At 35.4% G+C, this 144179-nt stretch overlaps 1 protein-coding gene across 1 annotated transcript; it reads right to left on the bottom strand.

Annotated features, from left to right (window-relative positions):
• Positions 1-51592: 51592 nt before the first annotated feature.
• Positions 51593-137324, bottom strand: cos (kinesin-like protein costa). The gene is made up of 19 exons (XM_069838403.1): positions 137159-137324; positions 135933-136119; positions 129281-129426; positions 127595-127714; positions 123110-123293; positions 119364-119584; positions 115067-115308; positions 112556-112764; positions 110670-110957; positions 102585-102748; positions 95699-95965; positions 90401-90687; positions 83099-83267; positions 80695-80883; positions 75018-75203; positions 68843-68992; positions 65535-65672; positions 60923-61199; positions 51593-51922 (listed from the first exon to the last, which is right to left on the bottom strand). The coding sequence occupies exons 1-19, from the start codon at positions 137189-137191 to the stop codon at positions 51765-51767; spliced, it is 3615 nt and encodes a 1204-aa protein (XP_069694504.1). The 5' UTR covers positions 137192-137324; the 3' UTR covers positions 51593-51764.
• Positions 137325-144179: the final 6855 nt, after the last annotated feature.

Here is a 144179-nt window from a genome sequence, read left to right as displayed (position 1 = left end):
TTGTGTAAGGATTAGGAGTGCTTTTGGGAATGATAATTCTGATAGCATTTCTCAGAATATCTCAGGCTTTTTACCGCTTTCGTTTACAACATTGTTTTATTTGTGTAATATTATATCTCACCGCTTGGGATGCACTCTGGATAGTCTTTGACGAACTAAGTAGTTCATAATTCTCGGCACTGGCGGCACCTATGAGAGCTGGGTGTGAATAACAATCAGAATGACCCCGTTTTATCTCTTTATTATCTACATGAGATTTCTCTACTGGCCCCATCTTAAACTGAGATCCATCATAACAGTTTCCATAATCATAAGTATTCCCTCTTTACGGACTCACTGGTCTGACAGTAATCTAAATTCTAGGATAGTTGGAAAGACCTGATTCTTCTGAAATCCCAAAATACGGGGCAGATATATTCATTGGTCTGCCTGAGGATAACGGATGCAGATTCTGGAGATGAAGATTGCAAGGACTCCGACCGAGCTCAACTACAAGCCGTAGCAGAGTTAGTGACAGAGCTACTAGACATTGTTCAGCCTTATAATGAGGAAGGGAGCACCGATATTAGAAAAGATTCAGATCTTATCAGCAATGAAATTGACAATTCCCCACCACCGACACGTAGAATAAAGCGAGAAAGAAATAAAGGTGAGCATCACGTCTAACGAACATGAAGTAGCCCCTTTACAAGAAGAGGAAATCAAAGTTCGTCTGCTTTATGTTTTCCGTAAATATAATTGCAATATGAGTGGAGTACATACTTCTGATATACGTGGAAAAAATGGCACAAACCATTACTTTCGTGGCTATTAGATGTGTGCATGAACAATGCTTGACTTCTCAGTCAGTCGATCATATGGAAAGTCTTTGGATGCACTCGCCTTCGGCCACGAAATAACGCAAGCTTAAAATTTGACACTTCTCCAAAGAGTGGAAGACAAGTTCGTCCCTTCGATACCATCAAAGAACACCGGAGGAAGGATCACTGTGGGCACTAAACCCAACAACAAAGACGGCGATAAGAGATTTGTGACAATGTAAAAGCATGTCAGAGATGCACCATACCATGTGTAGAACTAAGGACTTATGTATTTTTGTAGGTTATTTTACGACGCTGTACCAACATCTCAGGTTATTTAGTGTCTGATTGAGATGAAGGTGATAATGCCGGTGGAAAGTGTCCGGGGTCCAGCACCGATAGTGACCCCGCATTTGCTCATATTGGGTTGAGAGAAAAACCCGAAAGAAAACCTCAACCAGGTAACTTGCTCCGACCGGGATTCGAACCCGGGCAACCTGGTTTCGCGGCCAGACGCGCTAACCACAGGTGTGGACCTTATGTCATGTACCATAATTTATTGTGTGTTTCAAATTATTTATTTCTTCCAGTACAAGGTTTTTTATACCAGCTATAACGGCTGGGGGATCATCGTGCTAACCACACGATACTTCCATTCTGGTTGGATGATCGTCCACCTCTGCTTCGGCATGTCGGCTTGAGGCCAGCAGCCGGCTGGTCGGTCTAGGCCCTTCAAGGACTGTAGCGCCACGGATTTTTTACAAGTTTTCCCTTCAGATGTGTGAATGTAAAATACATGTAAATGTGAATATATCTCTCAGGGAAATTATTTAATAAATATTTTTAAAAAATCGTATGCGTTTTTAATATGGTAATGATTTGTTTACACATTACTTTTAAATTTAACAAGTTGCATATTACGCAAAAGCATAAATAAAACAAGAAATCATCAAAACATTGTAATGAACAAATTCTCGAGGAAGTGCCTAGTGGGTCGTTATCGACCCACCCCATAAATTTTTACCGAAGTAACAAAATCAGTATTTCCATAGTTCCTCATGGTTACAACGTCCCTCTGACTCACTTAATATGATATGTGAAACAAAAAAAAATCTGGGCATAAATGGGTTAATAAAGAATTTAAAATGTATGAAAGATAATCGTAGTGTCATTCTTTATCATAGAATACAGTGTGAATAGTCCGTGGGATCTAGTTTTGAATCGTATTAGAGCGTCAACTGCACACAAACATGACGCTAATGTTCCCTAATAGAACCTGCGTCGCGCGCAAAACATGACGTCACGCCAATATAGTCTATGAACAACTAACTTTATTGCCGTACGCCCTGGGAAAAAGTACGGCCCTGTTAATAACTATGTAAGTAAATTAAGTACTTTGTAATAAATTAAGAAACACGTACTAAATAATCATGTCTATAGAAAGAAGCATAATTGTAGAAAATAGCAAAATTAAACAGCGAAGTACAAGTTAGTAAGATGGTAATACCAACGTGAAAAATAGATTAGTAATTAAAGAAACATGTAATCATTAAAATTAAGAAATGGAGCAAAATTAAAAGCAATGCAGAAAATACAAATACAGACGAAATGGAAAGTAACGAACACGAATAAACAAACAAGTAAATAATAAATAAGTGCACAAACAGAAAATAACAATGAATATAAGACGTGTATTCAGAGACGACATCATTGCAACAAGCCTTGTAGTGGAATTATAGGAGTAAATAACACTGCTTGGGCAAGAAGAATTTATTGTATTGTGACAAGAAAACAATGACCCCCTGCAAACAGTATCTTTCCCGCATTACGGACGTGGCGGAGAAGTTACCTATGAATAAGGGGTTGCAACAAGTCTGAAGCACAGATCAAGGTATTCAGACCCGTGTTTTTATTGTGACTATTACACTTTCACTACGTCATACTACTTGTGACCAATAAAACGCTACGAAAGGACGTGTTTCAACCAATTATGGCTGTTTACCGCTACAATTTTATCACTTTCCTAGCATTTGTTTCTTTATATCACTTCCCTAGCATTTGTTTCTTTTTATCTCTTCCCTAGCATTTGTTTCTTATTATCTCTTCCCTAGCATTTAAAAGTGCAAATTATTACGGTACTATAAAACATGCTTTGCGATGGTAATTTATTTCCTGCATAGATAGCTGAAAATGGCGGTTCCGTTCAAACGTTTTGGTAAAACTAACATTAGTGAAATAAAATTTCAGTAAATCAATATCTATTTTACTGTATTAGAGTACTTTATTTCTTCTAATCTTTATAATACTTCCTTCTGTTTTTATCATCTCCCTACTATTTGTTTCGTTTGCCAACATTTCAAACTGCAAATTCTTTATGGTACTATAAAGCATGCTTTGCTATCGACATTTCTTTACCGCATAGATCATACCTGCACAAACAGCGCTCAACGAGCGCGCGCGCGCTCCTTCGGAGCGGGAGAGCCGTGTTTACCGCTCTCCGAAACGGAGAGAAAGATACGTCAGAATGACATAGACTTGCTATAGGTAGAGGAGAGGGAAACGACCATTCAGCTATCTAGTGGAGTGCAGTGTGTAGGCCTATTCTGAGTAACTGTTTCACGTTGCTTACCTACTGCTACAGTACAGTATGGAGGAATCTAAAGACGGAACGTAACATTGAACGATTTACAGCTCAAACTTATTGATCTTCAATGTGACTAAAGATCGTTTGAATAATACTACTAGCCTGGTTGAGTTTTACAAGACTAAACATTAGCAATAATATCCATGACTACACAGGCTGGCTGTGAAAATGATTGTTATGTTTGCCCCGACATTTATATTTGTGAGCAACTGTTTTCTATAATCAACTTTAATAAAGGCAGGCATCGAACATCTGTAACTGATGTTTCAGTACAATCAGTAGGCTACTGTTCCTTTCAGCTGCCAACAGCATAAAACCTCGTTTTGATGTACTGATAAATAAAAATATAACAAAATGATTTTGTACATTTAAGTAGCTATAGAATTTCTATTATTTCTGTAAAATAAATATTTCTTTATTCATTGATAATAGTCCAAGATAGTTTTGCAAACACTGAACGGGAATTCATTTTATACACACTCGCAATAGTACTTCCTTATGTGTATAAGTATTTTGTACGAGATCACCCCTTCTTCCAGTCCAACCTTATACAGAGCGCAGCTAATATCTGCATTCCGCTCATGAGATGTTAGCCGGCTCGGAGAGCGCAAACCTTGTGCAGGCCTGGCATAGATAGTCAACTCAAAATGGCGGCTCCGTTCAAACGTTTTGGTGAAGCCAACATTAGTGAAATAGATATTCAGTAAGTCAATTAATATTTTAATATATTAGCGTACTTTATTTCTTCTAATCTTTATATACTTTCTTCCAATCGCGTAATAGTCAATTAAACCCCACCCTAGTTTTAATTTTCTCTAGACAAAACAAAACCTCTAGTGAGATTACTGTTCATAATTTTTTCTTAATTCGTTTTTCGGTGTTGAATGAGGCACAAATTTTCGTGATAATCGCAATAAAATAATATGCATGTCACTGGTGTAATATGTCACCACAAAATTTGCATGGAAACTAAAATAAATTTATACACTATATAAAAATATAATGCTAGGTAAGAGGGTGTGGAGGTGTGGATGATTTTAAATAGTAATAAGAGGGAGTTGAAGAATCCTCTTTCTTTAAGTGGATTCCAAGACAATAATTCTAGTGACGGTATTACATGATCGAATTTTCTAATGTCACACACGAAATGAACGCAGATATTGTAAACACGCTGTAGTCCATGGGTAAGATCAGTATTTAGCTTCGTGAATAGAAAATCGCAATAATCGAAGTGGGCATCATATTCGTAGCCAAGTGTATAAAATGATAAAATAAACAAAACTAAGGAAACGAATGATAGTAACGTTAACCAATGAATTAAACATGTAGGGGAGAAGTGGGTACAGTGAGACAGGGAGAACAGTGAGACATTTTTATTAGATGGTAAATTTTGATGTTGAAATGTTTGTAAGAGTGGAGTTGTATGTTGCATGAGTAAAGTAACAGTATTTTCATACTCGATTTGATTCTAGTTATAAAGGTGAGTGATGAAAAAATAATTCGTAATTTTTCACTCTAGAAGTAAAATTTTGGCTTGTGTTTAATGAAGGTTATATTGGATATACAAATTAAATAGAAATATGAATGTTTTGTTACCTAATACTATGGTATTTGACGTTATGTTTTGCAAAGTTTCGTCTTTCTTGTTTTGATTTTGAAGTGATGGCGCCATTTTTAAACGAACTATGCGTAAAAGGAACAGTGAGACATGCCATTGAAGGGTACACTGAGACGTCTTACTGTTCCCATTTACCAATGATTTGCAAAAATAAACTGTAATTATATTACATTTACCGGTAACTAACATTAAAAATGAACATACTAGTAACCAATTTAGGAACTATAGCTTAAATAATGGACACATTACATTTTAATGGTTTCTTAAATAAAAAATTATTCACAAAATTTAAAAAAAAATATATTGAAAATAATAAAGAATTAAATTAAATTCTTATAATTATAAGCTTTGTTGTCACCAAAAATTCATTTTATTTTCTAGCAAAAGTTTGAAAAGTCTTGGAAAATTCACTTTTCCAAATGTTCCAGATGTTTCAATGGTTTCGAAGTCATACATCAAAATGATTCTAAATAAGTCTACAGAACATGGCAAGATAAAGAGACAGGAAGCTTTCTTTTCTTTTGAAACAAATGTAAATCATTTCAATGTCCGTTAATAGACACTGGTGTCTCACTGTACCCTCCTGAATGGGAACAGTGAGACATTTGCATTTTTTTTGACAAACACGCATTGTATATTATGTCCTTTATCTATTAACATTTCTGTTCATGTATTATTATACTCCATGTTTTAATGTATATTTCTATTGCACTTGATTTTAAAAATACTTGAATTATCACTTGCATACATATGTCTTATAATTTTGTGTCTCACTGTACCCACTACTCCTCTAAGCACGTATAGAAAGCAGATAATTCAATAATCAATCAAATAAATATTAAAGTTAGAAAACGGGAAATAAAACTATGAGAAGTAAGGAACACAAATATGGAGCAGGAAATAATTATATATCCTTGAAGAGTATCGAATATCCTAATATTGCAACAAGAGTTCTAGTGAAGCTAAGTAACTCTTTAAAGAGATATTTCACATTATGTGCTCAGTAACACTGCTTGAGTAAGAAGATTCTAGCAGGAAAATAATAACCCCTGCAGACTATCATTGCCTGTCTTACGTGCGTGGCGGAGAAGTTGCCTATACGTAAGGGATCGCAGCAAATTCCGGTTCATCGATTAACATCAACATCAAAATGTCTGTTTAGTCGTTACGACAGTGCTTTTAATTCTTATTGCGAATTTGGATAGAAATTTTTCATATATTGGCTACAAACTGTATTCCTAGACGATAGTGGAGCACTGTTTTACACCTGCACAGAAGTGTTCACTCTCCTCAAAATAATTCATACTACTCCCATGACTACTGCTCAGCCTGAGAGACGTTTTCTAAGCTGAAAAGAGTGAAGACTTTTCTAAGTACAATACTCCTTTAGCAGTGTTAAGTGTAGAAAAAGTGACGATTGAAAATATTGTTAATTTCAGTGATAAAGTGATGAATAAATTTTCTAGCCGCAAAGAAAGAAGGCGTCGGGCTGGGTAGCGGAGTCGGTGTTCGAGGTTGCGGGTTCGATTCCGGTCCAGGTCGATGGCATTTAAGTGTGCTTAAATGCGACAGGCTCATGTCAGTAGATTTACTGCCATGTAAAAGAACTTCTGCGGGACAAAATTCCGACACACCGGCGAAGCTGATATAACATCAGCAGTTGCGAGCGTCGTTAAATAAACCACAATTAATTAAAAGGAAGAAAGCTGACTTCGTGTTCAAGTAAGATTTTGAATCTAACAGTGAAATGTAATCTAAAATAAAATTAATAACACAAACCAATATAATATTTTTTAATTAAATTTTATAGTGTATATTGTTTCAAATCTTCAATTATAAACAAAAAAAAAATATATCAACGACAAAGGCGGCAGCAGCAGAAACAAAAGGCCTGAATCAGTGGTTGATTATGGCTTCAGCTTCAATACAGGTAAAATTTTATAATATAATTAATTTTCGTTGTGGTACATAAGACATAATAATGCTGTATATTGAACATTTTAGTGCAGCCTTACCAAGCCAAAATCTCACGAGCCGCCACTGAGTTAGAGGAGGATTAGGAATAAAGTGAGAGGCAGAGTAGAAATGAAGTAAGATGCAGATTAGGAATAAGGTGAGAGATAGATTGCGAATAGAGAGGTAGATTAGAAATCAAGAAGCAGATTAGGAATAAAATTAGAGAAAGATTAGGACTAAAGTGAGAGACAAATTTGGAATAAATTTAGAGGAAAATTAGGAATAAAGTGAGATGTAGATTAGAAATAAACTAAGAGGCAGATTAGGAATAAACTGAGAGGTAGATAAGGAACAAATTGAGAGACAGATTAGGAACAAATTGAGAGCAAGTTAGGAATACATTTAGAGGAAAATTGGGAATAAAATGAGAGCCAGATTACGAATAAAGTGAGAGGCAGATTAGGAATAAAATGAGAGCCAGATTAGGATAAAATGAGAGGCAGATTACGAATAAAGTGACAGACAGATTAGGAATAAAATGAAAGGCAGTTTAGGAATAAAATGAGAGCCAGATTACAAATAAAGTGAGAGAAAGATTAGGAATAAAATGAGAGGTAGATTAGAACTAAGGTGAGAGGCAAATTTGGAATAAATTTAGAGGATATTTAGGAATAAAGTGAGAGACAAATTAGGAATAAAATGAAACGAAGTTTACGAATAAAATGAGAGGCAGATTAGGAATAAAATGAAAGGCAGTTTAGGAATAAAATGTGAGGCAGATTAGGAATAAAATGAAAGGCAGCTTAGGAATAAAATGAAAGGCAGTTTAGGAATAAAATGAGAGGCAATTACGAATACAGTGAGAGAGATTAGGAATAAAATGAGAGGTTGATTAGAACTGAGGTAAGAGGCAAATTTGGAATAAATTTAGAGGATATTGTGACAGCGACGTGAGATTCGAACTCACGACCAGCGTCCCGCAAGAAAGCAGATCGCGCGGAGCACGGAGGAATGGCGCGCGGCGGAGAGGGGAAAGGGCCAACGCGGCGAGAGAGTGGAGCGAGAGTGCGCGCGCAACTGCTGCGTACGCAGTGAATGGGGAACGGACCTTCCCGACTCTTCGAGAAGTCCGTCGAAGTGGAGATATCCAGATAATTCTCTACACACCTGTAGAAATTTCTCGCAACTATGATTTTGCTATAAAAGAAGAAGCGCCAGCGAACTCGAGCAGTTCCAGTTTTTCAGTTATTCAGTCAGTGAGTAAGCCAGAGCAAGCAAGCCAGTCAAGCAAACCGGAGTTCGACTCGAGTGTGCGTCCGCATCTGCGTCAGCATCCGAAGGCCTGAGTTCGAGTGCAGTGGACCGCAGTTGGAGGGACCTGAGTTCGAGTGCAGTGGACCGCAGTTGGAGGGACCCGATTTCGAGTACAGTGAACTGTCTCTGAAGGTCTGTGGTTCGAGATACTGTGAACTCGAGTGACTGAGATAGAAGAACTGTGAACTGAGAACTGATAGTTCTGATTTGTAAATAGTGCTTTGTAAATATTAGTTAAGATTAACAGTTCATTGTTGTTCGTACTAGTCCAAGTAAATTGTCATTGTCGTACGGTGGAGTTTTATAACGAATATTGTGTTGAGTGAAAATCCAATTGTTGACGAGAGCGTTTAAGCCGAATTGTAGAAAGGAATTATTGTTGGAAGAATAAAACCCTATTGTTGAGTTGAAATAAATTCACAATATTTAGGAATAAAGTGAGAGACAGATTAGGAATAAAGGCAGAGTTAAATTAGGAATAAAGTGAGAGAGATTAGGAATAAAATGAAAGGCAGTTTAGGAATAAAATAAGAGGCAGATTAGGAATAAAATGAGAGGCAGATTACGAATACAGTGAGAGAGATTAGGAATAAAATGAGAGGTTGATTAGAACTGAGGTGAGAGGCAAATATGGAATAAATTTAGAGGATATTTAGGAATAAAGCGAGAGACAGATTAGGAATAAAATGAAAGAAGTTAAGGAATAAAATGAGAGGCAGATTAGGAATAAAATGAGAGCCAGATTACAAATAAAGTGAGAGAGAGATTAGGAATAAAATGAGAGGTTGATTAGAACTGAGGTGAGAGGCAAATATGGAATAAATTTAGAGGATATTTAGGAATAAAGCGAGAGACAGATTAGGAATAAAATGAAAGAAGTTAAGGAATAAAATGAGAGGCAGATTAGGAATAAAATGAGAGCCAGATTACAAATAAAGTGAGAGAAAGATTAGGAATAAAATGAGAGGTAGATTAGAACTAAGGTGAGAGGCAAATTTGGAATAAATTTAGAGGAAATTTAGGAATAAAGCGAGAGACAGATTAGGAATAAAATGAAAGAAGTTGAGGAATAAAATGAGAGGCAGATTAGGAATAAAATGAGAGCCAGATTACAAATAAAGTGAGAGAAAGATTAGGAATAAAATGAGAAGTAGATTAGAACTAAGGTGAGAGGCAAATTTGGAATAAATTTAGAGGACATTTAGGAATAAAGTGAGAGACAAATTAGGTATAAAGGGAGAGGTAAATTAGGAATAAAGTGAGAGACAGATTAGGAATAAAATGAAAGGAAGTTTAGGAATAAAATGAGAGGCAGATTAGGAATAAAATGAAAGGAAGTTTAGGAATAAAATGAGAGGCAGATTAGGAATAAAATGAAAGGAAGTTTAGGAATAAAATGAGAGGCAGTTTAGGAATAAAATGAAAGGCAGTTTAGGAATAAAATGAAAGGCGGTTTAGGAATAAAATGAGAAGCAGATTACGAATACAGTGAGAGAGATTAGGAATAAAATGAGAGGTTGATTAGAACTGAGGTGAGAGGCAAATTTGGAATAAATTTAGAGGATATTTAGGAATAAAGTGAGAGACAAATTAGGAATAAAGGCAGAGTTAAATTAGGAATAAAGTGAGAGACAGATTAGGAATAAAATGAAAGGCAGTGTAGGAATAAAATGAGAGGCAGATTAGGAATAAAATGAGAGGCAGATTACGAATAAAGTGAGAGACAGATTAGAAATAGAATGAAAGGTAGTTTAGGAATAAAATGCGAGGCAGATTAGAAATAAAATGAGAGGCAGATTACGAATAAAATGGGAGGCAGATTAGGAATAAAATGTGAGCCAGATTAGGAATAAAATGAGAGGCAGATTACGAATAAAGTGAGAGATTAGGAATAAAATGAGGTGTAGATTACGAATAAAGTGAGAAAGAGATCAGGAATGAAATGAAAGGTAGATTACGAATAAAGTGAGAGACAGATTAGGAATAAAATGAAAGGCAGTTTAGGAATAAAATGAGAGCCAGATTACAAATAAAGTGAGAGAAAGTTTAGGAATAAAATGAGAGGTAGATTAGAACTAAGGTGAGAGGCAAATTTGGAATAAATTTAGAGGATATTTAGGAATAAAGTGAGAGACAAATTAGGAATAAAGACAGAGTTAAATTAGGAATAAAGTGAGAGACAGATTAGGAATAAAATGAAAGGCAGTGTAGGAATAAAATGCGAGGCAGATTAGAAATAAAATGAGAGGCAGATTAGGAATAAAATGTGAGCCAGATTAGAAATAAAATTAGAGGCAGATTACGAATAAAGTGAGAGAGATTAGGAATAAAATGAGGTGTAGATTACGAATAAAGTGAGAAAGAGATTAGGAATGAAATGAAAGGTAGATTACGAATAAAGTGAGAGACAGATTAGAAATAAAATGAAAGGCAGTTTAGGAATAAAATGAGAGCCAGATTACAAATAAAGTGAGAGAAAGATTAGGAATAAAATGAGAGGTAGATTAGAACTAAGGTGAGAGGCAAATTTGGAATAAATTTAGAGGATATTTAGGAATAAAGTGAGAGACAAATTAGGAATAAAGGCAGAGTTAAATTAGGAATAAAGTGAGAGACAGATTAGGAATAAAATGAAAGGCAGTGTAGGAATAATATGCGAGGCAGATTAGAAATAAAATGAGAGGCAGATTAGGAATAAAATGTGAGCCAGATTAGAAATAAAATGAGAGGCAGATTACGAATAAAGTGAGAGAGATTAGGAATAAAATGAGGTGTAGATTACGAATAAAGTGAGAAAGAGATTAGGAATGAAATGAAAGGTAGATTACGAATAAAGTGAGAGAGATTAGGAATAAAATGAGGTGTAGATTACGAATAAAGTGAGAAAGAGATTAGGAATGAAATGAAAGGTAGATTACGAATAAAGTGAGAGAGATTAGGAATAAAATGAGGTGTAGATTACGAATAAAGTGAGAAAGAGATTAGGAATGAAATGAAAGGTAGATTACGAATAAAGTGAGAGAGATTAGGAAGAAAATGAGGTGTAGATTACGAATAAAGTGAGAAAGAGATTAGGAATGAAATGAAAGGTAGATTACGAATAAAGTGAGAGAGATTAGGAATAAAATGAGGTGTAGATTACGAATAAAGTGAGAAAGAGATTAGGAATGAAATGAAAGGTAGATTACGAATAAAGTGAGAGAGATTAGGAATAAAATGAGGTGTAGATTACGAATAAAGTGAGAAAGAGATTAGGTATGAAATGAAAGGTAGATTACGAATAAAGTGAGAGGGATTAGGAATAAAATGAGGTGTAGATTACGAATAAAGTGAGAAAGAGATTAGGAATGAAATGAATGTTAGATCAGAACTAAGTGAGAGGCAAATTTGGAATAAATTTAGAGGACATTTAGGAATAAATTGAGAGACAAATTAGGAACAAAGGGAGAGGTAAATTAGAAATAAAGTGAGAGGCAGATTAGGAATAAATTGCAAATTGAGAGTCAAAATAGGAATAAAGTAAGAAGCAAATTAGGAATTGAGAAGATTAGGAATTAAATGGCAGATTATGAATTAACAGAGAGAATGGAAAGCGAGAAGCAGATTAGGATTTAAGTGGAAGACAATTTAGGATTTAAGTGGGAAACAGATTACGACTTAAGTGAGAGACTGATTACAAATTGAAAGATTATAAATTAATTGAAAGACGTATCAGGAATGAGGTAAGTGACGCATCAGGAATGAAGTAAGCGAAAGTAAGACGGTTTTCGTACAGTAATGTATTGAAAAGAGTTTTACAGTTAACAGCAGAAGCTTTATTGTACCGGTACCAGCAAGAAGAAAATTCGGAATATGCAAAGTTATTTCCCAATACTCTTTGTTTTGTTTTTTTAGATTTGTCTTCTTTGCTCATATTTTCGAACACTTAAATACTTTGAACAGTACTTCGCAAGGCGAAGATGGGGATATATCAACAGCCGGCAATAAAATCAGTAGATTTATAAAGAAACTCGACTTCTAGTCAATCTCACTTGATAAGAAATTTGATATTATTCTACTGTACTGAAGAACTAATGGAAAATTTAGCTGTGTATGATAGACAAATAGAGAGTGTTTTTTTCCTACAAGCAATTAAGCTTCCACAATTTTAAACAACAACTTTTTGAGTACTTTCCGAAGAAATCTGAAAACAATTATGAGAGTGACAGATGGATAGTGAATCCGTTCTGAGACATCTTCATTCAACTGGCTCAAATTCCACAAAATATGAATGAAAATCTCATTGAAATATGTGCCTACTGTTGGAAAGTTTAAACTAGACAATCTTCGAAGAGCGTAGACGAGTTTTAAAACAAAAGAATGCAAAAATTCCTCTAGCTTGCAAAAGTACCTAGTTCTTAAATTTTCTGTAATATTTGCAACCTCATATTAATGCAAAATGAATTTCTTATCTATGATCATCACCAAACAAAAGCGAGAAATTTCCTTGAATTTTGTAAATAGCATTGTGCGTATGGCATACGGAGTCCAAATTTGAGAAGTTGTTTTCTGAAAAACAAGCATTTATTATATTAATTATTTTTATGTTTATGTTTCTAAACACAAAATAAATGTATGTTAATAAACGTTTTTTGTATCATTTTGCAAATCAACTCGTGACCCTCCTCAGATCCTTACACGACCCCCACTCTGGGAACCACTGCTCTAAAGAGGTTAAGTCATATGAGTCAGTAAAGGCTGGTTCACAATAAACCTGGAACGGAAACGACAACGAGAACGAGAACGGAAATCTTGTTAAAATAAATGTATTTAAATGTGAGCATTCACAATAAATTTTCACGTTTCCGTTCCCGGGCTCCGGTAAGCTTCTCGTTAATTGTGAATGCTCACATTTAAATACATACATTTTAACAATATTTCCGTTCTCGTTCTCGTTTCAGTTCCCGGTTTGTAAACCAGCCTTAACACTGCTTATGTACGAAGAGTAGACATTAGGAACAGTAACCCCTGCAGACAGTACCATTACCTGCCTTACGTACGTGGCGAAGAAGTTGCCTATACGTAAGGCATAGCAACAAGTCTGAAGCATCGCAGAAATGCGGCGTCCATATCACACATCTTTTAGTGTTTTATGAATATGTAGCCTATACATGAGAAATATCCAAATTCACTAAATTAGTATAGGAGAAAACATGGTGTGAATTCAAATAATTAAAAGAAAATTCATGCAATCCCTGACATGACGTGGTAAGGAGTTCCATAGGCGACAAATTGACACGGTGAAAGAGGGTGAATAGAAAGGGGTACGGTGACGAGGAATAGATAATAAGGCCTGATGTTGATTCCGTGCGGTTAATCAATTTAAACTAAAAATTAAGAATTACATACTTTTACACGAAATTGATTTGTGAGCGTTAGCAGATTTTTATAGGTTATTCTGTATATTTATATAAATTGTCATTTAGGCCTATCATAAAGTAGAATTAAGATATGAATTGTAAAGCAATTATGTATCATGTTTAGTCAATATTTCTTTATATGTAAGTTTGTTAATGTGCATAAAAATAATTTTTTTATATTTAAGGTGTATGTACACCCACAAAACGCAAAAAAAAAATGATGAAAAATTAGAATTTTCAAAATATAACTATTTTAATAGAGAATTTTCTCCTCTTTAATTTGATATAAGAATTTTCGATTTATGCCTTATGGTTTTTCAGATAAGTCCCATTTTCCAAAATGCTGCGTCATCAGCCACGGTCACTTACTTTTGGAGTGCATTACTTTTGGAGTGATCTTCGTAGCAGTCAGTCCCCTCGTCCAGCATTGGTTGTAAAATAAACTTCTTTCTAGTCCCGAAATAGATGCATAGATATCTGGGCATGATCATTAGATTGAAAAGACTTTTTTACTTAATGAAGTAATTTATAATATTTTACTGATAGTCATAAAACTGTAAATTTGTGTGTCAATGATGTTGTACGTCATTTTAATAAGAGTCCAAAAGTATAAATTACAATTCTGAGAAGGATGGGCATAAACCCTGGGACAAACACCATCGCAGGATTTGTTGCATCAATGGAAATAGGGACAAAAGTGCCAAAAAAAACATTCAACACCTGAAGTTAAAACAAGGCGGAGGTACTGTATTTGAGAGGCAGAAAGAAGCTGAAACTGGACCGACATGAAGCTGCTTAAGGGGTGACATATGATGGAGTCTTCTAGGCTCTGAAAGTTTGTGGCTTATTTCCTGTAAATAGTAATTTTAGAATATTTAATTTTTTCAAACATGATATCTCAGTCAAATACGGTGATACCAAGAAGATATCAGTGTCATTTTGAAACTTGAAATATCCCCCAGTGACTGACAATGAGTAAAATAACATTAATATAATTAATAATTATCTATGGATTTTTTTCATGATATATTCAACATAAAATATTATTGTAAGTTACATATATGGTAATATTTAATTAATGTAAATAAAAATAAAAATAGCTCTATGTCAGGCACTAAATAATAGTTTTAGCTATAAAACAGTGAAAAAACTGTGGCTCTATCTTAAAAATTGCATGAGCTATCATGTTTCAAGTTGTATGTCAAAATTATAAACAAAATAATTTTTAAAAACAATTTAGACATAATTTCAAGGGATCTGTTCACTTCATTCCCTTTCTGGTACTATTCTAAATTGTATAAAAATTTTACAGAGCAAAATTATACAAAACAAATTTTTTTGTATGTAAGGGTGTACATATACCTTAAGTATGACTATTAACATTAGGTATATTTTTGTCATTATTTCATTGTGTATTTCACTTCTGGTATTGTGGAAGAGAAGGCCTCATGGCCTTAACACTACCAGAATAAATAGACAGACAGACAGACAGACAGATAAATAATAAATTAAATTGAAAAATTTGTCGATAATTCGCTACACATTCTTATCCTTTGAAGCGATTCGTGTCCTCTTTGAGAATTTAAAGCGAAAAGCATTCAGGAAACATATACAACATTAACACACAAGGCGAAAGTTCGATAAAGATTCTGAATATGAATTTACTTTATGTTAAATTAAGATGTTGTAAGTTGTCTTTATTAAGTACCGAAACTCGACAGTTGAATTCGTCAACACGTTGCGTGGATTTTGTGTGAATGATTAAACATTTATTGTACAGTCTTCCCAAGAAAAAAGTCCAAGTTTCACAACCATACAGAACAACCGGTAATATAACTGTTTTATAAATTCTAACTTTCAGATTTTTTGACAGCAGACTGGATGATAAAAGCTTCTCAACCGAATAATAACAGGCATTTACCATATTTATTCCTTTGCTGTGGTCGTGCCAGAGAATCAGTTCCATTCCGAGGCTTATTTTGAGGTTTCGTAACAAACTGTTTTTACGGTGATGGGTTTTTAGCCCTTTGCCCGACCCCCAAGCTGGAGGACCATCCCTCATCGGCTGTCCGCGACTGCTTATTCAATATATTCATCATATATATCTGGAGGCCGTCTCCTCGATCCGCAACCTGAGGACACGCCATGCCATATCATGATACTACATAGGCTACATATGCTAAAATATAATTAAATAACTGTGTTACGATTCGGATTGTAATTAATGGCAAAAAAGATCATAAAGTCGAAACTCTGTCGTCAGGACACACGTCTAAGTGAACATATCTACTGCAGGGGACATTTTGAACTTATTATAACGGCTATATATTTAAACCAGTATTCGACTTCGTTACAATACAGTGCTGGAATGAAATTATTTGTTCTTCATTAGTGCATATCTAGATTGAAACTACGAACACATAACCTTTTACAAACATTATTCTCTTACGAACTCAGCTCAGTCCTTCCAGCGCATATGCAAATCCGATTTTCTGAGACTTCGGAAATTTCAGCCGGCGATTTTTTGGGGCTACTGTACCTGTTTAGACTTACGAAATATGTTTCATTGTGCGCTTTTATAATTATTATAAAAAGTACAAGCTCAAAAAATATGTTTCATTACAAATATGAACCCCTGCACAAGTCAAATATTCCTTCCACACGTAAAAAAAGCTCTTTCATGGAACCAAAATAAACAAATATAAATATCGTGTACTCAGACTGAACAAGACTTTTTACGACACACACGTATTCAAATGTGTCACGCAATGAATTGTGCGAAATGGTTTCCGGATTCACTAATAATTAATGCTGTGTTGTCCCCCTATTGTAATACACGGCAGCTTATAATACCCGATTCAGAACCCCGTTCATTAGCATTCACAAACCCTAATGCGAGAGAATATAATACCCAGGCTTTTATTTATTCAGTAGTTCTGACTTATTCTATTTAATGTCGTTTTAAATAATAGGTAATTGCAAGGTAGGGGTTGTATTGCATGTGAAAGCGCAAGCGGTCTTAAATTAGTCTGTTTCCTTGGAGGACAAAACATATAAACGGCAGTCCTGTTTAAAAATCAAGAAACTATCTTTAAATATACAAAATAATACAACTAAACTACATACCAATTTTATGGTGTGAACAAGAATGTCTATTGGTCTTAAGCTTAACTCCGATAGAATAAAATAATAAATAGTGCTAAAAGCAAATATGCAGTCACTCACTGTTTTCAGTCAATAATCAAGAGCAGCGTTTCTCAAACTATGGTCCGCGGACCACCTGTAGTCCTCGAGGTCTGCCCTTATGGTCCTTCAAAAAAGACAGAAGAAAAAATAAAATTCAAACGAATTGCGTATTACATTATAGCTGAAAATCTCAGAGATTAGAAATTACATATGGCAATCGCTTTCACGTTTTCTCCCAGTACTGACAGTTTATGAAATTTATTACCCTACCCGTCTATCGTCTTCCCACTCTACCCTCAGCAACAAAAGAGGGATTTAAAGCACTATGAATGTGGTGTTTCTCGCCATCTTTTCCCTGCACTTCTGGTGCTGCACCTGTAACCAGCCAGGGACCACCCGAATTCATTACAGAGGATCAATGTACCGAACCTTTTCATGTATTTATGACTTTAAATCTTTCTTATGTGGTACACGCTAGTAGTTGCTTATGTCTCTGTTAAATAGTGTCCATTATACATAATGAAAAACTGGCTTCGATCCGGATCTTTGAAAAGAAAGTAACGCGATGATACGCTTCATTTAGGCATTGCTAATAGTTCAGAAGCTGTGTGTGACGATATTAATATCAGTGATTCTAATGCCATTACAGAAATATCTAGTCATTCAAATATAGGCCTAGAACAACTGTGTAAGAATCGATAGGCTCATTCATCTCATTAATGTGAGTACCAACATTTATTTTTAACAAGTTAAAGATTACATTACATATTCATTATATGAGGTCTCGCCATCCTCATTGAATATTAACACGACTACTATGAAGTAGTCAATGAGAGGAGTTCGACCGGCACCGTGGATCGTGTCCCGGCATAGCTCAGTTGGAAAGAGCCTTCAGCGCGCAGAGCTGAGAGGTCCCGGGTTCGATTCCCGGTGCCGTAACGAATTTTTCTCGATTTAATGGTGATAATTTAAAGATTATCCAAACTCTAATAGCTTTGAATTATTAAAAGAACAAAAATGAATTTTTTTCTATTAACATTAACTTAATTAGCTAATACTAATATAAAATTAATTGAATTAAATTAATTTTAATTAATTAATTCTAATTTATAATATAAGTATACTGGTATTAAAATATGCTACAAAAATTATAAATTTGCTTTCTAAGGGAATAAGAGTAAGGTGGTCCGCGGCAATGTTCTGACTTACAAAGTGGTCCCCACTTCAAAAAAGTTCGAGAAACGCTGATCAAGAGGATTCTGGCTAAATCCCAAGAGAAATGTGTTCCACTTGTCACATCACCAGAGCACCAATATTTGTGAATGTCTAATGTTGGTTTATGGTCCACAAAGAAGTAAATACAAATCGAGTCAAAGATTAAGTAGAGGAGAAAGTGGTAATATGGGACAGTCATTTTCCAAAGCCTCTAATGAAGTTAAAAATAGAATTTGAGGTGATCCCTTATAGGATTATCACTTCTCCTTATATGTACAAAGACATAACATGATTATATCGAGGAATCAGGTGTTATGTTTTAGAAAGTTCTAATACCGCATAATTGGGCTTCCAGAAAATAAGGTTGCAATATGGGACACACAAACTGCCTGCATAAATTCTGAAAATTAAGCCTGGAATTACATACAATGCTTAAGGGGAGAGGATGGTATTTTTATGTGAAAAATGAGTAAATTAAAAAAAAAATCTTTAAAATACTCTGTGATATGTGTGGAATGCATAGCATAACATTTTGTGAGTATTGGTGCCCTTATCGGATGGTGAGTCGCCATTTTTAAACTTCCTGCGTTATGGATTTTTAAATCACTCGCCCACTTTTATTGTTGTTTCCGGTAAGTTAAATTTAAAAAAAAATGTTTTCTTTAAAATACCCTTTGATATGTGTGGAATGCATTGCATAACATTTTGTGGGTATTTGTGCCCTTATCGGATGGTGAGTCGCCATTTTTAAACTTCCTGCGTTATGGATTTTTAAATCACTCGCCCACTTTTATTGTTGTTTCCGGTAAGTTAAATTTAAAAAAAATGTTTTCTTTAAAATACCCTTTGATATGTGTGGAATGCATAGCATAACATTTTGTGGGTATTTGTGCCCTTATCAGATGGTGAGTCGCCATTTTTAAACTTCCTGCGTTATGGATTTTTAAATCACTCGCCCACTTTTATTGTTGTTTCCGGTAAGTTAAATTAAAAAAAAAATGTTTTCTTTAAAATACCCTTTGATATGTGTGGAATGCATTGCGTAACATTTTGTGGGCATTTGTGCCCTTATCGGAGGTTGAGACGTCATTTTTACACTTCATGCACTGTGGATTTTTAAATCACACGCCCGCTTTTATCGGTTTCCAGTAACTTCATTTTTTATGCTACATTGCCAGACAAAAATGGATATAATTTCTGAACTATTAAGATACATGCATGAAATTTAGAACACACATTCTTCAGACTATTAGGAAACTTTTCTCTGCAACAGAAGTTTGTTAATTGATTTCATTTTAAAAATACGTCCGTTTGTTTGCAAGAAAGGAAATCAGAAAATTGTTATTAAATTTTAATTGTTTATTTTACAAACGTAGGAACCAATATCAAAATTCTGTTACAGACAGTTTGTAGAACATGTTTTTGCAAAGATATTGCAAAAAACTGTTCGAATCTATCTTTAAAAACGGCTTAGATATATCGGTTTTAGTACAATCCTGCATTGGGTATATATATATATATATATATATATATATATATATATATATATATATATATATTAATTTGGGACAACAAATAATTTTTCTAATATTTTTATTTGGTTGAGTTGCCACAGCTATGAGCTCTCTACATACAAAACATTAATATTTTACACCAAATAGGAAAAAAGTTAAAAAAAAATACCATTCTCTCCCCTTAAGACATGGATAGGCCTACTGGTACACATTAGACACAGAATATGAAAGTCATTGTCTTGATAGTTGTGTCAAAAATATGAAGATCTCCGTTTTCCATAGGTGAAGGCCCTAGTTTTGTCCTCGGCATCTTTCATGCACGTTCATCACTACCTTACACACAAATTAGAAGGTTCTAAGACTCTAGTTTTGTCCTGAACATCCATTTTCTTCACATAAATAGTAATGATGTAATATGGGAAAACCCTGTCCCATAATACCACCACTCATACCATAGCATAAAACCTTGAATAAATTTAATTTACAATGGCATTTGATTTCCATGATGGTGATCATTACATGTCTATAGATACCTCTACTTTTTTTTACGTATACAGAGAATTCCTGTACCTTAATTTGTTACTATGTAACAGCCGAGAAAAACACCCTCTGCAAAAACTTAACACTGGCGTAATGAACATGAGTCCCTTTTACGCACAACTCTCACTCGATGACTTATTGCACCCCATTGCAGACAAAGACTAACCCGAGGAGGAAAATATGCCACTTTACGTAGCAGATAGTAGGTACCACTAATTTCAGAAAAATGGCCGTGTCCCATATTACAACTCCGTCCCATATTACTACCTTCTCCTCTACTAGTCGATGGTGGTAGTGGTAGTGTTCATAGTGACACAAAAATACAAGGCATAGAGAGTACGTGATATTCTGTCTCTACCAGAATTTGCCTGCCAGTCAACAACGCATGATTTATGGGAAAATTGTTGAATCAACTGTTAGCTGTTATTTCATTTTTAGTTTATTTAGGCCTATAATAAAAATTTTGAACTTAACGGTGACATGAAATATAGGAATCATTCTCAATTAATTCAAAAAGATCCGACAGTATTTAGATATTAGAATCGTGTTAGCTACAAGCTAAAATGTTCAAATTGATACCAAAGAAAATAGTTCAACTAATCACAAGACAGGAATGCATCCAATGAAAGCACAAAGTAAACCAATTTCATTTTTTTCGGCATGTTTTCCAACTTTAAGGGTACTTAAAACGTAACGAGGACTAAAGTTCCCACTTTCAATATAGAAATGGTATCATATCATATCATATCATATATATCATATCATATATCATATCATTTCACATATCATATCATATACAGGGACATCATTTTATTTTTACTAACATTTTAAATATTAACCTGGCTATACCTTTGGATCAACGATTAAGAACCGGAAACACGGTTTGCTACCCACTTCCACGACTGGAGTTCGGTGATACTGCCGTAAAATACAAACAAATCACTTTACCAGGTATAGGAGGGAAGAAAATAGTTCATCAATTTACGTAAACTAGGCAATATCGCGATTTTGAGTTCGATAATTTTCATTAGGTTTTTGTTTAATCAAAATACAGTACAGTATTAACAATGTGTGTTTTTACTCACGAATTGAGCTTTCCATGCGGCCGTATTCATTATGCAGTGTGTATTATACTGTCTACTGCACATTATCGTACACTATAGAGAATGAAGTTAAATTGAAAAATAATCATAATATGGATACTTAAAAACATTTTTGAAAATGGTGGCCGTTCATTTCGATATAGGCTTCAGTTCTAATGTGCATATTATCGCACTATAGACTATTGTATGTAATTCCAGTTACCAGGTTCGTACTTCGTATCAGTAACTCATGTTGAAATAATTCTGTACCTACTCTATAAAAGAGACCTTACGTACTGTAAATTCAATCTTCACTTCTGCCCGATCCAAAAAGATAAAATTACTCTGACATGCTATCTACTGTCCGTCCAAGTGGTTACGTCGCAGCGTCGTAGAAAGGGAGGAAATCACGTGACAGTTAATTACTTAACGGGGCCCTTTTATTCAAGTTATTTTAAACAATTGTATGGGTATAATATTACGTAGACGTCCAATTCCTACCAGAAATGAATGTTCCCAGAAAAGAGCTAAGACAGCTCAGCCACTAGCATTTACAGAGAGGCGAATAGAAGCAGGTGGGGGAAACCGGGATGCGACGTAGGCAAATGGAAAATGATGCAATATTGAAAGCTCTTTCGTCACTGGAAAACGCGAACATATTTTGACACGTACTGTTTACTATGACCGTAAGGCTACTATGACTGTATATGCGGTCTTGGATCTGTGTGGAGGACGGTTGAACTTCATTAGTAGAAGGGGTGGGAGTAAAGTACATTCAAAAACTCAGGTACAATAAAAATTGAAGTAAAAATAAAATGATGTCCCTGTATTATATCATATCATATATCATATCGTATCGTATCGTATCGTATCATATATCATATATATATATCATATCATATATATATTATTATTAGTGTTAATGTTATTATTGGTGACGTACTTCGAAAACATGTTTGTAAGGATCGAACAAAAGATTTAACAATTCATGGTTCGCGAAACAATTATGCCGTTGTGCTTGCACGAACACCAATTCAAATTCTGTCATTTTTCCTACCTTCACTGTTTTTAAGGTGAAACTTTCAATCACAGCGCATCCATACACAATGATCGTACATTCACACAATAATCACAAATTAGCACCTCAAAATGTCGACGTACACAACACGTTACAGGCACCGAACGAACTACTGAGTACTGCCAAGAGAAACTTGTACAAGGTCTTGCAGACGGTTCACAGAACTCGCCTTCTTTGTTCTGAGCAATAAAACTGCCACTATTCAGTGGAAAGTCTGAGCCACCCCCATCGCTAACCGCTTCCTTGAATTCCTGGATACGGTGGTGGTCTGTCCTCAAAGTTGTATTTCTTTCGTTCACTACGCAGTGCAGGAAATTATGAATCCAGTTACTGTATTTCTTTCGTGCTTAGCTATCAGTCTAAATTTTCCAAGTTGTCGTTCCTACATATTTGGGTACACGAAACAAACATAAGAAAATAAATATCTATCTGTCTGTCTGTCTTTCTGTCTGTCTGTCTTTCTGTCTTTCTGTCTGTCTATCTATCTATCTATTTATTTATTCTGGTGTAGTTAATGCCATCAGGCCTTCTATTACACAACACCAGGAATACAAATACAATAATAGAAATAAACAGAAAAAATACACTATATACAAAATAAAGCTACACAAGAAATAAAGAGAGAGAGAAAAAAACACTATAAACAAAGTAAAGCCACACAAAAATATACACAGGTTGCAGTCACACAAACTTTAAATGAGTGATTAAGTATAATAATTAATTGTATCCTAACTAATTAACATAAACAAGAAACTTGCAATTTTAATCTAAATTAAAAAAGAAAAAGAAAAAAACACAAATCAATACTTCTAGGAATACCTAAAAACATTAACTAATACAAAATTTTCCAATTTAATTTTGAATTGTGATAAAGTCCGGCAGTCCCTGACGTCATTAGGTAACGAATTCCAGAGGCGAGGTATTTCTACAGTATAGGAAGATGATACGTATTTTATAAAAATATTTCTAAAGAATAATCTTAATATCGAATCCATGATTAACTAATATATTGATGAAATTAAATTACGTATTTTAGTATAACGAAATTACAAAAGATTGCATTTATTTCAGATATGCGCATAAAATTCTTACATTAACTTGCTAACAATTTTTAACTTATATTTTGTTTCAAGTTAACTACAAATACGTAATTGGTTTTTTTTTAAGGAAGCCTTTGCCCCTCGAAAAACTTGGTAGTGAAAAACATGTACGATTAATGCAAAGAAATGTAGTGCGAATTATTGAAGATTAAGACGAACAAGGGAAAAATGGGAACAAAAGATGAACTCAAGGAGAACAAAGCCAAATCAAGGAGAACAAGGCGAAATCAAAGAGAGGGAGGGAAACAGAGGAGAATGAGAACATAATGAGAGCGCACGCAATACGAGGAGAGCACGGTGGAAACAAGGTCACTAGGAACACAAGGAGAGCACGGGGAACACGACGTAAAATAACCCACTAGAAACACGAGGAGAGCAAGGGAAAAGCGAGGAAATCACGGGGAACACTAGGAGAGCAGGGGAACACAAGGAGAACATGGGGAATACCAGGAAAGCACAGACAACGCCAAGAGAGCACGGGGAATGCGAAAACATGCGGAGAGCGCGGGGAAAACGAGAACACGAGGAGAAAGAGGAGACCACTAGGAGAGCATGGGAAACGCGAGGAGAGGACAGGGAACGCGAAGAGAACACGGGAATCACGAGAACATGCGGAATAAGAGAAGAAAGCGCGGAAAACGAGAACGCGGGAAACACGAGGAGAACGCCGAGAACACGAGAACGAGAAGAACACGAGAAGAACGCGGAAAACACGAGAACGCAAAGAACAGGAAGAGAACGCGGAGAAAGTACGGAGAACATGAGAAGAACGTGGAGAATACGAGAACACGAAGAGAACCCCTAGAAAGTGCGGAGAACATGAGAACACGGAGAAATTGCGGAGAACATGATAAGAACACGGAGAAAGTGCGGAGAACATGAGAAGAACACGGAGAATACGAGGAAAACACGAAGGGAAAGAGGAGAACACGAAGGGAACGCGGAGAAAGTGCGGAGAACATTAGAAGAACGCGGAGAATACGAGGAGAACACGAAGAGAACGCGGAGAAAGTGCGGAGAGCATGAGAAGAACGCTGAGAATACGAGGAGAACACGAAGAGAACGCGGAGAAAGTGCGGAGAACATGAGAAGAACACGAAGAAAGTGCGGAGAACATGAGAAGAACACGGAGAATACGAGGAGAACACGAAGGGAACGCGGAGAGAGTGCGGAGAACATGAGAAGAACGTGGAGAATACGAGAACACGAAGAGAACCCCTAGAAAGTGCGGAGAACATGAGAACACGGAGAAAGTGCGGAGAACATGATAAGAACACGGAGAAAGTGCGGAGAACATGATAAGAACACGGAGAAAGTGCGGAGAACATGAGAAGAACACGGAGAATACGAGGAAAACAAGAAGGGAAAGAGGAGAACACGAAGGGAACGCGGAGAAAGTGCGGAGAACATGAGAAGAACGCGGAGAATACGAGGAGAACACGAATAGAACGCGGAGAAAGTGCGGAGAACATGAGAAGAACGCGGAAAATACGAGAACACGAATAGAACGCGGAGAAAGTGCGGAGAACATGAGAAGAACGCGGAGAATACGAGGAGAACACGAATAGAACGCGGAGAAAGTGCGGAGAACATGAGAAGAACGCGGAGAATACGAGAACACGAATAGAACGCGGAGAAAGTGCGGAGAACATGAGAAGAACGCGGAGAATACGAGAACACGAATAGAACGCGGAGAAAGTGCGGAGAACATGAGAAGAACGCGGAGAATACGAGGAGAACACGAAGGGAAAGAGGAGAACATGAAGAGAACGCGGAGAAAGTGCGGAGAACATGAGAAGAACACGGAGAATACGAGGAGAACACGGAGAAAGTGCGGAGAACATGAGAAGAACGCGGAGAATACGAGGAGAACTAGGAAAACTCTAGGAGAATAAGGATGTTAAAGTGAATACAAGGAGAACTAGGGAATTCTAGGAGAATAAGAATGTTAAAGTGAATACAAGGAGAACTAGGGAAACTCTAGGAGATTAAGGATGTTAAAGAGAATAGAAGGAGAACTAGGGAAACACAAGGGGTACAAAGAGAATACAAGAAGACCAAGGGAAACTCTAGGAGAATAAGGATGTTAAAGTGAATACATGGAGAACTAGGAAAACACAAGGGCTACAAGGGGAGTACAAGAAGAAGAAGGAAATTAAACTGAAAAGAATGAGAACTAAAGGAGCACAAGGAGTACAAGGAGAACACAGGGAAAATAACAATATTAAAGTGAATACAAAGAGGACTAGGGGAACACAAGGAGTACAAGAAGAATACCAGGAGAACAATGGGAACACCAGGAGAATAATGATGTTAAAATGAATACAAAAAGAAGTGGTGAAACGTGAGTAGTATAAGGGGGAATACAAAAATAATAATGATATTTAAGTAAATACAAGAAGAACTAGGAAAACCCAAGGAGTACAAGGGGAACACAAGGTGAATAAGGATATTAACGTGAATACAAGGAGAACAAGGGGAACACAAGTAGTACAAGGGAATACAAGAAGTACACGAGGAATTACTATAATTTGGTTTAAGAGACCATTACTTGCTTTCAGTCATCTGATGACTCATTTATTTTTAGGATTCAGTTAACAAAGCCGTTTGTTGAAATACTTTCAATTGCGATAGGTATAAAGCTGTGATTTGCTCCACAACTTTCAGAGCATTGTCCAAGGAGAACAAGGGGAACACAAGGACAATAGGGATATTAAAGTGAATACAAGAAGAACTAACAAATTATCTTTTTTCGATGAAGAAGACATTTCATAGAAAATTTCTAAATGCACCAAAACAATGGGAATAATTAATAACATTATGCAACCTTCCCTAGTACAAAGGCATACTAGAATTTGCCTACACAAGACCTTGGCGAGACCTGTACTTTGTTACGGCAATGAGGCATGGACATTGAGGAAGAAAGACGAAAGCAAAATAACGGCTAATGAAATGAAATTTATGAGATATACAGCGGGATATACGAAATGGGATCACAAACGCAATGAAGATGTAATAGAAGAATTAAAACTAGAACCTGTAATTAATCACGTAAAACATTATCAGAACAAGTGGATAAATCATCTGCATCGCATGCATAGAGGTACAATCTCAAAAGTCATGCTCCACTATCGTCCAAACGGGAAGAGATCTCTCGGTCGTCCAAAGAAGCGCTGGATTGAAAATTCAACTGTGAGATCGTAACAGGCCATCCGGTCTAATACTTGAAGGGAAGAAGAAGAAGACAAGGAGAACTAGGGAAAACATGGAATACAAGGGGAATACAAGGAGAACAAGGGAACACAAGGAGAACAAGGTGACTACAAGGAAGAGTTGGGGAGAACATGGAGAACACAACGTGGACAAGGAAACACAAGTAGAAGAAGGAGAACACAAGGAGGAGAAGGGCAAGGCAATGAGAACAAAGCAGACGCAAAGAGAACATGGGAAAAACAAAGAGAGCAATGGACTGACAAGAAGAACATGGTAGACTAAAAGAGCATACAAGGAGAATGGAAGGAGTGTTTCATTTTTATGTGACGGTCAATTTCCAAGTTCTCTCTCCCATACCTAGTATGGAGAAAGTCGTAGTTCTAAGTCAAAATTATTTTCAGATTAACTCTGTATTCTGATCCGTCCGTCCACTCGTGTTCAGCTATCCCTGCTGAATTAGTGGAGGATTTCGTTCGTAGCCTATTCATTATTTTAAAATTAATTCGACTGGGAATGATCAGCATGAAAGTAACAATTTTTTACTCCATTAATGGTCTTTCTTTAAAACCAAATAGACAAAATGGTTGTGACTTTCCCCCTCTCCTTTACAAGATTAAGTACATTAAGTTGTATAGAATTTTAACGGTTTGAAAATATGGAGGCTAATTGAATTGTTTCGCAGAATTAACGTAATCCCATTCGACATAGATAAAATGATTTTCCTCTAAAAAGAATAATCTCTACAGAATTACGCCTCCGAATGAATCGTCCTTTGTCGAATTCATATCTGTTCTTTTGTATGCAACTCTCGAATACCAGGACAGTACAAATAAAAAACGTATATTACATAATTTCTGACAATGCGAGAATTGTGCACATCTGGAAGCTGGTTGAAAGTATTTCAATAGATAATGAAATGCGTTTCTTGTCTTAATAATTATATCTCAGTTGCGAAAGGTTTCCACGAAATCACGGCTTTTTTGTGAATCATGCAGGAAATTATGTGAATGATCATGCCGTGAATTGTCGAGAGGAAATAAAGTTTTTTTTTTTTTTTTTCACCGAATAGGCCCTAATAAATTGGTCACCATGGATTTCATGTGCTACTCTATATGCACATATTTGTGCGTATTGTCTTATAATTTTGCATGATGCACTCCATATCCAATTTAGTAATTTTTAGAGAATTCTATACCTCTTAAGATATTAAGCACATGTACACCTTTTTGAAAGTGAAATAAAAGACATTTACTAATATAAATAATTGATTAAGTGGCGATCTTACTCGTGTTAATTGCGTAAGCTTGTGCGGCTTACAGCTGTTTCGGTGCTTCTTCACACTATCCTCAGAGCCTACTAGATCTCGGCGTCATCTCGAACTTCCTTGCCTGTTGTGTGGGTGCGTTCGATTGTTGAAAAGTGTTGAAATGTGGTGTCAAATAGTGTGTGTATTCTGAAATTGATCTGTGTGTTGAGAATTTGATCAAGGTGTGTTTTGGTGTGTTTGTATATTTCATATTGTTCTAGTGTGTTGAGTTTTTGGTTTTTGGGTTGTATGTGTAGGATTTCCAAGTCTGTATTTATGTTATTGTATGTGGAGTTAGCATTAGTTATGTGTTCGGCATATGTAGATGTAAGATCGCCATTTAATCAAGTATTTATATTCAAGTATTAAAAGTAGTTTACGAAAGATTCAACATGGATTATCAAGACATTTACTGTTGCACACTTACTAATGGATTAAACACTCATTTAATATTCGTCGAAAAGAGAACAATGACATTTTCTCACCTATATTTTTCTTTCCGGTCCACTAAAATAGTATTGTTTTATGCCTATGAGCTCTGAACGAATGTGTACGTGTTACAGACTACTGTCTGCTCTGTTTTAGTCTTCACAATATTGTAAATTGTGCAATTTTCAAAGTTTTCTTGTAGATATGAGAATATTATAAGTTATAATCCTTCTACATAAGATAATTTTGAGTGTGCACGTTATGAATTATTGTAGAATACAGTGAGGTATTAGTATATTTATGTAAATACTGAATAAAATTAATGTTTCTCTGAAATAGGAAATTGTGGAGAATTTCACGATGGTGGTCATTTACAATACAGCACACTTCTTTTTAAATTTCATACCTATACGTTAGGAACCACCAAGGTAAATATACATTTATGGAGAAACTTACGCCTTCTTTCTTTCTTTTGATTAACACCATTTGGCATTGATCTCTGAACTGATGTCAGACTTGCTAATTTGTAAAAAGACGTGTTGGACATAGTTGTACACAATTCATTTTGCATGAGAGTACGTAAAATGTCAATTTTATTAGCTACTGTGTAAAATCGATAATAACTTTTCTGCCATTCACATACTACACATACTTTTAGTTCTCATTATTCATCATACGATGGACTGTCAGTAAGTTACAAATTGAATTAGCCGCATACATACATCTATTTAAACGAGACTTCTCAAGGTATCACCACAGTCTACTAAATAGTCACGAAGCTTGGGATGATTTTTTTGCCAACGAGTTCCATTTCTCGCGATAGTTGCTAGCCGCTTGGAGCGCTGTGAGTATTATGAACAATAGACTATGCCACAGCCATCGTGATCTAATACAGGCCGTAAGGCAGACCATGTAATTCGCTTAACCCGATCACGAAGGTCGGCGTTTCAACCATATAAATTAGTTGGAATGCATAAACAGTAACATATGTTTCTCTAAAATGTAGTGTCATTCCATTAATAAAATTTAAACAATGATTATGAGACACTTCAGACACAATTCACTTGCGAGTTAAGGTGTAATATTATTTATGGCGTGAAAATTACGTTGTTCGTATGTGTAATACCCGCCTTTATTTCGATTAAATATTGCGAAATTCTTGTACATTCATTTATGCACGATTCAATAATGTTCAATTGCACCGCACGGATATTTAGATATGTTGAAATTATAGGTTATGTTTACTGTACCAGTTGCCCCTTTCCGTCTAAATTTAGTGATCTCCAATGCCTTGCTATTGATTCGAAAATTATAGGTTATGTTTAATATATTTAACTTATATTCCTATATTCGCAATTATACATTATAATTAAGCATAATATCATTTATGATACCCCAGATACTCAATTTGTCTGTATTTTAATACTACAATTGAGTACTAAATAAAACTTAGCTATGATACGCAATAAAGTTATAATATAATAATTCACTGAGCTCCATATACTGAAATAGAAAACCCGAACATATATTACGGCCTGGTCTAGATCGAAAAGGCATTGACTGTGCCGTATTTCGCATTGTTGTGAAAAGTTGTGTAAACTGCGAAATGTTCGTTATCGGTTGTAATAACTGTAAATGGCTAAAATACAATAATTTGAGTAATAATATGGGACAAGGAGACGTTTGTTGCACTAAAAATATTGTAACAAAAAGAGGTCGGAGTTATCCTTCCGAAAGATCCAGGAAGGTGAGTTTACAAAATATAATATATACTTTATGAAAATAATATATAAACCTTATGTATTTCGTATTTCAATAGTGGAAGGAAGGTGTTAATTTTTTCAAAAGAACACGACATCAAAAGTACAATAAATTTTATCGTCTGCTAGGGAAAGAGTCTGTGATGAGGCGATAGTAGCGATCCTGGTGGCTAGCAACTATCTATGGATGCATATTTCAACTGTCTATGTTAGCATAATTAGTAAGTATTGAGCTTCGCAACTGTATATACTAAGCTGTGGTTAGCCTCTAGACAGGCTTGGAGAACAACTTCCTCTCTTCTCGATGTTGCAGTTATAGCGCTGCTGATCGGTTCGTTAGAACAGAATAACCACGAAAGGCAAGGATGGTCTGGTAATCATAATCTACACGAACACCGTAATAAAAGAATTTTGACAAGTAACTCGTGGTAATATCCTATCCCAAGTAGAATCCATTTAGTTTATTATCTTGGTAATTTCCTAGAAGTATGGAAGTATGGAAATGTTATTTGGCAAAACTAAAGAGACTATTTTCAAAGGGAAGGAATATTCATACATAGTAAATAAATTATTATAAAGGATGAACAAATTTACCTTCCATATTAGTTGTCATTACACGTAATCATGTTACTCCCAATAAAATTAATAAAATCCATGTATCAGTTGCTATTTTTCCAGACCGATAAGAGATCGATGACGCGATACATGACATCACACACGATAGCAATATTTCAGAATATGAATTTAATTGGAGGCTGCATCAAACTTCAAATACTTTCAATAGGACTTTATTATTAGGCTATTTAATAGAACTGAATTCATTAGTACCTTATTACAGTTAATATAGCACATAAATCACGAATTAATTAACTTATATTGTAGAAGGAACTATAATATGATTAACATCCGAATGATGGTGTTACTACATTTATTCAGTATCAATTGTCTTACTATACGTAGGCTATATTAAATCGATTCACTACACTACCGTATTCACTTTAATATTCCATTAATCTTATTGAGGTAAGTTAAACTGCCACATTGTTATTAAAACAGTTTTTCGTACTTGCAATGCAATGTGCGGACATACGTGACGTCATATACCGTAGACCTATTACGTCATCCAACTTCTTTGTCTGGTAAACAGCGACTCATCCTTCGATTCTGCCATACAATTATTGCAGTATTTACTTCAGATTTTAAATATCAGCTCTAGTGAATGCCTCGATGTTCTTTAGCAGCTATTGATATCCATATTTAATTTTAATATAGCAATTCTATTACTTCAATAATAATTGAATTTACCAAGTTTTGTATTAATGCGCGCACAAGCCAGGATGATGTATACTGCCAGAGCCATTCCTCGGAATTACGAAACATGTGAAGAGAAAATAATTAAATATATTTTATTGCCATTTAACAGCATATGACCGTATCAGACGAAGTCAAGTTTACGTACGAGTAAAATATGCAACAGTAATACCGGTACATTAATTTAGCCTTTGTCTTGTGTTTGCACATTTCCGTAGCTGTATCAAAATAAAGATTGTTACTTTTCCTTCAAATTCAGATGCATTAAATATACTACTGCGAATTAACCAACATTCATAATATACCTAAAACATTTTTAATTCATACATTTGACAACATCGGGTCATGAATAGTAAAGATTCCTACTAATATTTTTATAGTAATTACGAGTTTCAAGTAACATACAGAATAGAATATATCATCTGTGGAGTGTGTTATGGGAGTTAACATTAATATATGCATTGAAATTGTCCAGGTTTTCTTTGATGAATATTACAATCTCGTAATACTAAATAATTGGGACGCACTGCAGGAGTAACAAAATGGAATCCTAAACGAAATCAAGAAATATTGAAATCTTCAAATGGAACCCGTTTTACAAAATGTAAACATTCAAGATCGAAATTGGGAAATACATGTTACAAGAATCTGGAAACAAATCCCACAATATGTACTGTACGTACCTCATGGAAGATCTATAGTCGCCGGGGTAATAGACGACTGATGCAAGACTGCAAATGTACGAAAGATAATGATGCTGGTGGTGTCATGATGATGATGATGTATCGAAATTCCTTTATGTTGCAAGGTTTCCATTTCTTGAAATGCAATTGAAAACTACACATACAGTAGGCCTACGTTGCTACAGTTTCCGGCATGTACACATAGAACCACTAGTATTAACTTAAAATGTCATGTCTGAAACTTTCCGTAAGGATAAATTAATTGAAATCACATTTTAAAACAACTATTCATATCGTAGTTCTTGAATAATATTTAAAACACTTTATACACACAAACTAAATCTTCTTACTTGTACACAAGACTTCCACAGAGAACTCTCTTCAACCAACTAATGCAATCTAGTAAAAACTTGTAGGTGGCGCTAGCTTCTGTCCTTAACAGGGTGTTCCAAATATCTATTCACGTTTGATAATAAAACGCTTCTTTATATTATTTTACAGTGAATTATTCATATTTGTAAAATATATTGCATTGTAGTGTGGTATGTCAAAGAAAATAAGTGCATGTGAATGTAAATAAATATCCGAAAGCCATAATGTTAAACAGACCTTGTTTTGGGGCCAATATGTAGGTTTACAGTATTTAGTTTTATTTCCAATGAATTTTCTAAATTGTCGCATACATTGGAGAAATTATTTCACATTTCGTTTCGCCTTTAAATTAGACGGGAAACTTGGAATCGTACCCAATAATTTTTTACTTGGTTATTTAGCGACGCTGTATCAATTACTGGGTTATGTAGCCTCGATGGAATTGGTGATAGCAAGATAGTGTTTGGCAAGATAAGGTCGAGTATTCGCCATAGATTACCTGACATTCGCTTTATGGTTGGGGAAAACCCCGGAAAAACCTAACTAGTTTCTTTCACTTGGTTATTTAACGACGCGGCATTAGCTACTGGGTTGTTTAGCGTCGATGGAATTGATGATAAGATGGTATTTGGCGAGATGAGACTGAGGATTCGCAATAGATTACCTGACATTCCCGTTACGATTAGGGAAAACATGTGAAAGAACCCTACGAGATAATTAACCCAAGCGGGAATCGAACCCACGCCCGAGTGCAACTCCGGATCAGCAGGCAAACGCGCTACAGCCTGAGTATTCGATATTGCTATTACATAAATTAAAAAATATAGTAATTCGAAAATTTATTACACATTTATTGATATACATTTCCAATATATATATATATATATATATATATATATATATATATATATAATTTATTTATAACAATAAAAGATCTTCAAGCTAATCCTTAAACACTTATAAACCCAGTAGTACTTCATTCATAGTGTTGTAGAACAAGACGAGAAACGCCAAACACTAATAATAAATTTCGGTGCAAGTCAGAGCATTCTATTCGAAACATATGAAGGCACATTTTATATTTAGGTCTATATTTTAATATGCCAATTTGATCGCTTTAGTCCACCTCTGCACTGAGGAATAACGGTTAGCACGCCTGACCGCGAAACGAGCTGACGCGGATTCAAATCCCGGTTGAGACAAGTTACCTGGTTGAGGTTCTTTTCGGGGTTTTCCCTCAACCTATTAAGAGCAAATGCTTGGTAACTTTCGGCGCTGGACCCCGGACTCATTTCGCCGACATTGTCACCTTCAAATCATTCAGACGCTAGATGACCATAGCAGTTGATAAAGCGTCGTAAAATAACCCACTTAAAATATTTCCCTTTATCAAATATGGCTGTTACGCAATGACGTACATACAGTAGGCCTATGTAATTCCCATCGCAAAATGCAGGGGGCATGGCGACAGGGTTCCTTATTAATTTATTTTAAAAAGGTAAAGGTATCCTTTTACAAAGTTTTGAAGGCGCATATGGGCATAGAGTTAGAGCTTCAATTGACTCAGAAAAACTAATATGCACATAAATGCTGTTTGTATGATATTTCTATACGAGTAATAGGAAAGCATGAGAATAATTAGATACTTATTAATATAAGAATTTCAATATTTTCAAATATTTCGCAATAAATCACACGGAGCAAACAAGATTATTGCCTCTGATAGAGATAATGGCTGATATATACTATATACACCTATTACGCTGATATGCATTTCAAAAAAGAGAAAAAAAATACTGATTCTAGTTAACTGAAGTGCACTGAATCCGAATCTGTATTCATTTTTTCTGTATCACGTCAAGTTTTTCTGTAATTTTGAAAAGAAAAATAAAAAAAACGTCAAAATTGGCAAAGTTCATGATTTAAAAAATTAATAAATTTAATACGATAATCCAAATTATATGATTGCTTTCAGGTATTGAAGTTTGTTGAATCCGAGCCTCTATGCATACTTTCTCTATCGCGCCAAGTTTTTCTGTATTTTTTAAAATAAGAACGAAAATTGTCAAAATTTAAACAATAATTTCAAAAATGTCAAATATGGTTAATTATTTTAAAGACATATTTTAACGCCGTAATATAACATCCGAGAGTATAAAATTACTTACTAAGTCTTAAATTATTAATAATAACATTATTAATAACAATAATTTTTATTTAATAATAATTATTAATATAATACTACATTATTATATTATATAAATAACAGATATATAAGTAAATTTATTGCATTAATTAAGAGATTTTCTTTACAAAAAAATAAACACATTTAAGGCTTATACCTACCAGATTCAAGGAATGACAAACAAATAAATGAATGTAGAAATGAAGTGAAATTTTTTCAAGTTTCCTAGCAATATTAAGCAAGAAAAATAAAAAATTGTTCATGAGTTTTAATTTATGCTGTTTATAACATTTTAGTAATTCCATTATGTCTAAATTACCAGCTTTAACGTCATAGTAGTAGTAATAATAATAATAATAATAATAATAATAATAATAATAATAATAATGATAATAATATAATTTATCTAAGGATGTATACTAATTTCATTATTTAGACATTTTAATCATGAATTTAGAAAAAAAAACGTTATTTTTTAATACACTTTACTCCCAAGCTGGTTAGACGAACGTTCACCTCTGCTGAGGCATGTTAATGTAAGACCAATGTAAGGCTGGTTGGTCTTGCCCTTCATGGGCTGTCGCACCACGCATATAATGTAATAATAATTCAAGGAAAAAACTATAGAAGTAATATACCAGAACACTAATTTCCAACATGAAAAAGATACTGAAATTATCTGAAAAGCGAAAAAGATAGATCTATACTGAGAAATGAAGTACAATGCTCCGTCGATATAGGAGAAAGCCAATGTTTACCTACTTAGGTATAACACTCCGAGCAAGTCCCCTGCAATCGGCAAGGATCATGTTTAGGTAGAGCATGAAATTCAAGGAATATTACAGACGGTAAAATATCGATCATACGGGAATGGGTGTTTAAGAGTTGTTATTTCATTACAAAAAGTGAATCTGATACAACGTTAATACAAATTAATTTTATTTCCTACACTATATTTCTCTATAAGATACAATAATAAATTAATAAGTAAATAAATGAATATAATGGATAAGTGAATAAATGAATAAAAAATAAATATTACTTTAAACTCTTCAGCAATATTCTTAATATTTACGTTGTTTTGAAGGAGTTGAATAATATTTGATTTGTGAGAAATACTCAGACGTGAACATGTTTGTGACATCATGCTTTACCAGTATGCGGGAGCTTGACACTCCATTTTACTTAAGCCTTTCAACAAGGTCTTGACGATTTATACTAGGACAACCTTTCAGCAGGTACGTATACGCAAGTGTGAAATAATTTTAATTTTAATGTTCATAAAACAATAAAATTTGAATAACCTGGCCATTGTATACAATTCACTACATCTGCGTTTGGTTATGACTGGCGAATGCTTTATAAGATTCGAACAAATCTATGACTTCCAAAGCAATTTTAAAGTTATGAAAATGACTTAAAAGGCGAAGATAGAAAGGCTATATGTATGCAAATAAGATGTAAAGAACATTAAACCTGTGGGTATATGGGCAGAAGGAGGGGAAGAGGTGCTTGCTGGCTTTGCAGAATTCTCTTCCCCCTCAAGTTGTCGAGTCACTATGGATCCCTGCCAGACATCTGTGCGTGTCACCGATGTGCTGACCCTGTCCATCCCTCAACACATCTGCCAAATTACCCATTCAGCTAACAGGATGCTTTGCATTGTCTCAGAAGCCCTTTACCACCAAACTACAACGTCCTCTTTTCCGTTTTCCGTTTTCCCCCGCAGAGTTTCAATAAATTTCATAGGTGTAGTTATTTCGTTGAATTTGGTATTCCCAAGAAACTAGTTCGATTAATTAAAATGTGTCTTGGTGAAACTTACAGCAGAGTCCGTATAGGTCAGTTTCTATCAGATGCTTTTCCAATTCACTGCGGGCTAAAGCAGGGAGATGCATTGTCACCTCTACTTTTTAACTTCGCTCTAGAATATGCCATTAGGAAAGTTCAGGATAACACAGAGGGTTTGGAATTGAACGGGTTCCATCAGCTTCTTCTCTATGCGGATGACGTGAATATGTTAGCAGAAAATCCACAAACGATTAGGGAAAACACGGAAATTCTACTTGAAGCAAGTAAAGCGATAGGGTTGGAAGTAAATCTCGAAAAGACTAAGTATATGATTATGTCTCGTGACCATAATATTGTACGAAATGGAAATATAAAAATTGGAGATTTATCCCTCGAAGAGGTGGTAAAATTCAAATATCTTGGAGCAACAGTAACAAATATAAATGACACTCGGGAGAAAATTAAATGCAGAATAAATATGGGAAATGCGTGTTATTATTCGGTTGAGAAGCTTTTGTCATCTAGTCTGCTGTCAAAAAATCTGAAAGTTACAATTTATAAAACAGTTATATTACCGGTTGTTCTGTATGGTTGTGAAACTTGGACTCTCACTTTGAGAGAGGAACAGAGATTAAGGGCGTTTGAGAATAAGGTTCTTAGGAAAATATTTGGGGCTAAGAGGGATGAAGTTACAGGAGAATGGAGAAAGTTACACAAGGCAGAGCTGCACGCATTGTATTCTTCACCTGACATAATTAGGAACATTAAATCCAGACGTTTGAGATAGGCAGGGCATGTAGCACGTATGGGCGAATCCAGAAATGCATATAGTGTGTTAGTTGGGAGGCCGGCGGGAAAAATACCTTTGGGGAGGCCGAGACGTAGATGGGAAGATAATATTAAAAGGATTTGAGGGAGATGGGATATGATGGTAGAGATTGGATTAATCTTGCTCAGGATAGGGATCAATGTCGGGCTTATGTGAGAGCGGCAATGAATCTCCGGGTTCCTTAAAAGCCAGTAAATAAGTATGTAAGTAGTTATTTCGACATTTTAGCCTACAAAAACAAGTAAAATAATTAACTGACTCCACCTCCTTCATCTCTGCACGAGAATTTCCAAAGGAAATAAAATCGCACCTTGGCAAGAAGACTGTTGTTTAGTCAACTATCCCACGACAGGTCTGAACCTCACAAGTGATACCAAGAAGGCATTACTTAAGAGGCAACTAGGCCAGGAGATGATGGGGCAGGTTGGCCAGTTTCTCCCCCCCCCTGTTGCATACATCGTCATTAGCTACATACTACACTAGTCAGATTTCAGATGCATACAAACAATTGTTCTTTCTCTGATACATATCGTCTAGTGAGATGTACTGCCCGATAATACAGAGCGTTTGCCTACGGGTGGGGCCAGGAAGGCGGCCCGACTGCGGTGTCGCTTGCGGGAATCGTCTATCCGTAATCTTCCGCTTTCTATACTATACTCTGTAGAGTTTTAATTTTGAAAGTTTAGCAGCAGTAAAACTTATGTTTTTGAAACACTAACTTCCTGTGAAACACGTCTTAGAGATTTATTAGGAGAGCGTGCAAATAATGCACTGATTTCATCAATTTTTTCTCCCGTCAATACTCTTCGTTTTCGCTTAGGAATTATAGCATTTATCGACCCTGCTGTCCTTCATTTGTTAACAAGACGTCTAACAGTTTCTCTACCCTGAATTGGAGCACCCGAATATTTCACTTCAAATTGCCTACGCACCTCTCTACATGACTCTGTTTTCACATATGCATCATACATAAAAACTCTGTCAAAGCGTGAATTTTGCGTTTTGCATTGTTAACAAATTTTACACACACGCTGAATATTTATGCAACTGTGTCAAGAAACTGCACTGTACGTGTTAAATACTGCAACATCTGGCTCACAACTGATAACTTGTCGACCTTGATGTCCTTGACTGTCGAGCGTGTCTCAACAACTGCGCGCACAAAGCGGCGTATCAGTTCATGCCGCTTTCCTGGCCTCACCCGTAGGCGAACGCTCTGTAGATGTACTTATCAGCCAGAGTCTCTATCAGAGGGTAAAAAGACTGTAACAACTCAAAAAACCTAGTTTCGAGAAAACGCGCTTCAATGTTTGATTCCAGTTATAAAATCATATATAAATCTCAGAAAATTATTGTCAGAAATGAAGTAATTATAGAACAAATGGAAATTGAAGAAAAACTATAGAAAGAACAGAAAAAAAAATCTAAAAAGATATGGACATGTCCAAAGGATGACGTAAGAAAGATGGCCCAAACAACTCATAGATTGGTCTCCTCCTGGAAGGGAAAAAAGTAGGAAGACCCAGAACACTATGGAAATCGCATGTACAAGGTGATTCACGAGGATTTACCTTCACTTAGGGAGCTTATTTCCGAAGACATTCTGAGCAAAATATGTAATATAAACATTTGTCCTAATCTCAATATTTTCAGAGTTACACTAATTTGAAATTGTAAGTAAATTACCTTTTTTCATTGATTAAAGTTCACGTTAACACTTTGTTAAAAACATAAAATTTACTCTGTCACACGTTAAAAGTGTTAAAATTGTTTAAAAAGGCATTTACCTTCGACAGACGGCCCGTTTCGACGCTATTTGTCGAAGGTAAATACCTTTTTAAACAATTTATACCTTTTTTCTTTAGTTTTAATAGTAAAAGAACATTACAAATAGAGAATGAACTATTCAGAAGTGTCATTTCTTTAATTGGCTAATATTCTGAAGCTAAAAGTGTGTTGTTAATAATTGTTTAGTACAGATTTTGTTTTCCAATTTTTAACTAAAAATGACATCATTCTTACGCAATTATTACAAAAATTGTTACAAATCATAAGACTTTAGGAACTTGATTCTTTACAGTTTAATTATGCATCCTAATGCACGCACAGTCTTAAAGAATTTATAAGAGTGGCGTGATTTGTAACAATTGTGATAAATGCGTAAGAAAATGTAATTTTGTAGTTAAAAATCGAGAGAAAAATTCTGTACATAGCAACTGTGGAATTCATAACACACTTTTAGCTTCAGAATACTAGCTAATTAAAGAAACGATATTCCTGAACAGTTCATTCTCCATTTGTAATATTCTTTTACCCTTAAAACTCAAGAATAATGGTATTTTACAAACTACTTCAAATTGTATGTATGTATGTACTTATTTACACTGCAAATGGGTATATACCCGGTGGCAGTGGTAACTAATTACATTCAATAATGACAATTAATAATAACACAACTAATAAAAACATTAATAATTAATAATAATAATGATAATAATAAAAAAGAGCATCCTAAATTAAATGAAGCACGATCACTTAAAATAACATTTAAAGTAAATCTAATTTGTATCTTAACCCTAAGTTCGAACTAAGAACCACGAGTGTGATAGGTTCATACTTGCACAAGTAGGCCTACCTTTCGGCACTACACTTATTTTAACTCTGAAAATATTGACATTGGGACTGGGAAAAATGTTTATATGGCATTTTTTGCTCAGAATGTCTTCGGAAATAAGCTCCGAAAGGAACGGTAAATCCTCGTGAAACATCCTGTATGTGGAATTATGAGTAAGAGAGGATTAACTGAAGAAGACGTGGAGACTGAGAATCTGCAACCGACTTCAGTTGGACTACGCTGAATAAAAGTACAGTAAAAGTAAGTAAATCTTAAAAGTAAATGTGTCCTATGGCGGAAAAAAGAATACAGAAATCAATTACAACTATTTCTGACAACAGATGACACTATTAGCTATAAGAATATATGAAAATCTAAACTGACAAATGTTAGTTGTTACTGTCTTCTTGTCAAGGTGCGAAATGTTCGTAAAAATATTCAGATACAAAATTATAATATTAATGTATTTAGGTACCAGAGCCATGTATTGTGGGTCCCTATCACCACGGCATGGCGCATCCTCAGGTTGCGGATCGAGAAGACAGCCTCCAGATGGAGAGTAGTTGTGAATATATTGAATAAGCAGTCGCGGACAGCCGATGAGGGGTGGTCCTCCAGCTTGGGGGTTGGGCGAAGGGCTAACAACCCATCACCGTAAAAAAACAGCTTGTTACGAAACCTTCAAATAAATCTCGGAATGGGACTGATTCTCTGGCACGACCACAGCAATGTCAGTGTGGGCTAAAGCAAGGAGATGCACTGTCACCTTTACTTTTTAACTTTGCTCTACAGTATGCCAATAGGAAAGTCCAGGATAACAGAGAGGGTTTGAAATTGAACGGGTTTACGTCTGCTGCTTGTCTATGCGGATGACGTGAATATGTTAGGAGAAAATCCACAAACGATTAGGGTAAATACGGGAATTTTACTTGAAGCAAGTAAAGAGATAGGTTTGGAAGTAAATCCCGAAAAGACAAAGTATATGATTATGTCTCGTGACGAGAATATTTTACGAAATGGAAATATAAAAATTGGAAATTTATCCTTTGAAGAGGTCGAAAAATTTAAATACCTGGGAGCAATAGTAACAAATATAAATGATACTCGGGAGGAAATTAAACACAGAATAAATATGGGAAATGCCTGTTATTATTCGGTTGAGAAGCTTTTATCATCCAGTCTGCTGTCAAAAAATATGAAAGTTAGAATATATAAAACAGTTATATTACTGGTTGTTCTGTATGGTTGTGAAACTTGGACTCTCACTTTGAGAGAGGAACATAGGTTAAGGGTGTTCGAGAATAAGGTGCTTAGGAAAATATTTGGAGCTAAAAGGGATGAAGTTACAGGAGAATGGAGAAAGTTACACAACACAGAACTGCACGCATTGTATTCTTCACCTGACATAATTAGGAACATTAAATCCAGACGTTTAAGATGGACAGGACATGTAGCACGTATGGGCGAATCCAGAAATGTACATAAAATGTTAATTAGGAGACCGGAGGGAAAAAGACCTTTGGGGAGGCTGAGACGTAGATGGGAGGATAATATAAAAATGGATTTGAGGGAGGTGGGATATGATGCTAAGGATTGGATTAATCTTGCTCAGAATAGGGACTGATTGCAGGCTTATATTAGAGAGGCAACGAACCTCCAGGTTCTCTAAAAGCCATTTGTAAGTAAGTGTAAGCATTTCTATTCCTTTTTTTTGAAATGCTTTCACTTGTTTTCCTACACGACTACAGTTGGCCTACCTATTCTCCTGCTATTCTTATGAATAGGGACCGTATTCTGGCCCAGGATGTACAGAGATAAGATTAGTTGACATGACGTCATGTTTGACGCGTGACACAGATACTTCAAGGAACATTTGCGTCTTGTCTGTGCTGCAGTTGACATTCTATTTATGATTCAAAACTAGACAACGCAGACTGTTCACAATGCATTATAATGATGAAGAATGACAATGATGATTTTTCCTACAGTTTAAATGATTTATTTGATTTCTTTTTACTGGCAGAATTAAGCCTTCGCTTTCATTCAACCAGTATAAAAGTACATAGCAAATACGGTATAATTAACAGTAATACAGAAAACACAGGAATAATAATAATAATAATAATAATAATAATAATAATAATAATAATAATAATAATAATAATAATATTGCACACTTCCTACATATCGTAAATATGCATTATTTCTGTTCAGTAAGTATATACAATTAAAGAAGAGAGAAATGCAATGAAAATATTTGACATATTTTATGAAAAGATACTGTCCATTAAAATTCTTTGGTTCAAAGAACATGTTTCCAACGAATTAGGAATGAAAATAAAATTTGTGTTGGATTAGATCTTTAGTAAACATTTCTGATTGTTACTGCAATAAAGACTAAGTAACTTTCACTTTTATCTAGAATTTGATATTAACATCAAGCAGAAATCTATCTATATAATATCAATAGCTAAATCAGGACATTTTGCCTGTATATACACGATGTAAATTCGATGTACTTGAGATTATTATATCTACCTGAAAACATAATGAAACGAAATGTATTTGTTAGTAATATCTATCATTAAAGCATATAATAGATAATTACTGAGTAAATGATAAGGACCATTTTGCTATATAAAGTGTATTAATCATATAATTATTCATATAATAAATTACTTTTCCTTAAGGTACTGATTTAATCATACAGTCTTGATTCTAAAAAGTAGTTTCTAAATATCTATTTACTTTATACTGGGTGTTCAGTTCAAAATGTGTCTTGGCTCGCTGTATGTCGTCATGTGGCTAGCTGATGAGCCTAGAGAATTCAATCTTCCTACACTTCCGCAGCTCAGGTGTATAATCTAAGAGGCAGAGAAGTTGGCTAGCAAGTACGGCGTTCATTCTGAAGAGTACGTACTGATACGTACGGTAACGCCGGTAGTGGCAGGAATGTGAACTGTTTGGAAATACGTACTGTCGGGATATGGGGAGAGGGTTAAGACGATTACTTACGTATTTGTTGACATTAACTTCGACGGTCAACATGGACACGGAGCATTTGATTTGTGTTGTGGAATGTTACCGTACGCAACCGATGATAACAAATACCCTGCGTACGACTTGCCGGCGCAAAACACAGTTCGAAAGAGGTTATGGTAGCACACAGACTGTACAGACCGCCATCTGTTGCTACGACGTTCAAGTTATACCGTACACGTTCTCAAGTTCAGATTGAAGAACGCCTTAAATAATAGGCAACTTCTCTAACATATAAGTTGAAACTCGCTTCAAATCGGTGACCCAACAACAGTGACGTCATGACGCACTTTGAAATGAACACCCAGTAGTACTGGCAGCACATGATATACACAACATAACTTTAGCTTAACTGCGGTCAGCATTATGTCCAATAAACGAGAAGCTGTCATGGACCACATCAGCAGTCCCTGTACCACACACAATAGCTCCTATCCCCACCACAATGATCACTGGACAGCATTTAACAGCCACTCAACACTGTTATAGAAAGATTATTGCAGTCTTGCTAAAACAGTACTTTATTTACTTAACTATAAAGTTAAATCATATTATTGCTCACATTGAATGTATTATTGTTTACAGATATTTTATTATATTTCTGCCTCTGTACAAAGTCAGAGTTTGCAGTGAGGGGGAAGAGAGATATAAAAAAGTTGTAATGCTTTTCAATACTCTGATGCCCACGACCAAGAAAAGCCACTTGAAACTTAACAGTCACCCACTGACAGAGATATAATGCAACATCTGTACCTCCAGGAGAACAATCCACAGACCACGTTGAAAATCCTTGAAGACAAGTCTGAGAATAATACTTCAGTGTTTCAGAACATATTTGCTGAATCTTCAAGGTAGATTCGATTAGCTTTCCTCTGTGGTGCACAGATAATAACCTAGTGTAGTGATCATCAGCACTCGCTGAAATGGGTAACAGGTAAGCAGTGCATCGAAATATGCAACCTCGTGCAGAAGGATCAGTGCTATAATTACAGTAAAACCTTGATAAGATGCGCCCGCTTATTACGCTATCCCGTGTAATATGCTTTTTTGTCCGGTCCCTGCACATTTCACATATAACGCCTTTATAAAATACCCCATTTGTTGCGCTCAAGTCTGTTTTTGTGGCATATTTTCGATGTAATTTTCAGTAATGTACTGTAATAGCAATGAAACATCTTGGTCATTGAACTCACTGGTGCCATTAACCTGAAAAGTATTGGTATTCGACCCTTTACCTGCGCATTTAAACCTTCATACTTCATGACCCACTCTCTTGTTATGCTCCCTTATTCGACTCTTTACCTGCGCGCTTAAAGCCTACGTACAGTTATAATACCTCACCCTCTTGCTAACCCCCTCTCTCAAACAACATTCCTCACTCGGCCGTAATAAAATTCTGGAAATTTTTGCTGGGCAGTTTGTTGTCCTTTTATGTATTGAAGTGTCTGTGAATGTGATTACAATGAGTGTTAAACGAAAAGCGCTTTCTGTGTCGGAAAAATTGGAAATCTTACGAAAGTACGATGAGAACAGTACTCTTACTCAGAAACAACTCTCTGATTCATTAGGAATCCCTCATCGACATTAAGAACGATAATAAAAAATCGCGACTCAATTACTACAGCTGCGACGTTGGGAGGATGTAGACTAATAGAGGAAACTGAAGTGTGGTAAACATGAGGACTTGGAGAACATGCACATGGCAAACAGCTATAAATGACTCTTTTTTCGAAAGAATTAAGTACAGTACATATTGTAAATGTCTTTGATGTACAGTACAGTAATTACATAATGGAGTAATACTATATTACCTTTCATGAATCATGTATTTCAATAAAGAAAAATGCTAATAGATACTGTATATAAGTCAAAATTAGTATACCCGCCTAATACGCGGTCCCGGTTAATACGCGTTTTACACCCGGTCCCTTGAACAGCGTCTTATCGGGATTTTACTGTATGTAATATCTGTAAGCTTAGTGTTGAATAACACGGTTGTTTACTTGAAACCTCATAATGTAATATATTTAGAACCGTGTCTCTTTTTTGAACTATGCATTATTTATAAATGAGGCATATCAAGTTTTTCCATGAACATATCATAAAGAAAGCGAAATAATGGTCAGATTACATCGAGAGGCCACAAGAATAACTTCAATCAGAAGGAAGAAGACCTTAAAGTCAATCTTGCATGGTACGCGGCCCTGAGAAATACAGGCATTAAACCACTCATCCAACAGCCGAAACACAACAGTAGCCAATCACAACACATTGACCACCGGTGTGGAATGCAGCAACAATGGTGAGCCACGATCCATCCTGACCTTAAATACTGTAAAGGTTCGTCTCCACTATTAAACATTTAACAACAACATGTTAAATTGTTTACCATTATCATCCCAACATATTGATTAAACATGTTAATGCTAATTTCATTTAACACTTTGTCCACATTGTTAAACATGTTAAACTTGACTTTCTTTGCGTAGTCCACCATAAACAGTCTATGAGATTTTAATATAGATAGTGTTTTATTTTAAAACCTTGGACAATGGACTCAGATGATGACCTGACTTTTGTAATTGCCTCTATTGCTTGTTACAAGGCTTTGAATAGGAAGAAAATGAGAATGTGGATGCGGCAATGTCTTAGTAAAAGACACTATGCAGGATACATTCTAAACGAGCTTAAAGTTGAATACAGTAACGATTTGGATTCAAAAACTTGCTGAGAATGTCAGAACACGATTTTAATATAGTGCTGCAAAATTACTTCCTGTTACATCAAAGAAATACATACACAATTTAAGAGCAGCCATTTCATCTCAATTAAAAAAATTACAGAGCGATTGATTATTATCATAGGACCTACGACATGATAGATGTTAAAGGAGTGGGTAATATCGTATAATTATACTTTCCGAAGTTTTACGAATGTTAACATACATCATCAAATACGACCATTACTGACGTCAACATAGTATTAACATTTAGCGTACGATGAGAGTGCGAAAACTCTCTATTGTATTCTCGAGAAAAGTTAAATAATAATTCCAGTTCTCTAAAACAGTCGGCCTTCTTAGTTTTGCCCATGTATTCTTTCCCAGACACATCCCACAAACAAGGCCTTTCCATCAGTGCATTAACTTTATTCTAATGAATCTTCTTTCGTCAACTCCATTACTTACAGCCAACACCAAGGACCAATGATAGTATAAAAATGATCAAGATACGCGCCACAAAATCGGAACTTATAGTTGTTGCTATGGAAACTGTACGAACTTTGCCGAACTGTACCGACGCTGCATGAGCAAATGAATTGACTTGACATGTTTTCCATTTCTGCTGGAAAACATGCCAACATGTTAAAAGTGTTAAATTCAACATTCTTAGTTAACATGTTAAGTCAACTGAGACTTGAAATGTCCACATACATGTTAAATTCAACATGTTATCACTAGACCTCGAATTTTAGGTAAAAACCTATTTTGTTTCTCATGATATATACAAAAGAAAAGTTGTATATATACGAATTATGGAAATATATATTCGAAAATGGTGGTTCTATACAATCTAAAAATACCTAATTTCACGTTAGAAACTATTTTTACCTAATTTTACATTTTCCAATTTCTACAGTTGGTAATATGGAAACGATGTGTAATTCTGTATGCCAGTCGTGCCTTGACAACAATCACAGCATAGTTCGTCTCCTCTATTCATTACAGTGTGAGATTTCAGAGCGAAGACATTGTATTTAGTGGAAAGTAAAACATGAATGTGCTGTTCCCTTGCATCTAATACCAACATTTAAATATGCTCTGGTGTCATCAGTTGATGTGGAACGCTCATTTTCGGCATATAAGATAGTGTTATCTGAGAAGCGATGCAGTTTCTCAATGGAAAACTTAGAAAAGGTGTTAGTTGTTTACTCTGGCTCTAATTATGGACATGTACAATGAAATAATGTCAAATGTTTCGGCTAATTTGTAATGGGAAATGAAAAAATGTCATTTTTTGTTCACCTATTTTTGTAATTTTAGAACCTATTTTGATTTGTGATAGAACCTATTTTAGGTACCTAATTTAAGATTTTTAGGACCTAAAAGTCTGAGGTCTAGTTATCACAGTCTACTATATACAGTCACGAAGCTTGAGTTTTGAGGGTGCTAGAAACAATAGACTGTGACAGTACTATTTTGCATTGCCTGTAATGAGGCGATATTAGTGATCCTAGTGGTGAACAACTATCTAATGTTTGCATATTTACTACGCATTGAGCTTCGACTGTATATACTAGACTGTGGTGTTATATTTAACATGTTGTTGTTAAATGTTTAATAGTGGAGACGCACCTTAAGGCAACCAGTCACAGTCCCAGCATGCTAAGGAGATCTTTGCACTCCCATGTGTCACACCACTGATGATGTCTGCTGGAGTAGCACACGAAACGTATGGTAGCAACAGCTCCAACAGATCACAGCCCTTTAGCACAGATAACATCGATCCCTATGATCCAGGCCATGAATGTCACCAAGATTAGTCACCTCTATGGGAAGGATATCTATCAACTGATTTGACTGGAAGTTCTACGGTACTACAAAGTGTTAATAAATAATACAGCATTCTTTCATTAGGCTTACTTACGTGTAATATGGTGATGAGCAGCAGATAATAAAGCACAGTTCTGCCAACAAAAAAGTTTTATGAAGTTTTCTTTCGTCTCGCACGTTCGGTTTGAGGTAATAACATATCATGTTTGTAGGATGGGTAGTAGCCACTGACGTGAATGCTGTCTTCATTTCAATTTTAATCTCTGTGCAATGGCAATAACAACAAACAATGAGTGTGCAGGAAGCTGACCCTGCAAAAAAGTATTCTTGATAAAGTTGAACAGAAAATACAGTCCATATCTGCTACCATAATTTCCCATAACTATGGTCCAGGCACCCAACTATGGTCCAAAACGCATTATGTACTACTTAGTCCCCCAAGAGTTCGGTGTTTGCCATTTAAGGCGCCACTGTGATGGAATTATGTTCACCATAGATGCTTCTATCTACCATTACACGTGGCAATGATATGGATGCTTAACAAGGTCAGTGTGCATCGTTCTATTGAATGTGTGAAGACACGAAATCATTCAGTTTGTGTTTGTCTGTTTTATTAAGCTCTCCTCTGTAGAACTGGTACGTTATAGATATATGATTGTTTGTACAATTAAACCTGGCTATATATGTTTACTCTCACGTAATAATTAGACTGGTAGAGGTTAAGGACTCTGCGTGAAAAATGTTTAACCTCAAGGCTAGAAGTCAGTCCTCAACTATGTACCACAGTTTTTCGTGGACCACAGTTGTATTTCATTTTGAAATATTTGTTTTAATGAAATGTGATCAACGTGATTATTTACTTCTGCAAATACGGTATCTCAGTATATTCTAAAACACCATTTAACATTATAGTCCAGTAAATAAAGAAACAGGCTGTTCCAGCATCATTGATACTAGCACGAATAATGGTCCGGTAAAACAAAAACTTCAGGGTAGAAGGATCACAACCGTCCCTGTAAGTGACTATGAGAGCGATGAAATTGAATTGGATACAGATTATGATGTTTCCGGTGTTCTCTCCATATTTACAGACAGTGAGTCAGATGTGGAAAAGAAGACGAAATCTGTTAAAATAATGCTAAAGGCACATAGTTATATGGTAGTTACTTATGAGGAGGAATTGTGGCCAGGGAAAGTTTTGGAAGTGAAGAACAATGGAGCTGTTGTTTCATGTATAGTAAGAAGCGGCAATTACTGAGGTGGCGAGAAATGGAAGACATTTTATTCTATTGAAAGGAAAGCATATTAAAACAAATTGAAGACCCCATATGCGTCTCGAAAAAGAGAGATCTATTTTCAATTTCAGAATTACAAGAGAAGTGGAGATTCAAAAGATAGAAATAAGCCTAGTGAATATAGTTCGCAGTATGGTAAATAAACATTATCAGTGAATTTATCTGCATAATATTTTGCTAAGAATGCTTAGTTTATTTTGATACCGTACTTTTGTTCTTTAATATACTGTAGTGCAGGAAAATGACTTTCAGATTTCACTTGTTTCTTGTGTGTTTATGCAATGTGTACTAATAAAAAGAATCCATGTACTTTTCATTTATTTTTAATATTTCTGTGCTAGATTATGTTTCTACCCTTAAATTAGAAACTCAACTTATTGATTTACGAATAATTACAGATCCAGCTATAGTCCATTCATGCTTTCAGGGATGAATATATGAGTGGACCATAGTTGGGCAACTCAGAATACAACTATGTACCAATGCTTATTATTTTTTTAACACTTGTAATTAAATAATTTCAAACACATATGTCAATATTTATTTAATATACATTTACAAGAGTCCGAAGCTAAAATTTCACTTAATCTGGATGAATAGTATTGAATATACAAAGAAAAATGTGACAAATGTGGACCATAGTTAGGGGAAACTACGTACCTAATTGAAAGTGAATTAAAATAACTCAGTCACTGATTAATATCAGTTGTTCAATGTTACTAGTGCTGGTAGACTTTGGTTCACGACTCATAACCTTGCGAAGGTGAGTTTCTCAACCCTACATTGTTATTCACTTTTACAAAAACATCGAAGTTGCAAGAACTATTTTCTTTTCTTCTGGGCAAACTATTACATTAGAACAAAATGTTATTAATACTTTTCGTTCAGTGGAATGTGATGTAGCATCTCTAGAATTTTGGCAGCGTACATTGTTTGTACCTTGTATAAGAAGTAAAAAGAGAAGAGAACAAATTGTTTTGTTTCAATTCAGTTAAATCGACATTTATGTTTGTCATTCTGGTCAGTTCCAATGGAAAACAATGTAAGTCGGGTGAAAATTGATGCTGAAGTTTCAGAGCCATTTGAAACTAACAAGGGATTAAGACAAGGTGATCCACTGGCTTGTCTCCTATTTAATATCGCTCTTGAGAAGGTGATCAGATCTTCTGGGATTCATACCAGTAACACTATATTTTATAGGTCAACCCAGATTTTGGCATTTGCCGATGATGTTGCAATCATCAGTAGAACCATATCAACAATGGAAGAGAATTTCACTTTATTAGAGGAAGCAGCAGGTAGAATGGGCTTGGCAATTAACGAGAACAAACAAAGTATATGTTTGCTGGTAAAACGAGAACTCCAATACCCGAAAGGATAGTCATTCAGCGATACACCTTTCAGAGTGTAAGCCAGTTTAAGTATCTTGGATCTATTATCTCACAGGATAATAGCATCTCCCCAGAAATAAATGCAAGACCGGTAGCAGCAAATAAAAGTTATTTTGGGTTGTTAAAACTTCTAAAATCGAGACTCCTTTCGCGAAACATCAAAATCAGCTTGTATAAAACCTTCATTCGTCCAGTATAGTGCAGAAACTTGGACGACGTTAAAATCTGATGAAAATTCTCTTGCATCTTTTGAAAGAAAGATACTTACACGAATTTATGGCCCAGTTAATGACAGAGGTAACTGGAGAAGGAGATATAATTACGAACTACAGCAGAACCCCAATTAGCCGTCACCCTATTAATCGGTTGGCGGATTATCCGACTGTCTATTTCTTGCTCTTTTTTCTTCAGAAATAAATAACTTACATGAAGTACTGTTTTGTACAACATATTAATAGGTTCTACATATGTTTTTGCTAGAGAGTGTTATTACAAGCCTTTACATTACACAGCATTGTGTACTGTTCGAATTGCCGTTCTACAATACAACTTGTATATAAAATGTCTTCCATGGGTGTTAACAGAAAAACGTGTTGTGCTAAGAATCGAAAAAGAAATGGAAATAATTGAATGGTTTGAGAAAGAGAAACTGTGGCTCATCTCGCATCAGAATACGAGATTGGAGTTACAACTGTGCGATTTAATAAAAAAAAAACAAGGATAAAGTGTAAAAAAGTATGTAAATCAACAACATGAGACCTCCTTTATTCTTATCTTTCTTAAGACAGTCATTAAAAAGAGCTTCCTTGCCCCTTAAAAACCCATCGTTGACAACCAGACTTAAATTAGTGAACTTCTGATTCACTACCGAGCGAGTTAAATACAAGACCATGGAGAAAATTACAAAATCTTTCATGGTATGGATTATCCGATTTTTTCGGTTAACCGTTCAGTCCATCCCCTTCATTACTACGGATAATAGAGGTTCTACTGTATACGAAATGTTTTTAGACCATGATATAATTGCCATCATAAAATCCTCAAGAATAAGATGGCTGGGACATGTCATGAGGATGGATGGAAGAGAAACACCCAAAAAACTTTTATTAAATGAAGCAGGGGGATACAGAAAACGAGGAAGACTGAGACTTAGATGGTTGGACGAAGTGACGGAAGATTTGGTAAAGATCGGAATTCGGAATTGGAGAAGGAAAGCACAGGAGCGAGAGACATGGAGAAGAATTGTTGAAGATGCCAAGGCTCACCTTGGGCTGTAGGGCAAGTGATGATGATGATTCTGGTCAGTTTTAGGCTGAAAGCTTCCGTGTACTTAAAAATTGTATGTAATTTTTGGCACAATGGACAAAATTCTGAAATAACTGAAGTCAATACTGAAAGTGTAATGGCCACTAAAAATATACATATCTTACTTAACAATGCTATATACAGTTTTAGCTACATAAATACAAAAATGTGATGGATGCAATTTCTTGCTCTCAAATTGAGCGATAGCTACATGTCTTAATTCATACGAGATTCCGTTCAATGCTAGCTCCTCCACGGTTTCTTCGATTTGTGCTGCTGAATGATGAGTTTGTTCTTCTCTCTCGTCACTTTGGTCGTTGGTGTGGACCCAGAGCCCTGCAGCTGTTTCAAGTTCTGCTGAGGTATTGTAACTGGACTCACACTTCGACTCCTTCTCCGGACTGAAAAGCAATCACGAATTTTTATTAGTCGGTTATTTTTAATAATTTATCTGCTATGAATTGTTCCTTAGAAGGAAGGCCAGTCATAGCAAAGCCAGCTAATGACTTCTTAACAAAAGGAGACTAGAGTTTGAGCAGTGAGATGTGCTGTGAATAAAGTGACTGTTAGACAGGTTTCCGTCATTTACTTTTTAGAGTACAGTAGAACCACAGTCTACTATATACAGTCACGAAGCTTGGGATGATTTTTTGCCGAGTTGCATTTCTCGCGATAGTTGCTAGCTGCTTGGAGCGCTGTGAGTACTAGGAAAAATAGACTGTGACACTGCCATCATGATCTAATACAGGCCATAAGGCAGACCATGTGACGATGAAAGAGTAATGGAATGGAGAAAAATTCTCTCCTGCGCCGGGATTTGAACCCGGGTTTTCAGCTCTACGTGCTGATGCTTTATCCACTAAGCCACACCGAATATCACCCTGGCGTCGGACAGAATCATCTCAGATCAAGTTCCAACTCTCGGGTTCCCTCTAGTGGTCGCCCTCTGCACTACGTCATAGATGTCTATGAACGTAGGACCGAAGTCCACACATGTGCTGAGGTGCACTCGTTATGAGTGACTAGTTGGCCGGGATCCGACGGAATAAGCGCCGTCTTAAATCACGTTCCATTACTCTTTCATCGTACGATGACGCAGAATATCTGCATGGAAATATCATATGTACTTCGGTACATTAAAATAATATACAGACCATGTGACTTGCTTAACCCGATCACAAAGGGTGGTGTTTCAACCATATAAATTAATTGGAATGCATAAAGAGTAACATATATTTCTCTAAAATGTAGTGTAATTGCATTAATAAAATTTAAAACAATGATTAGGGGACACTTCAGACATAATTCCTTGCGAGTTAAGGTGTAATATTGTTTTTGGTGTGTAAAAAACGTTGTTCGTATGTGTAATAGACCTACCTGCCTTTATTTCGATTAAATATTGCGAAATTCTTGTACATTCATTTATGCACGATTCAATAATTTTCAGTTGCACTGCACGAATATTTAGAAATGTTGAAATTATAGGTTATGTTTACTGTACCAGTTGCTCCTTTCTGTCTAATTTTAGTGGTCTCCAATGCCTTGCCACTACATATGTACGTTATGTCATATGGATATTATAGATCATGTTTACTATATTTAACTTATATTCCTATATTCGCAATTATACATTATAATTAAACATAATGTCATGTATGACACCCGTCACATTCTATTTGTCTGTATTTTAATACTACAATTGAGTACTGAATTATTGTATTTATCTACTACCTAAGAGACGAAGTAACACAATCGTACATACACTAATTTCATAGGAGTGGTATGGTAAACTTTCTGTCTACAATTAAGGAAGGTAGATGTGCTAAATTAAAATCACAATATAAATTCGTTTTTATTGAACCTCAAAATAGCTTCCATTCTAAACTTAAAATGTTGATGCGAACAGATTATGTTAACACGTAAAATTCTCTTCACATTAAAATAACACAGTTCTGTAATTATTTCTGCAATATATATTATGCAACAAGAAGTAAACGGAACTTATGGACACATTACACTGAATAAAACTTAGCAATGATACGCAATAAAGTTATAATATAATATTTCACTGAGCTCCATATACTGAAGTAGAAAACCCGAACATACATTACCGCCTGGTCTAGATCGAAAAGGCATTGACTGTGCCGTATTTCGCTTTGTTGTGAAAAATTGTGTAAACTGTGAAATGTTCGTTATCGGTTGTAATGACTGTAAATGGCTAAAATACAATAATTTGAATAATAATATGGGACAAGGAGATGTTTGTGGTACTATAAATATTGTAAGAAAAAGAGGTCAGAGTTATCCTTCTACCAAAAGATCCAGGAAGGTGAGTTTATAAAATATAATATATATTTTATGAAAATAATATATAAACCTTATGTATTTCACATTTCAATAGTGGAAGGAAGGTGTTAATTTTTTCAAAAGAATACGATATCGAAAGTACAATACATTTTATCGTCTGCTGGGGAAAGGGTCTGTGATGAGGCGATAGTAGTGATCCTGGTGGTGAGCAACTATCTATGTTTGCATATTTAGTAAGTATTGAGCTTCGTGACTGTATATATTAGACTGTGGTAGAACCTCGATTATCTGTGTCTCAATTAACCAATCACCAGATTATCTGACGGTCTTCCTGCTTTTCCCCTTTTAATTACGAAAACCCAGCTAAAATTCTATCTGCACTCTTGATTATAAAAGGTCAGTAAGAGACTCTATGCGAGGTCATTACATAATGGTAAACACAGGATTAGCTCTACAGGAGACTTCAAAATCAAAGTGTGTACAACTACCCCTTTCTTTAGCACTCTGTTGCCACTCACAGGAGTTCACACTCTCACTCACTCCTAACATTCCATTACAAGGGCAATAATCTTGACAATGAGGAACTTGCACACGAATTTCAAGGTTTGAAGAGAACAGCGACCATAGACAAATAACATAGAAAGACCTAACGAGTATGATATGAGAATTTCAGAACAAAAAACAAAAGTTACGGCTTTTGAAGGGACAGACCACTTGAGATGCAAAATAGTGATTAACGGAAAAATAATAGAACAAGTAAATAACTTCAACTATTTGGGATGCAATGTATCCTACTGCCAAAAATGATATCAATATAAAATAAATATATTCTATAATATGTGTGGAACAATAAGAAGAAAATTAAAAAATAAAAGCATTAAAAACCAATTCGAAATTTTCTCGGGCTTCCAGCCAGGTCATAAGTTGGTGATCCACCGACGTTTCGAGGATGTTCATCTTCCTCATCTTCAGGGTTAAATGATATCTGAGGGTACCCAGCTCCTTAATTTATAGCGCCAGAGGGAGTCATCCGAGGAGCTGTGCGCCGATTGGCTGTTATTAGTGCGGACCGCAGCGAGAACGCAGCTGATGTGTCGTCTTGCTTTGTGCTTTCCGGCTGAATGACCTTGGGTCTCACGGTGGGCTCGGCGGACGAGTTCTCATGTGTCCTCCGCTGATGATGGCCCGTCGTCCGGGCGGTGAGAAATTTAATAGCCGGTGCCCATGACGTGCTTAGTTGGAGACCCGAGTCCCGGTTCAGGTTACCGCGTTCCGCCACTATGGCCAAGGTTTCTTTTACTCTTCTATCCCAATAGCCCGCACACTTTACTAGGACCTCGGTGTTATTGAAATTAGCCCTATGGCTTTTTTCAATGCAATGTTCAGCCAATCCGGATTTTTCGGGCTGCATTAATCTGATGCTTCTTTGATGTTCCGAAAGACGCGTCGCTATTGTGCGTCCAGTCTGTCCAATGTAAGCCGCATCACATTCACACGGGATGCGGTAGATCCCTGGTACTCTGAGGCCTAGATCGTCTTTTACTGATCTGACCTTGTTCCTGATTTTTGGCGGAGGTTTGTGGATTGTTATTGTTCCATGTTTGTGGAGCAGTCTGCTTATCTTTCCCGACAACTTCCCTGTGAATGGTAGACAGGCTGTGGCTGGTTTTTCCGCTTCTAGTGAGTCCGTGATGGGCTGCTGCTGCTGCTTCTTGTGTCTTGCTCTATTCAAAGAGGCAGTGATGTCTTTAGCCAAATATCCATTCTGCTGGAGGGTGAACTTCAGGTGTTGAAATTCAGTGTCTAATTGCTCCGGGTCCGATATAGAGACTGCGCTATGGGCCAGTGTGTTAAGTATGCCCATCCGCTGCGCTTTGTGATGGAAACTATTCGCGTTCAGGTACAAGTTGGTGTGTGTGGGTTTACGGTATACCGCATGGCCAAGAGATCCGTTGTTATTTCTGGAGATAAGGATGTCCAGAAATGGGATTAAGGAGCTGGGTACCCTCAGATATCATTTAACCCTGAAGATGAGGAAGATGAACATCCTCGAAACGTCGGTGGATCACCAACTTATGACCTGGCTGGAAGCCCGAGAAAATTTCGAATTATCACGTCGCCAGGAAAGCTTCAGTAGTTATTTCATTAAAAACCACTCAACTAAAATTTTACAAAACAATGGCAGTACCTATGTTAACGTACGCCTGTAAGAACTGGACACTTAATAGATCAGACAGAAAAAAAAATAGAGACAGCTGAAATGAAGTTCTTGCGTTTCATAGCAGGTTATACACTTTTAGACAAAAAACATAATGAAGATATAAGAACACAATTAAATATATACAACGTAAATGACAGAATAAACCAAATAAGAACTAACTGGTTAGAACACATTGAAAGGATGCCACATAATAGATTTCCACAGCTGACACTTCAATATCAACCTAAAGGCAAAAGGAAAGGAGGACGTCCAATTACAAGATGGAAAGATACAATCTCTTGATGTGGAAACAGGTCAAAGGCCTAATTCCATGAGGAAGAGGAAGAAGAAGAAGAAGAAGAAGAAGAAGAAGAAGAAGAAGAAGAAGAAGAAGAAGAAGAAGAAGAAGAAGAGGAGGAAGAAGAAAGACCTCGAACTCATTGTATACTTTCGAGAAGCTACCAAGCCAATGTCATCAAAAATCGGAAATACATCTTAAGTTACGCAGCCTGATCAGTGTTACAAGTATCCATAGGCCTCTAACTTTGGGGGTGATTTGCATTTTGAGCACCTTCAATATTATATTTATATACAGACTTCCAAATTCCCACAACTACCACCTCCTGAAAATTTGTGTTGTAAAGAGTTTTACGAAGTTGTTGACTGTATTGTGAACTGTTTGAATGATCGCACTGACACTTTTACTGCAGATTTACTTGTTAAGATTGAGAATTTTCTCTTCCTACATCACAAGAAGTGACAAGTGCATACTCAAGCGAAGAAATTTGTGAAAAAATGAAGCCGAATTGTAAGTCTTTTGCATTTTCGCATGGCCATGATTCTATCAGGAATCGAACCCGCGATTTTTCGATTTTTCAGCATTATGCTTTAACCGTGATGCCACCCCACACCTCAAAATACACACGTACTTACGTCTTTAATATAACAATCACAATAAAATATGCCACTGTCCAATTTCAGCAAATCCTTTCCTTCAATCCATTTAGATACAAAATAACTTCTTGTAGTTCCAACAGGAGCCATACCAACACTTCACAATTCGACATAAATGTACACTAAATTGCAGTTTGCAAGCATGCTGCTTCTGCCTTCCATTCTTTCAATATGTTTGTCTCAGACTTGTGACAAGCAAGAGTTGGGTGTTGGAAATTACAGTATAACAAAGAAAGAGTGTTTAGTGGACAGTCCAAAGATGCTACTGTAATTTTCATGTAGGATGCCATGAAAACATAATAGGTTCCTATATTTATTTTCTTTTCTCAACCGACAAATAATGTGAAGATACCAGATTCTACGAAGCAACATTCATAAAAGACACTATTTAATTATGTAAGTTTGCATGTTATAATATGCACTAAAGCCAGAATGAACATGATATGCAACATAAAAGTCTACATATCTGCTATTGAATCTAAAATCTTTCAAATATGCATTATACATGAATTTACTCTAAAAAAAATGCCAAAATATGCAAACATGCACAGAAAAAGTATGGTTATTTGGAATCGTAAGTCATGAAACGAATATTTGCAAAGTTTGAGAAGTGTAATCAGCCTTTAAAAAGAAATGCAAAGTAAAATCTTGGATTACGAGTAACTTGGTTTGTGACTGTTTTGCAAAACAATGAGGAAACATTTTTCTTTAATAAACAAGTGATGTCTTGCAATACGAGCTTCAAATGAGATTAAAGAGATATATAAAAAGTGGAGGCAGTACAAAATTTTGTTCAAATTCACCACCCTGATAAGGTTGTAGCAGTTTGTGCGATAAATCTGTTTAACGAAAACACAATGTCACATTTCTGGAAAATGCTCAAAACAAGGCAAATGAAAGTGTCATTGGATAGGTTCTTAGTCAACGCAAAAAATTCCAGTCAGTCAAGCAGTCAGAAGTGATTCTGATAGTAATAGCACAGTCTAATATATACAGTCACGAAGCTCAATACTTACTAAATATGCAAACATAGATAGTTGCTCACCACCAGGATTGCTACTATCGCCTCATCACAGACCCTTTCCCCAGCAGACGATAAAATGTATTGTACTTTCGATAATTTACACAACTTTTCACAACAAAACGAAATATGGCACAATCAATGCCTTTTCGATCTAGACCAGGCTGTAATGTATGTTCGGGTTTTCTATTTCAGTGTATGGAGCTCAGTGAAATATTATATTATAACTTTATTGTGTATCATTGCTAAGCTTTATTTAGTGTAATGTGTCCATAAGTTCCGTTTGCTTCTTGTTGCAAAATATATTGCAGAAATAATTACAAAACTGTGTTATTTTCATGTGAAGAGAATTTTACGTGTTAATATAATCTGTTCGCAACAACATTTTAAGTTTAGAATGGAAGCTATTTTGAGGTTCAATAAAAACGAATTTATATTGTGATTTTAATTTAGCACATCTACCTTCCTTAATTGTAGACAGAAAATTTACCATACCACTCCTATGAAATTAGTGTAGGTATGATTGTGTTACTTCGTCTCTTAGGTAGTAGATAAATACAATAATTCAGTACTCAATTGTAGTATTAAAATACAGACAAATAGAATGTGACGGGTGTCATACATGACATTATGTTTAATTATAATGTATAATTATGAATATAGGAATATAAGTTAAATATAGTAAACATGATCTATAATATCCATATGACATAACGTACATATGTAGTGGCAGGGCATTGGAGACCACTAAAATTAGACAGAAAGGGGCAACTGGTACAGTAAACATAACCTATAATTTCAACATATCTAAATATTCGTGCGGTGCAACTGAAAATTATTGAATCGTGCATAAATGAATGTATAAGAATTTCGCAATATTTAATCGAAATAAAGGCAGGTAGGTCTATTACACATACGAACAACGTAATTTTCACACCAAAAATAATATTACACCTTAGCTCACAAGGAATTATGTCTGAAGTGTCCCCTAATCATTGTTTAAAATTTTATTAATGCAATTACACTACATTTTAGAGAAATATATGTTACTCTTTATGCATTCCAATTAATTTATATGGTTGAAACGCCACCCTTCGTGATCGGGTTAAGCGAGTCACATGGTCTGCCATATGGCCTGTATTATATCACGATGGCAGTGACACAGTCTATTGTTTCTAGTACTCACAGCGCTCCAAGCGGCTAGCAACTATTGCGAGAACTGCAACTCGTTGACAAAAAATCATCCCAAGCTTCGTGACTGTATGTAGTAGACTGTGGTAATAGTGAAAATATTTTCTTTAAATGTTCAAGAAGTTTACTAAGCAGTAAAACAGGTGAAATACACTCAAAAACAAAATACAGTGAAGTAATTTGTGTTGCAGTATTGTATTGAATTTTACCTAAATTATACTATATTTTATGTGAATAAAAGGTTGTGAAACGAATTAATCTGACTGCATTGTTTTTTATGGAGAAAGTCGCTTTGATATGCATGTGTTTTGGATTAAGAGCACCTTTACAGAACGAATTATGCTCGTAATCCAGAATTTTATTGTATTTGTATGGATATTCAGGCTCTAGTCAACACATAGGGAAAACTCGGCAAATTTGGCAATATTCTTGTATTTCTTTTATTGCCAAATTTCCTCCACAGTTTTAAAAAGTTGAATGACACCTTCATGGAGTTCAAAATCTGACTGTACTTTTAGTTTTCGTTTCATCCGAATCCACGCATTATAGTGGCAGATATTGTTACTAATAGAAAGAAGTGTTGAACACTTCCTGTTGACATGGTGGTAGTGTGGACGTGTGTATACAAAGACGGAAAGAAAGTGTTGTTCATTACCTACGTTTGTTTGTGCATTATATATCAAAAGCTGAGATTCCATATTATAAGGTAAGCCATTTATATAATTAATATTTTCTGTTAATAACTCATCAGGCCTTAGCTAGTTTTATGTTCTTCTTAGCAAAAATTCTCTTCTCCAGGGTAGTGTGAATTAGCCATTTTCCTTTATAGCGATATATTGCTGCTCTCTTTGAAAAAGAATGTGTACTCGATGGTAAAATTTAAGAGTAGGGACGTATGAGGGATTTTTACAGTCTTCAATGCAGCACTGTGTGTGGTGTGCTGCAGATATGCCAAGGGAACGAGGACATTATTCTGAAAAATATTCCAAAGATGATTTGCGGGCTGAGGTTGGGAGTGTTTTGAAAGATAGATGGTCGACTTATAAGGCTTCTAAGGAGTACGATGTGCCCTTTAACAACTTAAAGAGGTTTCAGTATGCATCCACAGGACCCGACGACGTTGTCATTCCCAAGAAAGAAAGACCCCTAGCTCTAACCGTTGAGGAAGAGCAAAAACTGGTGACATATGTAGGCTAATAAAAATGCAAGAACTTGGGTTTGAGCTATCAACAAAAGAAATTAGAAGACAACCCTTCAATATAACTAATAAGAGTGGTCGGAAAAATCCATTCAATTTTTTTTTTGCTTTTGTTTCGTGTTTATGATGTTTAGTGACTTCTTGTCCCAGTAAATTAATTCTTATAAACCTTGTACCACTGATGTATTTTGAAAAATTTACTTTTTAATTCTATTGCCTAATTACCCCTGTACTATTGCCAATTTATCCTGATGAAGTACCATACCTGGAAACATGTCATTTGTTATTTATTATTGTGTTATGTGTAAAGTAATTTGGATTTGTAGAATTTTCTTTCAGAGGTTTAATGGAATTTAATAATAGAGGAATATTTAATTTCTGAATATGTAACTACAAACTGTGTCAAAATACAAAATATTACCAAATTAGACGAGTCACTCCTACTTTACACACAAACGCTTAAATTAGGTTTAAATGTGCTTAGTTTGCCAATGCTACTAAATAATAACAAAATGGCACAGGGATCTCACCTCTTGCATCTGTCTTCAACAGAGCTTCCAATTCCTGAAGTCGTTTCCTCAGAATCCTGTTCTCGCGTTTGTACTTGCCGTGACAATGCAGGTGCCGGCTTGCAGCCTCGGCACCCGAGCTGCCACTCGACTCCTCAGCGAAGTGTCGCAACATGATGTGCAGTTTCTCTTGGTGCTCCTTCTGCAGGACGACAATTCGCCTCTCTGCTTGGAAGTGAGCTTGCTCGAGGGCGTTGATCAGTGCTTGGATTTTCCAGCTCTGTGCCTCATTCTGCAACTGTAGGATAACGTTTGGATGGTTAGTTGAGAACTTAACAATCAAGTCACCGACTCTTCTCTAAATCTCTCGCCATAATTATTATCCAGTTTTATTTATATACCTTGTGCATGTGCTTGATGAATTTCACTAAATAAAGAAGACTTAGGCTCGGTTGCAGAAACGCATATCAAATCAGTCCCTGATCGCCAATCAGTTGATGTCTGATTTATTTGATTGTTCATTGCGTTGCACAAACGTGAATCTCCAATCAACTTGTCTCAATTTACTAATTGCTGATTTGAGAAAGAAATGCATTTGACAACAGCGCTATTTAGCAACCACAGCCAATTTGATGCTCTTTAAAAGTCGCGAAATGAATGCATCAATCGGGCGATGACTAGGAAAACAAGTGAATGCTTTGCTCTTTTGTAGCTTTTTTTAGAAAGGAAGCAGGCGGATTCTATTTGTATATAGACTACAATATAGTGAAAGAAATGAAGCAAACAAAAAACATGAGTGGGCTTCTGTTGTGGGCTTTGCTAGGGGAGTCGACAAGAAATTGGAACATGCATAGCCTCCATAGCCCAAAAGAATTCCATTTCCCATCTCTCTGTTTACAAATTGAGCTCGTAACCTACTCATTAAAAATATTGTGTTGTCATGTGCAGAACCCTGCCAACGGGCAACAACATTCCAGAATTTCAATATGATTCAGGCTACATATTGCCTGTACATTCAAAGAAAAGAAACCGTTTCTATTTCGATAAAGTTCGGCATAATTTTAACCAGGTGATTGGATGGGGATGTGAGCAGTATATATATACAACCAATTACTCTTGGAAATGCTGACATGGCTGAAAATTCTCTCTGGATTTAAAGTCGTTCCCTGTCTCAGGTTGGGGGCTTTATGAGATCCTGCGATAACAAAGCAATTTCATACGTAAAATTCCTAACTACTCGGCAAATAGATGATTTGTGGACCCCAACAAGATCACGTAAGACTGCCTGAAAAATTCCAACAGCATAAAATTTCAGCATTATTAGAACTTGGTTCATAGGAGAAAGTGGAAGGTTTCGATTTGTCTGTCTGCATATATTTGTTTCAATTTTTGAAAGTAACAAAACACACGAATCCTTACTTAACCTAAATCTTTGCTCAAATTCTCTGTCATTATACATAAAAAAATTCATGTCTATCACGGAAATGCCTTCTTCTTAATAATATTTTTTTCATTCTAAAATTTCATCAGAAAACTATTGTAACGCTGTAACTATTTACTATATAAATTACAGTAACTGCACTATAAAGAGAACAACATAAATACTTGATCAATGATCAGTGACTTAACCAGCAAAAATCTGTTGATCAAATCTTATGGAAGACTATCTCTGATCAAATACCGATTGTTCTTTCTGCAACAGAAATAGAACTGATGGCCAATCAAACCCTCCTTGATCGCCAATCATATTTTGATCGGTGTTTCTGCAACCGGGCCTATGAATCAAGGACATTTTGAGCTGACATTATATGTGCACACTTCTTTTATCAGATGCCTCTACAATAGTTATCACAGTGACAACTATTATCAGAAATAAATTGTTTTTTTTTTTTGTGAAAACCAAATAAGTCAAAATTTCAAGGTTTGCAGTAGAAAGAAAAAACTGTTTATTTAAATTGATACTAACTGCATGGAAATGATTATGCTTACACATACTTTAAAGCATTCCTACTTTAGTTACCACTGCATATAAATTGGCTTTTAACTATAGATTTTGATTTTAAAAGAACTTTCGAAAATTGACTTTTAACAAAAAAATCATTGAAAGTATTTATTTTACTGAAAATTTTAAAAATTTCTTTCAAAATTATACTCATTACCTAGATTTCTGGTAATCTGCAGAATCTAGAACATTTATATTGTCACTTAAAACTAATATAGTGAATTATTACAAAGAAAAATAAATATGTATTAGATTAAAAGTAACAGAATAGTAGAATAATTCTTTTCGGGTTCTCAGCCAGGTGAGTTGGAAATTTGCTTCCAAGCTTTCGGCGGCTAGCTCTGCCATCTTCACTTCATTCCCTGAAGAAGATGGCAGAGCTAGCCGTCGAAAGCTTGGAAGCAAATCTCCAACTCACCTGGCTGAGAACCCGAGAAGAGTTATTCTACATCAAACGCCGGGAAAGCCTCAAGTCATACAACAGAATAGTAATTAATAAATTATAATTTACAGTACAAAACTGGTGGAATACTGTATGGTGCAACCAATTTTTCAGGGTCCCCATTTTAAAAAGTTTTCTTGCTTAATGAGCTCAATTTACTGATTTTTTTAAATGACTTAAGAGGGTTTCACTCTATTTTGAAATGTAAACTGAAATCTGGAAATATAGCCTTTCAGAAGTTCAATGCTTCTAAACTCGAAAACACAATGCTTGCTAAATTTTCTACCTCTTGTCTGCAAACAGTATGGCTGCCTGTCTAATGCAGAATTTGAAAGTTTTTTTTTTTTTTTTTTTTTTTTTCAAGAAACAATTTGAATGTAACAGACAGGCGTTTTGGAGTGTTGGAAATGAATATTGGAACATGTGCAATCCTGCAGTTTGGGAATGCTCTGGATGCTTATTAAGAATAAATGAGATTTCATAATTAACTGTAAGTAAAACGCAATAAAATAGTTATTTTTAAAAAATGCAACATTCCCTTTCATATGAAATAAATAATATATTATTGAATAACAGAAATATTAGTATTTTCTCTGTAACAATAAAATTGTATTCAGAAAAGGAAAACACAATTGATCACAGTACTGCAAGTAAAATATGTTTTAAATCAATCCAGGTTGTGTTATTAATGTAAAAAAAAATACTGCATAATATCGGAAAAATTACAAAAAATGAATTTATAATAAATGTTCACACACGATCACTTCAATAAAATATTATTTTACAGTAGTGCTGTAAGTCATCTTCTTTTTGACCATATCACATCTTTAGCATAATCCAATGAACATTCAATATTAATCATGATAATTTGCAATTCATTTTATATTTCAGATGTGTCTAGTAATGTCATAAAATAATGTTATAAATTTCAATCAAAGACACAACTATCTGCAAATGTTTATTTGCTACATGAATATAAGGTATATAAACGTTTTGTGGGGCATCATCAGATATATTAAAATTATGTGATCTGAACTTAGATTAAATTAGATTTATAAAAGCAAATACGAACAGTGTGTAATATATGGTGATAAAATTTCATGAGTTATATGTATACTAATTGTAATAAGAAATAAGATAAAATGATGAATTTCAATGTAGTGTAAATTCAAATATGATTAAAATTGGAATTGTGTGTACATATAACTCATGTTACATTATAATACATTTTATCAAATAATGTTATGCAAATTATGATCATGTTAAAATGAATAAATGGATAAAATCTTGGGTTATACTTATTCAATGTTTAGAAAATGACACGTCTTGGAGAACTGTGTATCATACCAAAGTTTGCAGTAATCGATGTTGTAGGTTGATTGTGATGTGCGTATAAATTATCATTCATATACTGTAAACATAAAAGTATGATTTAGTGATCAATGGGACTTTTATTGTAGATTAGCAAGTGTTTTTAATTTAATTTATATATTATTTTCTAAACGATGGTAGATCATCAAGGGTACACACCATATATTTCACACACATAAGGTGTATCTATTTGAATATGTAATAAGGCAATTCCATGCATTTGAAAATGGCACATAAGTGCCGAAAACATTAATGTTTAATTCAAATATAAACTAGATAAGTATAGACGGTTAGCCCAATTCAATATTATTATATTAGTGGATAAAGCATCAGCACGTAGAGATGAAAACCTGGGTTCAAATCCCGGCACCGGAGAGAATTTTTCTCTGTTCCATTACTCTTTCATTGTATTTTAAACCAAAACATCCGTAATTATTTTTAGGTGTAGCACAAACTTGCTACAACCTTACTGAGCCGCGCCTGTGTGATGTGCTTCTTGAAGATGAAAACACTAAGTGGTTTGTTGAAATATTGGAAAGTTCTTATTTCACCACATGAATGAAATACCCAAAAGCTATAATATGTTGTGTTACTCTAATTCTGCCAATTGCACCTCCATTTTCCTGCTCTTTCCTCAGGTATACCACCTTCTATATCCTCATCTTCATTGGTGAAAGCTTCCCAGGTATCTAGAGATGATTTATGTATGTGATGTGTTTCTTTTACTTATGTCCTTGAACATGGAACCACTAAGAGGTCTGTTAGTAAGTTTCCATTTCCATGAAATACCCAAAAGCTACATCATATTACATACTTACTTCTAACTCTGCTAGTTGCACTTCCAGCTTTCTGCCATTTTCTCTCAGATCTATCACTTTCTGAAAATACTTGTAAAGAAGTGTCTTCATCTCCATTGCTGAAAGCTTCATGAGGCGCTCCACCAGCAACTTCTCTCCCTATGAGTGACAATATAAATTAATATAATGTACAAAATATATTGTATTATATTTATTAACATTTCTGCTTTACAGCTAGAATATGGAACAAGTCAAAAAACTTAATACTTACTTACTTACCTACTTACTTACTGGCTTTTAAGGAACCTGGAGGTTCATTGCCGCCCTCACATAAGCCAGCCATTGGTCCCTATCCTGAGCAAAATTAATCCATTCTCTATCATCATATCCCACCTCCCTCAAATCCATTTTAATAATATATTCCCATCTACGTCTCGGCCTCCCTAAAGGCCTTTTTCCCTCCGGTCTCCCAACTAACACTCTAAATGCATTTCTGGATTTGCCCATACATGATACATGACCTGCCCATCTCAAACGTCTGGATTTAATGTTCCTAATTATGTCAGGTTAAGAATACAATGCGTGCAGTTCTGTGTTGTGTAACTTTCTCCATTCTCCTGTGACTTCATCCCTCTTAGCCTTCTAGCTAGTTCTTTTGCTACTAATGTTACCCCTCCTGTTCTATATAGACTTGTAACATTCCAAGTACCAAATCTCAATAACTTATTCCTTTGCTGTGGTCGTGCCAGAGAATCAGTCCCATTCCGAGGCTTATTTGAAGGATTTGTAACAAGCTATTTTTTACGGTGAAGGGCTGTTAGCCCTTCGCCCAACCCCCAAGCTGGAGGACCACCCCTCATCGGCTGTCCGCGACTGCTTATTCAATATATTCACAGCTACCCTCCATATCAAAAAACTTAATACTATTATAAAATCTTAATTTATAGTCACAGTCTAGATGAAATATATACAGACGAGATTTACAATATAGTCTACTAGTACAACACATAGTTTTAGTATCAATTTCATGAAGTGTTATTGAATTTCATGAATTCACCTACAGAATAGAAGGCGTGAGAAATTAGGTACTTCTTTAATTTGGCCCTAAATAATCTTATGCTTTGAGTTTCATTTTTTATATTGACGGGGAGGCTATTAAAAATTTTTACTGCCATATAATGCACTCCTTTTTGATAGCACGATACATTTGGTGATGGAGTATGAAAGTCATTTCTTTGACGTGTATTTATGCTATGAACTGTTGAATTAGTTACAAAGTTTTCACGATTACATACAAGGAAGACTATTAATGAAAAGATATACTGATAAGCCATGGGCATTGTTTGTAGTTCTTTGAAAATAGTCCTACAAGATTCCCTAGATTTGGCACTTACTATTATTCTAATTACTTTTTTTTTGTAATAGAAATATACTGTTACTATCTTTGGAATTTCCCCAGAATATTATTCCAAAACTCATTACCAAGTGGAAGTATGTATGCAAAGTATATTGTTTTTAAGGTACTGGTATTTCCTATCTTTTGCACAGATCGAATAGCAAAACAAGCTGAATTTAGTTTGGGGGTAATTTCCTTAATATGATTTTTAAGCCAAGAAATTTGGTTGTTGTTGTTTTTAATAGGGATCTATTGTTAATTATTGTGCTAGAAATTTGCGAGGTTGAATTTGCACAGGATTTAAATTGAACCCTTTCCGGCATCTGTCATTCAGAAGTCTCTTCATAAGACATCCTTGATTTCTTGTGCTCTGTGGCCTGTATTTGAGAACATGTCTGGGAAAATGAGGATGTATGGTAACCCTAAGTGTATATACCCTCGGTTAGTGACATGATAAAATCAAAATCCACATCACGGGTTCCATGAAGATATAGGGTTGCACACTTCTGCCTGTTCTACTTTCACATTTGTGAGAATCTCTGAATCAACATTTAAAATTCACAAGTAGTGACAGCATCTTGTAACGTAGCCAAAATTCAACATAGCACATGCCCATAGACACTACGGTAGAGAGAAGAATTTCCATTTTCCTTTCTGAAATCTGTTACTAACTTTTAGCAAAAACTTACAAGATCATTTTCATTATTTGACTCAATGGACATAATTTCTGATGTACAAAATTTATATAAAGGAAGAAACTTTGCAGAAACCCATACTGGATTACCTACTGATACAGCTACTTCTGTTCCAACATTACAGTACACTGTTATCACTTCTGCTTTTAAAACAGAAACCTGTCAGAATTGTAACAGTCAATTTTTAGCTAGAAATAACAAAAAATACCAATCTAAGATGAATTCTCATTTACAATAAAAAGGCAAAATTCAGGGAAAATGTTAATGCCAGTTTTATGTAATCTATGAGAGAATAATTGTGATAATAGTACATTATGCAACGAGCCTATAATGATAGTAATTAAGAAGCGAGTATGGATGTTTATGAAACGAGCACAAGCGAGTTTCATAATTTTCATACGAGCTTCTTAATTACTATTATAGGCGTTTCATACGACTTTTTATGCTCGACCATATTTCTAACTTGAAATTATTCAGATACATTTTATTTGTATCTGACAAGATCGGAAGTGACCTTGTACTAGGTCGTGAATTTGAGATGTGCGCAGACGCGAAAGTACTGATTTTTTCCAAGGAACAATAATGTCATTGACCTTGTGTAATCCTGTTAAACTTGGTATAACCTTGATTATTGAATTCGACATTGAAAAACGGGATGACAAATTGAATTTATTTGAATATTATTTACAATTAACGCTAATTATTATAGTAACAGAACATAACCTTCTGCGACAGTATTGGATTTCCAGCCTCCGTGACTTTTTGCTAATTCTCTTTCGATTGCATATCCGAGAATAATCGATACTTGCGGTTTTATAATGGTAAAAAGCTGACTCGTTATTGGCTGAACACCTGTAAGCTGAGTTGTCACTGGCTGAAAACACCTGAACTTTAATGAGTAGGTGTACTTTAATGACATGCATTAAAGGACTGCTACCAGGTGTATAATTACTACATTTCGGCATGGTCGAGCATAAAAGCAATTAAGAACATAACCTGTATTATTATAAATGCTATAATGCTTTTCATGTGACTTAGTTCGTATGTCTCACAACCTTCATGGCTACAATATTTTATCAGGGCATATGTAATATTTAACTTGCCATAACTAACAGCAACTGAGTCTTAACAATACAACTAGGCAACATTGTTTAAGCCCGAATGGCTCATGTTGTTCTCAGCAGCTAAAAAGCCGCGACTTCCACGAACTAAGTTGTGTGAAAAGAGGTATAGCTTACCTTTTCCCTTTGCACATGACTACTATCCAAGCCCTGTCCCTTCCGTCCACAAATTAGCTCGTTCTTATACTCAATTGCAGCATCAATGGCTTCAATCGCTTCTTCACATTCCAGTAACTTCCTTTCTTCTACTGTGGACAATTTCTTATCCTGAAAATATTGAACAACATTAAAAAAATTTTTTGATGTAGTTAAAAATAAGAAGATCATCTTACAAGGAGGGGATAAGCTATTGCAGTCACTGACTTCCATGATACTATTTCAGATCGAAGTTACAGTAAAAGTTTACAATGCTCAATGGCTGTTGAGTTTTTGGCAGGAAAATTGCGGTCTCTCGCCTCTTTATGAGAACTTGGAGTGAAGTTGCAAAGCTGGTAATGAAGAGGTCCCAAGGTTGAGATCTATTAAATTTAACTAACATTTATTTTTTTTTTCTTGTCATATAAAATTATTCTATGCTTATAAATATAACAGATAACGCCATAAGAGGTTCTGATTTTGCAATTACTCAGGGCTAACAGTGCTGCTCTACTATAATTAACAATAGCATTGCATTGATTATGAATGTTTCATTCAAGAACTGCATATGCGTCGTGCATTATTCTCACTACCACCACTTGGAAAATGTAGCGAATTTGCATAATGGCCTCTTTAGGCATATTTGTAGACTGTTAGAGATAATTCCAGCATCTGTCACATTCCACAATTTCGGTCCATGAATATATAGGGCCTGGCAGAATGATCTCCCCGGTTTTAATTGGCCACTGCACAAGTTTCTTGACAATTGTGCTTGAGTAGTATAAGCCATGCATTTCAATTACCATCATGGCGTGGACATGTGAACATCGCACATTTTGTTGTTGAAGCATATTTAAAAAATGGTGACTCAGTGACTGCAAAACAGCGGCAATTTCGTACCCATTTTAGAGTACCGTAGAAAAGGGTAAAGTCGATCAAAATTTTGCAATTTTTTAATGATATTGAGGTTATGCAATGGAGCGAAGTTCCTCAGAAAATAGCATTTTGTCGTCATATCTTTCACTTATGAAGGCACGTTACAAGAATTGAATTACAATCTATAAAAAACTGTTTTTTTATTTGACTTGTGATCGAAGTTACCTGCTTAAATAGGGTAAAGTCAATCACCATTGAATTTTTAGTTTAAGATCGATTTTAAAATATTGCGGAGTAAAGTCGATCACTGTTTATGTTTTTAAAAAACAAATTAAGTGTATTACATATATTTTATTTGTTATAAGGGGTGTAAAAAACAATAATAATCTTCAATATATGCCTATAGCATTATATAGTGTATCTTTTGTTACTGTGATCATACTATTTGATACAATTAGGCCTATAGGTCTCCACTGTACAATAGTGACTATGATTGCCAACTTATAAAACATAAAAACACATTTTAATACTTCACATACCAACAAACAAAGATTTAAGAATTCAAAATTTACATTGAAATACCACCCTTCAATTATAATCTAAAATCCAATTCAACATTGCTTAGGTTTATATCAGACGTTATTTGAAATCTTCCCCTCCTCATGTCACTTTAGAAACTACGTTGTTCCCATAGTCAGATACAGTAGGGTGTACAAAATATGTTCCTTTGGCTGTGCTTCTCTTACGCAAGAAATTCACCATAATTTCGTCTTCCTCTTTCCCCACTATCCCATCAATATAAGCTATACTATGACACTTTTCTGTTTATAAGTGTTAGTTGGATGTATTTCGGTGAACAATTTATTCTTCCTGCTGGTCCTATCTGTTTCGAGTAGGTCGATGGCATGATCGACTTAACCCTACAAAGGTACAAGTTTTCTTAAAATAATAAGTTTCAATACTAACATTTACGAACTGCAAAACTATTATTTCAGGATACAATCTCAACGAAAAGTACTTACGTATACTTCCTGTCTCCTTTCACTGCTGACTATAATTTAGAGTTTGTAAGACTTTGTTTTCATTTAAGAGAAAAAGTTGAGAATAACAATTTTCACTTCAACGGTAATTACACTGTGTTCCCATTGTTGGCATTCGCAGGCTTTTTGTTGTCCCTCTCGCTTACATTTACAATGTACGACAATGAGGTCAGCATAACAAAATTTTAACAAGTAACTGAGAAAACATATAATTTTCAATAAAAATCGCAAATGATCGATTTTACACCCACTGATTGACTTTACCCACTTCTACGGTAGTTAACCACAAAAGAATTCCTGATAAGAAAACCATACTGTTATGAGTGAAAAATTTCAGACAAACAAGTTCCATTTTAAAACGGAAATCCAGTAGAAGTCACAAAATTCAGGCTCCCGAGAATATCGCAGCAGTGAGGTATGCTGTTACCACATCTTCATGATGTTCAGCCGTTAAACATGTTCTGGCACTGGGAATATCTGATTGGAGTGTCAGAAATCAAGTTCCATCCCTACAAAATTAAGGTGGTTTAGGAACTTCAGCAATGTGACTGGCTCAACCGCCAAGATGCTTGCAAGACATATGAAAGTATTCTAGGTGACGCTCTTGTGCTCAGTAGTGAATAAGCTCATTTTGTTGGGATGCGTCAACAAACAAAACCTCCAGTATTGGTCCACAGAAAATCCTCGAGAAATGCATCAGCAACCTCTCCACAGCAAACCTGTTACAGTTTGGTGTTCTGTTGCACAATTTGGAATAATAGGGCCATACATTTTTGAGGAAGGAGACACAGTCACTGTTTGAGGAGTGTATAGCTCGTGAGGGCAAGCATTTGGACGATATTATCTCGAAAACAAAGTGATGTTAAAATTACAGGCATTCTTCTGTAAGATGGTAAAATAAAATTTTGAGTATGTTGCTCTTTTTATTTATGTTTCAAATCAGGGAGATCATTCTGCCAGAGTCTACTAATTTTTCCAGCCACAACCACTGCCACCATAGAACTATCATGGAATTGGGTCATTGCATTGTATTTTGTATTGTATTTATTAACATTCCATGGTATTCATACATTGCTTTACAGCTAGAATATGGAACAAGCCAAAAAACTTAAAACTATTATAAAGTCTTAATTTATAGTCACAGTCTAGATGAAATATATATGCAGACAATATAGTTTACTAGTACAAAACACAGTTTTAGTATCAATTTCATGAAGTGTTATTGAATGTCATGAATTCACCTACAGAATAGAAGGCGTGAGAAATTAGGTACTTCTTTAATTTGGCCCTAAATAATCTTATGTTTTGAGTTTCATTTTTTATATCGATGGGGAGGCTATTAAACATTTTTACTGCCATATAACGCACTCCTTTTTGATAGCACGATAGATTTCCTGATGGAGTATGAAAGTCATTTTTTTGACGTGTATTTATGCTATGAACTGTTGAATTAGTTACAAAGTTTTCACGATTACATACGAGGAAGACTATTAATGAAAAGATATATTGACAAGCCATGGGCATTATTTGTAGTTTTTTGAAAATAGTCCTACAAGATTCCCTAGATTTGGCACTTACTATTATTCTAATTAATTTTTTTTGTAATAGAAATATACTGTTACTATCTGTGGAATTTCCCCAGAATATTATTCCAAAACTCATTACCGAGTGGAAGTATGCAAAGTATATTGTTTTTAAGGTATTGGTATTTACTATCTTTTGCATAGATCTAATAGCAAAACAAGCTGAATTTAGTTTGGGGGTAATTTCTTTAATATGATTTTCAAGCCAAGAAATTTGGTTGTTGTTGTTTCTAATAGGGATCTATTGTTAATTATTGCACTAGAAATTTACGAGGTTGAATTTGCACAGGATTTAAATTGAACCCTTTCCGGCATCTGTCATTCAGAAGTCTCTTCATAAGACATCCTTGATTTCTTGTGCTTTGTGGCCTGTATTTGAGAATTAACTATGGATTTCTCTCCCTAAAATATAATTATTGTAGAATAATATCAGAGAAAAAAAAGATACAATAAAGGGGCATCGAACACATGACCACTGCATTACTAGCCTCATGCCTTCTAGGATATATAACCAACATGGACTGGAAGAAGATAACTACATTATAGTCAGACCATCAGATCTGTGCCCCCGTAAGATATGCGAACTGAACTCTAATTCCTTCTCAGCCTTGGTAATTCATTTCTCTCCCTGCATTCCTATCTCTCTCTTTTCTATCTCTCTCCCTTTCTCTCCCCAATTACTCACAATTTTGGCCTTCTTACGGGACAGTTTACAATATTTGCACTTGCAGTCCAGTGTTGTCAACTCAAAATGAATACTGTAGCATGGAGTGGCGAAAGAAATATTATTAAGTACGTAATACCATTTTGCGATGAAAAGGAACAAACAGGTCAGTATCTGTTTACTATAAATCAGGCAACAAAAAGAGCAACTGATATCACAGGTGAGGCTTATTTTATTTCAATTGATTATGTATTAAAATTATTTACTTAACTAATACTAATAATACAACATTTTATGTAATTTATATAGACAGGTCAGAACTCCTAATAAAGAAAATCAGGAGAGAGGGAGTCTGTGCAGGAGATGAAAAGCTGGAATCACCAGAGAAGAACAGACCAAGAGAACTTTTAATTATTGTAGATGATATGAACGGATGTATTTTAAGAAGAAAGATACAAGAATTTTATGCCATTCAGAAAGAAGTTTCAACATTGAATTAATTACTGAAAAGTAATAATTTCCAAGGTTGGAGAGAAAAACTACAGAAAGTGATTCGAGACATGGGATTTAGGTTTAAAAAATGTACAAATACAAGATGTATTTTGATTGAAAGAAATAATATTGTAGCATGGAGGACCAGTTATTTATGACACTGTTTGACGAAAGTTTGGCAACATCCCTATTCAGAAAGGTTCGTGGCCTGCTGTTTAACATGGTGGGAGGAAAGCGGGTGGAATGGAGTGAGTACAGGCGTTAACTTTTCCAAGAACGACGACAGCGCTGAAGGGGCACAGATCCGATGGTCCGACAATAAGTACAGACATGGCATGCCACAAATTTTGCTGTCAATAATTCAGCAATTAACGAGAGTTGTATAATTTGATTTTGCGATACTAGGTTTTATATCATTAATTTTTCATACATATGAAAGTGTGTGTTAAAGGCATACAGGGAAGTTATACAGCCATTGCTTAGAAGAGGTGTGTTATTGATGACTGTATCAAAAATTGAGTGTCTACTAATTTTTCCAGCCACAACCACTGCCACCATAAAACCTACATGGAATTGGGCTATATGGCTCTTTCTGGCCTCTGTCATCCAAAAGTCTCTTCAGAGGACATCTTTGATTTCTTGTGCTCTGTGCCTGTATTTGAGAATCAACTGTGAATTTTTGTCCCCAAAATATAATTTCAGATTAACTTGAGAAAATAAAGACACAATAAAGGGGTTTCGAACACAAGACTACTGCATTACTAGCTTCATGCTTTCTAGGATAAATAGCCAACATGGACTGGAAGAAAATAACTACATTAAGTAAAGAGTGGGATGCCACAAATTTTGCTGTCAATAACTCAGCAACTAATGACAGTTGTATAATTTGGTTTTGCTATACTTGATTTTACATAATTAATTTTAACTGAAAACAGTACAATCAAAACCAGAAATCCTACTGTTTTTTTTTTTTACTGGATTATTTTACGACGCTGTATCAACATCTAGGTTATTTAGCGTCTGAATGAAATGAAGGTGATAATGCCGGTGAAATGAGTCCGGGGTCCAGCACCGAAAGTTACCCAGCATTTGCTCGTATTGGGTTGAGGGAAAACCCCGGAAAAAACCTCAACCAGGTAACTTGCCCCGACTGGGATTCGAACCCGGGCCACCTGGTTTCGCGGCCAGACTCGCTGACCGTTACTCCACAGGTGTGGACTCCTACTGTTAAAAAAGTTACTGACCACAAGTTGTGTATAAAATAATGTGTAATAACAACATGTCAAAGGAATCATGCCAGAATTGCATGTCAACAAATTATGTATTACTGAAATATTTTAATGAAAGCTATTTATGTTTTCTTATTATGTAGACAAGGATAGGAAAAATTATTACATAGTTATATGGCTGTAATGTAAACTTGCAATTTTGTTGATATGCTCTTCTGGCATGTGTGCTCAATATTGAACTTCAGTATGGAAATCGAAAAAAGATTAAATTACCTTCTGAAACTTTTCATCAAGACCACAGCGTTCTTCTAGAAGACAATCTTTGGTCTTTCGCAGACTCCAAATTTCATGTCGTAAAGCTTCCTTTTCATCTAAATCCTCTGCCTTTTCCAGATCTGTAGATTTTTCTTTCAGCACTTGTTCTAAATGGGATATCCTGGCACTTACTTCTCTGATGCTCTAAAAACCAATAAAAAAAACTGAATAAAACTGTGTTGTGTGTTGAGAATTTCAGAACACATACACTCTTTGACTCTACATTACACCACACGAACACACCCTCACAGGAAACAAAACAAGAGGTGCCAAGGCCAACAACGACCAGTTCTGAGGATGATCCATAAAAGGTCGAAACATGTAAACCAGGTACGATAGTATTCAACACAAGAAAGTCTTATAATACATATTCCGAAAAAATATGAAAAGTTTTAGTCTTCTATACATTAGTTTCACACTAAGCCTTCGATTTGAAGATAACCATTCAAGTAAAAATAAAATTATAAACAGATCTTCTCTACAATTAAGCAGATGTTTACAACTGATGGTAAAAACCAAGTAATATTTCATTTCGGAATATGTATTGTATATCTTTCTCGTGTTAAATTCTATCGTACCTGTTTAACATGTTTCGACCTGTTATGGGTCTTCTTCAGAACTGGTTGGTACTGGTCTTGGCACCTTTTATTTTGTTTCCTGTGGGGGTGTGTTTGTGCAGTGTAATGTGGAGTCAAAGAGAGTGTGTGTTCTGAAATTGAGTTGTGTGTTGAGAATTTCATTTGGATGTGTTTTTATGTGTCTGTATATTTCGTATTATTCTAGTGTGTTTAGTTTCTGGCTTTTTGGTTGGATGTGTAGAATTTCTGAAGTGATACAGTGTTAAAAGTTGTGTAATCAAGATGTATAATATTTCATTATGAGTAAACTTTCCATGGAATTTAACAATTTGTGGCCAACAGTGAATTCTGATTATGCATTATATTGCGACAACAGTACCAATACTTGCAAATGTGTTGTAGTGCCAAATGTAATTTAGTTCATAAAATGTGAGGACAGACTATATAAATATAGGTATATATGCACTTAGTAAATTACCTGACAGTCCACGGTTTGCACAGACATGCTTGGCAAAAAGAGACATGAAGATAAAAAAGGTAGTACTGCATAATTTTACTTTGCAAATATTATCTTACTAGTTGTTTATTGTGAAATAAATAAAAAAGAAATAACAATGTCCGAGAAAGCTTATAATCTGTTTGCATATGTATAGGAAAACAACTTTTTCATAAAATTAAAAGATTCATCAAATGAATACAGAAGAACCTGAAAAAAAAAGTACCATCACCAGCTCTGAAAAAAATAAACAGACAAATATGTGTAATACTACAAATGTAATCTCTACAGTAACATTTGTGACACCTTTCAAATTGATTATATATCACGACTGTATCTGAACAGAAACAGAATTTTTCTGTCACAAAGTAGAATTTTGTGTGAACTCAATGAAGAAATGGACTAGAAATCTTAAAAACCAAGAAAAAATCTATAAGATATATAGAAATGCTAGAGGAGGAATAGCTGCATTGCCAAATGATGACGAATACGTGTTATTCTTAAAGGAATTATGATTTCAAACATTTTCGCTCAATTCTAGAAAGATTTAAAGCTTATCGTTATTTAAATATACCAATGACACGTCCAGCGAATATGAAGTGATTTCAGAATTATTTGACAATAGTTGGCAATGACACCAAAATGAAGAGCCACCATTCAATATTCAACACTTTACTACATTAAATGCTAAATTGATTGTTCAGTTATATTTATGTAAATTATGTTTAAGTTTCCCTTGGACTCTAACAACTAGTCAACTGAAAAGAATAGAAGCAGCTGAGATGAGATTACTAAGACAGATAGCAGGCTACACTCTCTATGACTATAAATATAATGAAGACATCCGACAAGAACTAAATATCGCAGCCATTACAGAGACAATCCACAAGTATCAGAGCAACTGGCATGAGCATGTTCTACGGATGCCAAATGATAGACTACCCAGGAGATTATTAAATTACAGATCCCTTGGATACCGAGATCGTGGACGCCCGAAGAAGCGATGGAGAGACCAGCTTTTCACCTGAGACGGAACAGGCCAAATGGCCTAAACCCTGATAGCTATTGATGATGACGATGATGATGTTTAAGTTTCCATACCTATAGTCGCGACGCTGTTATTCCCGGCTTGACTCCTCCTCTTTGCTTACGTATTAGGAAGTGAAGGGTCTATAAAGTCTAGGTAGGTAGTATCATTCGCCATTTTTGTTCTTTCGTTGCCGAGCTACCATACGAGGAATCTATTTGCCACACCGTTAAACATTATCATGTCGTAGCTCCTATGATAATAAATCAAACGCAATGTAATTCAGCAAATAATCGAGCAGCAAATAACGTCTTCGTGTGCTTTCTGAGAACGCCAACGAAAGAGCCAAAATGGCGGGCGATTATATTAAGTATTTATCGAGCCAAATTGAAATAATGTCTTCATCAGCGAATCACAAGACGCACACGTTTAAATGTAGATGACCTGCAACGCAATTGGCTGCCGGAAATTAGAGCGACGGGAATATAATGCATTCAAAACAGAACATATTTTGTACTTAACACATTAATTAAAAAAATAGAAAAAAGAATTTCTAACTCGAGTCAGCTTTGTTTCATACTGCACACAAATCATTCTGGAAGAGAAGCATCATTAACAGAAAGACTACATTTAGCTTTACATACCAAAATACCAGTGTCGAAATATTTGAACTTCAACAAAGCAGCCATTTTGACGGACTTCAAAACAGCAATGACTCACTGAGACCGTAAAGGGCTTTGGGCCTTATACTTGTTTGGATGATGGTGATGATGATAAACCCTGATAAACCCAGATCTCTGGGTAGGGAACACCGATGATTTAACCATTCATATGAAGGTGAGTAGGGAAAGTGATCTATGAAGAAGAATGCATTAAAAACAAACTTGAATTAACAACTAAAATAAATGATCACCTTAGTGAATCACGTAACATTGATATAGGTGTACCTCAAGGGACGATTTTAGGTCCTGTTTTGTTTTTAATATATATCAACGATTTACTTAAAATTGACATTGAGAAATATTCTGATACTCTGTATTATTATGCTGATGATACTGTGGTTATATTTAGCAGTTCGAGTTGGAATGAAAATTATCAAAATTCTAATAGTGGTATTAACATTATTAAAGAATGGCTGGATGCTCACTTACTTTCTTTGAATGTTTCTAAAACAAAATTAATACCATTTTCATTAACATCACATGGCCTTGAGCAACTAAAAATGAATAATAATAGAAGTATAACAGTACATGATTGTAACCTACCTACTTGCTCATGTAACACTTTGAGTATATCCTCACAAGTTAAATATTTAGGCATTATTATTGACCAACACTTAAAATGGGACAAGCATATCTCCTTCCTGTGTAACAGATTGCGTAAAACAATCCACAAATTTTCCATTCTACGCTCTTATTTACCTATTTATGTTCTGCGTACTGTGTACTTAGCTCTGTTTCAATCAATAATTCAGTACGGTATATTAGGTTGGGGAGGAATGGCAAAATCGACTCTCCATCCTTTAAATTTGCTCCAAAAAAGAATTATCAAAATTTGTCTATATAAAACTTTTGATTACCCAACAAAATTATTTTTTCAGGAATTTGGTGTATCAAATCTAGAACAAATTTATAAACAATCATTGCTCATTTACTTCCATAAAAACCACAATAAATTTAAATTTGATCCTCACAAATACCATACGAGACAAAACTACAGTTTCTTTCTAAATACTCCCAAATGCCACACAACTGCTGGATTAAAACACAGCAAAAATTTTGGACCCAAAATATATAATGCATTAATTAGAGCTTACCCCGAGCTAAGTACACTTAACACACATAGATTTAAGAAACAAATCAGATCAATTTTTTAATTGTTTAAGCTAATTGAGTTAAAAATTGTTACTCTAATATTTACTGTATGTACTTTCTTATTTTCTATTTGTATATAGACCCTATTATTACATGCTGTATTGTTATACCATTTATTAATGTTATTGTGCTCAATGAACTCTCTTAATTTTGTGATGTATTTTGTATAACTGATCTGAACTGCGCCCGAGCACAAGCTTCTGCTCTTTCGGGCTGCAATGCCTAATGTAGCTCAAGTGTAAAGTATTAAATATTAAATTCTTCTTCTTCTTCTTCTTCTTCTCCCTTCAAGGTTTAGGTGATATCACCTGTTCCGGTCTCTATCGTCCAGCCACCTCTTGCGAGGTCTACCCAGATCCCTTTTCCCGATCGGGCGATAATTCATTATCTTCTTTGGTAGCCTATTCTCTGCCATTCTGTCAACATGATCTTTCCATTTTGTTTTATTTTCTTCTACCATGTCGTGTACTGAGAAAATATTGAGATCTGATCTTATTGTTTCATTTTTTATTTTATCGGCTTTAGTGCATCTTCTTACGTATCTCATAAATTTCATCTCTGCTGATTGTATACGTGATTCTTCTTTTTTTGTTATAGTCCATGATTCAGAGCCATATATAAGAGTAGGTACAGCCATAACTTTATAAAATTTCATTTGAGTTTCTTTTCTCGCTTTTCTTCCTAAAGTTCTTCCAATTGTTCCACATATCATCTGAAATCTATTAACTTTCTTCTCAATATCTTTCTCATAATTAAAACTAATATCACATCCTAGATAATTGAAGTGGGATACTTGTTCTAAAATGTTTCCATTTACTATTATCTTAGATCTAACAGGATTTTTCCCTTTAAAGGCCATTATCTTTGTTTTGTTTGCAGATATAGTTAGATTGTAAAATATTGCGTTTTGGCTTAATCTATACACTGCTCTTTGTAGGTTATCTTCTGTTTCTTGGATAATTATTTGATCATCAGCGTATAGTAAAGTATTTAAAGGTGTGTTAGATTCTATTTTAATCGCAGTCTGTATTTCATCTTTCCACTTCAAAACTAGATCGTCAATATATAAATTAAACAGAGTGGGTGATAAACTGCACCCTTGTCGAACACCTAAATTTGTTAAAATTGCTTCTGACACTTTAAAACCTGAGCTAATAACTATTTTGGTATTTACATATAAACTCTTAACGGCACTAATAAGGTGCTTAGGAAAGCCTCTTATTTCCAGTTTAAATAATATATTAAATTAAATATATTAAATGAGGAGCATCGTTTCAAAACATATTATGTGCAACTTACAATTTTTTTACACGAACGATGAAAAACTGGATTACTCGTAAACCGGAAAAGTTTTCAAAACACTACACAAAACCATTTTTAAGTACTGGTTTCACAGTTTACAAATATGACGACTTGGAGCCATCAGACTTCACAGCATGAAAGATAAATAAATAGAAAGTAACAAATTTAATTTCGTCCACTGGGGGACTTAATACGTTTTGAAACGATGCTCCTCACATATTGTGATGCTAAGTGATGCTCAATATTGTACTGAGAACTGCATTATATCCAGAGTACAGCTCCTATCTCTAACTTGATGCTAAGCAGTATTTGGCATGCATAGAATGACTGAAGGATTTCAAGAAGTCAGTTATGTTACCTTTGTCTTGCATTTTTCCAGACACAGCTTTTCTTTAAGAAACGCCTCTCTCTTCTCCAGCATTGTCTGTTGTTGTAATAATTGTTCTTGAAGCCGCTGTGATGACTCCCTCATGCTGACAATCCTTTCCTCTTCTTCCTGAATCCATCGAAGTCTTTCTTCTTCAGGAGTTTCACCTGCATCATTTAACTGAAACAAGCATTCACGTAATTAAAAATCAAAGATGATAGAAATGTTATGTTTTATTTAACGACGCTCGCAACTGCAGAGGTTATATCAGCGTCGCCGGATGTGCCGGAATTTTGTCCCACAGGAGTTCTTTTACATGCCAGTAAATCTACTGACATGAGCCTGTCGCATTTAAGCACACTTAAATGCCATCGACCTGGCCCGGGATCGAACCCGCAACCTTGGGCATAGAAGGCCAGCGCTATACCAACTCGCCAACCAGAAGGTGATAGAGGAGCCTATATTCAAAACCTAGCTTACCCAGCAAGATTTTGTAAGAAACACACAAAACAAACAGTGATTCAGAGTAGAGGTTTTTTGCATAAAAATAAAAATACAAAACACGAAATGGACAGAAAGAGGAAAAAATGAAAGAGCTATTCTGGCAGTTTTCAGAAAAATTTTATTTAAGAAAATTTCTTCTAATGAATCATTTTTGTAGATTTTATTGTTGTTACAGAAGCTGTTGCTTCAATGCTCATGTGAGGGCGGCAATGAACCTCCGGATTCCTTAAAAGCAATAAGTAAATAAGTATTATTATTATTATTATTATTATTATTATTATTATTATTATTATTATTATTATCCTTTCAGAAGTCGAAATTGCGATAGAAAATCTGAAAAACTACAAGTCTCCAGGTATCGATCAAATTCCAGCAGAATTAATACAAGAGGGTGGAAGTGCATTATATAGCGAAATTTATAAACTTGTACTTGCTATTTGGGAAAGGGAAATTGTACCAGAACAATGGAAGGAGTCCATTATTGTACCTATTTTTAAGAAGGGGGACAAAACCAACTGTGGTAACTTTCGAGGAATATCACTTTTGTTGACGTCGTACAAAATTTTGTCCAATATACTTTTGAGAAGATTAGCTCCGTATGTAGATGAAATTATTGGGGATCATCAGTGCGGTTTTAGGCGTAATAGATCGACTATTGATCAGATTTTTTGTATTCGACAGATAATGGAGAAAAAATGGGAGTATAAGGGTACAGTACATCAGTTATTCATAGATTTCAAAAAGGCATATGACTCGGTTAAGAGGGAAGCATTATATGATATTCTTATTGAATTTGGTATTCCCAAGAAACTAGTTCAATTAATTAAAATGTGTCTCAGTGAAACATACAGCAGAGTCTGTATAGGTCAGTTTCTATCTGATGCTTTTACAATTCACTGCGGGCTAAAGCAAGGAGATGCACTATCACCTTTACTTTTTAACTTCGCTTTAGAATATGCCATTAGGAAAGTTCAGGATAACAGGCAGGGTTTAGAATTGAACGGGTTACATCAGCTTCTTGTCTATGCGGATGACGTGAATATGTTAGGAGAAAATCCACAAATGATTAGGGAAAACACGGGAATTTTACTGGAAGCAAGTAAAGCGATCGGTTTGGAAGTAAATCCCGAAAAAACAAAGTATATGATTATGTCTCGTGACCAGAATATTGTACGAAATGGAAATATAAAAATTGGAGATTTATCCTTCGAAGGGGTGGAAAAATTCAAATATCTTGGAGGAACAGTAACAAATATAAATTACACTCGGGAGGAAATTAAACGCAGAATAAATATGGGAAATGCCTGTTATTATTTGGTTGAGAAGCTTTTATCATCTAGTCTGCTGTCAAAAAATCTGAATGTTAGAATTTATAAAACAGTTATATTACCGGTTGTTCTGTATGGCTGTGAAATTTGGACTCTCACTCTGAGTGAGAGAGGAACATAGGATAAGGGTGTTTGAGAATAAGGTGCTTAGGAAAATATTTGGGGCTAAGCGGGATAGGGACCGATGGTGAGCTTATGTGAGGGCGGCAATGAACCTTCGTGTTCCTTAAAAGCCATTTGTAAGTAAGTATTATTATTATTATTATTATTATTATTATTATTATGTGAGGGCAGCAATGAACCTTCGGGTTCCTTAAAAGCAATAGGTAAATTATTATTATTATTATTATTATTATTATTATTATTATTATTATTATTATTATTATTATTATTATTATTATTATTATTATTATTATTATAAGAAAGGAAAGTGATTGTTTACGAAGGCAATGAAACTGAGATCCAAGATAAGATGAAGATTCAGATGAAGCTTGCACAGTGCCACAGTCATGGAAGAACAAAATTGAAGAGATGAATTTCTAGATAGAGAGGGATATGTTTACCTTTGAGGTTTGTAAATTGTACTTTTGTTCAAGTTCTTTTATTTTTCGTTGATCTTCCAAAAGCTCTTGCTCCAAACACTGTTTGTGTTTCTCCTCTTTCTTCAGCTGTTTTTTCAATTTCTCCATCTGCTTCCTTGATGTCTGAAGACTGTTCTCGAGTTCCAGAACCCTACAAAATGAAATAAAAGGGAAGATTTTTTAAAAATATTTAATTACTTGTAATTACACAATGACAGTGAAATTAATAATAGTTAATTATATATAATGTAAATAATTTGCTTTGTTACGAGCTATTCATTTCTATATGTGATCATAACATTCTGTACACTGACAGTTCTTCTTGTGGTGTAGATACTGAAGTGCATGTCATTGTTAAACTCGGTAAATACTGCATCCCACTGAATACCAAATTTTATGTTCATTCAGTTTTGCACTATTTATTAACATCCTGAGTCCTGAGAGTATAGTACACTATACTATACTTCATACCAGTGGCGGCTGGTGTTTCAAAATCTTGTTTGTTTACTTTCTTACTACAAAATATTAGGCTTATCATGCTACAGTCGTAAAAATTTTCAAAAACTCACCTATTTATTTCCACAATGTTTTCCCAGAAGAGTCTTTTCGTAGTGTCATTAGAGCATATCCGTTCATAAATGAAAGGAATATTCGCACTTAACTTTCAGTTATTTATGGCACTGACGAGTTCAGAAACATTTCAGGCTGTGTGTCTCTAATGGAATATTTCGGAGACAACAATTCATGTTCAACTTTCGGCGAGTGTACAAGATTACTAGAAATTTTACTAACAATCCCTATGACGACTTCAGAGGCTGAAAGGTGTTTTCCTACTCTCCTCCGAACAAAACACAAGGAAAACAGGACAAAGATTTTCTTATTTCACAGCCACATAACCACTGAAACTTCTCGTACGTGTCAGAATTGAATTTTCTGTTAAACGACCTGATTTTGGTTTTCACGCACTGCGAAATTTCAAGGTTCAGAGTCGATCTACCAAGACGCTTAATCTTACACTTCTCTTCTAAGCTGCGCAATGAAAATGAATGTTCTATTAAAGACTGAATTATATTCATCTTAACTAGGGTCTATTTAATATAGTAGAATAACACAAACAACACAATTTATTAAAATAGCTTCTTACGCGTTACCACGTGCTCGCAACCAACTCGACTCAAGTAACTGCAGCGAAATGAAAAGCAAAAACACCAATAAAATGCAAGCTCATCCTCTACCCTAAAAAAACTTGTTTTCGCGCCTAACTGCAATCGCAGGGCGGGCATGTTCTGTTAGACTCATTCATTGTCACTTATCAGGTACTGCCATCTGTTTCCATTTTCAAAGCTCCTTTACCTTCCTGTTCGTTTATCAGAAACTTACAATCCACACTGGACAACACCTCTCTTATCCCCTCGCCAGGAAGAGATACCCAAGATCAAGTCAGTCTCCATAAGAAGTACGGTCGTTTACTTTGGCAAGTCAACGATGAGGCTCCTACAAACGATTATAGTTGGATGAGAAACTTACTACAGTTGATCATACCAATCGTATACTTAGACCACAATAATTTAACTTGTATTTTAAACCAAAATATCCGTAAATTTTTTTAGGTGTAGCGCAAACTTGCTACAACCTTAAGGAGCCGCGCCTGCTTCATACATGATTATGATGTAAGATGTATGTGCAGAGACCCAAAGTATAATATAATATACCTGCATTTCTGCCCTAACTGTAACCTGCAGAATTTTTTCAGGTTTTTTCCTCATTTCAGTGACTTTTTTGAAGTGTAGAATTATACTGAACTTTAAAAAAACAACAACAAATGTCTCAGGACTCAGGTTAAGCACTTCTATTAAAATGCTGTAAGAAATGTAATATCTTTACTATTTTTATTAAGTTAAATATGATAATGTTAAGGAAGATATTTCTTATAATACATGATTTTACTCAATAATATAACCTAAAAGAAAAATTGTTATATGTGGCTAGGTTTTACTTTTAGAATGAATTGTTGTTATAAATAGGGAGAGGACTTTTATGTGCTAAAAAATGTAAATTATTCATTTTTTTATGTTGTAAAGAATACAAAAATATCTGCTAAAACATTAAAAGTGTTTAGCCAAAATTGACTCAAACACCTCTCCCGTTACATACATAGAAAGGTACCTTGTAACACTCACCAATAACGGGCAAATATTGGTTGCTGGTAGTTTAATGAGAGTTGCATTACATAACAAATTTCATCTCCAAATTCTCGAATTTAAATGCATGTGACTGTGTTTGAACAATGTCTTATACTTCGAAAATATTTGTTCCACATCACAGGATTCAACCTCGCATATTTAAAAGGCAGGAGCTCACAAACAATTACACTGTCAATTTCACTTACAGTAGCGCCCTCCAAAACTTGAGTAAATTTTAAACATTGTTTTATATCCATTATGTTTTTAATTTGTTTTTTAGCATTTGTACTTTTGAACCTGGTACTGAGTTCATTTTTTCTTCAATGGAGAGCACCTCAACTACCATTTTGCAAAGAAGGTTTGTGGATGTTTCCAGTTTTATTATTGTGTCACACAAAAAGCCTAGATTTGGGGATATGAACTCAAAATCATTTTTAAACCCTGCAGATTGTGCAATCGAGCATATTGTGTGTTGGTCTCTGTGTGCTATGCATTTCCTCTTCCCTATCTGGTGGGGTGTGACAGGGTTGTACCTCATAAACACTTAAACGAATTAAACTTATTAAAACTACATGAGAAAGATAAACTGATTTCTGACAGTAATGATCTGGCAAAAGGATCTAAACTGATGATTTCATTATGGGAAAACACAAATATAAGATAACATTCTTATTCATTTTCCCTATCTTCAGTCACTTAATGCAAGAGTGGACGTTCAGAAATACACGAATATTTAAGCCTGAGAAATTAATTTGATAATAATAGATGTCATGACTTGGACGCACTGAAATTAAAGTTAGGTCCATATTCTGCAAATACTTTTGATTTTCCTCCCAATTTGCATTGGAACTAATTCACTTGCAATGTATTTCAGAACTTAAAATTAACCACATAAATAAAGATATCTCTGGATTTTACAAGGTACTTGACCATACATGTTACCCTAGATCATATATACTCAGACAGGTCGGTTTTATAGGCTTTGAGGTTAACTTTTGTCAGGTCTACTACGCTGCTATCTATTTGTTACATAAGGAGTCACGTCATAATTCCCATTTGAATTGCATTAGTGACTGTACTGCCATCTCGCGTTCGTTTACGGCGGACGGGTGGCGATCCTGGCGGTTGTTCTTTTCAAAGTGCTGCCGATTTTAACACAGCGATGAGTTATCTGTTACATATATGATCTAGGATACTACCTACAATTTCATACATTTGCAGTAGAAATGATTTATTATATTTTCTAGCACTTACAATTGTGAACAACTTTTTTTCTCTGAAGAAGCAAAATAAATTTAGATCAAGATTCCGATTTTCAGACGAAAATCTCCTCTCTATAGTCAGACTTTCTACAGCTAATAAAATAGTGCCAGGTATTGAGAGAATAATATCTGCGAAAGTAAAAACATGCCTGATAAAGCATCATCCTCAGCCAAGTCGGACCAGTAAATACTGCATTCACAATATATAATTCTTGTTTCAATGATACCATTAAATTTACAGTAGTAAAATTGTTGCAATGTAAATTTTACATTTTTAATTAAATTTTTATTTCAGTTCAATTATATTTTTTTTCTTTTTTCCTTTTGTTAATCTATACTGAAGCAATATGTAATTCTATGAAATATAAATCCACGGTTAATATTGATTTAAGGGTTAACATTTTCTCAATATTAAAAGAATTGTACTCCAATGGATACCATCCTATTGTGGAATCCTGGGAAACGAGAATGCGGATGCTTTAGCAAAGAAGGGCAGCACTGCTACTTACAGACCTGTTACTAAATCTACATATTACTCTGTGAAGAGATTTATTAAATCTACATACTTAGACTTCAACAAAGAAAATTTGATAACACAATCCCAAGGGAAAAAATGGAACTCTCTGCATCAAAATCCACAGTTAATTCCCGATCTACCACGAAAATCGTCTGTAGCTGCATTTAGATTGGCAACAGGCCATGATTGTTTGGCTAAACACCTGCATAGAATTGGAATATATCAGTCCCCTAACTGCCCATTGTGCAACTCAAACCAAGAAATGGATTCGGAACACCTCAAAATCTGTGCTTCATTGGCTGGTCATGATAATATCTTTGAAAAATATTGGAGTGCAAGAGGTCAAATGACTTTATTGTCAAACGCCTGGCATTAGAAAACAACAACAACATTTTCTCAATATGTACTTTTATATTATTTTTTATATTATGTAAATTTAAATACCAAGCTTAATTTCTATTGACATAAGGGAGGGAAATGATTTCAATGTAAAATTTTGCACTCCATGTTGTTGTTGATCAAATGTTCAAAGACAGTTTGAACCTCACAAGTGAAACCAATGAAGCATCACTCACGAGGCAACTAAGCCAGGAGATAAAGAGATAGGGTGGCCAGTTCCTTTCCCCCTTCATTGCATACATTGCTGACTAGTTGCACATTAAACTAATCAGACTTCAGATGTACTCTATGCAATAGGGAGTATATTTTCTTTCACATTTGTATACTAATGATCTCAATAATGCTTGACAAACAATGAAAGAGTATTACCTATGTTAAAATAATTAGTACCTACTAGGTAAAACGGAGTACTGTCTTCACTTTTTGTTTCGAGGTCACTGCAATATTTATATTTTCTTCAACTCTTGTGTAAACATCACTCTATACAGAAATTGACAATAATTGTGTTCTTTTCCTTGTCCTAAGTGTTTTTATATAATGTCCAAATGTCAATTTAATCCAACATCTGAAGTGCAAACTAGATTCTTGTACACCCCTTCAATTACAAGTAATAGAACTCAGCATGAACGATGCAATCTGCACAAACTAGCATCCCAGATGCCTACATATGGGGCATGTTGAAAGAATCAATTTTCAAGATATATATTTTTTTTATTGGGTTATTTTACGATGCTGTATCAACATCTAGGTTATTTAGCGTCTCAATGATATGAAGGTGATAATGCCGGTGAAATGAGTCCGGGGTCCAGCACCGAAAGTTACCCAGCATTTGCTCGTATTGGGTTGAGGAAAAACCCCGGAAAAAACCTCAACCAGGTAATTTGCCCCGACCAGGATTCGAACCCGGGCCACCTGGTTTCGCAGCCAGACGTGCTGACCGTTACTCCACAGGTGTGGACTTCAAGATATATGACCCATCTACAAATATTCTCGAATTACGCCAAAGATAATGTCATTTTTTGTGTCCTTATAGCACCATATGTTCAATAATTTTTAACAATGTGTGGCACGTGATGGTACACATTTTGAACACACACTGTACCAATGCAATTAAATAACATTTCAGTGTCGTTTGTTTTGTCACATATTGTATTAGTTTGAACTAGTGGAAGTCAATTTTTAAAACAGGAATTTGAAACAAAATCAGAGAATATTTGTATATGTTTGCGTAGGCTTCCGCGGCTGGTATACATGGTTTGTGGATAAGCTTCGGGGCTTCTACCGCGTTGTCTTGGTGTTGGTGGCTGACGTTTCGACCGCTGTGTTGTGGTCATCTTCAGAGCAGTTATAGTCAAAGTCAAAGATAATCTTCCATACCTCCAATCAGCCGGAATATACATGATCCCTTGCTCCTGCGGTCTAAAATACATGGGCCAAACTGGACGTACGGTGGAAGATAGAAGGGAGGAACACATCCGATTCTGCACATACGGACCATACGAAAAATCAGCTATAGCCTTACACTCAGCAGATTCAGGCCATGCCATCGAATTCGACAATATCAAGGTAATAGATAAAGAAGACAACTTATACAGAAGACAGGTCAAAGAAGCCTTCCACATCAAATTACATCCCAACAACATCAACAAGGACGAGGGGTTACAACTCAGCAACTCATGGGGAAGTCTATTCCAAGATCATACTTAGGAACGAGAAACCAGGTCTCCACATGTACACGGCGCCCCCCTTCATCTGGACATCGGACACGGTATAAAGGTCACTCTTTCGGACCTTATGAGGGCCAGTATTTAATATGAATACTCCCCTCCATACAGACCTCAACCAGATTGGACAATGAAGGTCCAATCAGATGCCAGAAGGAGAACCTACGATGACCTATCACCGAAAGTACTCCCCCCATCGAGGCTACTATATATATATATATATATATATATATATATACAGAGTGTATCTAAATTGGTGTCAAATATTTCGGGGACGTGTTCCTAACATAAAAACAATTAAAAAAGTCAATAAGAACATGGGTCTGAAAACCATTCATTAGGGAGTTATTAAAGGATTTGTCCCTTCATTAACCACTGATTGTTTGATGATTTTTTTGTTTGTTTGTATTTTGTAGAGCAAAGAAATCAGAATAAAATGTATTCTGTGAGTGAACAGAACGAAATGATTTGCATCATTTAATTGATGATGTGCTTCTGGACGTCATCCAACGAATGTGTTTTAACATGATGCTACTCCAACTTATTTCAGTCTGATAATTCGTAATTTTTTAATGATCGATTTCCCCAAAGATGTACTGGTCGAAGGGGATTCATTGCATGGCCTGCTCGATCACCTGATTTGAATCCAATGGATTTCTTCGTCTGGTTTATGCGACTCCTGTACTTAATGCTGATATTCTGAGAGAGTGTGCAAACTGGATTTCACGAAATACGAAACACTCCAGGAATTTTCAACAGAGTACGCCAGAGCATGTAACGCAGGTTTAGGGGAAACATCGAAGCAGGAGGAAGCCACTTCGAGCAATTTTTGTAACATTAAATTTTGTCTTGTAACTCTGAAATAAATTATTTTGAGACCAATGTTCATATGAACCTTTTGTAATGTTTTTGTGTTACGAACACATCTCCGAAATATTTGACACCAATTTAGATACACCCTGTATATATATATATATATATATATATATATATATATATATATATATATACACACACACACACACACACACACACACACACGAGCTCACAGACTATTTCCTTATCCAACTGCTCTGAAGATAACCACAACACAGCGGTCGAAACGTCAGCCACCAACACCAAGACAATGCGGTAGAAGCCCCGAAGCTTATCCACAAACCAATATTTGTATATGTTTGTAAGAACAAATCTTAACTTACTTTTTAGCACTGTCACCTGCAATCTGCTTGATCATTTCGATATCTTTCAACCTCTTCTCATAATGCAACGCAAGATTCTTATACTTCTCAATTTCTTTCTTGTGCTTCAGTTTCTCTTCATTCAAAGTGCTGTCCTTCTCAGTCAGCAGCAGTGCATTCTCAGCCTGTGCCAAGTGCGTTCTTGTCTTGTAATATTCTTCTTCTAATTTGCTGCTCTTCCTCTGAAATCTTTGTTTTGCCGATGCTCTCGTTTGACTGTTCTTTATCATGTCCTTTATGAACTGCTCCTGTAATTATGTAAGTAAAATTTTTATCGGTACTTCGAATGAAAAACTGAAAGTACAACAAAAACACTTCTTAATAGTACTGTGAAAACTGAGAGATATGATCTATGCAGGGTAGAAGATATGAAAGAAAACATAAAAATAAGATTATATACATTCACAAACAGTAGAAAGAACGCAGCAGCCAAATTCTGCTTATTCAATGATTATAGGTTTGCCAGATATCCCTGTTGTATTGGACATTCCATATTTGAGACTATAAAAACTTGTCCCTTAAGGGGAGAGGATGGTATTTTTTTTAACTTTTTTCCTATTTGGTGTAAAATATTAATATTTTGTATGTAGAGAGCTCATAGCTGTAGCAACTCAACCAAAAAGAAATATTTCGAAAAAAAAAAATTATTTGGGGGCCCAGATTTGAAAAAATATATATATCCAATGCAGGATTTTACTAAAACCGATATATCTAAACCATTTTTAATGGTAGTTTCATCCAGTTTTTTGCACTTTACTTGCAAAAGCATGCTCTACAAACTGTCTGTAACAGAATTTTGATATTAGTCCCTACGTTTGTAAAATAAACAATTAAAATTTAATAACACTTTTCTGAATTCCTTTCTTGCAAAAAAAACGGACGTAGTTTTAAAATGAAATCAATTAACAAAATTCTGTTGCAGAGAAAAGTTTCCTAATAGTCTACAGAATGTGTGTTCTAAATTTCATGCATGTATCTTTAATAGTTCAGAAATTATATCCATTTTTGTCTGGCAATGTAGCAAAAAAATGAAGTTACTGTAAACCGATAAAAGGGGGTGAGTGATTTAAAAATCCATAGTGCAGGAAGTTTAAAAATGGCGTCTCAACATCCGATAAGGGCACAAATACCCACGAAATGTTATGCAATGCATTGCATACATATCAAAGAGTATTTTAAAGATTTTTTTTTTTTTTTTTTTTTTTTTTTTTTGAAAATTCAATTTACCAGAAACAACAATAAAAGGGGGCGAGTGATTTAAAAATCCGTAATGCAGGAAGTTTAACAATGGCATCTCAACATCTGATAAGGGCACAAATACCCACAAAATATTATGCTATGCATTCCACACATATCACAGAGTATTTAAAGAATTTTTTTTTTTAATTTACTCATTTTTCACCAAAAAATACCATCCTCTCCCCTTAATGGAGGGCATCTGACATTACATTCAGGAAGTGAAACCAATATTCCAAATCCAAGACTCTACTGGGTGTTCAGTTCAAAGTGTGTCATGGCTCGCTGTATGCCGTCATATGGCTAGTCGATGAGCCTAGAAAATTCAATCTTCCTACACTTCCGCAAAGGCGAATTACCTATGTGGCAGAAAAGTTGCTTAGCAAGTACGGCGTTCATTCTGAAGAGTATGTACCGATACGTACGGTAATGCTGGTAGTGGCAGGAATGTGAACTGTTTAGAAACACGTAGTCTACTGAGGTGGGTTTTTTTTAACTGTCGGGATATGGGGAGAGAGTCAAAACGATTACTTACGTATTTGTTGAAATTAACTTCGACGGCCAACATGGACACGGAGCATTTGATTTGTATTGTGGAATGTTGCCGTACGCAACCGATGATAACAAATACCCTGCGTACGACTTGCTAGAGCAAAACACAGTTCGAAAGAGGTTATGATAGCACACAGACTGTACAGACCGCCATCTGTTGCTACGACGTTCAAGTTATACCTTACACGTTCTCATGTTCAGATTGAACGCCTTAAATATAGGCAACTTCTCTGACATAAAAGCTGAAACTCGCTTCAAATCGTTGACTCACAACAGTGACGTCATGACACATTTTGAAATGAACACCCAGTACTATGCCTAAAATTGTTCAGTGTTGTTGATATAATTTTATGATAAAATATGTTATGACATTTTGAAAATAGGAAAAGTTAAATGTCACAACATTTAGGTTGACAGAATTTATCTCACTGCATTTTTGCTTTTGACTGATGATAATACTTACTTAAAAAAAGGATTTAAAGAACCTGGAGGTTCATTGCCGCTCTCACATAAGCTCGCCATTGGTCCCTATCCTCAGCAAGATTAATCCAGTCTCTAGCATCATATCCCACCTCCCTCAAATCGATCTTAATATTATCCTCCCATCTATGTCTCGGCTTCCCCAAAGGTCTTTTTCTATCAAGTTTTCCAACTAACACTCTATACGCATTTCTGGATTCACCCTTACATGCTACATGCCCTCCCCATCTCAAATGCCTGGATTTAATGTTCCTAATTATGTCAGGTGAAGAATACAATGTGTGCAGTTTTGTATTGTGTAGCCTTCTTCATTCTCTTGTAACTTCATTCCTCTTAACCCCAAATATTTTCGTAAGCACCTTATTCTCGAACACCCTTATGTCTGTATTATAGACTGACACTTTTTCTTTTTACTTCTGGATACATATCATCCAGCCACATTGTATAATTAAATGCAAATGGAAATACAACCTGGGTACAATTACTGATATTTGAAAATGTTATTTCACAGGAATTTCAAGACCATTATTTTGTTTCACTACAACAGTGATTACTAGAGACAGGATTTTCATACATTATCAAATGCATTATCAAAACTGAAACTTACTCTTTAATTTTTTAAACGACACGATGTACTATAAGGTGTCCCAACAATAACACCAGATTTAATAATGTGGATAAATGCAACAAATACAGATAACAGAGCTGATATCCAACAAAAATTAGACATTGTTGGGACATTGCATCATTGTCAAGTTGTTGGTTTGGTGGCACTATTATCTATTTTGTTATCTGTTATTTTTGCATTTATTTACTTTATTAAATCCAGCGTTCTTGTTGAGACACTTTTTGTTAATAGTCTTTCCAATTTTCAGCAATCAAGTTCATACATTTATCAGTCAAAATGTTTTTGTACATAGAAAAATACCTTTCTATCGCAAGGAGTGACAGGTGCAAATTTAAATGATTAAACTGAGACAAAGTGAGCCCAAATTCTGTGTCTTGAACATTTTCGCCACACATTATATTTTTTACTAAACACACAAATTCACAATCGTGATTTTCGTTGATGACTTTGTCCAATTTGTCTTTAGCTGATGTACCCACATTCCCATATGCAGGCCGTGAAGAGTTTTGAATGTCTTCAATAATACTAAGAGAATCAACGAATAATAGCCCAAAAGTCTCTTAGTTATTACATAAGGCAATTTGAAAAAGTTTGTCTTAATGTAAATTAAGTCATGTTGGATATTCTTTGGCTTAGATGCAGCCTGAGCAACTTGAATGCAAATTGCATCATCAACGGCAAAACTGTCAACAACTTGAAACCGAAAAATATGTAAATTTTATAGTGCAAGAGTGGGGGATTTGGAATTCCAGTGTGACAATACAATGTGAAAATTAGCTGGTAAGGTCCAGGAGTTCTCAGGTAGAAACCCTGCAAACCATTAGTCCTTTCACTTATGTTTTTTTCATTAGACACACTCAAATATTGTAAGTACAGAAATACCAAACTATATGAGGGAATATTTATAAAATGCAATATTATGCGATGTAACATAAAATATGGACTGATATCATAAAAATTGACCTAATATGCAAGATAAATCTCAATATCCTTTATTAAACCTATAATATAAAAAAATTATACATGAATTTATATGCAAAAAGTCAAAAACATGCAAATATGTAAAGAAAACATATACTTATTTTGACTCATTAAGCCGGGCATGTCAATTGATGCCCACAGGAGCAAGCGCACGCTTTAGAGCCCAGGAGAGCCTGAGCGCTTTACAGCGGAAAGGAAAGAGACAGACAAAAAAGGTGGTATATGCCGCTTGGTCGACCTATATTCAGGGATGGCCAGCACTGATTCAATAGATAAAGGGAAGAGAACTTATTAAAACTGTATCCATGTTAATTTTTAGATTTGCCTGAGAAGTATAAGTGCATTATAAGAATGTAAGTTTTAATTTTAATGCTCATATTTCACAAGTTTGATCTTTTTATTCAAAAGAAATATTTTCTCAACTTTTCGTATAGAAAAGTGAAATTTTCAGGTATAGGCCTATTTATTTAGTAGCCTTCCAGAATATTTTCGTAAATTTAATATACCGTATATACGTATTACTGAAGATAGTGTATTGAAAATTTTGAAAATATTCGCATGGAAATTGTTTGTAAGGAAATGAATTAAAAAAGCAACTACTGTTACATCATAAGCAAAAGATACGTGCCCATGTGTTGTAAAAATGTCAGCTCTATAGCTTCAGCAGATTTCGAGAAAATAATTTAATATTCTGATGATAGGAAGTTCCTCACAAATATCACCTTAAAAGCATAATGCGATAAGAGTTTTGTTATATAATATTAGTTACACTTAAAACAGATACAGTACCTAGGTAATTTTACTTTGTACTGTAATATTGTTTTGATTAGTTTAATGATTACTTTTGTAAGGCTAAAGATACCATCAATATAAATTCCAACTTATCATGTCATACTCAATCTCTTTCTTTGGAATATCACTTTCTTTATGAATGATGTGTTTCATCCACTTAATACAGTATAATATTATACTACTATGGAATTTAAGTGAATATTCCTTCTTAACTCTCTATTATGTTATTAAGACTGAAAACAGAAGTGCAATATTAAGAAATCAGTGTTAGTACTTTCGTTTTACAGACAATATAGATAATATTAAACAGAAAGAAGCCATATAAAAATAACGACATAAAATTTCACGTTCCGTTTGAAGTTTGTGCACCACTGTTTTCTTAATCCAACAGGTTGCTTATTCATATACACAACCCTTCCTCTTTCCGTACTTAGTGCTTGCTGCCCGCGCACGACGTCAATGTCAGAAAAATGCGCTTGCTTTGACATCACTGCATTAAGCCATGAAACTGATATTTATGAAATTTGTGAACTGTACCAGGCATAAATAAAAACATGCTTTTGCATGGAAATCCTGTCTTTAGTGATTACCTTTATCTGAATCGTATATTGCAACTCCTCGATCCTCTTGTGTGCACCCTCCAAGTCGATCAACACTTGGCGAATCTGGCTTTGCCTAGCTTCAGTTCCCGCTGACAACATCTGAAGCTCCTTATACGGGCCTGGAGACCTTGGGATGATTAGAGGGGCTTCAGCTGCATCCTTCAAGGCAGAAGCACAATCTTCTAAGTCTCCAGCGCTCCCATTTACCTCTATGCCAATGTTGCCATCCACTTGACAAGACGCTTCCATTACAGACTGTAAGAATAAAATTACCACGCATCTAATTAATGACTTTTGAACAACAGATGCTATTCAGTGTCACTGAAATAATGTCGTAATAACAGAATTAAGCAATGAAAAAGTCAGGGGAAACTGGAGTACTTGAGTAAACCTCTCCATCAACCAGTTCATTAATCAACATTTGTTAAAAAATTATCACAAAATTTAGTGATTTTCGTATTGTTGTACACTTCATAGTGATTAATTTCAAAATAATAATAATAATAATAATAATAATAATAATAATAATACTAATAATAATAATAATATTATTATTCCCAAGAAACTACTTCGATTAATTAAAATGTGTCTCAGCGAAACATACAGCAGAGTCCGTATAGGTCAGTTTCTATCTGATGCTTTTCCAATTCACTGTGGGCTAAAGCAGGGAGATGCACTATCACCTTTACTTTTTAACTTCGCTCTAGAATATGCCATTAGGAAAGTTCAGGATAACAGGCAGGGTTTGGAATTGAACGGGTTACATCAGCTTCTTGTCTATGCGGATGACGTGAATATGTTAGGAGAAAATACACAAACGATTAGGGAAAACACGGAAATTTTACTTGAAGCAAGTAAAGCGATCGGTTTTGAAGTAAATCCCGAAAAGACGAAGTATATGATTATGCCTCGTGACCAGAATATTGTAAGAAATGGAAATATAAAAATTGGAGATTTATCCTTCGAAGAGGTGGAAAAATTCAAATATCTTGGAGCAACAGTAACAAATATAAATGACACTCGGGAGGAAATTAAACACAGAATAAATATGGGAAATGCCTGTTATTATTCGGTTCAGAAGCTCTTATCATCCAGTCTGCTGTCCAAAAATCTGAAAGTTAGAATTTATAAAACAGTTATATTACCGGTTGTTCTGTATGGTTGTGAAACTTGGACTCTCACTCTGAGAGAGGAACATAGGTTAAGGGTGTTTGAGAATAAGGTGCTTAGGAAAATATTTGGGGCTAAGCGGGATGAAGTTACAGGAGAATGGAGAAAGTTACACAACACAGAACTGCACGCATTGTATTCTTCACCTGACATAATTAGGAACATTAATCCAGACATTTGAGATGGGCAGGGCATGTAGCACGTATGGGCGAATCCAGAAATGCATATAGAGTGTTAGTTGGGAGACCGGAGGGAAAAAGACCTTTAGGGAGGCCGAGACGTAGATGGGAGGAAAATATTAAAATGGATTTGAGGGAAGTGGGGTATGATGATAGACTGGATTAATCTTGCACAGGATAGGGACCGCTGGCGGGCTTATGTGAGGGCGGCAATGAAACTTCGGGTTCCTTAAAAGCCATTTGTAAGTAAGTAAGTAAATAATAATAATAATAATAATAATAATAATAATAATAATAATAATAATAATAATAATAATAACCAGAAACTATTCGCAAGATTTTTCTAATTGAGTGTGAAAGTGGTGTTGATTGAATTATGGCAGCAGACAATCTTATGCTTAACTCTTTGCTTATAGGTGGAGATGTTCCTCCTGGGCTATACACTGGGAATGACATTACGCGTAGTGAGACCTGCTGCCTACGGGACAGAGGATTTCATGTGCTCTTATCCTGATTGGAATGAAGGCAACTGGCCTCAAGTTTATCTCATTGCAGAGGATGACCGACATTATAACGTGCTGGTTAACTGGAATGTGACAATATCTTAAATAGTAACAAGAAATCGTCGATATGTGATTGTGAAACGTATCTCCCAAGGTTTGACCTACAAATGCACTGCTGGAAACACAGTTCCTCAAGAGCCTGAATTTCATTATGTCTTTTAATTTGCCACTTATCATGTATATGTTATATAAATACAACGGCAGCCAGTAACCAATACCATTGGCTAATTAGCGACATAACGTGTCATGTCTTAGTGCAACTAAAATTTACATCATATATCATATTGATCTGTGAGTATTAAACATTGGGAGATAAAAATCTTGCTCTGTATGTAAAAATGTATTACTGAAATAGATTTAGTTGCATAGAGTTTGTGAACAACTGGAGGTTCCTCTGCTGCTCCTGAAGCAATATGCTGCCGTGCTGTGGTCGTGGCAGGATTTCCTAATCAAACAATTGGATTAAAATTGTTGGCATCTGCATGTGTTTGAATATGAGAAGGCGGTAGTCTCAGTCACAGTATTTATTTTTATGGCCATATTAAGATCAAAAAGTAGAAAGTATGTCTTGAAGCACTTTTGCATTATGTCCAGTATTTTATGTAGATTTGTAGAATTTCTTTTCAGCTGAGAACAGTGAGTTGTGTATAGACTCGTGTTAGGGTGACCGCACATTAACGCTATATCACAGTTGTCGTGTGAATGAATTCCAGAACAATGTTCTAGTCTTTCCTGTTTTGTACAAGTTTTATTTTGTAATGGCACATTTATGTTCGGAATCTTTTCTGTTGCTCTTTGTTCATTTACGTAACGTTATGATGATGATGATGATGATGATGATGATGATGATGATGACATCAATACACTTGTATACAGTACATTGTCAAAATCTTGAACTTAAAAATATTTAAAATTAATAGATTGAAATTATATCCGAAATTAGGCTTCCAGGTTATAATGTCCATAACAAAATGTCCGCAAGTACAAAAGGTCCACAAGAAAATGTCCACAAACTAAATAGTCCAACATTTAAAGTCCTACATACAATTTGTCCATGGAGTAAAAAAGCCCAACATGTATGTGGTCTACCATATTATAAAGCCCATTACACGAGAAGGTCCATCAAACGAAATCAATTTCAGCTTTTGACAGTGCATGGAGTCATTTAAGGTTTTTTTATATCCTTTAGTATATTGTCTAACTGCAAATAAGATTGAAAATACTTACCGCACTACATGTAATGAGATAAAAAATTATTCAGCACATTTAAATCTCATTTACAATCCTACCTATACACAACGTATGATTTTTAAATCGCCAATATGAATGCTTGTCGACTTGCATTCCATTAGGCAGCAGTGAGTGGGTGTCTTTTCCATTTCAGTCAAGCAATATGGAGAAATGTTGTGAACAGGAGTCTGAGGGCACAATATTAGGGTACTGAGAACCCTGAAGTAAGAAACCAAATACAGGAAATTATGGAATTGCCGTTTATTCCGCTAAATGACTTGCAATTTGTTTGGGATTTATTAAATGAAAGATTTGTGGACTATATCTTGGACTTAGCATATTACACTGAAATTACATGTATTACTGGTCATCCGGCAAGAGGGCGAAGGCGAGCAGTTCCCCATAGATTTTCTCCTGAGACATGGAACGTCTATGAATTAGTAATTAATGGCGGACAGCACACGAATAATCTGGTTGAAGGATTCCACTCTCAATTCCACCGACTTGTGGTGGCACATCACATTTCGCGATTCATTAGCCATTTGCAACAACAGAATCAGAAACAGAACATTTAGTAACCCAGGTCCTTGGTGGCATACAAATATTAAGCGGCTAGTAAATAAACGGTAGCCTATATCAATAATCAAACGAGAATTTTCAACATTGTCGGTAATTACCAAGATTACGAAGATAGGAATGAAATTTTTCGATATTTTAGAGCGATATCATACCATTTGAAATTACATAGTGACCCTCAAGATGAACAATAGATGTAAAAAAAGGTAAAGGTATCCCCGTAACATGCCATGGGCACTTGGGGGGCATGGAGGTAGAGCCCCATGCTTTCCATGACCTCGGCACTAGAATGAGGTGGTGTGGTCAGCACCACGCTCTGACTGCCTTTTACCCCCGGGAAAGACCTGGTACTCAATTTTATAGGAGGCTGAGTGAACCTTGGGGCCGTTCTGAAAGTTTGGCAACGAGAAAAAATCCTGTCACCACCTGGGATCGAACCCCGGACCTTTCAGTCCGTAGCCAGCTGCTCTACCAACTGAGCTACCCAGCCGCTGAACAATAGATGTATCTTTTGTAAAAGGTAAAGGTAAAGGTATCCCCGTAACATGCCATGAAGACACTTGGGGGGCATGGAGGTAGAGCCCCATGCTTTCCATGACCTCGGCACTAGAATGAGGTGGTGTGGTCGGCACCACGCTCTGACCGCCTTTTACCCCCGGGAAAGACCCGGTACTCAATTTTATAGGAGGCTGAGTGAACCTCAGGGCCGTTCTGAAAGTTTAGCAACGAGAAAAAATCCTGTCACCACCTGGGATCGAACACCAGACCTTCCAGTCCGTAGCCAGCTGCTCTACCAACTGAGCTACGAAATGACAATAAATTTTTCGGCACATTCGTTGCAGTTTTCCTTGCTGGACATTTTAGCGAAATGGACGAATTTATTTGTGGAAATTTTAAAACGTAGGACATTTTTAAGAAGAGGACTTGCTGACAGTGAACCTTTTCAAGTAAGGACATGTTTATGGCATGGACGAATTTTCTATATGGACATTTCTAAACGTTGGACATTTTCATAGAGAGAACCTATTGCAAAGTGGACCACATCTCACTTAACCGTTAAAATACAGGGTCCTTAGTAGCATACTGAGTGAACCGTAAGTAATGTCATTAATTTCTGGGGATTATTCTTCGAGATATTTCAAACAAAAAAGTTGAATACAATTTAGTTTGTTTTTGCTCCCTTTCTCAGATAAAAACTGTTTTATGTGAATCATTTCACAGCTTGCTTTGGGAAAGCCATTGATTTAATTCCAAATGTGCTCAGTCAATTTAAGTGAGAAGTTATTATGATGACTATTACACTTTTACTACGTCACACTACTTTTGACCAATAAAACGGTAAGAAAGGACGTCTTTCAACTAACCATGGCTGCTTATCGCACAATTTTATCGCGTCCCTAGCACTTGTTTAATTTTATTGCGTCCCTAGCATTTGTTTATTTTTATCACGACCCTAGCATTTGTTTCTTTGTTTCCCAACATTTCAAACTGCATTGGTCTGGACATCAAAAAACAGAAAATTACAAACCACTCCAGTCGATGCACAGCACTTTCAAATATGAATCGCATTGGCATTCAAGAACAAGAATTAATAAAGATCACTGGTCATATATGAAAAGCACCATTCGGAAATCCTGAATAAGTTGAGGGATACACCATGTACATCAACGAGTTCCACTTCTTTTACGCACACGTCCAATATAACATCAACTGAACCACCAACCACTAAAACATTCAAATTTGAAAATTGTACTTTCAATAATGGTTTCTTTTAAAATTATTCATGTTTATTTTTTATTTCATCATCGTTAATTAAAACGTTTCTTGTTTATTTCATCATCCCTAATCAAAACTTTTCTAACACTTGTTTATATTATTTAGGTTATGTTTGTTATAGCTTCTGCTATATGATATTATGGATAGTCACGTATCAGAGATTGTTTAATACTAAGATTTATTGAAAATCATCTGTCAAGTGACGTTGATTACTGGGATCCGGATGATTGAAGTGGAATGCAAATGTTTTAATAAAAATGAAACTGAATCAACAAAGTCTTCTTGACTAGTAACCATCCACAGAGTTCAATGAAGATTCCATAGTTGGCACACCTGATAACATCACATAATCATAACACACCACTGCCATTTAGCATGCATCTAGCGTAATATCACAGTCTAGTATATACAGTCGTGAAGCTCAATACGTAGTAAATATGCAAACATTAGATAGTTGCTCACCACTAGGATCACTAATATCGCCTCATTACAAGCAATGCAAAATAGTACTGTCACAGTCTATTGTTTCTAGCACCCTCAAAACTCAAGCTTCGTGACTGTATATAGTAGACTGTGGTAATATTCGTAATGTTGAGATGCGGTTGAGATGGTACAATAATACATTTGAATATGGTTGTATTTTCGTAAGTCAATTAATATTTTATTGTATTGGAGTACTTCGTTACTTCTAATCTTTATATACTTTCTTCTAATCATGTAATAGTCAATTAAATCCCACTCGAGTTTTGATTTTCTCTAGATAAATCAAAACCTCTAGTGAGATTACTGTTGATAAATTATTAAAACAATTTCAGTTTTGTCCCTTAAATGTGGAGAAATTTGATATAAACAAATGTAAATTTTCGTTCTGGAAAGGGGATTTTACAATGCTACATTTGTTCAGATCAAACTGTATGGTTTACTGTTGGAACTCGTTCTGAAACTCGCTTGAAAAACTGCAGGAAAAATTGTAAATACAGTCAACTCTGGATATAGTGAACTTGGTTTTTGTGAACATTCGGCTATAGTGAACCTAAATCATTGGTCCCGACCCATATGCATTAAACAGTACATTAATATATCTGTTTATAGTGAACCTACATTTCAGTTATAGTGAACCTAAAAGCTAGAACTTTCAAGAAAATGCTGTAATTTTAAAATGGCCAAAATGGTAATTTAAGAAAACCTTTTCTTGTCTAAACTTCCAAGAATATGTTTAAAACAAAATTTCAAACCTGCTACTCTGTAAGTGATTGAAAGACAAAGAAAGGATTTGTTCACCTTCCTGGACAGCTTGAAACATGCTTGAGAGAATAGTGTACCCAAAGTGTATGATTTCTTGTTAATCACTACATCCATTTTATTCCATCTCTTACTCACCTCTTCCTTCAGAGGTGGACCTAATCCTGCACGATTCAGAGCTAAGGTAAGGTCAGGCAAATCTGCTCCTGGATGGATGCTTTTTCTTCTGCCTCCCAACGATTTCCGTCTTGCAAATGTTGCTCCTCCTGAAGAAGGACGGTAATCTGCAGGTGTTTCATCACCTAGAAATCGAGAATTATCATTGCAAAATACAGTTCAAGCACTGAAAAGGTGACACCAAACTGTTTCGACATTATACTCAATATCTTTACCAGAATTTACAAGTTATGCCTGAGTTCTGATACTATTTTCTAATCTGTCAAGTAGTGAAATAAAAAACAGGAATGAAATCTTATCTCCATAATTTATATGAACTTGAAACGTTTCAAAAACTCAGCATATAATTTTATAAACAGTTTAAAGTAAGATGTCCCACGCCGTGGCATCATGGCCTAAGGCATCCTGCCTAGGACGCACATTATGGAATGCGCGCTGGTTCGAGTCCTCATGGGGGAAGAAATTTTCTCATGAAATTTCGGCCAGTGTATGGGACCGGTGCTCACCCAGCATCGTGGTGCACTTGGGAAGCTACAATAGGTAGTGAAATCCGGTTGTGAATGCCACCTATAATGGCTGGGGGGATCATCATGCTAACCACATGATACCTCCATTCTGGTTGGATGATCGTCCACCTCTGCTTCGGCATGTGGGCGTGAGGCCAGCAGCTGGCTGGTCGGTCTAGGCCCTTCACGGGCTGTAGCACCACGGATTTTTTTTATATAGTAAGATGCCCCAAGTGGTGATGGGATTTTTCTTGTTGCCAAACTTCCAGAATGGCCCAGAGGTTCACTCAGCCTCCTATAAAATTGAGTACCGTGTCTTTCCCGGGGGTAAAAGGCGGTCAGAGCGTGGTGCCGACCACACCATCTCATTCTAGTGCCGAGGTCATGGAAAGCATGAGGCTCTACCTCCATGCCCCCCAAGTGCCTTCATGGCATGTGATGGGGATACCTTTACCTTTACCTATATAGTAAGATGCGAAAATTACAGAGGAATAGAATTAATAGATATATCATATCAATGGTGTTGAACCGCAACTTTCTATGTCAAAAAATTCAGTTTTACAGGAGAGCAAAAAAATATTTCAATTTCTTGATAACGAACAAATATCTGACATAAGAAGATATGTAAATTTCTTCTTGTAAAGTTTGTATCCAAGCCTTGACTTCATATGTGTTTACAGAAGATTTGGGAAGACAGCTTTGATAGAAATAAAGTATAATCTTATTTTGTTAATTTCTTTTGACATAAGAGGTTGCTATTCAAGACCATTGATATAAGATTTTAACCAAGACACTATTTAGTATACTAATGTCTTTTTTCAACAGGCACACCAAAGAGCATCAAGCAGGACTTGTGCAAGGAAAATCAGCAGTTGATCAAATATTTATAATTAAACAATTGAGGGCTTTGCCAGAAGAAAGGCAGATAGACCTATACACCCTTCTTCGGGAAAACAGTTTAAAATGTAGTGAATAATTCGCTAATTATAGTAGGAAAATTTTGTTTTGATTGTACTGTATATACCTGCAGGACAGGACTGCGTGTGTGTATAACATTTTATTCAGGTGCATTTTAAAATCTTAGATTGCATGTATCTCAATTCGCCATATTGATGTATACGCCCTTTTTCCGGCAAACCCCTCAATTGTTGTTTAGTCAACTGTCCGAAGAAAGGTCTGAACCTCACAAGTAATACCAAAAAGGCACCACCTATGAGGCAACTAGGCCAGGAGATAATGGGGTAGAGTTGCCAGTTCCTTTCACCCTCCATTGCATACATTGTCGACTAGCTACATATTACACTAATCAGACTTCAAATGTATACAAAAAGTTCTTCTTTCTCTGACACATATCGTCAAGTGAGTTGTAATGCCTGATAATAGATGTATGTATCAGCCAGAACCTCAATCAAAGGTAAATTAAACAATTATTATCAAAATATTGAGAATTCAAGAAAGACACACCACTTACTTATTTGTGGATTTTTCAAAAGCCTACGATATTATCAGATCACAAATTTGGAAAAGCATGGGAGAATGTAGACAGGAGAAAAAGTTATTATATTGACGAAATTCTGTACTGAGGCTCAAAATGCACAGTCGTAACAGCTGATGAATTAACAGAAAAATTTAATGTAAACAGTGGCGTGAGGCAGGCAGTGGGGTAGCGTCAATGTAAGCTAGAAAGCTCAGCTTCCCCAGTTAATAATTCCATAATAAACTGCAGTTTATGAACAAAATTATTTATTAATTTTAATACAATTTATATGTACGCCTTAAATGTTGTGATGCGGCAGCTCAGTATGATTTGTGATGCAGCAGTAAACATGAAGCCTGCACACATCAGCTTCCAATCCCCTCCACAGACTCGTTTCTTTGACACATTCTTCTGTGTAACGCACCCCACAGATTTTCCATCCCTTTCTAACTAAACTATCCTGGTCGCAAGGCTCGCAAGAAGCTAGCTTCAGCATTGGAAAGAAATTAGCTTCCGAGTTATCCCTTTCGTGAGTTGTGTTCAGTTGAAGTGTTAGTGTGCACTGTGGCTGATATAATAAATAATGAGTGAAATAACAGTTCCTGACACTAATTTATGTAGTCAAAAATAATCTTCTGATAAAGATTTTAACGTTGATTTTTTACTTGGTTATTTAACGATGCTGTATCAACTACGAGGTTATTTAGCGTCGATGGGACTGGTGATAGCAAGATGGTATTTGGCGAGATGAGGCCGAGGATTCGCCATAGATTACCTGACATTTGCCTTACGTTTGGGGAAAATCTCGGAAGAAACCCTACCATGTAATCAGCCCAAGCGGGAAACGAACGCAACTCCAGATCGGCAGGCAAGCGCCTTAGCCGACAGAGCTACATCGGTGGCTTTTAATGTTGATTGATGTAATTTTACTAACACTCTATCTATTGACCGGTAATATTGTGGTCTTTCTAAATACTGTATGACAGGGAGTGAGCTAATGTTAAATTATACGTACTCTATGTGTCTATTAGAAATATGTGTAAACAATGAAATCATATTTTACTACCATTTGAGGTGATGCCTTATTGGTGTTACTTTCTGAAGTTCCAATCAAATCTTCGGACTGCTGACTTGACATCGACTACTATTTATTTTAAGACTACATTTTTGCAATACTTTTCCTCATACATGAAAGACAACTTGAGTTAGCTTCCCCTGCTCAAAATTCATGCTACGCCACTGGAGGCAGGGGGATGGATTATCCCCACTAAGGGTATTATTCAACCCGGTTCTGGAAAACAGTTCTCACGACAAAGAACTTGAACTGGATAACAAAAAAATACATTGACGACAGTGTTATTAGAAAACACCAAAGAAGAAATCAGTGTTCTGACAGAAGTTTTAATGCAAGAAGCAAGTAAAGTCAGCCTCTCCATAAACATGGAAGAAATAAAATACATTTAAGTGTCAAGAAACCACCAAAACAATAGAACACTAAACTGGGAATATAGTAGAAAAGTTTTCCGGGCTATGAGGCCGTGGTCTGTTGGTTGTGAGACCAAACGTTTCGTTCACTGCTGCGGTGAACATCTTCAGTGGTGTCTATTGCTGGTGCGGCTGGTTCTACTGCGCGTGCCGATTACAGTCTGCGCTGGCTGCATCGTTGTATATATAGTGCGGGAGGGGGGGGCTTGCTGTTGTCGCCTCGGTCCGCGCTCGAATGTGCTTCGCGGGCGGGTTTGCTGTCTTCTACGTGCTTCGCATCCGAGGTTGTGTTGTTTAATTGTGCTACGCGGGCAGGTTTGATGTTAGTTTTCCTTAATGCCGGATACCAGGCCTTGTTAACCTTGAGGCCTTCTTCTTTTTGATTGAAATTGTTCTTATGTTTATATATTTCAATCGCCTCTCGGTGTAGCCTCGCGTAGAAATGTGGTATGTCGCTGAGTGTATCGGTGTCTTCGAACCTAATTTTATGTTCGCCTTCCAGATAAGCATGTTCAGCTACAGCCGACTTAATCTACGTAGCCAAGGCGGCAGTTTCTTCTATGTTCGGAGATCCGAGTCTTGAAGCTCCGCTGCGTCGTCCCTATGTAAACTGCTCCACATGAACACGGGATCCTGTAGACCCCCGTAGAAGACAATCTGTCGCGTTTGTCCTTGGCTGAGCGTAGGCTGTTGCGTATCTGCTTGGTGGGCAGGAAGATAGTGTCCACCTTGTGCCGGTTGAGGATCTTGCTTACCCGGTCCGTAACTTGCTTGTAATAGGGCAAGAACACCGTGCCTCTCTACGTATGGTCTTGGCCTGACTCCGGTGTCGTCTTCTTCCTTGGTTTCAAGGCCCTTTTTAACTCTGTCCTGGCGTAGCCATTAGCGGTTAGGGCTGATTGTAGGTGGTCGATTTCTTGGTCTATATGTTGGGGGTCAGAAACCCGTATGGCTCGGTCAAAGAGGGTTTTAATCATTGCACGCTTCTGCCAGGGATGATGATTGGAATAGCCCGGAAAACTTTTCTACTATTGACGCCGGCCGTGAAAGCCTACACTCCAATACTAAACTGGGAAATTTAGAATTTCAGAAGGTCCAAGAACGTAAATAATTAGGTTATACAATATCAGCTGAGAAACTGATGGTGTGGAAATAAAACGAAGATTGACAAGTGAAATGAGTGTTTCTTTGTACTCAAGTCCATTCTCTCATAAATTCTATCAGTTTGGAATGAAAATATGTATATGACTTCACTTGTTAACTTGAACTAAGCTTAAAAATACCTTAGTTGACTAGTTTTGGCTTGGGAGCCATCTTCAGAACTGCATGGTCCTTACATCTCAATGAAAATCAACTAAGGTATTTTTAAACTCAGTTCAAGTTAACACGTGAAAGTCATATATATATATATATATATATATATATATATATTTATTCCTAAGATATATAGTGTAAAAGTTGTGTACCGGTAATCAAGATGTAAAATTCTATCAGTAGTTACGAAGGTTAGATGCTACAAGACGATCATACAGCCATTCCTACTTTGAGGAGTGGAAACATGGACCATTACAAAACAGGCTGAACATAAATTAATATAAGTAATTGATTAACTAGCGGACTTACTTGTGTTAATTATGTAAGTCTGTGCGGCTTACAGCTGTTTCGGTGCTTCATCACACCATCCTCAGAGCCTACTAGATCCCGGTGTCATCTCGAACTTCTCTGCCTGTTGTGTGGGTGCGTTTGATTGTTGAAAGATGTTGAAAAGTGGAGTCAAATAGTGTGTGTGTACTGAAATTGATCTGTGTGTTGAGAATTTGATCAGGGTGTGTTTTAGTGTGTTTGTATATTTCATATTGTTCTAGTGTGTTGAGTTTTTGGTTCTTGGGTTGTATGTATAGGATTTCCATGTCCGCATTTATGTTATTGTATGCATGGTTAGCATTGGTTATGTCATCGGCGTATGTAGATGTATTGTGTCCTCTGGTTATTGCTTTAATGTGTTCTTTGTAGCATGTTTGGAATGATCTGCCTGTCTGTCCAATGTAGAACTTGTCGCAATTATTACATTAAAGCAATAACCAGAGGACACAATACATCTACATATGCCGATCACATAACCAATGCTAACCATACATACAATAACATAAATGCGGATATGGAAATCCTACACATACAACCCAAGAACCAAAAACTCAACACACTAGAACAATATGAAATATACAAACACACTAAAACACACCCTGATCAAATTCTCAACACACAGATCAATTTCAGTACACATACACTATTTGACTCCACTTTTCAACACTTTTCACCAATCAAACGCACCCACACAACAGGCAGTGAAGTTCGAGATGACGCCAGGATCTAGTAGGCTCTGAGGATGGTGTGATGAAGCACCAAAACAGCTATAAGCCGCACAGACTTACATAATTAACACGAGTAAGTCTGCTAGTTAATCAATTACTTATATTCAAGTGTTAAAAGTAGTGTACGCAAGATTCAAAATGGATAAATTAATAGTTTTGGAAAATATAGTGCTGCGAAAAATGTTTGCTCCAATAAATGAAAACAAAATTTGATCAAGAAAAAAAACAGAGAAATGAGATCCTTCTTTTCTGAACCAGACATAATAGCAACAGTCAGAAATAAAAGACTCTGTTGGCTAGGACACATGTGGAGAAGAGAAGACAGTTCCCTATTAAAAATAGCTAGTAGACATAGACCACAAGAAAGACCGAAACTTAGATGGAGGAATCAAGTTCTCTTTGACTAAATCATACAGGCAGGAACAGAGAGTCCACAGGATATAGTAGAATGGAAGAAGCTTGTGAATGAGGCCAAAAATCGTCAGTTTGAAGCACCATAGAAGTAAGCATAGTGCCACCACAGTCTACTATATACAGTCACGAAGCTTGGGATGATTTTTTGCCAACAAGTTGCATTTCTCGCAATAGTTGCTAGCCGCTTGGAGCGCTGTGAGTACGAGGAACAATAGACTGTGTCACTGCCATCATGATCTAATACAGGCCGTAAGGCAGACCATGTGACTCGCTTAACCCGATCACGAAGGGCTGCGTTTCAACCATATAAATTAGTTGGAATGCATAAAGAGTAACATATATTTCTCTAAAATGTAGTGTAACTGCATTAATAAAATTTAAAACAATGATTAGGGGACACTTCAGACATAATTCCTTGTGAGTTAAGGTGTAATATTATTTTTGGTGTGAAAATTACGTTGTTCGTATGCGTAATACCTGCCTTTATTTCGATTAAATATTGCGAAATTCTTATACATTCATTTATGCACAATTCAATAATTTTCAGTTGCACCCCACGAATATTTAGATATGTTGAAATTATAGGTTATGGTTACTGTACCAGTTGCCCCTTTCTGTCTAATTTTAGTGGTCTCCAATGCCCCGTCACTACATATGTATGTTATGTCATATGGATATTATAAGTAATGTTTAGTATATTTAACTTATATTCCTATATTCGCAATTATACATTATAATTAAGCATAATGTCATGTATGACACCCGTCACATTCTATTTGTCTGTATTTTAAAACTACAATTGAGTACTGAATTATTGTATTTATCTACTACCTAAGAGACGAAGTAACACAATCGTACGTACACTAATTTCATAACAGTGGTATGGTAAATTTTGTGTCTACAATTAGGGAAGGTAAATGTGCTAAATTAAAATCACAATATAAATTCGTTTTTATTGAACCTCAAAATAGCTTCCATTCTAAACTTGAAATGTTGACGCGAACAGATTATGTTAACATGTAAAATTCTCTTCACATTAAAATAACACAGTTTTGTAATTATTTCTGCAACATATTATGCAACAAGAAGTAAACGGAACTTATGGACAAATTACACTAAATAAAGCTTAGCAATGATAAGCAATAAAGTTATAATATAATATTTCACTGAGCTCCATACACTGAAATAGAAAACCCAAACAAACATTACGGCCTGGTCTAGATCGAAAAAGCATTGACTGTGCCGCATTTCCCATTTTTGTGAAAAGCTATGTAAACTGTGAAATGTTCGTTATTGGTTGTAATAACTGTAAATGGCTAAAATACAATAATTTGAATAATAATATGGGAAAGGAGACGTTTGTAGTACTATAAATTGTAAGAAAAATAGGTTAGAGTTATCCTTCTTCTGAAAGATCCAGGAAGGTGAGTTTATAAAATATAATATATATTTTATGAAAATAATATATAAACCTTATGTATTTCATATTTCAATAGTGGAAGGAAGTTCAAAAGAACACGATTTCGAAAGTACAATACATTTTATGGTATGCTAGGGAAAGAGTCTGTGATGAGGCGATAGTAGCGATCCAGGTGGTGAGCAACTATCTATGAATGCATATTTCAACTGTCTATGCATATTTAGTAAGTATTAAGCTTCGTGACTGTATATAGCAGACTGTAATGCCACTACAAAATCCTTCTTAAGAATTACAAGAAAAAAAAAATTCACAAAAACACTTGGAAAATATCTAGCTGAATCGCCATAACAACCTGAAAATGCATGTTCTTACCTTGTTCTTCAACCAGGAAAGACTCTGAATCATCATTCTTTTCGTCTTCTTGTTCTTCTGTAACATACGAGTCTCGTTTGTTTCTTACAGTGCCATCAGTTCTGCATTTAAACTTCTGTATTAGATCATCTAACTTCTCTAAGAAGTCTGGATGTTGAGATTCCTGGTCACTTTCTGTCTCAGATCCACAATGAGATTTATCATCCACTGTCTTAGAATTTCCAAGAGTTTTCGAAGCAGAACCCTCAATAGAAGTCTCACTCTTCTCCTCAGACTCAGTGATTTCATCTGAAAAAATATTTCAACTTTATTAACCCAGATATGCCTACCGTCCTATTAAAAGGACAGTAGTCGATGTTTCAAATTACCCTCTCTACAGTCAACGCATTTACTTTTTCACAGGTGTCACTATTACTGGTCTTAATTAGAGGCTTGCTAGGTGTGGTAAGACTGGTAATTAGAGTTCTGGTCATCGTTGAGTTTGAGATGTGGACGTGAGAATTGTTCATTTATTTCAGCTATGGCATCCGAGATGCAAATCAGATAAGAATGTTAAATATTTTTACAGTTCGCAATTATTTTACAAATTGTTGTAGATCAAATGACTCCTAATAAACATAAATATAATGTGAAACCACAATGTGTTCGAAATATCTATTCATTGCGACATGACAATGACGAAAACTTATGTGTCCTTTTAAAAGGACAGTAGGCATATCCCCATATATTTTGAAATTGTTTCGCTTTTTCAATTTCAGTGGATTTTCCCTGCATGAAATGCTATCTACGTTTGAAAATTATGCTACAGGGGAAATTTCATCTCAAATACAGACATTTCACTATAATGCAGCCTACAAATGCCACACAGAGTTCGTGTGCAATCAAAATTGGGTTTCTGGCACCTTGTCAGCCCACTGAGGTGTGTGGATATGAAGGGAAAAGTTGAGACAGTGTCGGGTGTAGTTGCTGGGTAGCTAGTCGGCAGAGTGTTGGTGCGCTAAGCCAAAGGTCCCGGGATCGATACCTGGCTCCGGAACAATTTTTCCTTTAAAATTATTCAAGTCTGCTTCACAGGGAGATATACCTGAAAGCCAGATTTGCACAGAAAGATCTGTTTACAAGCAGAGGACTGGTGACGTTCTGGAGGGAGGTATTGAAAGGACATAAGTTCCTATTGTTTTTCATTTAGTATTTTTGGAAGAGGTCTTATTTTCTATCTAAATTGTCATTGTCGTAACAATGTAGATTTGAGAAAATGAACTGAAACCTGTCTTTCGACATTGCCATAGCAATTGCTTCATTATATGTATTGTCACTTCTCTCCCAATATAACCTCCTCCTCGAAACTTCAACACTCTTTTCGCCTATTACTTACGTATCAATAGCAATACGGTACTATTCAATGACGAAAGCATTCCAGAGTTAAAACGAATTTAGGCACAGTGCATCATTCTTCAGAATAATATTAGTAGTAATAATAAAGAAACTATAATAAAATAACAACGTAATAATTTGTTAATAATAGTAATAATAGTAATAGTAATAATAATAATAATAATAATAATAATAATAATAATAATAATAATATTTGTAAATTACAACAATTACATTGTTTCCTTTCCTGTAAGCATAGTATACAATTATTCCTCAAAATGTATGCTCATATGCCTACTGTCCTTTTAAAAGGACACCTGTTTCAAGCTCAACCAGTTACAACTAGAATGTTTCGACACCATACAAATACTTCAGTTATATACTGCATTAAATGAGATTTTAAAAATACACAAAAATTGCAAAAAAACATTTCAGGCATATCTGGGTTAAGACCAAAAAACCCAATATTGTATGACGAACCTATATGCAGAATGTTCACACTGCCAACTTACCGATCCTCTCGAGTGTTCGTCCCTCAAACCCTCTGTAACTTGCGGCATCATCGCTTCCAACACATTCTTCACACTCTTGCTTGAGACACAGCCAGCGTTCGATTTGATCCTTTTCATCACGAGAAAGGTATTTACTCGTTACTAGCTTGCTGAATAAGTCCTCTGCATTAGCAACAAGCTTCAGCCACTGAGATGCTGCGAATTCAAGGCTGCAACAAATTTACTTCAAAAAGTAGTTCATAAACTATTTCTAAAAATATAACATGATTAAACTTAGGGATAAAACAGTTTGCTTCCTGGACTGGATTTCATTCTTGCATAAGCCAACCTTGGGCATAATTTTCCGTTATGTGAGGCACAGAATAAACAATAGTTTGTTTACTATGAGGGCAGACAAGGAAGGAAAATATAAACTGTGACATGTGTCTTCTTAACGTAATCACTAAGGTGATCAGTGGCGAATTGTTGTGAATATGACAGGATAAAGTAATACTCTCGAAATTAATTTTGCTTGAACAGATCAGTTTCTGTCAGATGCGTTTCCAATTCAATGTGGGCTAAAGCAAGGACATGCACTATCACCTTTAATTTTTAACTTTGCTCTAGAGTATGCCATTAGGAAAGTCCAGGATAACAGAGAGGGTTTGGAATTGAACAGGTTACATCAGCTGCTTGTCTATGCAGATGACACGATTAGGGAAAACACGGGAATTTTACTGGAAGCAAGTAAAGAGATAGGTTTGGAAGTAAATCCCGAAAAGACAAAGTATATGATTATGTCTCGTGACGAGAATATTGTATGAAATGGAAATATAAAAATTGGAAATTTATCCTTTGAAGAGGTGGAAAAATTCAAATACCTGGGAGCAACAGTAACAAATATAAATAATGCTCGGGAGGAAATTAAACACAGAATAAATATGGGAAATGCCTGTTATTATTCGAATGAGAAGCTTTTATCATCCAATCTTCAAAAAATCTGAAAGTTACAATTTATAAAACAGTTATATTACCAGTGTTCTTTATGGCTGTGAAACTTGGACTCTCACTTTGAGAGAGGAATATAGGTTAAGGGTGTTTGAGAATAAGGTGCTTAGGAAAATATTTGGGGTTAAGAGGGATGAAGTTACAGGAGAATGGAGAAACTTACACAACACAGAACTGCATGCATTGTATTCTTCACCTGACATAATTACGAACATTAAATCCAGACTTTTGAGATGGGCAGGGCATGTAGCATGTATGGGCGAATCCAGAAATGCATATAGTGTGTTAGTTGGGAGGCCAGAGGGAAAAGACCTTTGGGGAGGCCGAGACATAGGTGGGAAGATAATATTAAAATGGATTTGAGGGAGGTGGGATATGATGATAGAGACTGGATTAATCTTGCTCAGGATAGGGACAAATGGCGGGCTTATGTGAGGGCGGCAATGAACCTCCGGGTTCCTTAAAAGCCAGTAAGTAAGTAAGTAAGATTAATTTGGCAGCTTGAAACATACATTTCTTCACTCTTTCTCTGTGACTGCACTCTTTTAGATCACGGTCGAGTTACCAAAAAATTACATAACTATACTTCGTTCCATAATGTCTGACAGAAGATGTTTCCACTAAAATATTGAAAATCTAACTAGAAGTTACAACACTGTTTTTAACAATTTTAAAAGATTTACTGTGGCTATTAATTAGTGGCATAAATTTCGTCTTGCTCGTAAGTTTATAGCAGAAGTAATGTCAATGGGGCATGTATATGTCGGAACAGTTCTTTTTACAAATCAATCTCAACAAAATTAGGTGAAGACCTCGTTTGACAGATTCTCACATGAAGTCCATTATGAGGATAGCTTCCAGGAAAACTGGCATTGAAAGAATTATTTCTAGAGAATATCACAAAAATTTAGAAGACTGAAACTTTCACGAATAAGGACAATGTTGTGTGTGTGTGTGTACGCGTGCGTGCGTGTGTGTGTGTGCGTGCGTGTGTGTGTGTGTGTGTGTGTGTGTGTGTGTGTGTGTCTGTGTAAAAATGAAAGTGATTTAACTTATTTAAGTTTTATTTTGAAATATTCGTCAATATATAAACATTTTGTGAAGGTGTCAGGACATTTACAATTTTCCTTTTCCTGTCCCCTGAGTAATGCAAAAGCAGGGCTTGACTGTATCTCTTTTTTAAACCAATTCTTTCATAATCACTCCAGTTACAGAAATATGAAATGGAATTCGTCATTTTCACAGGGACTGCTAAAAGAGCACAATAAAAATTTCTATAAATGTCACGTAGAGACCCAGAAACAAAATTTGGGCCACCAGAATTTTCAAAGTTCCAGTTATAACATTCTGGGCATGTGCAGTATGTCATAACTAGAACTTGGAAAATTCAAGTGGCCCAAATTTTGTTTCCAGGTCTGTACACACCCAACAGTAGATTCCAGAACACCTTTGCACTCAGATGTCACCTGAAGTGTGGCATTCCTTTAGTAAGAAGTAAAGTACCGAGTGAAGATTTCAACATACCCAAATGTATCAGCATTTGTGCTCCTCTCTTCGGAATCCAGGACATCCGTATACTGCTCCTCTGACGTAATTTCTGTGACTAGAGGATCACGACTTTCTGTTCTCCCATTTATTACTGGGGTATTGTTGATGGCTCTCATTCTTGTAAGGAATCTTAAAGTGTTTAGAGTTTCATCAAAATCAAGAGAAGCAGGTGACACACATCCAATCACCAAGGTAGTAGCTTTCCCGCCAAATGACTTCTACAAAACAAAAGAATTACAAATTCTGCAGTTTGTATTTAAACTCCAAACTTTCTTGGGGAGAGCATGTTGATAATGTTACAGGCAAAGCATGGAGGGCACTTCACTTTATTATGAGAATCTTGAGAAAGGCTAGCCCCAAATCGAGGGAAATAGCATATCTAACATTAGTGCGACCGTTAATGGAATACGGAACTATGTGTTGGGATCCCTATAGAATATATCAGATAAATTCCTTAGAAAGAATCCAGTATAGGGCAGCTAAATTTGTTAAAGGTAAAAGAGAAGATGGGAACGATACGATAAAAAAACTTAAATGGGAAACTTTGGAAAACAGACATAGGAAAACTAGAATAACATCATTGTATAGAGCACATCTAGGTCAGAAAGCATGGGTAGACATAACGGCTTGGTTAGAAAAGCCAACGTACTATGGTAGGAACGATCATGATTTTAAAATCAAATGTAGGAAACAGAAAACGGATGTAGGTAAATTCTCATTTTTAAATAGAACTATAAATGATTGGAATGACCTACCTGCAGCGGTCTTTGAGGGCTGTCCTTCCTTAAGGAGATTCAAGAATAATTTAAAGAGTTGTGTATAAAGTGAAAATTAAAATTAAGGTGACATTCAACATTTAATTTTTTAAGGTGACATGTATTTATCTAGCCTAACGAGTTTACTTCCTTGGTTTGAATTGTAAATTATTTAAAAATAGCGTGTAAGAGGGCCTTAGACTAGAAATGTTTAGTTTAAATGTAGTTCTGTTTATAAGTATGCATAAAAATGCAATTATTTGACTTATTTGAACTGTTGTATCAGTGAAGCGAGGTGAGTCAGTGAAGTTATGGTTTTACAGTGCAGTGAACAGTTCCGATCAGTGATAATTTATAGCGTCAATGAAATGTGTTCCATAGTGTCAGTGAAATGTGTGCTAAAGTGTCAGTGAAATGCGTCATAGTGCCACTACAGGGAATGAGATGAGAGTAAAGTGAAAGACTATTGAAACTTATGTAGGACCTATACATAATTATGTAGGTTGTGTTGTAAAATTAGGTGTTTTATTTTATGTTTTATTATTATTGTGTTAAATTGTATTGTGTATTCTTATTGTATTGTGTATAAAATTGTATGTGTGTTGTAAATTGTATTATGTATTGTAAATTTTATTGTGTATTGCTTATCATTTTAACTGTGTATTGTTAATATTGTATATACCACTGCCACGGGGTGCTTGCCCACTTGCAGCGTAAATAAATACATACATAAACTTACTCCAATTTAAAAACACTATTGCCCACGTGCATCAACGTCGGTTAGTGTAACCACCGGTTAAAATTATCACCTAACCCGTGGTTAAGCATTTTTACAGTGGATCGACCCCAGTTACAACTTAAATAGGAGGTTAACCACAGTAATCTCTAACCGGCCATATTCGAGCGGTTAAAGGAGATAACCAGTGATTAGTAGACCACGTAAAGCAAAATGGCGGCCAGAGCCACAGATGTTTATTTTGAAGATGATTATTATTATACAGTACTTGAATTAGTTGGATAGAGTGTGAGCGTGAAGTTTCTTTAGTGGAAAGAGAGAATTCTTACGAGGAATTAAGTGACAGAAAATTTCAGGAGGGATTTCGTTTATCAAAATCTACAAATGGATCACTTGATATAACACAAAAACAGTCATATTTCTCCTATGAATCGGCTGCTTATGTTACGATTCTATGTAACTGTTATTTTCTGTATTTTAAGAGAGAATACTCGAATATCTCTTTCTCTATGTCACTGGCTGAAGAAATAGAGGTTATGGATGGATCTTAGGATAATGAACAGGTCCCTGATGTAAATGGGATCCTGGATCGTACACACATTCCTACTCATCTTTTGCATCTTTTCCTTTATGGATATTATTTCTTTTTTATATAATATATTTACATCTAGTAAGTAAGTCTATCAATACTTCAACCTCACATTGGGATACAATCATTTTTGCATCCAATTTTCCATTTTGTACGATTTTAACCTAGCAACACTGAAAAACAACGAAATGTAACTCGTAAATATAACAGAGCCCAAAGGCAAACAAATGCAACGCGAAAATGTAGGACACGTTCATTTCAATGTAGAAAAGAGTGAGCGTAGTCGTTTTTAGACGTTGACTATTATCTTTGCAGTGGTATGGATGCTTTCCTTTAGTCATTTTGTAGAAACAGTGTACCATCATAGACTTTACTCTGGTTAAATGAGGTGTCAGCTAGCCATGTTTAAGTAATCGGTGATTGTGAATGGTGCACAGAAATGACATTTTAACCACGGTTACTGTTTAACTGTCGTTTCGTAATCTATGATTACTGCGTTTTTAAGCGATGTTGACGCACTTTGCCAATAATATATAATCACACCAATGGTGTTCACACAACATATATCAGATAAGCACTGCTTGCTCAATATGGGGTTACCGGATACTTGTGAGTGAGAAACAGGAAAAAAAAATTCAAAATACAGGGCAAAAGCAAGAAACAAAAGAATCTTGTAGGTCATACATCTTATGATTATTTTTAGATTAAAACTGTCACTTTATGCTGCAAAATTGGCACCGTAGAAGTGGGTAAAGTCAATCAGTGCGATTTTTATTGAAAATTATATATCTTCTCAGTTACTTGTTAAAATTTTGTTATGCTGACTTCATTGCCTTACATTGCAAATGTAAGCGAGAGGGACATCAAAAAGCCTGCGAATGCCAACAATAGGAACACTGTGTAATTACCGATGAAGTAAAAATTGTTATTTTCAACTTTTTCTCTTAAATGAAAGCAAAGTCTTACAAACTCTAAATTATATCAGCAGTGAAAGGAGACAGGAAGTATACGTAAGTACTTTTCATTGAGATTGTATCCTGAAATAATAGCTTTGCAGTTCGTAAATATTAGTATTGAAACTTATTATTTTAAGAAAACTTGTACCTTTGTAGGGTTAAGTCGATCATGCTATCGACCTACTCGAAACAGATAGGACCAGCAGGAAGAATAAATTATTCACCAAAATACCTCCAACTAACACTCATAAACAGAAAAGTGTCATAATATAGCTTATATTGATGGGATAGTGGGGACAGAGGAAGACGAAATTATGGTGAATTTCTTGCATAAGAGAAGCACTGCCAAAGGAACATATTTTGTACACCCCTCTGTACCTCACTATGGGAACAACGTAGTTTCTAAAGTGGCAGGAGGAGGGGAAGATTTCAATAACATCTGATATAAACCTAAGCAATGTTGAATTGCATTTTAGATTATAATTGAAGGGTGGTATTTCAATGTAAATTTTGAAATCTTAAAGCTTTGTTTGTTGGTATGTGAAGTATTAAAATGTGTTTTTGTTTTATAAGTTGGCAATCATAGTCACGATTGTACAGTGGAGACCTATAGGCCTAATTGTATCGAATAGTATGATCACAGTAACAAAAGATACACTATATAATGCTATAGGCATATATTGAAGATTATTATTGTTTTTACACCCCTTATAACAAATAAAATATATGTAATACACTAAATTTGTTTTTTAAAAACATAAACAGTGATCAACTTTACTCCGCAATAATTTAAAATCGATCTTAAACTAAAAATTCAATGGTGATCAACTTTACCCTATTTAAGCAGGTAACTTCGATCACAAGTCAAATAAAAAAAAACAGTTTTTTTATAGATTGTAATTCAATTCTTGTAATGTGTCTTCATAAGTGAAGGATATGACAACAAAATGATATTTTCTGAGGAACTTCGCTCCATTGCATAACCTCAATATCATTAAAAAATTGCAAAATTTTGATCGACTTTACCCTCTTCTACGGCACTTGAGGTCTTGAAGCACAGGTACAAAGAAAAATGCAACAGAGTAAGAAATAATTGTGTATGAAGATCGAAATAAAGGTAATTTTTATGTCATTCTTCATTGATTTTAAGGTCATAAAATCATCTTTTTATGTCTTTTTAAGTATTTTAGGTCATTCAAATCCGGGCCCTAAGATTCTATTCCATAAAAATACTCACTTTAAGCATCCTTGTTAAAACAGACTGCATGTAAGGGATTTGTACATGCTGCCATTGTGGTTCTGTCAGTGTCGAAACCACATTTCCTAAAGCTACCAAACCGCGATCTAGATTAATAGCTTCTGCTATGAAATGACTGCCAGTTTCTACTAAGACTGTCTTCTCTGAACCTCCGAGATCAGTGAACTGGGCTTTTGAAATTCTATGATGGACAACATTATCTGTAAAACAATTATAATAAAACAATTAATATACAAATGAGTTCTTCATACTTTTATATTAAATGTTTACAAGGACAAGATAATAATTATCCACACTTTTGTGTTACATTCGTTCGGGTCAAATTTCTGCATATTTAAAGGACACAACTAAAATTCTTTCTATCATTTATTATCATAATACACCGCTCTCTTAAATTGACTGAGTATACTGCGAATTAAATCAATGGCCTTTCTAAAACATGCTATGGAATGTTTAATTAAAAAAAAAAAAAACAACAATTTTTATCTCAAAAAGCAAAAACAAGCAAAATGTTATTAAACTTTTTTGTTTGAAATATGGCAAAGAAATAACCCCCTGAAAGTAATGACATTACTTATGGTTGACTCCGTACTGTATATTATATTTCACCATTACCTTAGAGTGCACCAAATAAGTAATATTGTTGTATGTTACATCTAAGAGTTTATGTTCATTTCGCTATTTCATTTTAATAAATTAACAATTAGAAGTAGAGTCAGTAGAAGAAAAAATCAGCAGATACAAATTCAATTGGCTAGATCATGTAAGAAGACTGGAAAATTCAAGAATCCCAAAAATTATGATGCAATATAAACCTAGAGGACATTGTCGACCAGGAAGTCCTTCAAGAAGACTGCTAGATGGGGCCGAAACAGGTCTAGAGAGGCCTAATTCGTGAAGGATGATGATGATGAATATACTGCGAGGCTTTAATGTACTGGTATAGGGTGACCAGCGAATAGGGATTATAAAGAATGGACACTTCGCGTCAGTACCTTTGATGTAGCCGGACTGATTTCAATGACCTTCAAGCCAGCTAAAGCGTGAGATTCTGCTTTCTCCCTAGAGTTGGCGCTGACATCACACCAGCTAGCAGTCGACACAGCGGAAATATAACACACATAATTAATATATCTAGGCACATTATGTACTCAAATAAAATAAATTGGATCCATAAAATAATAAATCCGTCATTAACTGTAATGTCTAGACTCTAGAGTTCCTTTATAATGAGAGTTGAGACGTTGAACCCAACAACAATTAAAGTATGTAATGATTTGATAGCGCTGAAAATGGAAAAACAAAACTCTTACGAGAAGTAAAACCATATACCTATATTATATTATATACAAATATTAAACGAATTCGATACTTAATTTTATAATGTATTGTATTATTTTATAATATAATTTATGATATCTGAAATATAAAATATTATTATTACAACTAGTTTGTCACTGAGAAATAAGGAAAAGCTGTTAACTTGAATTTATTTGAAGCAAAGCGTTACTGGATTATGCAATAAGGTAGGCGATGTTTGGATCCCATGTCTCAACTCTATTCTCAATTATTATCTTAGCGTATGCTCGATTACACTAACCTCTAGCACTTGAAAGTGGAACTATACGCTGGCGCACAGAGAAACAAAACACAGGAAAATTCGCTCAGTGTCCATTCTTTATAATCCCTATTCGCTGGACAACCTTTCAGCCAGGTACGTATACGCAAGTGTGAAATAATTTTAATTTTAATGTTCATAAAACAATAAAATTTGAATAACCTGGCCATTGTATATAATTCACTACATCTGCGTTTGGTTATGACTGGCGAATGCTTTCACTGGGGTGACCAGATGGTCTCGTTTGTTCGGACATGCCCTCTTTTTCAGGCCTTTGTCTGGGGTGTGGGTGGATTTAAAAAAAAATTGAGAAATATCTTCCTTTTCGTCACTTGTATGTATGACTGATATTTTGAAATTATCTGATTTAAAGTCTTTTTCAAGTAATTTGCCTGTAGGTTGTAATGATCATTGCTCACAGGTGGCTAGTAAATCGAGAGATCGAGGTGCAAAAGTAAGTCTAAATAGATATTTTCTATCTTTAATAATAACTGTAGTTCCTTTGACTTCCATATGTAGCTAATTGTAAAATAATAATGACTTTTATTAAATTTTAACATAATTATTTTGTAATAAAATAGATATTAATATACTTTCAAATATGATGTAAGCCTAAATGTGCACTGTAAATATTTTGTAATAAAATAGATATTGACATAAATTAAAGTACAATATAGGCCTAAGTCTAAATCTAAATACATATTTTCTGTCCTCTTTTTCCGAACAATGTCCTCCTTTTTGAAGCTTTGTGTCCTCTTTTTTATCGATGTGAATCTGGTCACCCTATACCAATACTGAATCATTCTGTAAATGTTTAAAACCATATTATGTGTCCTAACACACCCCAAGATAAGATGATTTGAGAAGCAGGTAAAGGCTGGTTCACAATAAACTGGAAACGAGAATCGGAACGAAAACGAAAACGGTAAAATTGTTACAATGTGTACATTTAAATGTGAGCATTCACAATTACCAAAAAGCTTGCCGGGGCCCAGGAACGGAGAGTTGGCCAAGTTTCAACTTTGGCGTTCACGTTTCCTATCACAGCCCACTAGATTCATTCTATTGCCATCTAAAAACTATTTTGTCGTCGTATATTTTGTAGCAAGACGACCGTGATATAACCTATGCATTATTTTGTTCTGTGCATCATGGAGCAAGTTTTATTTGATGAGATTCTAATATTGAGTGTTGAGGAAAATCCTCACGTTTACGATAAGCAGCATGCCTCGTATAAAGATGAGAAAATGAAGGAGAATACGTGGCTTTCAAAAGCTGCATCTTTGAACACCGATCGGAAGCGAATCATATTTTATTACTGTATTGGTTGTAGTACACACTACATATTCATGCTTCAATTCAATAACTACTGTTGTGTTCATTTTTGTTCTATTACAAATGTTTCTTCTCTAAATATTTTACATTATGGTAGACTTAAAACAAGTTGTATAATAAAGATGCGTGGGCATATTTATAGTACCATACCTAATGAAATGTTTCAGTTGAAATTTCGAAGTTGGTTAACCTGTGTTTATGTTAGCTGCTTTGTACTCATGAGAGAATGCCATTGGTAAATTATACACAAATAACATCAGAATGCGTAATATCGACTTTACATATCGTTATTGACATACTTATCGATATGCATAGTCGTCTACATTCTCGGTTTATTGTGAATCAAAAATTTTCATATTCACGTCCTCTGCTTCTCGTTTTCATTCTGGTTCTCGTTCCCGGTTTATTGTGAATCAGCCTTAATATAGGGTGTGACTTGGAACATTTTTTCTTACAGTTTAGTAATTATTCTGGTTAATATAAATTAATTTCACATTAAAAACAAATTCCTGAAATAGAATCCACTAATTACCTTTATGAATAAAATTAATAACTGTATTCTTCTTCAAATAACATGAAAAGTTTGATGTTGAATTACATGAATACTAACCACGTTTACAAGATTCCAATCAGACCACAAGATATTGCTCTTCTTAAGTGTAAGAAGGAAGTGTTAACTCATTTTAGATTTCAGACAGATCTCAATTGTTACTCCCATGGTCCCTTAATGTGAATGGTACAATTTATTTGATAACCCTCTCCATATACATACCGACAATCCACTGCTGCTCTAGGGTCAACGTGAATATGGAATGAGAGTGACAGGTCTGCTGCTGCTGCTGCTGTGCTGCAACCCACCCCACTTGCCTGTTGGTCATTCCGACATGCAGGCAGTTAAATACTTCGCTAATGCTTTGACATTCAAACTCTTCGGCTCCAATGACGACAGTATCATCCTTCGAAACACAAAATATTGTCAAATTATTGAAAATTAATATTTATTAGTTTTAACGAAAATTAACTGACAAGCGAGTTCAAATAAAACAAAAAACAAACACATCTACAAGAGATATGAGAAGATCCAAACATTGCAAAAAAAAAAAATTTAAAGTTACTGACTTCATATGGATGAATGACAAACAGCCAAGTATAGTGAGGGTCACATAAGAATAGTTCCTAAACAGCAAATATTGCCGTCTTGTCAGTGTTGCCAACTATTACCAGATATCACACGATTCTATGTATTAAATTACTTATTTACTTACCGTACTGTATGTTGGAAGGTTATTCTAAATAATTCAATAATTTGTAACGTATTTTCGTAGGCAAACTATACGACAAAGGAATCAACATGTCAAGTATTTTGTCTGGCAATACGAAATTCATTGGTTTAACTAAACAATTGACTCACGAGACCTAACCTAAAAATGTATTTTGTTTGACCACATAAAATTATTAGTACTAACTCCGAAAACTTACCTGACTATAGTCTTGAATTATAACCACAACGCAACACATAAAATAATTGTTATGTATTAACATTAATACTGATATTAATTAATTATTACTATGTTCAAATTTCACTAGCTTCCAGTAATGGCTCAGAAATCTAGTACAATTTTAATTTCAAGGAACTCCAGTACTGACAAATATTGTCGAAATTTGTTTCAACTGCCAACATACCAGTTACAAAATCACTACCATTTGAGGAGCATCATTTCAAAACGTATTAAGTCCCCCAGTGGACGAAATTAAATTTGTTACTTTCTATTTATTTATCTTTCATGCTGTGAACTCTGATGGTTCCAAGTCGTCATATTTGTAAACTGTGAAACCAGTACTTAAAAATGGTTTTGCGTAGTGTTTTGAAAACTTCTCCTGTTTACGAGTAATCCAGTTTTTCGTCGTTCGTGTAAAAAAATTGTAAGTTGCACATAATACGTTTTGAAACGATGCTCCTCATTTGTAATGTTCGTCAGTGTCGAAATTCGGAACGAAGTTGGCAAAAGAAAATTCAACCTGCAAACTAGAAAATCACCACAATCCACTAACATATGTAGTAATGGGGGGGGGAAAATGGTTAGGTTTCACCCTTAGGGTATGAAGGAAGCTGATCCGGACTATACCCACTGTTAGTAAAAATAAAAGTTTATGCTTTTAAATTGAATTAATCTGCTGGCTGTATATTGTGTATTGTTTTACTCATGTATAAACCCCACATTTCTTGCCAAAATTTGCCATAAAAACAGAGCTGGGTACTAAACACGAGCTATTGTATGCAAGGAGTTGGTGAAATGGTACACTGACTTGCTGAGGGAGCTGAAGAGGTCGGTCCACTGCAATATGTAAGTCAAGATGGCGGCTATTTCTTCCACTTAATTAGCATTTCTACTAATCATGAATTAAGGGGGTGACCTGGAGAGAAATATCCTCCCCCTCCCCCCAGATTTTAGGAAGTCCACTCAGAGAATAAACTTTTTCAAAAACTGTAAAAACTGTAATCTTCATCTTACGATGTTTGGATGACGTATATACGTCCGTTGATGTGACATATTAATGAATTAAATACTATTATAGTCACAATCATGCCATGGTATGAAAGAAAAATTTCACAACCTCGAGCGGGAATCGAACCTGCGACTTCCTGTTTTCCGGTCAGGCGCTCTACCGGAAAACAGGAAGTCGCAGGTTCGATTCCCGCTCGAGGTTGTGAAATTTTTCTTTCATACCATGGCATGATTGTGACTATAATAATATTTAATTCATTAATATGTCACATCAACGGACGTATATACGTCATCCAAACATCGTAAGATGAAGATTACATTTGTAAAGTTTCTTTCCACCCATAAGCAGTGCTGACTAAGATCAGACGCTATGGACAGTACTCTATAACGGAGTCGCCAGTATGAAAGGATAATTCCGAGCCTTTGGCGTGAGACGAACTCGATAGCTCTGTGGTAGAGCGCCTGACCGGAAAACAGGAAGTCGCAGGTTCGATTCCCGCTCGAGGTTGTGAAATTTTTCTTTCATACCATGGCATGATTGTGACTATAATAGTATTTAATTCATTAAAATTGTATTTTAATTTGATATGACTTTTCAGTAACTGAAATAAATTCTGTTATGTAGATTTAAGTAGTTGTTTTCTTGAAGGTTGGTGATCTGCCAGACGATCTTGATTGGTTGAAATTTAAACCACTTGAATTTTCAGTCTTCATTGTTAGTGTTAAGAATTCAGGTGTGCCGTGTTTTTATTGGTGTAGTTTTCAGTGTTAGTTTTGTTTAGCAAATATAATAATTTTGTTTCCAAAATAATTGCAGCATATACAGTACTACGCGACCAAGGCAGGATCCGTCATGGCAGAATGAGGAACTCCGTGCTAGTTGCATATGTTTACTGCTGGAGTGTCGTCACATCCAATGCCTAGCGTTTCAATCTGGTCGCAATGCCGTGTGTAGGAAGACATGTGTTTCGTAGCCAAGCGCTGAGCATTTTTTATAATGCCATAAAGTTTTGTGTTGAAAAAAAGACAACTGGTTTATTCCTACCTCTATGGAAGACAATAGAGCGTGCTACAGCTATTGTGAAGTTAAATAAGGAAACAATTAGTAGAATTAGAAAGGAAGGTAAAGAATGTGAGAACAAGGGTGTAGAAATATCGACGCGAAACAAAGTTAGACGACCTCCTCCAAATAGGTTGAATTAGACGACATGGACAAATGTATCATAAGAAGAGAAGTTCAAAAATATTATAATCTCTACAAAGAGCTTCCAACATTAGGAAAGTCGCATAAATTTTGTAAGAGAGAGATAGGTTTTAAAGGGTGCAAGGAAACTTTACTAAAACTCATACTATCCATGGGGTTTGCATTCAAAAAAAGTATAGATAAAAGGAAATATCTAATAGAAAGCTCTGACATATTAGCCCGTTATGTACCTGGATGAAACATAGTTTCATATTCATTACAATTACACTGTCCACAAACGTTGGCAAGACGTAAACATACCAGGAGTTTATACAAATAGCAGTGCACGTCAACGATTTATAGTAGCCCATGCTGGTGGTAGTGATGGTTTTATACCGGGTGCTTTCCTCGTATATTATGTCCGGCGTCCGGCCACTTTAAAATGCTAAGGTAAGAAATGTGTATCAAATGCAATATTGTATAAAATACAGTACCTACTTTAGTTTACGTTACTTTCGATTCATGTTCCCTCCTTTACAAACACCGATGTTGTAATGTGTTTTCTGAATAGATTCCTATGTGTGTAAGCAAATGATAAAATAAAAATAAATAAAGTTAACTATATATACGAACATATAACAGATAAAGCTTGTTAATAATAATGAAACAAGAGCACAGTGCTTCAGTTTGCATCTGATGCGGACTTTACAACACGATCTGTGTTGTGAAGCGAATCGCAGCGCCACCAAACAAAACGGTTCCCGCCTTGGTCGCGTAGTAAATATAAATGTTTCATTGTACAATTGCAAAATAACAAGCGACATTGTTTACTTTTCTTAAAAAGAAACGATGTATAGAGGAGCAGTGGAAAGTACACCTGTTGCATTCAATGAAGAATATTCTCAATTCGCTTTTAGTGAAAGTGAAACCTGTGAACTGGTAATTCTCTCCTACTCATTCAATTAACATAAAATTATGTAATCTTATTGATACTTGGAAGTAATAAAAATAATCACACTTGCTAGTGATTCCAAAGATATTTGTAAGACCCACTTCATTAAGAAGTAGAATTTTCAGTGTCTAGATTGAGATATCAGACACACCAATCCATCAATGTTTTGAATAATTTCGAGGGAAAAATTGTTCCAGAGCCGGGTATCGAACCCGGGAAATTATTCAAATCAACTTTACAGGGAGTTATACCTGAAATCTTGATTTGCATAATACACGTCACTGTTCGTTAACAGAAAACCACAATTTAAGTCACACGGAGTTAGTGTGCACTCAAAGTTGGTTGCTTGACAGTTGTCAGCCCACTTTGAGGTCTGTGGATATAGAGGGAAAAATTGGATCGGTGTCGGTTAGAGTTCCCGAGTAGCTCAGTGGTAGAGCATTGGTACGTTAAACCAAAGGTCCCGGGTTCGATACCCGGCTCCGGAACAATTTTTCCCTCGAAATTATTCAAATCAACTTTACAGGGAGTTATACCTGAAATCTTGATTTGCATCAATGTTTTGTTTAAGCGTTAAATAACATCATCTCCCTCTCACCTGTGATGGTAACTCACCTGCTCATCCACAATAGCCAACTGTCTCTTAAATTGGCTTGTATTCAGTAGGTCTCTAACGCCTTCTTCATAGATTTCAATAAACGAGACGGTTACTTTGAATCTTCGACCAGGAATTTGCTGAAATAAACAAAAATATATATACACAAAAAGTGCACTTCAAATGACCTCCAAACAACAGCAACAAAATATTACAAAGAAGCAACTGTTGTAATCACATTGGCTATTCTTTGCTATTCATGAATACAACTGTAAAAATTTTATTAATTCAATATTGAAACCCACAAATATCTAAAGTTCCTTGTACAAGATCAAACTGTCGTCAAATTCAGTGCTTCACAAAATTTGTCAATAACTTACAAGTTTTATTGTCAAATCACTGACAATACTTTTAAAGTCTTTGATGGCAAGAAAGTAAATAAAAACGTTCTCTATTCAATCAAAGACTTGATACTTCTTTGAAGGAATTGACCAATGGGATTCGAAAATAATACAGCGCCACAAAATCATGGTGTCCTGGCTGAGAGAAGTTTGTAAGTTAATTCAATTATATTAATTAAACCCATGCCTGTATGTCGTGGGTTCTGTGGAATACCACAATAAAATGAAGGAAAATAATGTGTATGACAAATTGCAAATCAGACATCTCGAATAAGTACCAATACATATAATTTTTTGAACGAAGATGTTTCTAACCTATAACCTATATGAATACTAATTATTTTAAATATTTTCTTTTAAAACAATAGGCAATCATAATATTCTTCGTTTTATAGTACCGTAAAGTTAAGTAATACAATATTGTTTTGTATAGTGAACTTATTCTCCAAAGGACTTAGATATTTATATTGTAATATTTGGTAGTTATGCCTGTATAGGTTACAATGAATTTTAAGCACATGTTTAAAATCTTGTCAAATCTTTAGCAATATGAAATAGTATTTGATAGATATCTTTCAATATTGATCAATCTCTGACAATTTACAAATATTTTATTAGCAAGAGACTATAGGAGAACTCTCTAAGTTTCAGATATCTTACATATTTTTTCGTTCTTTGTATGAAACATAGTAAAAAAAAAAAAAAGGGAGAGAGAGAGAGAATTCCCAGCAGAAAGTATTTTGAATTTTGAAGTTCGCAAGATCTAATTCTGTAAATCATACAACGTGTATATTAAAGACAATTTCTGTTTCATGTAGTGAAGAAATTAGCCAACAGTACCAGCAGGTCTAGGAGAAAGGCAGCATCCATGAAAAAAGCTCTGGACAACAGTTTCGGATCATCACACCCAAATAATTAATAGAGTTTTTCCAGTGGAGTTAACAGGAGCAGGCATCAGTTAGGGAGAACAAGTTTTGGGAAGAGCATTGTATATGAAGGGCTACAAGGTGCAGTTGCAACAAGCTCCCCAATTTGGTGACAAACTTAAGGGATACAACATTTACATAAATTGCTCACGAATGGAAAAAGACTTCACATTCTGCCTGATTTTCTCATATGAAGCAATATTTCACTATGGGAAAGCATTATAAATCAATTATTTGGAAATTTACAAGTGTGCAGTTTGTCCTAGATTTTAGCTTATTTATATACATTTCAAATCGGTCCGTTACTGATATTCTTTGATAACAATGTGTCTTTTATGTTTAATGGCAAGATGAATTTCATAAACATAACCACACTTACTGCAAGTCTAGTGAATATTTCTCTTGTTACTCTTGGTATCATGCCATATTCTGTCTCACTCAAGGCACAATGTAGACCAGGTCCAAGAATTGTGTAAGTCTTCCCTGAACCAGACTGTCCATATGTGATGATTGATATATCATAACCTGGAACACAGGCAATTTGAAATAGAAATCGAATTGGAACAATTGGACAAACGTAAGTAACTGGCTGCGTAATGAGATTTTTTGCACATTATTTTTAAAAAGTCTTTGTACAGATGTTACAAGTTTGTCCCCTTTCTTCTGAGTTTTAGACTTTCGTGAGAAAATTTCCATGTGGAAATGTAACATCACTGTTTTCATCAGGCAATAATTTGTTATTAAATATAGTCTCTGCCATGTCCTAATAAGTGGTCGATGACATAATTATTGTAGGAATCATCTATCATAACTTACTATTTCTACCATACATTACACATAACACTGAATTCTTTTTCGCAACTTCAATAAGTCAAGAAGAACCTTATTGAACTGACACAAATTAAATTAAAAAGAAGATAAATTTACTTAACATTCCTTTTTTTTATAATACAGAGTCCAGGATGAACACTATAGAAAAGAAAGTTTTATAAATCAATAACTAATAAATTTCTTTAAGGCCCGGTTTCTTCAACCTTTGTTAAATTATAACAGAGTTATTCCATTTTAACTGTAAACTTAACAGTTGACGCATTTCTTCAACTACTGTTAGTACTAACAGGCTGTTAAAACCTATGTTAATTTAACTACCCAATTTCATGTAGTTAAATCATTTAACTCTCTGTTAGCACAGAAGTATCCAATATGGCTGGTGCGTTAGATGCTGAACTTATATATCTGCATTATTTAGAAAATGATATCCATGAATACATAAACAGAGCGGATGATTTCTGTGATTTGACAGACCAGAAGTTCATACAAAGGTATAGGCTATATTCTGCCAAGCCTCACTTTCGTTTTCAACTTAGATCTGTTTGTTTGTTTAGTCTCATTAATTGGTTTATACTGTGAAATAATTTCCAGCAGAAGGTTTCTTTCGAAAGAAGAGAAATTAGTCCCAAGATTTCTTTTTGTTCCAGTGTTTTCCATTTCATAATAGCAAAACCAATACGCTACTCCACGCTATTGTGATACAGACGAGGAAAGAAGCAGAAATAGAAAGACTTCTATTCTCTCTGAATCAAACAATGGAAACAAGCGAGAATCCCAATTGTCAGAGTTCAGAAAACAGAAGTGAGCCTATACTTGATTATAGGTTATGGTTAAACTCTAGAATCTCTGGTCCTAACAGAGTGTTAACAAACAGAATGTTAAAATGTGAAATGTAAAGTCGAAGAAACGCAATATTTTTAACAGCAATTCATACTTTTAATTTACAGTTAATTAACGCTATGTTACGTGCATTATAACAAAGGTTGAAGAAACCGGGCCTAAATGTGGCTAGTTGCAGGAAATGGGATGAAAAAGTCGGATTTTTCATTTTTTTTTTTTTTTTTTGTAGTTTCAAAAAGAGGATGAAATACTGAGCATTTTAAAAGAAATTCATGGTTCTAAGTGCTATAGTTTTTAATATATTACTTATTGAATATTGATATTATATTATGTACTTTTCGAGAAAAATTCAAATTAAAGTTTTTATTTGTTTTCTTAGCAATTATAACAAAGATTTATGTATTTAAGAAGAACTGTGTAAAACTACGTCCTATTTTAGTATGTAAAAAAAGCCTACAGGTAGCGCAAAATGTCAAAACATAGAAATGCAGTTTTTACACCGCAAATTCGTTATTTTGTTCTCCTGTAAAATTCCCTTTCATGACTTTAGGCCCCTTTTTGCGCAACGGGTCACAGATGTTATTTCCAGTAGGGAACAGAGAAACTTGCCAAGTTTTTATGGTGACAACACTGTAATTCAATTATTGGTGATTTCCACTAGATATTCGATTGTTAATTTTTTAAAAACATAAAATTACTTAGTCATACGTTAAAAAGTGTTAAAATTTTAAAAAAGGTTATATCCATTGTATTGTGCTATATATTTTATTGTGTTTAATTCTTCTAACATAATAGACACACTAATAAAAAAGGCAAAACAAAAGCAGAACAAACCAACACAAACACTACGTGAGAATAAATACATAACATTAACATATCACAATACCGATACTCACAAAATTTCAACTTCATTCAGAAAACTAAAATACAAGATAGCATACAAAACAAATAACACAACACAGAAATATCTAAATAATCACATTAAACATTCAAATAAATATAATACAACTGGAGTTTACAAACTAAAATGCAATAGTTGCCCACATTTTTACATAGGACAGAAGGAAGATCCTTTCACACAAGATATAATGAACATATCAAAGCCATAACCAAACCCTACATCATATCAAATTATGCAGACCACATTATCAACAACAATCATGACTACAATAATATAGAAACAGATATGGAAATTTTACACATCACACCAAAAAGTTCACAGTTAAACATCTTAGAACAATACGAAATATATAAACATACAATAACATACCCACAAGATATACTTAACACACAATTACAGTTCAATACTCATACATTATTCGATGTCATGATACGTCATAACACACAAACAACCAGCCCCCACCATAAGAGCAACACATCCCCACCCCTACAATCGACAAATGCACATCGCAGAATTCAAGATCACCAGTAGTTCAGGAAACACTGAGGAAGACGTGACATTACGTCGAAACGGGCCGTCTGTCAAATTTAACACTTTTTAACGTATAACTAAGTAATTTTATGTTTTTAACAAACAAAGTGTTAACGTGAACTTTAATCAATGAATGTTAATTTTTATGTTAACGACACTGTTATTCCATTCATTTTGCTGATATTTCTGAGCTGATATGTTCATTTGTGTAGTTAAAATTGCATTCACGGTGCAGTGAAAGTGGAATGTTATTGCCTTGCAGAATTTAAGTTCCATAACAGTCCTGAGAAAGTTCTGACAAAAGTACCAATGGGAACCACACAAGAGGCACACAAAAACAGCATGGCATAAAAAACTGGCTCATTTGTGAAAAGACATCGGTGGTAAGAACATGTCTCAACATGAACCCAAAACAATTCCAGAAAAGTTCCAGCAAAGCCAGAGATGCTGGAAAACACCTGGCAGGAAACTGAATACCATCTGCATAATGTACCAAGCCACACAAATTGCACATCGATCACCATAAAAACATGAAAAAAGAAAATGGAATTTGTATAAACTTGCTGGTTGTTGAGTTATAAAACTTTCACATCAGTAGTGTTCATCCTGTCATTCCTGTATTGTATGTCCGATATTGATATACTCCGAAGTTTTATTAGACTGAATTATTACATTTTCTTCATAAGTAAAACAAACTAAGTCTATGCAACTAATCCTCACAATCTAGATGATCAGAAGAAAACATCAGAACAGAAATTAAGTTCATTAATGCAAAGAACTGACGTGTGTAAATGATAGTTTCTTAAGAAGATGAAGATTGTGTCACACAAAATGGGCAAAACTCTCAGTACCTTCCGTGAGACAGGTGAGAACAGAATTAATTAACAAATTAATTTATTTACAGTCTTACTAATAAACAGTGTATAGTTTTTATACTAGACTTATGCAGAGTTGAGACAGAAAACGTTACTAATAAACCATGCAGAAGCGATGGACGTATAAACAGTCTGTAACTATACAATGGGAATTGCTTTGCAGTAGTTATATACACGAAACCCCTTGTTTAAGTGTTGTATATATCGAAAAAATGGCCGCCCCTCTAACAGCTGTTCGTATCGACTGTCATTTTATGATGATGGTTGCCTAGTAACCAAAGAGGAACACACCAGAGAGCACAGAATAATTAGAATAATATTACTGTAGCTTGTACTCTTTGACCAAAATATAGTATGGTAATCGATTAGAGCCAGTTGTACTATCGATACTTAACACGCCACACTAGAGCGCTCTACCGGATACAATAGAGAACCTCAGATATTCTATTATCTTTCGTAACGAAGTAATGACGAAACTATGACGTAGCTGTGTAACAGTTGTACTGTTATACGCGACGTATGTAGTGATTATTAGTAAGGAATTTACACACGACTTATAAACGAGCTACTCATTGTATAAGTATAAGACAGTTAAACGTTTGTATACAGAGTTTTTATTAGTAAGACCGTTAATGTATAGTATGTCTTAACTTTATGGAGAGGGAAAGTAGGATGAAATGTTGTCAGCAGATGCAAGAGAGTCACGCTGGCAAGTGGTTGAATGCCAAACTGATAGTTTTAAAAGATTCTCACTGTACAACAGTGGAACCAATAATACTGGAAGAACAGAAAGGATTTAGGAAAGGAAGAAACTACACAAATAATGTATTTTCATAATAGTACATTATGCAACGAGCCTATAATGGTAGTAATTAAGACGCGAGTATGTTTGTTTATGAAACAAGCACGAATTTCATAATTTTCATACGAGCATCTTAATTACCATTATAGGCAAGTTTCATACGACTTTTTATGCTCGACCATATTTCTAACTTGAAATTATTCATAAGTATTCATGTTATAGTTATCTAAGTGAGGAGCGGAACTGACCTTCTAAATTGTGAGATGTGTGTAGACGCGAAAGTATTGATGTTTTCCGAGGAACGAATGTCATTGACCTTGATATAATCTAGGGAGTAAACTAAATATTGATCTTGATACAACACTGAAATTAAATTAGACATTGAAAAACGAGATGACAAATTTAATTTATTTGAATATTATTTACAATTAACGCTAATTATTATAGTAACAGAACATAACCTTCTGCGACAGTATTGGATTTCCAGCCTCCGTGACGTTTCACTAGTTGTCTTTCGATTGCATATCCGAGAATAATCGATAATTTCACTTTTATAATGTTACAATGGTGATTTCTGACTGGCTGAACAACTGAACTATAATGAATAGGTGTACTTTAATGAGGTACATTAAAGGGCTGCTACCAGGTGTATAATTACTACATTTCGGCATTGTCGAGCATAAAAATAATGATAGAAAGAAGAAAAAAATTAGTTTTGAAATACTTTTCATTGATTACAATATCATCATGTGGTTAGCACAATGATCCCCAATTTGTTATAGCTGGCTTTCGTAACTGGATTTCACTACCCATCATAGCTCCCAAAGTGCATCATGATGCTGAGTGCGCAAAAGTCCCATAACTCCGAAATTTCAAGAGGAAATTTCTTCCCCCATAAGCACCAGAACCAGCACACATTCCATTAACACAAGTCCTGTGCAAAATGCCTTAGACCATCACACCATATATAAATATAGAGATGAAACACAAAATAAATACCATAAACAAAAAAATCATAACATAATACATACATATATTTCTTCTACAGTATTTATTTCTTTTGTCTGAAGTAGACTATATCAGGAGTTGGAGGAAAAGACAAGATAAGGGACGATGAAATTAATAAACCCGAATTTAATTCAGGACAGAACACAAGAACGTGCAACTTCATGGCAATTCATTGTGCATTTACATAAACTAAGAAAATTATGCTCTAGAAACAGAAGAGAAAGAGAATCTAAATAATTTATTCTGCTTCGATAAAAGGCATAATTATCATAAAATTAACATCATTCTTACTTAAATACCATAAGCAGTTTATTTCTGTCCAACAAAACACACTTTTAAGAAAATCCCCACCCTACCACTTCATAGCATCGCTTTATGAATTTTTTCTGGGGCAAAAATGAAATATGGCATTGCTACGAAGTGGCGGTGATGTGTTGAATATTTGGTAAAACACATAGGCCTACTTTAAAATAAAATTCATTCGCAACATTTTGGGGAGGCTAATATCTTTCCAAGAAAATTAATTGGGTCCATGTCTTAATTATCAGTACTATACCACAGTCTAATTAGACTGTGACTATACTATCGTCTCTCATTTTAATGACGCAATATAATTTACCAATTTCAGAGAAACTAGTGCACATATAGTTCTGGTGATTTCGGAAGTAAAAATCGTAGGTCTAATTTGTTGTTGTTTAGTCAACTGTCCGAAGACAGGTCTCAACCTCACAAGTGATATTAACAAGGCACCACTTATGAGGCAACTAGGCCAGGAGATAATGAAGTAGGATAGCTAGTTCCTTTCCTCTCCATTGCATACATCGCCGATTAGCTACATATTACACTAATCAGACTTCAGATGTATGCAAACAATTGTTTTTCCTCTGACACATATCATCAAATTAAATCTACTGCCTTATAATACATGTATATAACAGCCAGAACCTCAATCAGAGGTAAATCGTAATTTATAAGAGGTTTTTTTTTTTTTTTTTTGTGGAGATGGAGTTCATTGTATACGCAGGTCATAACGAAAGTCTAAACTAACCAAATCTAACCTGTCACAGATTCGTAAATGCGAGGTGTATAAGCAGAGTAAGAAGGTAACTACCTCTGCGCTACTTTAGCCCTAATTTCATACAATGCTTCGCTTAATGCACTTCACCAAGACGTAGCAAAAGAATGTACGATTATGTATAAAATGGGTCAATTTTTTACAATAAATATGAAAGTCTTACTTTACCTTCTAAGACACAATTAACTAGTGGATATACTGCCGTGGAAAACAGCTGACTTTGGGAACAACTCATTGGTAAAGCATAATCGACAGTAAAAATTTTCTGGCTGCCGACAACAATTTGGTTGGCATACGGAAAAGCATCAACACAGACAACTTCATGTAATCTGTCTGTTGGAAGTAACGGACGTACCTGAAAGTAAGAAAAATAGCCAACAATTTTAAGACATCAAATTATAATTTACTTACATGGTTTCATACATTTATTAATTCACAAAATATTGAAATTACAAACTATATGTTCATAATATTAAAGATTACTGAAAAAAGTTAATAGGTAAGCTTAAGATTACCTAAGCCTTACTTACTTACAAATAGGCCTAGCTTTCAGAGAACTCGTCTTTACGTAAAACCGCCATCAGTCCCTAACCTGAACAAGATTAATCCAGTCCCTATCATCATATTCCACTTCCCTCAAATTAATTTTAATTATATCCTCCCATCTACGTCTCAGCCTCCCCAAAGGTCTTTTTCCCTCTGGTCTCCCAACTAACACTCAATACGCACTTCTGGGTTCATCCATATGTGCCACATGACCTGTCCATTTCAAACGTCTAGCTTTAATGTTCCTAATTATGTTTGCGTGCAGTTTTGCCTTGTGTAACTTTCTCCGGGGAAAATTCAGTAAACGGATTCCCCACTGGTAATTATATCTTGAAATACTAAAAAGAACAGATTTGTCTGCGTTTGTCAAATGCTCATCATCATGTTTACGAAAAGGCACGTTTCAGTGCTAATAATTTATTTATTTCATGTGCACAAGGTTGGAATTTTGAAGTAAGAGTGAAAGGAAGGAATCCGTGTTCTAGTTTAAGGGTGTTCGAGAAAAGGTGCTTCGGGAAATATTTGGGGTAATAGGGATGAAGTTTCAGGAGAATGGAGAAAGGGATAAACTCCAGAACATGAATTGCACACTTTCCCTCTTACTTCAAAATTCCAACCTTGTGCACACAAAATAAACTATTGGCACTGAAAAGTGTCTTTTCGTAAATATAATGATGCGCACTCGACAAACGCAGACAAATCTGCTCTTTTCAGTATTTTAAGACATAATTTGGTAGGTGCAATCCGTGTTCTAAAATTTTCCCCAGAATTTGGACACTTGTACGGTACCGCTAATATTTGACGAATACTTAAACTCATGCATTGCATTTACTCTCAATTTTACTTACTCTAACTGCTACCTGTACAGGAATTCCCATCATATTTCGCTTTAAATCATAAGTGATCAGTCTGAGAACAATAAATAGGCATTTAAATATAAACAATTTAACTTGACAGCTCGCCGCTTAAAGCAAGGTTATGTTTAAAAATATTATTATTCGAGCGCTTCGGAATAAAACTTGCAATTGTTTTTCCATGGTTATTACGATGTCCACAATTACTTCTATTCTCACCACCAGATAGCAGGCACAATGAATTCTGCAATAGAATGTTTCCTTCTATTGCCACCAGAGGTCAAACGGATTCAACAAGAGCCTACTTCCTGCATCTGCCACCAGGTGCACGCATATCTTATTCCTGATGACTGTAAATTCCCAAGATTAGAAAGAGGTACCTCGTTGATAATTCCTGACAGCCATGGACCAGCACTGCCATGGACTCTGATTCCTGATTGCCCTCTATTCTACGCAATCTGTCGCCGATCATTACTGAATGCATGGCCTACACTAAAGTTCTACATGTCGAGTGGAATAGCGGGACATTCAATTGCGCATTTGAAGACGCAAGTGTTAGAAGTTGTATACATCAAATCTCAGAATTAAAAAAAAAAGTATGATTAAGTCATTACTGTAGTAAAAAATAATATCCGTATTAATGATTGTTGTCCCACACTGCTGTCTAAGGTATCCTGCCGCGTGCCTAGGACCTGCGTTACCGAATGTGCGCTGGTTCGCAGGGGTGAATCTAGATAATTGGCGCCTTTAGGCAGAGAAAAATATTTCCGCCCCTTATTTCGAAATTACTGTACCACCAAGTAACCAATATCAACAATACCGTAACTGAATAATAATACTAAAACTAATAATAATAATAATTACTTGCGTATTGAACTCACCGATGTCAGGTAATGAGTGATCTACAGCATGCTTTCATTGTTGAAAATTCGTCGATTAATCTTCATAGTCTAGTTGCTATGTAATGTCAAAATATTCATGGAGAGGACGGCAAGACTGTTGACTCGATCTTGCAACATGGATGATCGTAAATAGTTCTTGAATCTTTTGAGTGAGAGAGAGAGCACTTGGGCGAACAATTGGTTGCAACATTTGACAAGAATATTCGTAGTGCAATTTCTAAATTAGAAACAGTTCTTGAATGTGGTTTTCAAGCAACACTATACAATATACTTAACAGGTATTAAATTTGTTCTAGTTTTTGTATTGATTGCAATAATAAAAGCATTTTGCTGAAAATACAACTTATTGCGGCAATATTCATTTACAGCATTAATTTGCAATAATGAACCTCTCTTTAAAGGATTGAAATTGTGACGAAATGTATAGCCTACTGAATCCTGAAGGTATAGTATACTATACCATAGTTTATACATGATTATAATATAAGATGTATGTGCAGAGACCCGAAGTATAGTACAATATACCTGCATTTGTGCCCTAACCTGCAGAATTTTTTCAGCATTTTTCATGTTAGTGACTTTTTTTTTTAAGTGTTGAATTACAGTACATAGAACTTTAAAGAAAAAAGGAGCAAAAAGTATTCTTCTTATACTCATTATATCACAGTTGCGATATTTTCATGCTTCTAGTCATTATGTTATTTTTCTTTCTGTAGAGCATTTTCGAGCTATATTTGAGCATTGTATTAAATCCATTAAAGTAAGTGTCTTGTCCTCCTTTCTCTTGGTTATCCATTATATCGACTTTTAAGAGCAACTTCTTTTCTTCCAAGGTAAAGTTCTATATACTCTTCAGTTGGCACGAACATTCTGCCGTGTGTCTGATTTTGTCACAACAGTGCGTCCTGTTGTAGCACTTAAGACGATTTCTAATTTGGATCTAATGTTTGCATATATGGATGTTTAGAACTCCTCCTCTTCTCTTTTGTGAGCTTTCATTTCGATTTTGACATTCCTCACTATTACTACCAGATACATTTCAGAAAATGGTACATGATAAATAGAGTCCAGATCTGTGGGCCCTAAAAATAATACTGCTACTTCGTATATATTTAACCACGCCAAAATGCCTCTGATATCAGATATTTCTGCTTACACAAGTGTGGTGTGGGAAGCAATGCATATTATGCCCAATCACAAAAACTTTAAAGAAAACAAAACAAATTTATGTGCAGCATCTCTTGATAACTGTTCTAACAGTAACTTGCATGTGTAATATGCTTAAAACGTGTTTCAATAGGTGACTACTTGCCTACTTTAAGGGGGTATGTACATCTTTCGCTAGTATGAATTTAGTAAAACTCAAAATTTAATTTCTACATATCCTGAATTAATTATGCTCTTGCATTTGTCATAGTGATTAGACAATACTTCTAGATTCATAAACAATTTTTAGAGTCGAAAAAACTTTCATTGTTAAGGACAATTACTTACTTACTTATTTACTGGCTTTTAAGGAACCCGGAGGTTCATTGCCACCTTCACATAAGCCCGCCATTGGTCCCTATCCTGAGCAAGATTAATCCAGTCTCTACCATCATATCCCATCTCCCTCAAATCCATTTTAATATTATCCTCCCATCTACGTCAAGGACAATTATATTTTTAAATTCAGAGTTGCAATTTGTGCAAGGAAAATTGGATTTGCTGATGTCTTGTGCAATGTTGAGTATTTTTAATGCTTTCTTCTTTATTTTATTCATAAAGAATGTGTTAATAAACCCTGATATTATCAGTTGAATATATAAATAAGAAATATTGTTAAGGAATTTTTTGCCGTGAATTGTAAAATTTAATTATTTTTACATAAATTATTATTAATAAAAAAAGAACAGGGGAAGATAAAAGTGTCAAAGCAGAGTTTGCATGCAAAATTTTATGAATTTATTTAAAAAAAAAATGTAAGTTATAAGGGAAAAGAATTTGAAAAATGTAAGTTACTGGAAATGAGCAACAAACATATTGAAGATGAGAAGCTGTGTTGATATTTAAATGGCCAAGTCAATTGACACAGTATAATGTTTTAGGTCATAACTCGAAAATTATTACAGATATTAAACATTTTTTTATCATAACATTGAGAAAAGACCATTAAAAAAATATCAGTTTCCGAAGGTGTATATGCCTCCTTAAGTATTATTAGATAAAGACTGGAAGATTTAAACTTCGTAACGTGGTAATCCATGCTTTCTCAACAATAATGTACACCACACCTTTCCAAATATCTTTGGCCATATAGTGCATATAAATCCGGACTCTAATGATAACATAACATTCATATGCAGACAATTCTACTATTGTGATACTTCAATACTGTCACGATGACGAACATGATTTCTCCATTGTTGATTAAACAAAATAGATGTATACACTGTTATATAAATATATTATTAATTAAACGAATGTTCTCAACATTCAGATTGAGTCAGAAAATGGTTCAATGTTGGTAAATATTGTGGAAACCATGCTGGAAGGTTCTCGTTGCCTCAGGAGTCGAGCGCACGTCCGGCAGAAGGGAGGGCGCATGGGAAGGAAGGCGGCGGGGAGAGGAAATGCAAGCTTCGGCAGGCGCTGGCCACGGGCAGAGAGAGGGGGAAGGAAACCGACTGCGGCAGAAGTAAAGAAATGTCTCGAGACCGATTGTTGTAGAAACTTCGGGAAGCAGTACATTCGAGAATGTGTGATCTAATAAATAAAAGGGCAAGTGAGCCGCAGAGAGAGTCAGCTTAGTTAGATAGTCAGCCAGTGAATCAGCAGCGAGCGAGCAAGGAAGCCAGCCTTTGAGACTGGGGTTCGACATGAGGAGGACCGCAACTGTGGCAGCGACCAGGCGGGGATCTGAGTTCGACGTGCAGTGAACTTGAGTGGGTCCGCAACTGTGGCAGCGTCCAGGTGAGTGCGGTGTATCCGGAAGCCTTGGGTTCGACGTGCAGTGAACTTGAGTGGGTCCGCAACTGTGGCAGCGTCCAGGCGAGTGTGGCGTATCCGGAAGTCTTGGGTTCGAAGTGCAGTGAACTGTATCTGAAAGTCTTCGGTTCGAAGTGCAGTAAACTGTATCTGGAAGGGGGTTCGATATACAGTGAACTTGAGTGAGCTAGAAGAACTAGCCAAGGTGAACTAACTGAGAACTGACAGTTTTGTTTTGTAAATAGTGCTTTGTGAACATTAGGAGTACATTCTTGTTCTCCTCAATAAATCACGTGGGTTGTCATTGTCGTTCTGTGGAGTGCAATAACGACAATAATCTTTGTTGCTGTGTTGAGTGGAATACCCATTGTTGAAGGGTGGGTGATTAAAGTTACAAGTAAAACTCACATTGTTGTTGAAATATAAAAGTTACAATATGCAAAGCTGGTCATGCTGCGATACAGTGACGAACTTTAAATGTTTGAAGCAGGAAAAAAATCAGGTTTTATTCAAATGTGTAACCAGTGCCACTTGAACACATGGGCATGGTGGGCAGTTGCCCAAAAGTCCCATGAGCATAAGGGCCCCATGCTAATTTATGCACAGACAAGAATTTAACCCTAATTTTCCGGTCACTCTTCTCAGCATTCAAATCTCCTTCTATCTTTGTAGATGGAGAACAAATATGACTTGTAGCAGAGTGTTCGCATGTCTGACATCCTGAAGACCATTGACTTCAAGTCTATTTATATACAAATTCTCTGCAAAGAAATTTCGCAAATGTTTGTGATGAACACTTAATCAAGTTCAAGGCTCATGTTGTATTGTTTATTCATGTCAGTGGTTATGCAGACAGGGCCCAATGCACTGTTTTCCCCGGGAGCCTATAATACTATTAAGATGGCCCTGGATGTAACTCAATAATGAATATGGTTTTCATTTCCTTCTCATAACTGACACAAGAGCTGAGGTTTCAGGAGAGCATTTTTAATAAAAACTTGATTTTCAAAATTTCGGTATTTATTTCCTTCTTCAAACTGAAGACTCAACTATACTCATGGATAAAATTTGTAGGAAAGTTCAGGATAACACAGAGGGTTTGGAATTGAATGGGTTACATCAGCTTCTTGTCTATGCGGATGACGTGAATATGTTAGGAGAAAATCCACAAACGATTAGGGAAAACGCGGAAATTCTACTTGAAGCAAGTAAAGAGATAGGGTTGGAAGTAAATCCCGATTATATACGATTATGTCTCGCGATCAGAATATTGTACGAAATGGAACTATAACAGTTGGAGATTTATCCTTTGAAGAGGTGGAAAAATTCAAATATCTTGGAGCAACAGTAACAAATATAAATGACACTCAGGAGGAAATTAAACGCAGAATAAATATGGGAAATGCCTGTTATTATTTGGTTGAGAAGCCTTTGTCATCTAGTCTGCTGTCAAAAAATCTGAAAGTTAGAATTTATAAAACAGTTATATTACCGGTTGTTCTGTATGGCTGTGAAACCTGGACTCTCACTTTGAGGGAGGAACAGAAATCGAGGGTTTTTGAGAATAAGGTTCTTAGGAAAATATTTGGGGCTAAGAAGGATGAAGTTACAGGAGAACGGGAAAGTTACACAACGCAGAGCCGCACACATTGTATCCTTCATCTGATATAATTAGGAACATTAAATCCAGACGTTTGAGATGGGCAGGGCACATAGCATGTATGGGCGAATCCAGAAATGCATATAGTGTGTTAGTTGGGAGGCCAGAGGGGAAAAGACCTTTGGGGAGGCCGAGACATAGATGGGAAGATAATATTAAAATGGATTTGAGGGAGGTGGGATATGATGGTAGAGACTGGATTAATCTTGCTCAGGATAGGGGCCAATGGCGGCTTATTTGAGGGCGGCAATGAACCTCCGGGTTCCTTAAAAGCAAGTAAGTATGGAATACAAAAAATTAGGGATGGGACTTCAATACTTGTGATACCTCGATACTTACAATACTCAGTAGTATCGAAGAATGTCTAATACATCGGGATAAGTCCTCAATACATTTTCGATGCTTTCAAATTCTGCATTTCAAATAATATTCAATCCTAAATCCAAGAATTTCAGCACGTAGTGATCATGTTAAGATCCTCTCTCCGAAAGACAAAGGTCATCGTACCTGGCAAGCACAGTTCCCTCAATTAGTGACTAGAAAACAGATATATACCTGTTCTCTATCCAATACAATGCATGTGTCGCCTCTACCTTTTTACTATTGTTAGTTGGTTCAATTATTGAATACTGAATAACAAAAGCTGATGGTGTGGGAAGAATACCGACCTTTCAGCTTATAGCTGTCAACTTGTCAAAACATCTTAAGTTATAAACAACTATATAAGCAATATCGTAAATATAAAGAAGAATAAACCGTAGACTCGTAGAACTAGTCACAATACTTGTAATTTAAAATAAAAGCAGTGATGCAAGGGGGTGAAAACGATGGTGTGAGAAGAGATGTACTACCTAGCTACCTACAATAACAGTTCTTGTGACAAGAAGAAAAAAAAGGATGCTATTCTTAATGTTTTCAAAATAATTAGAATTCATTACAAAAAACATAACATATTACACTTTCCCTAATCCTTCCCTCTCAGCTTCGAGATTTCTTTCAGCAGGTTATAGTGTTGCTGACAAATAGTGTAGTGTGTAGTTCGTCTGTGTCCAACTATTCAACAAAGTGCAGTACATTGTGTATCATCTGGAAAATTTACAAAGATGTTTTTAACAACTGAGTATTGAGTATCGGGTATCAGTGTCAAAATGTTGGTATTGGTATAGGGTACTGTTATTGCAAGTTATCTTGAACCTTACATCCCCTAAATCTGTATTTCGAACTGGTCGGTACGGCATGTATTCATCAATGTAACGGCATGGCAAGGATGCCCCTCCCTTGGGTAATGTGACTCTTTTCAGAAAACGTTGGTTCTTTCACTTTATGGCTCTCTACTGTAAAAGAACTTGGTTCAATATAGACATCATCATCTCACGACACTCCGGTTTTGGGAGGAGAACATTGTTTCGTAGCTGGTTTTAATTAACTCGTAATGAGTAAGTATTTAAATGTAATCGTGTGTACACTCCTCCTCTCTCATCTGAGC

The sequence above is a fragment of the Periplaneta americana genome, chromosome 10 (genome assembly GCF_040183065.1).
Source record: "Periplaneta americana isolate PAMFEO1 chromosome 10, P.americana_PAMFEO1_priV1, whole genome shotgun sequence".
NCBI classification, from domain to species: domain Eukaryota; kingdom Metazoa; phylum Arthropoda; class Insecta; order Blattodea; family Blattidae; genus Periplaneta; species Periplaneta americana.
This window is presented reverse-complemented; position numbering and strand designations above follow the sequence as displayed.

What these genes read in the sequence shown, in the direction of transcription:
- cos (XM_069838403.1), bottom strand. Translation starts at nt 137,191, where the DNA reads ATGATGGGAATTCCTGTACAGGTAGCAGTTAGA. An exon ending in AAATATTCACTAGACTTGCA is followed by an intron (nt 127,715 to 129,280) that starts GTAAGTGTGGTT and finishes TGTTTATTTCAG; the next exon opens with CAAATTCCTGGTCGAAGATT. An exon ending in TGCAACTAGCAGAGTTAGAA is followed by an intron (nt 61,200 to 65,534) that starts GTAAGTATGTAA and finishes GTTATCCTACAG; the next exon opens with TTGCAGAATGAGGCACAGAG.